The 121896-nt window shown below is 41.4% G+C and overlaps 1 protein-coding gene and 1 long non-coding RNA gene across 5 annotated transcripts; one reads left to right on the plus strand and one right to left on the minus strand.

Moving 5' to 3' along the window:
• Positions 1 to 62251: 62251 nt before the first annotated feature.
• Positions 62252 to 85032, minus strand: LOC141514730 (uncharacterized). Of its 2 annotated transcripts, XR_012476106.1 has the most exons (4): positions 84877 to 85032; positions 74803 to 74877; positions 73609 to 73774; positions 62252 to 62359 (listed from the first exon to the last, which is right to left on the minus strand). It is a non-coding gene; the product is annotated as an uncharacterized LOC141514730 (long non-coding RNA). The 2 variants fall into 2 exon arrangements; XR_012476105.1 differs by lacking the exon at positions 62252 to 62359 and having other exon boundaries at positions 73023 to 73774.
• A 305-nt stretch (positions 85033 to 85337) lies between these two features.
• CALCOCO1 (calcium binding and coiled-coil domain 1) lies at positions 85338 to 105528 on the plus strand. 3 transcript variants are annotated; one of them, XM_074225756.1, is made up of 15 exons: positions 85338 to 85431; positions 89048 to 89227; positions 89535 to 89637; positions 90078 to 90268; positions 91163 to 91321; positions 92086 to 92234; positions 96364 to 96454; positions 97059 to 97214; positions 97599 to 97853; positions 98257 to 98382; positions 99142 to 99237; positions 99890 to 99998; positions 100194 to 100390; positions 100789 to 100895; positions 105256 to 105528. In XM_074225756.1, the coding sequence occupies exons 2-15, from the start codon at positions 89072 to 89074 to the stop codon at positions 105320 to 105322; spliced, it is 1962 nt and encodes a 653-aa protein (XP_074081857.1). In that variant the 5' UTR covers positions 85338 to 85431; positions 89048 to 89071; the 3' UTR covers positions 105323 to 105528. The 3 variants fall into 3 exon arrangements, with proteins under 3 accessions (XP_074081857.1, XP_074081856.1, XP_074081858.1); XM_074225755.1 differs by lacking the exon at positions 105256 to 105528 and adding an exon at positions 101930 to 102965; XM_074225757.1 differs by lacking the exon at positions 105256 to 105528 and adding an exon at positions 101864 to 102018.
• Positions 105529 to 121896: the final 16368 nt, after the last annotated feature.

A 121896-nucleotide genomic window follows, 5' to 3' on the forward strand; every position in this document is an offset into this window, starting at 1 on the left:
ATCAAAACAAGAAGTCCAAAGAGTTATAGATTTCCTCAACAATAAATAATCTGGAAAGAAGGGCCGTCTAACCACCGTTTATAAATGTTGGAAAATACACACTTGCATCAGGGAAAGGGGCAGGCAAGGTGAAGAATTATGGGGTTATTCCCTCCAAGAAAGGAGGAGGAGAAATCAATTTTCATTATGATAATCTTGGGATAGGAATTAGCAGAGGGAAAAGGAGGGGTAAAGGGTAACAGTCTGGGGACCTGGTTTGCTGGGTTCTCTCAGCATCTAGGAAGGGGTGAATCAATCAAACAGAATCTTAGGTTCCATGACCCATTTGTTTACTATTGGAGACAAACATAGTCAACCCCATGCCTCTAGGTCTTGGCATCACTATCCATCCAAAGATTGCCCATTTTCCCCTCATGTGTAAAATGAGCTGGAGAATGAGAATGGAGAATTTTCTAGTTTTTGTCTCATGCTCCTTTTCCCCTAGACTTAATACTTCCATATTTTTGTTAGAAAATTATGGAACATTAAGAATAGCATTCTCCAATTCCTTGGGGGACAGGAGAGAGAGAGAGAGAGAGAGAGAGAGAGAGAGAGAGAGAGAGAGAGAGAGAGAGAGAGAATGGTTCTAAAACAGCAGCAAAGGAATGATAGGGTGCTAGAATTAGGAGTCATTTAGTCTAATTCTTACCCAAAGCATGAACCCCTCAATAATATCCTCCAAAACTCACTATTTAACAAGGCAGCTTCAATTCCTCCTAAGTAAGATTCTCCCATCTTTGTTGCACACACACACACACACACACACACACACACTCTCTCTCTCTCTCTCTCTCTCTCTCTCTCTCTCTCTCTCTCTCTCTCTCTCTCTCTCTCTCTCACTCTCTCTTGGGGTAATGGTAAGAGTGGTCATCCCAAATGGCAGTAGCTGATATTTTGAATCATCTAGTCCAAGTATTGGAAGTTTTAAGACTTGAGATGAAGATAGAATTCCCTTGTCTTTGATTAATAGCTGAAATGTAGTAAAGTACAAATGCCTGGAAAGAAACCACAGGTTTGGCACCTATTTGTGTGGTTATAATAATTGTACACACTATAACTGTCATGCCTGTAGGATTGACACAGAATGCCAAATCAGGAGCCTGAACTAGGAAAAGACAAGGACTCTGGGGAGGCTTGGTGAAGGAAATGTACAGGAGCTGAAATCACAGGGGAAGGAAAGACACAATTGGCAGGAATTAAGTGGAGAGGGCATTAGATGAGGGGGGAAGACATTGGGTTCTGGGGTCTGTCAAAATTTACTAATTCTCCCAACACTTGATCCCTAGGTTTCAGGTCACAGGCTGCCAAGGCCATCTTGTAAAACAGATTACAATAGGTTAGGAATAATCAAATCTGAATTTCAAACCTCATTCATTCCTCTATTTCTCTGACCATAACCCAGCCTTGAACAAACATGCCTTCATCCTCTCCTTCCATATTTCCAAGAAAGAAGATTCCATCTCTCTTCTTGTCAGTTATTTCAATGCATCTCAACCTTGATAGTCCCCATTATGCCTTCCTTAACTGACACACCTGGAGCTATAATTATAATCTGTTCCCTCTTACTTCCAGAGATATGGAATAGCATGAATTCCATTTCCACAGATAAATCTATTTATTTTAAGAAATCCAGGGGAGGAAGTGAAACCTCATTCTCTCATTCAACAAGCATTTATTGAAAGCCTAATCCATACATACAAAACAGAGGAATCAAAACAGTCTCTGCCTTCAAGGTGTCTATAATCTAGTGGAAGAGGGGAATTAAAATTACAATAATAAATGTGAACATAAATATAACCTATATGAATAAATGTAATACAAGTCAGAAAACTGCAGTTATTCAATTGTGTTCAATTCTTCAGGATCCAATTTGGGGTTTTCTTGCAAAGATACTAGAGTACTTTACACTTTCATTCTCCAACTCATTTTACACATGAGGAACTGAGGCAAATAGGGTTAAGTGATTTACCCAGGATCATACAACTAGTAAGTGTTGGGGGTTAGATTTAAATTCAAGTTAAGTCTTCTTGACTTACACACTTTCTCTCCTCTGTATCACCTAGCTGCCCTACAGAAAACAGTACAAAGTTCCATGGAGATTCAGAAGAGGAGCTACTAGGGATGAGAGATGAAAACCACTTTAAAAGGTGTGTGCCTCACAGGGCAAGGGAATAACAAAGAGACCCCTATAGCCTAAAATCAACAGATTTGACATTCCCCAGACCTCAATAGCTATCCAGAGGACTCTAGCTGCTTCCAGAGTACACCAGAATCAACTGCCAAGAGCAATCTCAGGAGTGAGATAAAAGACCAGGACATAGTCATGTCCTTTTAGTGAAGGAGGTTAAAAGAGGAAAAATTCTTCAGATTTCCTAATGTAGCAGGTATTTGCACCTTAGATTCAGTGGCAAGATAAGACATAGCATTGAAGAAAATGCAGCTCTCTTCTACAGCTCATTTCCAGAAGAATCCATTCATTTCAATGCCAAAAATCTTGCCTCTGCCCCAGATCTTAAAAAAAAAAATTGAGACCATGTTATAGAAGAAAATTCAGTTTGACACAGTTAACCACAATGCCTTCAAAACTAGGAAGCAAGCTTTATGAAAAAGCATCATACAAGTCAGATTTGATATCAGTCTGAGTCCTTTATCTGTATCTATCTCAAAGTTCTCAACATCTACTTTAACTGTATGGATGTGTAACAGTTGTTCTGATAAATATTTAACAACCAACTCTCCAAGAGAAAGAAAGGTACAGACAATACACTCTTAAACTTAATCTCCTTTATTAAGATGTACTCAATCACATTCTTTAAGTTTACATAATCTTTAAAACGACAAATCAAGCCCTGAACATTTAACAATCTACTCAGTAGTTTCAAGATATCTCCAGTACATCCCTATTAGACTAGGAGCTCCTTGTAGGTAAGGACTGTTCTTTGCCTTTTGCCACCATATGTGTATTGCCAGCACTTAGCACAGTGTCTGACAAGTAGTAGGTTCTTGATAAATGTTTATTGACTGACTGACATTATCAAAATTGGTATTTCCTTATGATCCACCCATGACAGAGCTGGAGGTGTTGGAACACAGACTGAAGCATTATTATTATTATTATTATTATTATTATTATTATTATTATTATTATTATTATTATTATTATTATTATTATGGGGGGAGGGTTTGCAGGGCAAATGGACAGGGTGGCTTGCCCAGGGCTGCACAGCTAGGTGATTGTTGGGTGTCTGAGGCTGGATTTAGACCCAGGTGCTCCTGGCTCCAGAGCCGGTGCTCTGTCTGCTGCACCACCTGATTGCACCTATTATTATTTTTTATTTTAATTTTAATTTTTTTCTCTTTTCTTTACTTTATTGCTCATGTGGGTCTATATTTTTGGGGGGAGGGGGCATTAGGTTTACTCTTAAACAAGAATATTTTAGTAATGTATAAAAAACCATAATTTGTACAAAAATAAGAATAAATAAATATCTGAGGTCGGAAAAAAATAAATCACACACACACACACACACACACACACACACACACACACACACACACACACAAGTTGGTGTTTCTTCCAATGGTGCATGTTACAACCTATGAACACTTTCTTTTCCACTGAGACTTTTGTTCATGTACATCCCCCAAAGGGAGTCCGCCTAATGATTGGGGGCCATCTTCTAAATATCTGCATTGGTACCAGTAGAAAACAGTATTCTCTGTTACTATATGTTTGATCTGCTTCCTTTTCTGGTCATTCATTTCTCTGATGTCAAAGGCAGCATAGAATAGTGTTAGAGTACTAAGTAAAATTCAGGAGGATATGGGTTCAATCTACTTCTGAGACCAGTTGGATGATCATGAGCATGAACTTCAGGAAATACTCTAAAACACTATAAATTTTTGATACTCAGACATCAAGGTGAAGCAGGTTTCCATGTAATCTTAAAAAATAACACAATTCAGACACATAAAAGTGGCTAAATCCCTACCTGCCCTCTTACTATTCATGAACTAATAGGATTTAGGGCTGGAAAAGACCTCAAAAGTCATATACTTTATCTTACAGATAAAACCATGTCAAGAAAAGCTATGATGACCAAAATCACATAAGTTATTTCAAGATCATGTTTGTGTCATAGAATTTGATTTCATTGCTGTTTCCTGCTCTTCAGTCAACAACACCAGTCCCTTTTTTGTTCCTGATACTCACTACACTCTGGCTTTTTGTCGAGGCTCTCAGATTTCTCTGTACCAAACCTTCTCCTGTTTGTGGCTTCCTAGGACCACAAAGAAGGATTTCAGGAGATGACACAGAACTATCTAATTACCTGCTTACCTCCACAAATTTCTACCCATCCATTACTGGTCTTCTTGGCCTCATTCTTCATGGTAGCATACTCCCATTCTCTTTTACACTCACCATCCTAGTAATTTTGAACTTTGATCTGCCAATGTCCCACTCCAGTTCTGCTGGTCCCTTCCACCAAGACTCCCACTGGAATGCTGACTCCATAAGGAACAAATTTCTTCTCTTGTTAAACTCTCCCTCTTTCACTGCTTCCATCTTGTAGCATTCACTCAGATGTGGTTCCTTCCAGATGTCACTATTTTTCTCAACACCCTTTCTAGTACTGACTATGTTTTCTTTCATAATCCCTAACTTACTCACTGGTTATGGTGGGGAAATTGAAATAGTCCTTGTTCCCCAGTGCCACCTCCAGACTCTTTCTCTATCACCATCACTTAGCTAGTTTTCCTTTGAGATTCATGCTTTTTTTTTTGCAAGGCAATGGGGTTAAGTGGCTTGCCCAAGGCCACACAGCTAGGTAATTATTAAGTGTCTGAGGCCAGATTTGAACTCAGGTACTCCTGACTCCAGGGCTGGTGCTCTATCCACTGCACCACCTGGTTGCCCTGATTCGTGCTTTCTTAATGTATTACTTAACCCAGATCCTGGTGGACAGTATCTACCAACCCTTTCTCAAAGAGATTAGTGTATATCTTACACTCTTTCCTCTCTATCCCAACTCCCGGTCTCATATTAGATAACTTCAACATATAACAATATTCTCTCAAATTCCTTAATTTCTCACTTCTTCAATCTATTCTCTTCTCATGACCTTTTCCCCCACTCCAGCTACAGGGATGGACATAGGTCATCACTACAAGTGTCCCACTTTCATATTCATGAAGCCCTTTATTTGATCTTTTACCAGCCCCTCTTTCCCATGTCTTACACCCCCCTATGCCTAGTCTTTATCCTCACCATTACTGCCAATTCCTCCACAACTGGATATTTCCTCAGGTCATTACCCCTACACTGGCTACATTCCTTGGTAAATAACCAGTTCAACTCTATCTTAACATCTTCTCTTGAATCCCTACTCCTTTGACATTATTATTATTATTATTATTATTATTATTATTATTATTATTATTATTATACCTAACATCCTCATTTTCCTTTGCTCCTACTCATATGAGACTGAACAGAACTAGAAACCATGCTGATTGGGTCCACTACAAATTTACATTAGACATCTCAGGCTCTCACTGCAGCAAAACAAATCTACTACTCCTCATTAATTGGCTCTTTAGCCAGCAGCTATTTCAATCAATTCATCTTTTCTCTCCTGAAGCCTCCTGCAGCACCCCTTTCTCCAATACTCTCTGCTGAGGACTTCACCTCATATATTGGCAAAAGAATCAAGGCCATTCACCAAAAGCACCCTTTTCTCCTCATTTTACATTTTTCTTCACACTGATCAAGAATCTTGTAAAGACAACCAAATGCCTTTTTGATCATAATCTGACCCTAAACTAACTTATGCCTTCAGCCTCTTCTTCCATATTTCCAAGAGAGAAGATTCCATTGCTCTTTTTGACAACTATTCTAAAGCATCCCACCCTTATAATCCTTTATATCTAACTGTTGTCTTTCAGGCTACAATATAAATTTCAACTGGAGTATGATGATTCTGGTGGAAAAAGTAAGGTTGATGACTTTGCTCAGGTATGCCTCCCTTAAATCCAGTTACAAGTCAAGATATCACCCTCCTTATGCCATTGGTCCTCTTCAAAAATGAAGAATTGCAAGTAACAATAAAATATAACTTTTTTCCACTTTCTTCCAGAGTTGTGAATATCACCACATTGATTCAACAAATATTGATACCATCATCTCCCAAGTTCTTCAGCAGATTTCCCCCCACCCCCACTCTCTTCTCTACTCTGTCTCTAATTTTAATCTCTCCATAATGGCTCCTTTCCTACTGGCGACAAACATATTTTAACCATTGCACATCCTTTAAAAGAGATCCTCCCTTGATCTTACCATCTCCTAACCTTTTATTCTATATCTCTCTGCCCTTTCTCCCCCAACATCTGAAAAAGTTACTTATACTTAGTGCTTCCACTTCCTCTCCCCTCACTCTTTTCTAAGCCCTCTGAATTCTGATTTCTGACCTCATTATTCTACCAAAACTGCTCTCTTGACAAACTTGACAAACTTAATGACCTTTAGCATTCCTCATCCTTCCCTTTGATAACCTTCTCCTAAATACTCTCTCCTCTCTGGGTTTCCATGACTCAGCCTCTATTAGTTTTCCTCTTAATCATTTTTCCAATCATTTCTAATCATTCTTCAAAGCTCCTATCCATGAACTATGGAAGTTCCCCAAGGTTTTCTCCTGGTCTGTCTTCTCTTTTATCATTATATTACATCACTTGGTGATTTCATCAGCTGCCATGGGTTCAATAATCTTTTTGCATATGATACCTAGAACTATATAGAGTCTCTCTCTCCTGAGCTCCAATTCCACATCACTAAATGACTTTGAATATATTGAACTGAATGTCCCATAGGTATCTCAAATTCAAGATGTTCAAAACAACTTATTATATCTTTTCTCCAACACCCATTCCACACCTCATCCAGATTTTCTTCATTACTATTGAGAAGGCCACAATCCTTCTGGTTGACCAAGCTTGCAACGTTAGTGTCATCCTCAATTCCCAACCATACTCACTTCATCTGTCCAATAACTTACCAAATCTTGTCATTTCTAACAGGATAACATATCTTGTATTACCCCTTGTCTTTACTGCAACCACTCTGGCTCAGACTTTCTATGAAAATCACTTTGCTAATAAATTCAGGAACCAGTGGAATTCAAACTGTAAACCCCAACTTAAGGTTTCTGTTTTACATTTTCCTAAAATTGATCCATGGAAACATCTAGGTGGCTTTCTGGGTATGGGGTCAAGAAGACCTGAGTCACTTATTAGTTGTGTGACCCTAGGCAAGTCATTAGGTGGCTTCTGACCTCTATTCAATGGAAACTCTCTCCAAAGTTACTAGATATCTCTTGATTGGCAAACCTAATGACTTCTAGGATTCCTCATCCTTCCATTTGACAATGTTGATCACCTTTTCCTGGATACTTTCTCCTCTCTTAGTTTTCATGACCCAGCTTGTTTTGGTTCTCCTCTTAACTTTCTAATCATTCTTCAAGGCTCCTTTTCATGAACTATGGGTTCCTGAATCTGGAGTCAAGAAAACCTTAGTTCAAATCTAATCTTAGATACTTACTAACAGTATGATCATGGGCAAGTCATTTAATTTCTGTTTGCCTTAATCCACTGGATAAAGAAATAGCAAACAATCCCAGTATCCTTGCCCCCCAAAAACCCCAAGGATAGATTTGGTGCAATATGGTACACAATCTCAAGAAGAATTGGACATGAATAAATCACTTAAATTCATCTAATATCTCAAGATATTAGAAAGAACATTCTAAAGAGACCACAAAGATCATAATGTCACCAAAGAAAGGCAGAGACTCTCCTTTCTCTCTATGAGAACTTCAAAAAATAAGGGCTGGAAGATGGAGAAAATGACTTCCAGGCACCCTCAGAACATCTATCCCCATGAGGAAACTGAGTACGGCAGCTTATGCTCTCTGCCTTTCTCCCTTCTCCCCCTTTCACTATTTACATACCTAGAGTCTCCCTCTAGTCCTTTATTATATTTCTCTCTCAGTCCTGCTACAGATTGCAGCTTTGTCTAGGGCCCCAGCCCCCAGGCTCTGTCTCCTCACTCCTAGTTGTGAAAATTGGTGACATCTCTGAACAATAGGAGCCTAACTTTAATTCTGCTTGGCTACCTCTTACCAACCACCAGGATGGCAGGGCTTCCTGGGCAAAGAGAAGGCCAAACCTCTAAATTACATTTTTCCCCCTGACTGCAGCAATGAAACACATAACTGAAGTGTGAGTGCCCTCTACCCTCCTTCTGTAAAATGACACCCTCCTCAGTTCTGAGAAATAGCCCCCCAATCTCTGCAGCTACATCCCAGAGCAAATCAAAACTTCTCTTTGTAAGCTTCAGGCTCCCTCTGCTCCAGGGGTTCTTAACTTCTCAGAAGGCATGGACCCCTCTGGAGATCTGGGGAAGTCAATGGACCCTTTCTCAGTCATGTCTTTAAATGAAGTATATAAGATTATATAGCACACTTATTATATTGAAATGCAGTTATCAAAATATTTGTTAAAAGCAAATTAATGGACCCAGATTAAGAATCTAGAATATCCTGATCTTATCCACCCTCACATGAATCTAAGTCTCATTTTCTCCCTATACCTGAACATCTAATCATTTTCCACTTCCAAACCTCACTCAGACCATTCAGTCCCCCTCCTTCCAAACCCTGCCTTGTTCTCTCCACCTTCAGGCAGTCTGCCCCAAGGACACTCCCCTACCCCCACCCCAAGATTCCAATTATCCGTCTCCCCCAGGTCAGGATGTCTTGACCAGATGCTGCTATTTCATTCTTGGTGATTCATTCTATCTTGAGTCTTTTCCCCAGCTCCCCATCACATTAGAATCTTCCCTAAGACCTTCAGTTCTGCTCCCCATCTCCCCATTTTTCTATCCCACACAAAGCTGGGCTCTGCATAAAGTTGGGAGGAGGTCATCCCAAGAGATGGTCACTATTCTAGAATTTCACAGTTGCAAAAGCATAATCCCAATTGCAGCAGAGGAGAACAGCCGCCACAAGAAGCAAGGAAGTGAAGAAAGGGGTATTTCTGGATCACTGGTCTCCTTTAAGAGTCAGGAAGACCTCAGTTCAAATCTCATCTCAATCATTTGCTAGTTTGTCAATTGATTAACTCACTTAATCTCTCAGTCCTGATCAGCTTCCTCATCAGCAAAATGAGGGTAGCATTTTCCTCACAAGATTGTTTTGAGGATCAAACAAGATAATATATAAAGTATTTTACTTGAAGTACTTGAAGACTTGAAGTACCAAATAAATGTTAGCTATTATTAGTCTGAAAAACAAAGGAGTTAACAGATCTCAGCAGAGAAGGACCTCACTATCCTCACTATTCAAGAGTTAGTTTTTTGCTACTCCTAAGAGCATACAACATCCTCCTTAAAAGATCTAGTGTTTGAAGTTACCAAAAAAAAAAACAGATTTTTTTTTTAGCAAGGATGGTCACTGTTATAAAATCATAAAAAAGACCTAAGCCCAAGTGAAATTTTTTTTTATTTAAGTGAGAATTATACTTAAAAAGAAAAAATCTTCCTTCACCACTCTAGTGTTAGAAATCCTAATCTTTTCGCTTAGTTGGTACACAGACAAGGGCAATTTCATTTCAACAAGGCAAAAGCATGAAGGAAGTAAATAAAAAGCATTCTGGAAGCAAAGTACATTGTTTTTGACATTTATTATTCTCCCCATTTTTATCCCCATTTGACTTCTAAACACTGAACAGGTGGACAACACCAAGTTTATTAGTTTCATTGATTTATTTGGTCTAGAAAATCACCCACACCAAATGCATTTTTCCAGCAGTCATATCTTGGCATTAGACAGCCTACAATATGTTGAAAGTGAGGTAGCTAGAATAGGGCTGGCCTCCAGAAAAGACAGCCTACTCAAGACGGTCTGCCTTAGGCACAAGGCGATCAATTAAATGACCTCTAAATGATTCTATGGTTTTATTATCTTCCTCTGATGGATAGTTTTCTAAGGAATTCAAGCAATCAAAAATCAAATATTTGTATAGGTCAGTCCTGATTCAGACCAGTCTGGGGGTTCAGGTTCAGACTGGAACAAAATGATGGTATTTGTAGACCATCTAGCAATCAACAACAGGTTTTCCTAACAGAAGCACAAGGCTAGAGCATTGATTCAGTTTGGCACAGTCTTCCTAACTCCACATTTGCCATGATAATTTTCTGGACAGAAGCATGTGCTAAGCCTGAAAAGCCCCCCAGGATTCACCATTAACTGGCTTTTGTATTTATGTGACTAGGAAGATAGTTTAAGCCTTAGTCCCCTGGACCAATAAAATCTCCAGAATGGTTTCATTACCTTTTAAGGAAAAAAATAAACCTACCTTGTTTGGGGTAGATGTGGCCCCTATGACAAAGTCATCAGCAAACCTAAAGGTATCCTAGAAAAGAAGTGGAGTCAGGTGGATCTGAGTTCAAATGCAGCCTCAGATACTAGCCGTTTGACCCTGGGCAAGTCACTTAACCCTGACTAACCTACAAAAAAAGAAAAGAAATGTCAAATTTTCTACCAGCAAGCCAACTACAAAATTCCTGAAGGGTCCCCAAACCAGATTAAAATGTTTAACAAAATAAAAAAAATATATATAACACAATTTTAATTTGTTGTTCTCTAAGTCAACATTTCTGTTTGAGTTTGACACCACTATGTTAGAAGAACTCCCACCATTTAAATAGTCTTATTTATTAAACCATCCTGATCTTGGGGATTTGAGAAGCGTGGCTTAGGTAGTACCAGAGGAAGATTAGCTCAGATAAAACAAAAACAGAAAGATAATAAATGAGACAATGTCAACCCCTGGAAGGATCATGTCATAGATCTTAAGGATCTAGTTCATGTGGCAAATGATACCAAATCTTTGAAGTCCACAGGGGGTCTGCCAAGGTCAAGTGGTGATGCTGAGCAGGGGCAGCATCAGAACAGTACAGAAGAGATAATGATACTTTTAACAGTCACCAGTGTTCATCATGGATCAGAGTCATATATGGTAAAGTGGCTAAGAGGGCATTAACTTCTTTCCCACAGTCTTTCCTAGGTGCCAGAGTCAATATAGAGTTTTGCCTACCACACACTCAGTGTTCCATCTCAGTATCACTCTTCAATCACCTATGCTCAGGGAAAGGATCACAAAACAGAAGATGTGGCCAGAGACTCATCCCAGCCAGTACCTGTGCTCTAAGTGGTCCAGGTGGTGAATTCAGGAAGGATTGAGTTCAATTTCAGCCTCAGATACTTCCTAACTATATGACCCTGCAAGGTTACTTAGCTTCTATTGCCTCAGTTTCCTCATCTCTAAATTCAAACCCATAAAAAATAAATTAAAACACACAGAGGCAGTAGAATAGACATAGTAAATCAAGGCATGAACAGATAATAGTACCTATCCAGTAGTATTGTTGTGAGGATCAAATGGGATAATAAGTTGCTTAGCTCAGAGCATATAGTAAATTCTATATAAATATTAACTATTATTAGTTAATATTATTCTAAAATTAGTCTTTAAAGAGGGACTAGGCCCATCAGTCAGTCAATAAGGCAACAAGAAATTGTAAGTTTACTATGACAATTGAAGGTTTTGGCTTTTTACAAATATTATCTCTCAACAACTTTGGAGGTGTTGGTTATTTTTATCCCCAGTTAAAGGTGAGGAAACTGCCAGACAGGTGCTCAGGAGAGATATTGAGGATGGATATATACATTTAAGGAATGCAGAGCTAGTAAACCCAGAGATTAGAATCACAATCATATACAAAGTACTGAAAAATACCAAAACAAACACTATTTTAATCATCTTCTGGGCAAGATTCATTAAGAACCCAAAGCACATCTATCCTTAGTTATTGAGCACTCATCCCATTAGGAGAATCTACATCTATTCCTTCTCTCATTGACAAGATCAAGGTATTTGGCCAGAAACATGGAAGCCACAGGGTGAAAAGCCTCCAAAGATCTCCTTCCTCTGAATTGCCCTTACACCCAACTTCAAGTACAAGGTCTTCATAAAGTCTTCCTAATAAAACAAATCTGTTAACTATGTCAGATGCTCTTGGTAGAACTTGATTCGAGGTGGCTCTGGTTCAAGACTGAGAGAAATGAAATAAATCTTCTAGTAGATAATAAAAGGAGGTTTACATAAAATAATATGGAAAGGATATAGAGCAAGGACACAGTATTGATTCAGTTGAGCACAGCTTCCCCTTCTGCTGAGGCAATGCACCCAGCAGAAGTGTGTCAAGCCTAAAGGACCCCCCAAGGTCTCATGTGATACCTTTTGTAATTATATGACAAGGTAACCATGTCAACAGTTTGAGTTTTAATCTCCTAGAACAATTAAGTCTCTAGGAATTCTTCATTACCCTTTGGAGAAAAACTATGTGAGGTAGATGTGCATCCTTTGGCAAGTATTAACTAAATGAAAATAAACTAGGGGCAATTCTCTAGAACCTAGTACTTATTTAAGAAATTTTCAGTGCCTTGCACATAGTATACACTTGATAAATGTTGGTTAAATTGAAGCAAAAGCAATAAATGTTGTTTTGATTTTCCCCTATAAATCATTATCACAACCACATAGGTACCTAATCGCACATAAGGCTATATGGAATGTTATATATATATATATATATATATATATATATACACAGACTCTGCCCTCTGGGAGTTTGCCATATACAATAGACTCAAACCCAGAAAAAATAAATAAAATACACACAGAGGCAGTAGAATAGACATAGTAAATCAAGGCATGAACAGACAATAAAGTCTGAATCATAGATAAGTCGTGACCATGAACATTTCATAGACAGGATAAAATGAGACTATGGTGGAGCAAAGAGACATAACAACTAGGAGAGTTCCATACTTGGACTGCCAGGGGAATGGGAAGTCTTAAGTTCTTCCCTGATCAGTTTGGCTGAATGGAAAAGGAAGGAAGGAATTGGCTGATGTTATGGTATTCTACTCTCTTCTGCTACCCATAGAAGCACCAACTTGGGTTCAAGCCAAAAGCTACACTATGACCTGAACAAACCAGTTACATTGGTCCTGTACAGACTATATTAATCAAAAGTTTGCTCTGTAGATAATAAAGATTTTGATCATAAACTGAGCAGACAACAAAAAAGTTCAGGAAAGGAGCAATTCATATAATAGCCAGAGAACTCTTCTTTTCTTGGTGAGAAAGATATAAAACGCAACTACCTTCTATAGAAAGCAGGCAAAAAAAAAAAAATTCAGGGCAGTCAAATTCATTTCACACTAATGAAGAGAAATGGCCAAATATTTATTTCCTCTTTTCTAACGTTGCCTTCCATAATCAATTTCAGTCAGCTGACCATTCTTTTATTCTATCTTCTCCATACTTCTAGGCCAAGTTTGTGCTGTTTTCACTTAAAATTAGATATTATCCTATACTCTTCAAATGTTTGTCTATGGTACCCCCAACTAAACTGAGACCCACTTGTAGGTAGTTGGTATATGTTTCCTATTTTTCATTCAACTCCTTATGACTGGTGTTCTTGACATGTCTGAGAATTTCATTTCATTTCACCACTGAATATTCTTGTCATTCCTACCACATCCAAAATGGGTTCGAGTCAAATGAACCAGAAAAGCCAGACCAGCAGTCTCCAGGCTTCTCTAGAAATTGGATGGGCTTCCAACGATAAAGTGAGGCCTGGATTTCCTCTTTAAGAAATAATATTTGCCCAAATCAGCCAAAGGTGAAAGACTTTAAGAGGTAAAAAGAGAAATAATTCAAGCAATTTCAAGGTCAAAATCAGACTTTATCACCATGACTCATCTGTCTTCTTTCCCTGGAACTCTTCTTGTTATCAATTGCCATCCTATCCTAGAAAATCTCTCTACCTTGCCAGTCCCCCATTAGTGAGAGAAGGAGCTCTCATTCTGGGTATAGACCCAGGTCAGCCATGTTCCATTTCTTGTTATGTTTCTGACTGTCTTGGATTTTATCCCCATTCCCCATCAAGTGTACCTTCATTCCTGCTCCTTTCTCTTTAGCCCTTAATTTATAAACATATATATATGTATATATGTTTATAAATTCTTGTTGCCTGCCTGCCTTTCCTATTGGCTTTTGCCTTTTCCTTAATTTAATCTTGCATTTCATTAGACCCTTTACCAGCACAATGCTTTTAATATGCCAGACCTACTTGTAAAAACATGAAAGACACATGAGCTTCCTAATCCAGCTTGTCAACTCTATCTCTTCTTTTCCTTCCACTAAGTAACTTTTTTGGCTAGTATTTTTTCCTTCTCCTCACCCCCTTTAAAAATTCTTATCATCTTACCTAGCTGTGTGACCTTGAGCAAGTCACTAAACCCCATGACCTTATCAAAAAAAAAATTCTTACCATCTAATAAGAGAGCCACAGAAGAGAATTCATCCCAAAATGAAAACACCAAGGAATATTGTGGTCAAATTCCAGAACTATCAGATAAAAGAGAAAATCCAGCAAGCAGCCAGAAAGAAACAATATTACACAGGACCTAGTTGAATCAACATTAAGAGATCGAAGGGCCTAGAATGGAATATTCCAAAAAGCAAGGGAGCTCAGAATGTAGCCAAGAATTCACTATCTGGCAAAACTGAGCCTTCTCTTCCAGGGAAAAAAGATGGACAATTAATGAAATAGGAGACTTCCAATTTTTCCTGATGAAAAGACCAGAGTTTAATAGAAAATTTGAACTCCAAACAGGAGACTCAAGAGACACACGAAAATGTAAAAAAAAAAAGGGGGGGGGGTAAAAAAAAACCTGTTATCCAGAAGAGAGTTTCATTTATCTATCTTTTTTCCTAATACCTAAAAGCCTTCACATAGACTGTTCCCTAGACCTCGGAGGGATTCTTCTTTCTTTCTGCCTAGATCCTATTCCCCTTCTCCCAGAAACTTTCTTTGAATAACTGTCCTGGCTCCAAAATACTCTAGACTCCTTAAGTCCCTTCCCCAAGACACTGAAGAGAGATGTTGAGAGTTTTATGCAACTGGTTTCTTCCATTTCTTCTATCTTTAACTCTTACCTATATCTACAGACCTGTGTATCTGGTTTTATCATTGGATTTTGTAGACAGGGCTCTCCTTTCTCTGGTCCTCTTTCTACATTTGCCTCACTAATCCCCTGAAAAGACAACCCACACAAACACATTGAAATGGATCACAATTGAGTAACTATCTTTGGAGTCTGCCTAGTTTCTCTCATCACTAGAAAATCACTTCACCTTTCCATCCACTTCTACCCTTTCCTAAGACTTGAGAAATTCCATGAAAAAGAGAGAAAAGGTCAAGCTATGTTAGCCAAGAGATTGCAATTGGGTAGAGGCTGTTTCTGGTTGTCTCTAATTCATCTTCTTGACTTAAGACTGGCTACAACTTGTTCCCTCTTCTTGAGGCAATGAAGTGGAACACTGAATTTAAGAATTAGGAGTTCAAACTCTGCCTCAGACAATTTCTATCTCAATGACCCAGGTCAATTCATTCTACCTCTCTCAACCTCGGTCTCTTCATTTGTAAAATCGAAATAATAATAGCACTTCACAAGGTCGTTGTGGGGATCAAATATTTTGCAAACCTCAAATGGCTATATTAATGCTAGCTATCATTATTATTACTATTGTCGGGGCAGAACTCTTTGTTCATATATAAATACTAGCGAAAATTACTTGTCCTATCAAGACTCATGGCTCCCAACCTGTGAGCTACAGATTCAGATATTACAGAATTCCTTTGTTCATTGAATACCATCACTTTATCATTAGCTATTTTCTCAATAAATAATGCAATTTGTGGATTTCTTTTTACATTAAAAAGAGATGCTCTTACCCAAGAAGGTTAGAAAGTCCTCTGTAATGCCAACATCCACTAGGGGTTTCAGGTGGTCCTCATTATTTCCCTCCTTTCTCTATTCTAGGAATCTCCTTTCACCTTCAAGTGAAAGCTACCTTGCCCCCAAACAGATCATCTACAAATTTTTTATTTTGAGCACATTTTGCTTCCCTTTCCAAAAAGCTTCACCTTCCTACTTATGCTTTGCTAAAATTAGTTTATATTAAATATTTGCCACAGTTAATTGACAATAGACAAACCAGTTGTTCCCCATATTGTGGCTTGTATTTCCCTTTGAGAGAATGAGAGAGAGAGAGAGAGAGAGAGAGAGAGAGAGAGAGAGAGAGAGAGAGAGAGAATGTGTGTATAGCTTAGAGTGGTACTTGGCAAAGCCCAAAGGACTAAGGCATACACTTCTCCATGTCTTGTATCCAATGCACCAGTGTTGGAGTCAGGAAGACTCATCTTCCTGAATTAAAATCTGATCTCAGATATTTACTGGAAAAGTCTGTTTGCCTCAGTTTCATCATCTGTAAAATAGCTGGGGAAAGGAAATAGCAAACTACTCCAGAATCTTTGCCAAGAAAGCTTCAAATGGGGTCAGAGTCACACATGACTGAAAACAACTGAACAACAAAAATATCCTAGGTTCAGTCTTGGGGAGACTAGGCTCTTGGGAGAAAGGATTTCCTATTCTTACATTCATTGGCTCATTAAGTACTCTACCCTAGAAATGATGTTAATAATAATAATAAATTAGAATATAACTTACAAGTGTAAGAAAATAGAAAAGGTACTCAGTGAATAATATGAATTGGATATAAGACAGATAATTTATTTCTACACACACAAGAAAGGATAAACATAAAAAAAATCATGAGCCAGTATTAACAGAATGGGATTCAGTAATTTAATTTATACCTATTATTACAATCTGCTGGGAAGCTGATATTTAAGCTTCATCAGAACACAGAGCAGTTCACAGGACTTAGCTCAGCGACATCATTCCATTCCAAACTAAAATTTTTAACTTGGCCCTCCCTGTCCAACTTTACCAAACAATTACAAAGGATGCTATTGCTTCTGGACACACAGGTCTCTTTCAAATTCAATCTCTGGATACATCAAGGTTGATGCTCAGTTACCTTTTCAGGAAAAGCTTCAAACTTCCTCATATTTGATTGGAAGCAACTAGGAAATATTTACAGCCGCTCTGCACATTTTTGATATGTATTGGGTATGTATTGGGAGGGGCATGGGACAGTTATTTAGACTCATACTTTCTCCTTTTGGAAACCACAGTGACAATCAACTTTTTTTTTTTTTGCTTGTGGTGGGAGTTGAAGAATCTCCTTCTTCTGCAATAGCCCTGAGCCCCTTTCTCAGTCAATCTTATTGAGATTATTATTATTATTATTATTATTGAAAATTTCAAAAGAAAGAACAGAAGCACCCAGAATCAAATTTGATTCTGGTATCATCTACAATATGCTTTGGAACTCAAAGTGGGAGTCTGTTTCCACACAATATGTTTAAAGAGTGGAAACCCATTATTGGTCTGAAGGAAGAATAGAAGTGATTGAATCAGGCTCTCCATCCTCCTACCACTTACTAACCTAAAATTCCATTAGAATTACTCCCCTGAGTTAGATAATTAGAATGAGGGTTCACAGTAGTCTCCAGAAGGTCATTGTGCAAGTTGCCCACAGAATCACAGATTTGGAGCTCAAAGGGACCTTGGAGATCATGATGTCTAACTGGCTCAGTGGAGTAAGGAAAACTCAAATTCAAACGTAGCAGAACAATTATTATTATTTTTTTTTATTTTAATTTTTTTCTCTCCCCTTTACTCTTTTCGCCCAAGCAAGTCTATCTATATTCATGGGGGGCGGGGTATTTTGTTTACTTGTAAACAAGAATATTTTATTAATGTAAAAAAACATTTGTACAAAATGAGAATAAATAAATAAATAAACGTAGCAGAAAACAATCTGTAACTCCTCAACCAAAGTGTATCCATATATAACCCTTACACATATAGAGTTTCTGTGCCGAGTGAGTTCAATTATTTAGAGTATAAAGATAGTGAGGCAGACATATTTGTAATGAATACTTATGGCAAAAGAGGAATTTCAAACTCTTGGTCCCAAAAGTCCTTTTCTTCCTCCATAGAATCTTCATGAAGGACTCCACTACCCTCCTGGTCCACTTCCTCACAGGACACAGGATCTTTCCCAAACAAGTCAATCTGGCTGAGATGATCTGTTACTGGATCAGGATGGGGAAAGACACCAGCTGCCAGCCTGCAATCTCTCCAGACCCTAAAAGGCTCACAAAGTTGCTTCCTGGCCATATTTATCTCAAGGCTGCTGCTTGGGCACCTCCCAACTCCTGTGCCTCTTGTTACTGTTTCTGTTGATCTCTGTTACAGACTACAGTTGTTTGTTGAACCTCCTGGTGGGACCTCTGAATCTCCATGAGTCACTAGACCACTTGAGAACTGCCATCCCCAAATACTCATTAACCTAAGATCAGGAAAGAACAAACATAAAAAAAAAACCCAAAGGTGCCATGTATTCACAGACACACCTGGCAGTTGAATGGGAGAATGTAGCCAGCGTCCTCTCTTAAAACCATGGAAAGAAAATAAGAGATGGTTTTTAGACAACTCCTATTTATCTCTTCAAGTTCTATGATCAATTAGAAGATTTTTTGTCATCACAAAGTACAACTCTCAAGTCACTCATGGCCAGAAATCAGTTCCCCAAAAGTTTCCATATGGCTCCTCCATAAGAAGGCAGCAGATCACATATACTTAATCTACACAGGCTTTAAGGGCTGCTTAGTGGGGATCCATCCGGATCCCCATTACATTAACCTTTCCTCTTTCATGTCCTTTCCCAATCCTGACTCTGCTGCATAAATTTTGGGTCCCTTTCCCAGCCCAGTCCAACAAAATATCCTGCCATTAGTCTGACAACAAGTTATCCTACCACAGACTGCCAAAAGGAGTGTCTCCTTTTCAACAACCCCTTCTCTTTAAGTTCTCTTCAATGTCCTGATACCTAGATTTTTACCTAGTCTCTACCTAAAAACTGGGCTCCCAGAAAACCAAAAAAGTTCTGAGCCCCAGTATTCTGCATCAACCACTGGGAAGAATTTTAGGGGGGGCAAGACATTCATTCTCTCCCTTGTAACATATTCAATATATCATAGGTAGTTACAGGTACTCTCAAACTCCTTTTTACAGTCTCCATTCATAGAGACTTCAGTCCAATTCAAATCATCAATCAAGCATTTTTAAATTTCATACCATGTATAAGATCTGAAAATACAAAGATAAAATCTAAATAGTCCTTGCTCTGAAGGAATTTGCATTCTATAGAGGGAAATAATCTGTACATATATAAGTACATACAAAATATCTGGGTCATCTCAAATTCCTCCCTTCCCTTCTTCTCCCCTCCACTCATCTACTCAACAGCCACATCTTGCCCACTTTCCCTCCTTGATGACTCTTTAATCAATACCTTTTTTTTATCTTCACTACCATGATCTTAGTTCAAGTTTTCATTACTTCTCACTTGAACTACTGCAACTCTCTCTTAACTGCTCTCCCTACCTTTAGTCTCTCTCCCTCCAATTCACTCCATACACAACTGCCAAAGTAATCCTCCTAATACATAGCTCTGTTCATGTTACTCTTCTGATTAAAAAAAAAAATTCCACATCATCTTCCTCAAAAAAAATTCCAAACTTCATAGACTAATATTCAAGGCCCTCTATAATCTGAGTCCAACCTATATTCTTTTTTTTTTTGGTTTAGCAAGACAGTGGGTTAAGTGACTTGTCCAAAGTCACACAGCTAAGTAATTATTAAGTATCTGAGGTCACATTTGAACTCAGTCCTCCTGACTCCAGGACTGATGCTCTAACCACTGCACCACCTAGCTGCCATCTATCCTGACTCTTAGTCTAACCTATTCTTTTTCTTTTTTTAGTTTTTGTAAGGCAATGGGGTTAAGTGGCTTGCCCAAGGCCACACAGCTAAGTAATTATTAAGTGTCTCAGGCCGGATTTGAATTCAGGTACTCCTGACTCCAGGGCCAGTGTTCTATCCACTGTATCACCTAGCCACCCCTAGTCTAACCTATTCTTGCAAACTTATCTCCCTCCAGAGCCTTTTGTTCACTCTTCTCTGTTCAGGCAAATTAGGTTCCTTTGTCCCCAGTCCTTCCCAGAGTTTTCATCTCTATACATTTGCTCATGTTGTCCCTTCATCCTGGAAGGCTTATCTTTGCTCCATTTAATTCCTCACTATTCTTTAAATTCTAATTGAAAGGCAAGCTCCTCCATAAAGCCAGCCACCATGACCAGACCATGACCAAGACTCCTACCTCTCAATTCCCAAAACTCTTACAGAACTTCATCTTATATTTAATTGTATAACTCATTTTTCTTATTAGAATATAAGTTCTTTGAGAAGATTGTGCTTTTAGCATGAAAGGTATTTAATAAAATGTTCATTGAATTCAGCCTTTGTATCTAATACTGCATCTAGCATAGAATCTTGAACATAGGAAGCACAAAGTAAAATTTCAAGTCTTTTGATAATGACAACTGGCTTAAATTTATATGGTACTTAATTAATTTATAAAGTACTTTCCTCACCACAATATTGTAAAGGAAAATTTGTAAGTATAATTATTCTCATTTTCAGGTGAGGAAACTGAGTCTTAGAGAGGTCGAACAACTTGTCCAAGTTTGCAGCTCACACTGGCAAAGGGGAAGCTAGGAGCTGGACTCAGGAAGGCTCATCTTCCTGAATTCAAATTCATTCTCAGATACTTCCTAGCTATGTGACCCTAAGCAATTCACTTAAGCCAGTTTTGCCTTAGTTTCCTCATCTGTAAAATGGGCTGAAGAAGGAAATGCCAAAGCACTTCAGGATCTCTGGCAAGAAAACCCCAAACAGAGTCACAAAGACCTGCATACAACTAAAATGAATGAACAACAATGAGGCAAAGCAAAGACTCAATATTCTGTGTCCCATGCTCTGTCCAGAGTTCCATGTTGTCTCTCCTCTGGAGGCAAACTGAGAGAAAACTGACTTATATTGTTGGATTTCAACTTGAGGATCTGAGTTAAACATTCATTATTATGCTAGGCTGTTAGGAATAAAAAGTTGGGTAATGGATTGTTCTTGCCCTCAAAGAGCTTACAATCCACAAGAGGACACACAAAAGTAGAATGTGATGTGAGAAATAGAGAGATGCAGAAAAATAATCCAGAAAGTCTGGGGAAGGAAAGATTCCTTTCAGTTGAAAGGATCCATGAAGGCTTTATGGAACAGAGGACAACAAAACTGGGCCTAGAAGGAAGGATTTCAATGAAGAGTAATTGAACACCAGTATGTATGAGTGTATGCCACACAATGGAAGATCACAAAATCATGGATTTTGGTCTCTAAGGTACCTTGGAGAACATCCAGTCCAACTCTCTCATTTTACAGATGAGTAAACTGAAACCCAGGGAAGTAATGATGTCCCCAGCCTCAGAACCACATCCCTCAGAACCACATCCCTGGTAAAGTATCAATGATGGAATTCATCCCCAGAGTCAGAACACAATTGACTCAAATACACTCCTCTGGCTTTGAGGAATCTATATACTAGTCATTAACTGTGGTAAGGCTTGAAAACCAGGGTTCATATTCCTGATCTGAAAATTACAAGTTGTGTGACCCTGGGAGAGGGAGTTTCTGCATCTATAAAGTGAAGATAAGGAAACAAATGCTTGTACTACCCACCCTGAAGAATTAGGTAAACTTTATTATTGACTATGAACTCTTAAGGAGCTACATAAATATGAGTTATAATGTTTTCCCCAAAGAAAGGATTGCTTGGTGCTGGAATAGGCAACTATCTTCTTCCCTGAGGATATTAATATTTTATACACAGACAAGACTCTCAGTTGTCTGGTATTGGGAAAGTAGAATCTTGGGGTTCATAGCAGCTGGTGGTATAGCATATAGAGCAATGAGCCTAGAAGACCTGAGTGAAAAGTCTCAAATACTTTCTAACTGTATGATCCTGAGCAAGTCCCTAATCTCTGCCTTCATGTAAAATGAAAATCATAAAAGCCCTTATCTCCCAGGGTAGTTGAGAAGATCAAATGAAATGATAATTGTAAAAAAAAATTGCTTAGTACATAGTAGTCTTCATTAATGTTTATTCCCTCCTTTTCATTTCATAGGATCATGGACTTCAAAGTAGAAGGAACCTAGGATATTATTGAGTCTAACCTCTGCTTGCATGCAGAGATGGTCCCCAAAAGAGGCGGCTAGGTGGTGTAGTGGATAAAGCACTGGCCTTGGAGTCAGGAGCACCTGGGTTCAAATCCCGTCTCAGACACTTAATAATTGCCCAGCTGTGTGGCCTTGGGCAAGCCACTTAACCCCATTTGCCTTGCAAAAACCTAAAAAAAAAAAAAAAAGATGGTCCCCAAGTTTGGCATATGAGTAGCAAAGGGTTTGGCATGTGAGTAGCAAAGGTGGGATTCAAATTCAGGTCTTCTGAAGCCAGATCCACATTTCCTTCCATTGTCTCCTTCTAGCCTCAAGAAAAATCAGCATCACTGGTACTTGTTTCTGATTCCTACTTAGGAGCAGGAGAGAAAGTGAATAGGGGGCAGTTCAGTATGGGGAAGAGGGATATAAAAGGGATCCCTACATGGAGGTGGTAAATCCTAAGTACACTGAGTCAGACTCATGGGTTCAAATTTGGTTTCAGCTCCTCACTAGTAGTGTAACCTTGGGCTAGTCACTTAACCCTGTTTGCCTCAGTTTCCTCATTTATAAAATGAATTGGAGAAGGAAATGGCAAATCACTCCAGTATCTCTGCCAAGAAAATCTCAAAAGGGGTCACAAAACATCGAACATGATTCAACAATTGAGACAAAACCTTTGTATGAACTTCTTTGAAGGTAGGGACTAGAAGGAGAGAGCACCTAAAATCAGCATACATCTCTTCCCCTTCCCTCTTACCATCCCCTATTTATCTGTAATAGGAGCAGCCCTGCCTTTAGGCAGGGAAAGTAAGGAGATGATATGCATCAGACAAAAATCTGAGAGTTAAAGAAGGCAAGGGTGAACCTTGGAAGGAAGATGTAGTGACAAGAATGGGAGGGGAGGAGCAACTTGACTTTTTGATTTATGATATTCCAGCAGTTCTGGACTGTCTCCCCCCCCCCCAACCCCGCCTCAAGCTGGGATTTTCCCAGATGCCCATCTGCTTGGGGTGGGGGTGGGGGGTATAGGGGGTAAGAGACAGAAGAGGGGTGGTTACAGGGGGAGGATCCTCCTGTCCTTGCATCTGGTCCCAAATTTCCATCCCCCCCTCCCCTATAGTTCACTGCCTTCTGGGTAGAGTGTGGGGGTCTGGAGGAAATGCCAGGCCCCCAAATAATCACCAGGTAATGAAAAGAGCTGGCCCAGGGCTGAGGGGAACAGAGGGGATACAGGGAGTTGGGGCCATAAATCTCCAAATGGTTGGGGGTGGGGTGGGGGTAGAGGAGGAAGAGAGAAGGGAATCTAGCGCCTTGAAGGCTGGAGCCCATCCAGGTGAAATCATATGAAATATCTGGACCTGGGGCGGGGAGGGGGTGGGGAAGAAGAAAAGGAGACAGGCAGAGAAATGTGTATGGCAGAGACAGGGAAAGAGAGAAAACAGACATGGGGGGAGAGGCAAAAAGAGTGTGGGGGAAAAAAGGGCAGGGGGGAGAGAGAGAGAGAGAGAGAGATAGAAAAAAAAGAGGAAAAATTGGGAAAGAGGCTGAGTAAAGGGGGAGATGGAAAGAGACAAGAATGGAGAAAAGAGAAATGAAGATGAAAATGTATGAGCCAGAGAGCCTCAGAAATAGGCCCCATTGATGACCGAAAAACACCATCAGGGAGATACACAGACATAAAGATTTGATGTTCTAAGAGACAGAGAGCCCACTCCAAGACTGAGGGGGAGAAAGGGAGAGACACTAACAAGGGCAATCTAAGAGACACTGAGACAAGAGATGTAGTAGGAGCTGGGGTTGGGGGGAGGACCAACAGGGAGAGAGACAGACAGATTTCCAATCTGACAAAGATGGGGATGAAGAAGGCAGAGAAAGAACAAAGAAAAACAGGGATGCAGGGGAGAGGGGGGGAGGGAGGGAGACAAAGAGAAGAGGGAGAAAGAGGAAAGCATTGAGCAGGAGGAGGGAGCAGGGGGCCAAGGAGGGGGATATATATTTTCTTTATGATCCTCTTCAATCTTACTCGGCTGGCTGCTAAGCCGGCTCCCCTCTCAGGTGCCGCTCCGTGGTGGATGTGCCCAGAAAACCGATCGGTAGCAGAGCAGCAGCACCAGCCCTCTCCCAACCCTTACAGCCTAGGGGAATTTCAAAGAAATGGCAATAACCCCCCCCCCCCAAAGGCAGACAAATCCCAACACCTTTCTTGGGCCCCTCCAGGACCACCATCCACCTCATCTCTGTAACCCCAAAGCTGCCATCTTCTGCATTCCCCAAACTAAAGCTAAGACTCCTAGAATAACTCCCCACCACCAACACCACCAATTTATCTAGATTGGATTCAAGGAGCCCAGCACAGAAAGCCATGGAGAAATAGAGGTAATGGGAGAAGATAGGTTAAATCTAGAAAGGTATACGGGAAAGAGACCAGAAGAGCAAAAGGGGAAAGGTTTAAGACTAGAGGAAAGGACCCTTGGCAAAGGGTGGAGAATGTTAGGAAGGGCCAAAAAGAGGGGTAAGAAACTGGGACTTTTTTCCTTCATTTGAGTATTGGGTGAAAACATACAATAATGCAAAGGAAGATGAAAGTGAACAATTGCTATTGAGTCAGCTAGACCTTTGCATTCTTACACACACACACACACACACACACACACACAGAAAAGCTAAGTGCCTGGGCTCCACCTTAGTCTTGATGGGTGGGGCTGAATATTGGGAAGAGATTGTCTTTCAGGCTCCAGAGATCATAGAAGAGGTGGACTAAATCCCCAAATTACCTTTTACATTCCAGTGGAAGATCCTGGACAGCTAAGTGACACAATGGACAAAATGCCAAACCTAGAATCAACAAGTCCTAAACTCAAAGACTTTTGGAATTCTGCTAGCTTAACTGTATGAACCTGGGCAAGTCACTTAACTTCCATCTGCCTCAGATTCCTTGTCTATAAATTGGAGCTAATAAGAGCACCTGCCTCCCAAAGTTATTGTGAGGATACAATGAGATAATATTCGTAATATAAGGTAAATAAATTGAGATAATAGTTCTATGTAATGCTAGTTTTTATTGTTTAACCCAGAAACCTCCTGGCCCTGGATCTCAAGAATGTCCCTGCACAATTGGACCTCAGGGCTCCATTGCATCCTCTGGAAGTCCAATCCCATCTCTGCTGGTTTCTCTGAAGAAGGTGGATCTCAGAGCTGTTCAAAAAGATTGAGATGGGGGCGGCTACGTGGTGCAGTGGATAGAGCACTGGCCCTGGAGTCAGGAGTACCTGAGTTCAAATCTGGCCTCAGATACTTAATAATGACCTAGCTGTGTGGCCTTGGGCAAGCCACTTAACCCCATTGCCTTGCAAAAAAAAAAAAAAAAACCTAAAAAAAATAAATAAATAAAATGATTGAGACTACTCACACTTTCTCTTTCCATCTCCCAGCAGATGGTAGAAGATTTCATAGCAGTACTGGGAAAATCTAATTCTATTTGGCAAAAACCATATGAAATAGGCAATTTTAAAGCAAGGACCAATTTATCTGCATCCACAGCCCACAGCCAGGCAAATAAACCAGAAAAAATTTGATATCCCAAGGCAGCCCCATCTCCTGGCACTCCAGATTCAGCTGAGCCCCCAACCCACAATCATCTCCCAAAATAAGGCTTCTTTCCCAGGTCCAGGGGCCGACCTCAAAGCAATGCTGTAATACCAGAAGAAGCCACTAGGAAGTGATCTTTGACAGCCGCCTGGGAAATATGTCGGTTTATGGAACAGAAGACAATCGATCAGAGTCGCCCAGGCAACAGGGCAGCACCCGAGACAGACAGACAGGCCTGACCACATCAATAATGAAATCATCATTAAATGACTCCTCACTCTAATTAATAATCCAGGCCAATGGAGGACATAGCTGACTTGATGGGAGGAGGCACCAGGGAAGGAGATGTCTCCGTTTAAAGAGAAAATTCCAATTGTATAGGGAGCTTCTTGACAATTAATCAATTAATCCAGTCACTCAGTAATTGCCTCCTTTGTCCTCTGTTGCAACTCCCTCCCCCCTCACACACACATACACCTCCAGCCACCTCAGACTCTTTGGGAATAACAATACATCTGAATTGGGATTTTTTCAGTCTACAAAAATTGCTCACATAATAATTTTGGATGACTAGTGTTAAGACACAGAACTTGAATTCTTTCTTCTCTTTCCCCTCTCTCCCCAGCTTTCCCCCCACCTTGAAACATCTGGCTCCAAGACCCACTTTTATGAGTGGGATGCTAAAGGGTCAGGATTCCTCTGTCCCTCTCCCTTTAACCTCCAGCATCTGGATCCTAAGAGCTTCTCCCAGCTTATGGCTCTGGAGGTCCACCAACATCTGATTCCTCTTCGAGTTGGATCCTTGCCCCACCCTTAAAACCTTTCACTGAATAAATTTATGAGCTACCCACAGCCCACCCACATCTGGACCAACAACTTCCTAAGGAAGCAGCCTAGTATAATGAGTGGACACTGCATTGGGAATTGAGTTAACTAGTCCTGCTCTTGGTGATTACATTCCTTGGGCAAGACATTTATCCTGCCAAGGCCTTAGTTTCTTCATCTGTAAAATGAGATGGTCCCTAAAGTCTCTTCCAATTTAAGAATCCTATTATTCCTTCCACACTCAAGAATGTGAAGGGTTGAAGAGGTTCCATGTCCTGATACTCTAGGTTCCACATGCCCCCACAAACTTGAAGAAGAATTAGATATTGGTGGACCTTATATCTGCATTCCATAAAATCTACCTTCCTTAGGGAACTCAAGAAAGAGAGATGGCAGAGAAGGAAGAATGCAGGGGTATCCAAGATGCTAGGGCACCTTGACACCTGCCTAGTCATTGGACAACTTGCCACCCACCCTGTTCTCTGCTCTCCCCCAACCTTCAGCAGGAAATGAAAATGGTACAGGAAATTACATTTTAAATCCCCTGGCTCTCAGTTCCCTCCTCTCCCTCAACCAGAAAGGAGAGTAGGGGACAGACCAACCTCACACACCAAGCTCCCTCTGTTCATAATTAACACACAGGTTGGGAGGGAGGGGATGGAGGAGGCACCCCCCCCCCCAGGAAATAGCTAATAAGTCTGCTTTCCAATCAGGAAGGAAAAGGGGAGGGAGGGTGGAAGGGTCAAAGAGCCAAGGGATCTTGGAGAAATTGAAAGAGGCAGAAAACAGGGAAGAGAGGGAGCCAATGGCATTCTGCATCCCCAAAGCTTTTAAGAGCTGCTTTATAACGCCATCTGTAGAGAGAAAAGAAGATGGGCTACCAAATTATTAGGGGTAGGGGAAAAGGGGTGGATACCTGTTCTATCCCCCCATAAGTGGACACTAGAATAGACTTTTCAGTATGTCTGCTTGTTTTATAACCTTATCAGTACTGGAATTTATCAAAAGCTGGGTTTTCTCCACAACCCCCCCACACACACACTTTCAGCTATTTGAGCCAGCATCACATCTGATCCCCAGCCCCCCCCAGAGAAGACCCTTAATAAGGAGATAACAGTTTTCAATCTTCACTAACTGCCCTGTCAGACCTCGTAGATATCCCCCCCAACTTGAACTGCTTGCTTTGTAGCAAAAAAAAAAATTTCAAAAACATTCAGAAAGGATTATTGAATATAAAAGTGGACTTTTTCATTTGACACAGAAAAGAGATGAATTATCCTTCCCCTAGCCATCATTTCACCTTTTTCATTATCCCTTCTTCATGCTTTCACACACACACACATACACACACACACACACACAGAGAAAGAGAGAGAGAGAGAGAAACAGAAAAAAATAGGAATAGTGGCCTATGTTTATAAAATGCATTTAAATTTATAAATTTCCTTTCCTCTAACAGCCCTGTGAGGTAAATATTGCAAATAATAACATCATTTTAGAGGTGAGAAAACTTAAAGCTTAGAGAGGCAGTCAAATGGTGCAAGAGAAAGAAGAATGGACTTGAAGTCAAGAAGACTTTTTTTTTAGGTTTTTGCTAGGCAAATGAGGTTAAGTGGCTTGCCCAAGGCCACACAGCTAGGTAATTATTAAGTGTCTGAAGCCAGATTTGAACCCAGGTACTCCTGACTCCAGGGTGAGTGCTCTATCCACTGAAGCACCTAGCCACCCAGACTTTTTTTTAATAGTTTTCTGTTTTCTTTTCTTTTCTTTTTGCAAGACAATGAGGTTAAGTGACTTGCCCAAGGTCACACAGCTAAGTTGTATTAAATGTCTAAGGTCAAATTTGAACTCAGGGCCTCCTAACTCCAGGGCCAGTGCTCTATCCACTAAGGCTTAAGTCTGCTCAGTTAGATCCTAGTTTTAAGTTCCTATTCCAGGCACTTAGCATCTTTCAGTCTCAGTTTTCTCTTCTGTAAAATGAGGACTGTGAGGACTAGATGAAGAACTACTTGTTAGCACTTTGCTAACATTAAAGCACTGTATAAATGCTAGTTATATGAATGATTTGTCATCATCACACAGAAAATAAATATCAGACAGAATTTGAACCCAAATCTTAAGACTCTTTTTTTCCCATTGACATCAAATAGTTGAAATGTCATCTCCCATGAATGAGGGTTGGAGAATGGAGATAGGAACAAGGGAAAGGAAAGAAAACAAACATTTATTAAACTCCTACTATTTGCCAGGTACTCTGCTATTTGCTTTTACTAATGTTCTTTCATTGTCTAGGGTTACACAGCTACTAAGTGTCTGAAGATGGATTTGAACTCAACCTTCCTGGTCAGGCACTTTATCTGCAGAGTCAACTTCCTGCCTTTGTGGAAAAGATGACCACCAGATTGTTTTACTTGGTTTCCTCACCTATAAAATTAAAGGGTTGGACAATGTGATCTCCAAAATGCCTTCCATTTTATGATACAAAGAAAGTAATCTGAACTCATTCATTCATTCATTCAATAAACATCATTATTAAGCACCTATGAATTTATTCATTCAATAAACATTATTAAGCACCTACTATGAATTCATTCAATAAACATTATTATTAAGCTCTTACTATGATTTCATTCATTCAATAAACATTTATTAAGCATCTACTATGTGCCAATCATTATACTAAGCACTGGGTGAAAATTAGAAGATAGGAATATTACATAGTACACAGGAGGAAAAGCATGAATCCTGGCATTTGATACCCAGAATGTTACCCCACTAACCCAGCTCCCAACCCCTATCCCCTAGACTACTATTCTTTCTCATCATCACAACAACTGGAGTTTAGGATCCAAAGAGGTCATGTATGTGAAAATGTAAAAAGTATATCTAAATTATAAACCTGGGTTTAAAGCTTGGCAGTATTACTAACTGAATGTGTGACTGGGATCAAGTCATTTCCCTTCTCTGAATGTTAATCTTCTCAAAGGAATTCAAAAAGACCAGATGCTCCTAGTGATGGAATAAGGAGGTGTGTGTCAGCAAGGTACATGCCTAGAGGCAGAGAAATCAGTGCAGATGACTATAAAACAAATGGAACTATCAGGGCCAGGATGCGTAGATCTGGGGAGGGAGGGGGAGCATGCAGACTAAGAAATGAGACAAAGGGAAGAGAGAGTAGAAGACGGGAAGGCCCATATGCCTGGTTCCTAGGAGCAGGAAGTCCATCGGGATGGTGAAAATGAGTGAGGACAGCCAGGTTGCATTTAACCTTACAAAGCAAGAGACCTTGAATCAAATTATCTTGCCATCAGTTACTAGTTTCACCTTTCTGTCTCATATGCAAAATGGACAAAATACAGAATCTTACTTGCATGAAGGTAAAGTGTATTAAATTCAAGAATCTCCTGAAGACCCTTTCAGCTCTAAGATTGTTGATTCTGTGAGATGAAGCTGAGGTTGGGACTTTTGGGGAATGGTTAGTAAGACCTTGAAGCTTATGTTGAAGACTTCTTCATAGACTCAAACAGTCCTCTCCCTTTCCATCTCTCCTGACCCCCAGAGGCCACTTCCCTACATTTCATGGTCTAAGCAGCTGTCTCCAGCCAGCCATGGCTCATTGGCCCATGAAATCCAGGCCCATCCATCCTCATATAGCAAAAAGACCCATCAGGGCCAGGGAAACCTGGCTAGTCTAAGCATCTCACCCACTGGTCTCAGGGCAGTAAGTGTTGGCAGCCTATTTGTTATAACCAGAACATGAGAATTATTCTATGTAGTTTCCTAGTCTTGGGATAGCAAATTTTATATAGCACTTTAAGGTTAGCAAGCACTATATAAATATTATATTATTTTATTCTCAAAACACCCCTGGAACATTGTTATTCCTAAATTATTTATTATTACTATCCCCATTTTTTTACAGATGAAGAAATTGAGGCAAATGAGATTGATTTACCCAGGATCTCATAACTAGTATCTGAGGCTAGATTCGAATTCAAGTCTTCCTGACTCCAATACAAGTACTCTGAATTTCTCAGCTTTGCTCTGAGGGCAAGGACCATCCGTTCCAACTTTCAACCTAGCTTCACCCTCCACATATGCCCCTTTCCCTCACCTACTGTTAAGACTCACTCAGATTATTCCCCATTTAGGAATGCATCTTTTCCCCCCTCCTCTCTGGTCAAGTCATATCTTTCCCCTTCTTCCAGGAAAGTCTCTAATTAACATTTCCTACAACATCCTCCTCAGTTTATCTTCTTTTTCTCAGTTTGCTCCCCCCCAAATCCCTCTTTATCTCCCTGGAACTGATTTCTAGAACACCCCTTGGTTGTTCCCATTTCTGTCTATGCCTACTTCTGAAGCCTGGGGGTATAACCCATCTTACCCAGCAGGGCAGAGCCCATTTATCATCTCCCTCCAGGTCTCCTCTCAATTTGAAAGACAGGATTGTATGCTTTGGGGGCCCTGTTAGGGAAGGGAGTGGAAGAAGTCTGTCTAACCAGCTCTGGATTTGCCAGGGAAAGATGAGGTTCTAGGAAAAATACCTCAGGCAGAGAAATAGAATCTTAGATTCCAAGCTCATCTTGTCCAGATGGGCCAGCAAAGCTCATCTTGTCCAGACTCCTGTCTCTATAAAGAGTGGGGCTCAAATGGAATGATTATAGCTTCCCTCAGCAGATTCCCCCTCACAAATTGGGAAGCCCTTCTTCATGTTTATCATCAATTACTCCTGCTGCATTCCAAGCTGTTACTCCTGTATTGTGCCCTAAGCCTTCCTCATTCCAACCAAAGTGCCAGGGAAATAAAAGAGAACACAGGGTGATGGGGAAAAAAGGAGAGCATAGGAGAGAGAGAGAGAGAGAGAGAGAGAGAGAGAGAGAGAGAGAGAGAGAGAGAATAGGGTATAGTTTTTCAGAAGGGATTTACGTTCTGTTATTTGAAATGTAGGCAAAGTCAATTCATCTCTCCATCTCTGTTATTTCATTTGGCTAAATGAGAGTATAACAGATAATCTCTAAGATTCCTTTCAGTGCTAAGATCTGTGATATCAAAGAATTAGACCGTCAAATCCACTTCTGCCCAATGATGTTTCATCTCTAAAAGGAGTTGATGGGAAGTTGCTGTGGGATTAAAACAGACTAAACTCTAGGTAGATGTTCTCCACCACCATAGGTTCAGAAGTACCACATCCAAGGTTCAGGATCATAAAGGATTCCCTGTGTTCTGTTGTTCAATCTTTCTATGAATTCAAACTTCTAAACCCCCCAGACCAATCCACCCCCTTCAGCTACCTAGAGAACTCCTAGTCAAAACATCTGATTTCTGATGCCCATCAATGTCTGGAATCTCTGTCAATTTGGAGAAACTTGGAGATGCTCAGAGAAAGGAGAGAAAAACAAAACTACAAAATAACTAGTCACATAATCTCAGAGTAGAAGGAATAATTAGAAAAGTAGGAAAAAGATCATGAACTGCTTTTCCAAAAGGTGCTTCCAGTTGAGGACCTCCAGTCAATTAGGCCCATTCTAGTTTTTGAATAGCAATTGTTAGAAAGTTTCCCTCTATATTAAGTCAACTCTGTAACTTTTGGTCCTTTCTTCATAAGATAACCCTTCAAATACTTGAAAACCCCTATCAAGTCTCCCCTAAACCTTGTCTTCTCCAAGCTAAACAGCCCCAGTTCTTCAAACCGATCCTTGTGTTGGTGAGATCTCCAGTACTTTCATCACCTTCTTAGCCTTTCTCTGGCTGTGTTCCAACTCTCTTGGAGAAGGATCTCTGCTAATTCAGTCATAGTGGAGGGTTAATCAAGTCAGGCTAAAAAACAGAAACCTGGGGTCTAAACAGGGAGAAGAGATGAGCAGGCAGGCAGGTCCTAAGTAACAGGGACAGAGGAAAAGCAGACAAAAAAGCTGAAGCAGAGGCTCACTCTAGAGAGAAAATGGAGACAGAGTACAGGTCAGAGGAATGGAGAAAAAAAGACATAAAAATACAGATGCTGTGAAAGGAAACAAAGAAAGGGGAAAAGGGAATCAGAAGGGGAGAGAAATGGAAGTTTCGAGGGGAGAAGGCAGAGAGAGAAGGGCAATGGAGCTGTTACTGGAGAAATGATAAAGACAAGAAGCAAAGATGAAGAGGGAGAAAGACCCCCAAAGAAAAATACAGAGACAGAAGGATGCCCCTCCCAAGAAGTGGTAGAAAAAGGTTGTTGGGAGACCTTTATGGACACCTGGATGGAGAAATGCAGGCTGAGGACAAGAAGTGGGGTGCTATGCGGCACGGCGGAGGGATGGAGAGGGGGGGACGACCCCTGGCTGGGAGGCCCCGGGGAGCCGCTCTAGCACCGCAGAAACCGGCCCCTGTGTCCCCCACCCCAGCCCCCCACCACACCCCCCGTCCTCGGCTATGGCATGAAATTGGCTGAAGCCATAATGAGTCCTCGCCATGCTGAGGAGGCTGAAGGGCCGCCAGGGAGCCCTGCGCGCCTCGTTTAGCTTGTTTATTGTTCAGGCCTAATTAAAACGTTCCACAGCGCTGCCTTTACATCCGCCCCCCCCCCCCCCCCCCCCAGCTAATGAATTCTCAGCCGTCGGGCGATTTCCGAAACGGCCCCGGGCGCGGCTGGAGGGAGAGGGGGCTGAGGAAGGGGGTGGGGAGACCCCCCCCCCCCAGCCAGAGGAGCAATTAGACAATCTGAACATCAGCTCTGGGCTCCGCCGCCCCAACCCCGGCAATAGTTTTATGGTGATTGAAGGCAGAGCAGGAGCAGCAGCTCAAAGGAGGAGGGATGTGTGTGTGTCTGTGTCTGTGTGTGTGTAAGCAGGCATCTCATGTGTGTAGGTCTACATGTGTGCAAAAGTATGTTAGTGTGTATGTTCATGTGTCTGAGAGTACTTAAATGTCTATGTGAGCAAGGATGCCTCTGTGTGTTTGTGTGTGTGTGTGTGTGTGTGTGTGTGTGTGTGTGTGTGTGTGTGTCTACAGCCGAGCAAGGATGCTCCCCGGGGTGAGTGGATCTGCATACCTATATGTCTGCCTCTGTGTATGTGAATGTGTCTGTCTGCCCATCGCTCTGTACACTGGAATCCATCTGGATTCTGTGTTCTGCCTGTGTCAGCTGTTATTTGTAGTTGTGTATTGTGAGTATCCCCCTCCCTTGTCTTGACCTCAGAAGGAGCATGATAAGACTCCTGGAGAAGAGAGAGACAGATGCGGTAATGCCCAAGCTGGCTGATGAGAATCCCTACCCTGTTCCTGCAGGAGCAGGGATTCTGATAGCAACACCAGCTACTCAAACACACAGGTAAAGTCATATGTGTACATGCATGCAAGTAGACATACAAACACAAGTATAAAACATGAGGAGACATGAAGGTTAACCAAACACACAATGAACACAACTACACAAGAATATCTGCATAGTTGTGAGAAGCAACCCAGGGGCAACCATCCACAGCTATACCTGATTTACCCTACACACATACCCTCTCCATAAGCAGACCCTCCAACATACAGACATGCCCTGGTTTGTGGGTGAACACACCTCTAATCTAATCCAAATTCCTCAACTCAGCTATCCTGGTCCTCTCCCATTTTCTATCTGCCCTGAATCCCAAATACAAATACAGCATTCCAGCCTGCCAAATATGCTTTCCCCCCCTTCTCTTCTCCACACCAGAAAAGAGATAAGAGACCAGGGTCTTCTTTCCAGGGCCCACAGGGAGAGAGAACCTCAATCAGGAAGAAGGGATAAAGAAAAGCACCGGGACGAAGACAAGCAAAGAAGGTAAAGAGGAGACCAAGAGAAAACAAGATAGCTGCCAAGAGAAAACAAGATAGCAGGCAGGGAGAGAGAGAGAAACAGACAGAGACAAAGAGAGACAGAAAGACACAAAAAAAGTTGAGGTCATCAGAAAAGGCTTCCCAGAGCCTATGCCCAACCTTTATTTCATTTAGCCTTCCAAATTAGCCTTCTCTAGGCAGATTTCCTTAGCTGATGACTCAGATCCTTTCATGGTAGAGGACTGCATCCCTTCTACCCTGACAGGCTCAATTTGTTTAGGAAATATTTGTCAATAGTCTTTGCATTAAATGGCTGTTGTTTTAAATATTATCAGGTTGTTTTATGAGTGTATATGTAAGTATATGTCCCCCTGTTCTGTGTAGCCTCCCACCCAAAAATTCATAAGCTCCCCCAAAGCAAAGGGCTTTCTTGTGTTTTTTTTTCTATTCCCTCTATGACAGGATATACTCAAAGGAGGCACCCCAACATCTTTTGCTGCCTGATATATGAGGTTGTAACTGCAGAGGCATGGCAGCTTCAAGAAAAAATAAAATAAAACAAACATGTTTTCAACTGAGCACTGTCCTTCAGAGTTGTTACCTTGGAGGCCAAACACTGATTCCAGTCACGAACCTTTGCTCAAAACAGGCTTAAACTACTCTTTGGGAAGTGACTTCAGAGATCCATTTATGAGCCACCAGAGAAAATTAGTCTCCTTACTTTACAGCCACAACTTCTTTTCACCCCCATCTTGATCCTAACCTTATTTAACCAGACGGGGCTCCAAACGACTTTTGCCTGTTTCCAAAAATCAAATCCTCCTCAAAGGAAAACATTTTGCCACCAGTGAGGACGTGCTCCAGATTCTAAAGGCAATTCCCAAAAAAGGCTCCCAAGGTATTCATAGCCTAGGAACATCCTTGGAATATGAGTAGAGCCTTCCAGTGAACCTGCCTGGAAGGGGTCAAGCAGTATTTGAATTGATAAAAATCTTATAGGCTCATTAAATTCAATTTCATTATCTAGTAGCCACAGCCCATGTTTAAGGATACACACAACAAACACACATACATTTCCATATACACATTCATTTTCTATCTATCTAAATCTATCTGTCTATCTATCTCTCCCATCCCTCACTCATCTGTAAATATGTCAGTCTCTGTAACTTTATCTCTGTCTCTGTCTCTGCCTCTCCTTCCTTCCCTCCTCCCATCTTTGTATGTGTCTCTGTCTCTGTCTCTCTCTCCCTCTCTGTCTCTATGTCTCTCTGACTCTATCCCACACCCATCTATGTATGTGTCTCTGTCTCTGTACAGCTGCCTCACTGGCACCAAGCTCAGTTGCTTGCCTAGATAGAGTACAACCTTGCTTCCAAGGGGGAAAAATACCCACCCCTCATTCTGTGGACAATGAAGTCAGACACCTGGTTTACTATGCTCTCCACTTTTCCCTTCCCTGGGGCCAGACCCCATTTCACCAGGCCACCCCACACATTACTCTGTCTTTTTGGGGTAGTTATGTCTCCCTAGCCATTTTTACACTCCCCCCCTTCTCCTCTTATGCTACAGTATGATTCTTTCTCTTTCCTCTCTTCCAACCCCTTTCAGTCCATCAGTGTCTTTGAAATTCTGATGACATTCTGTATACCATCCTTTTCTTTATGTCTTGTTCTGTCCTTCATTGTCTATATTTCTCCTCTCTTCTTTTGCCTCTTTTTTCTCTGTTCCTATATCTCATATGTCTTTATGCCTCTATCTTCATCTGTGTCTTTCTGTCTATCCCTTCTTTCTCTCTTCCCATTCCCTCCTTCGCACACTTTGCATCTTTCTGTGACTGTCCTTTCTCTCTTTGTCTCTGTTTCCCCTTGTCTCTCCCCTTAGTTTTTAGCAATCACCATAGAGAATTAGTGAGGGTGTGTGGAATCATAGAATAATGACCTTAATAAAATTAGACTGCAGAATCTTCCCCTTCCACCATAAGCGTGCTTTGGTTCAGGCACTCCCAATCCAAAGAATAGGGTAATAGACTTGGTCCTGGAAAGGCATCTGATGGCCAAGGAGTCAGAGACCAGACCCTTGATAATCTCCCTTCTCAAAGCTCTTCTCTTCCTCTTGTTTACACACACACACACACACACACACACACACACACACACACACACACACACACTATTTATTTCTCCTCTCCTGCTAACATCTCTCAAATATCCTCTTCACCTCCCTCTAATTGATCTTTCCCTGTATCTCTGTCTCCATCTTTGTATGGATGCTGTCTCCCTGTCTCTGCTTCTCCATCTCCTGAGTCTCTGGGTCTGGTCTCTCCCTGTGTCTCTGTCTCTGCTGACTCAATCTCCCCCTCCCCACCAGATCCCCCTCCTTGCTCCTCTCCTCCCCATTCTCCCCACTCCCCACTTCTGCAGTTGAGGGGTGAGTGGAAGGCTAAGCTTGGGGGTAGGTGGCCCTTTGTATGGCTGATTGACAGTTGAGGGAGCTGGAGGAGGGGCTGCACTCAGTCCCTGCAGCGCTGATTAGGATGCAGCGCGGGCTCCGACTGCAGCACTCGGCTCGCCTCGTAGCCTTCGCCACGATTCCTAACACTGCAGCTCTGCCTCCCTCCCCTCCCACCCCTCAGCCTCCCGCCCAGAGACCCCTGTGCACCCCACCCCGGCTGCCTTCGACACCAGCTGGGATCCTCGCAGGGGGACAAAGTGGCGTGCGTGGTCGGGGAGGTGGTTTGGCCCAAGAGTCCGGAGGCCTTCCCCTCGGATAGTGCTTAGGCATCTTAAAAGAAGGCAGGGGTCCAGGTGGTATACAGAAGGGGAGGACTGGAGAGGATAGAAAAAATAAGAGCCAACAGGGTCTTCCTAGCCTCTTCCGCAGAGGATCTCAAAGCGGGTCCCAGCATCCCAAATATAACACACATCTGAAGATTCTTCCTTTGAGCTGGGGTGAAAGACTTCCTTTCATTCACAAACCCCATGACTCCCCACTTAAATTAAAATTTTCTAGTAAGTGGGGTTGTATCATCCAACCTCCCTCTCTTCTAAACTAACGTTAATCTCAATCAATGCCTCCCCTCTTTAAATTCACCTATCCCATCCAAAGGGGGGAAAGATTCCCTCCTCAAAAAAACCAAACAAACCATCTTTCATTATCACAGATTTCTGCCATCCTTCTGCACGTTAATTGTTTCATCCCTCTCCCTCGGTCCGTTACCGAATCCCCAAGGAACCTGAATGCCTGAGTCCCTCCACCATAGTAGCTACTAATAAGCATTAAGTGCTAGGAGATCCTCAGTCAGCTTGGTGGGTGGGTAGAATCCCCAAGGGAGGAAATAACGAGGCTTGTCAGCATCTGTCAAATGTGCCATCTCCCTTCATCATCCCTGTCTCTACGCTCACGGCTTCTGCCAATCCATCTCTCCACGGATGGACGGCTTGAATTGAGCAATGGCATTCGAGGCCAGAGGCCTGCGGAGTCTAGATGCCTGGGTCCTCCCAGACCCATTTGGTTTTCTTGCAGAAATGACCCTCTCTTTGCGTCTTTAATTACTTAGAGATCCTAGGGGGAAAGGGGGGAGGGGGAATATATTTACCGCCTATATAACCTTGGACAATTCACCATCTCCCTGAGCCTCAATTTCCTCCTTTGTAAATGAGGAGGTCGGACTCAATAGTCTCAGAGATTTTTTCCTAGTGCTACATTTGTAATCCTATGACAGGGATTCCAGAGACCTTGGAATTATTCCTAGATTCCTGAGATGGCAGAGGATGTTTAATGCCCACACGTATTTGAATTTTGATCTCTTCTATCCACTTCCCACTTCCAGGACAAGAAAGGAAATTCCATGCCAAGGAGGGACAGTTAAAGGGGGGGGGGGGGGAGCAACTCTAGCTTAAATGGTGCTTTCTCAGAGACAGAGGGACTGACGAGCCAAGGTCCCTCTCTGTAATATTGTAAATCCCCACCAGGGGGAAGTAGGGAGTTCCCTGGACCAGACCCGCAGCCAAAGCTGGGACTTGTGATCTAGGATTTTGCCACCAGAGGGCGGCAAATAACAGAGCTCCCTGCAGTATGCATTTTGAACACAGTGGGGCAGGCAAAAAGGTTGGGGAAACAAGGGAATTTAGAATTTACCAGGTTTTAACTCGATTACTTTATCTGAGCCTTGGAAGGTGGACGAGAGAGAACTATTAGGAAGCCTATAAGAACAGAGTGGCAAATATCATCTAAGGATCAGAGAGGGAAAGGGAATCAATGGCCATCAACAGCCTCATCTTACAAATAGAACTGAGGTCTAAGGAGGTTGACTTGCCCAATGTCACAGAGACAGTGAGCGTAAGAAGTGAGATCTGAGCCCAGGCTGGACTAGATGACCTCAGAGATCCTCTCTAGGTCCACATCTGAGGGATCCTAGAGACCCTGGGGTCATTTGTAGATTCTTGAGATGGCAAAGGAGAGAAATCCCACATGTATATTAGTTCTCTACTTCTTGTATTCACTTGTCCCTAGGACAAGGAAGGAAATTTCATGTCAAGGATGATGTCAGGAAGGGGATTAGAAGAGGGATATGAGGAATGAAGTAAAAAACGGTGGCTGGTCAGGGGATGCTAAGAGGAAATAATTAGGAGACTCCAGAGAAGAGGGCTTGAAGCTAAGGGCTTTTTCTTATATTACCCTGACAGAGCTCTCAAGTAGTCACAGACAACTCCAGAAGAAAGATGTGGAGCTCTCAATGCTAAAAGATAAGTGCTAGAATCCTTTAGGGGAAAAAGAAGTTGGCAATATCAATTTCTAAATCCTGAGGCTTTTGTTCACTGGGATCTGGGAAGTTTGCTCCTCTTGATATCTGAGAGTCAGGAAACCTAGGTTTATAATCCCAGTTTGCCCACCAATTAGTTGGATATTTTGGAGAAGTAATTTTTTTTCTCTCTGAACCTCAATTTTTTATGGTTGTAAAATGAGATAAGATCAGAAAACATTTAAGGCTCTTCACTTCCTTCAACATGAAAGACTGGGGTGAAATGTCACTTTAGGGAGAGGTACAAGGCAATAGTAGATCAATATGTGTGTGTGACTGCAAAATAAAGTCATATAGCATGGAGACGTTGCTCTATAATATGCAACCAAGCACACACATACACACACACAAACACACACAGAGTGAGTACACAGAAATCTACATACTCCTCAGCCTCCCCTAACTAAGTTAACAGGATGCCCCTCTGAAGTGCTCACTTTGTCTCCTGTTCTCTTACTGTCCCCTAGAGTCAGTCCAGCCTGAACCCCCCCCCACTTGTGTCTCCATTTGTCTGTGTGCTTATTTCCTAAGATTCTTCCCAGTCTCTGTTCCTATTCCTCAAATGGCACCTTTTTCCTTTTTCCTTCCCCCCCCCATGTCAGGGAAGAGGACTATCATTCATCTTCTGTTTCTTCTGTTCTAACTCATACCCTACAGAAAGAGAAACCTTTTTTTAAAAAAATATAACCTTGATCCTTTATTGTCCAACATCTGTTCAAATCCTAGGTGTGTACTGAGAGTAATAGCTTCTTGTTGTGCCTGTAACCCTTTGTAGACCAGTCAGTGTCTGTTCCATACTCTCCATCCCAATCATCTCTTCTCAAAGTGGTTTCATCCCAACATCTGTCACCTTTTCCCACCATTCTAATCTCTCCTCCTCCTCTCATTTTCTCTACTACTTACAGAATCTTTTTCCAAATCCCTTCTTAATCTGTAGCAAGTGTTTTTTTTATTTTTAATTTTTCCTTATTTTATTTTATTTATTTTCCCCCCAGTTACATGCAAAAACAAGTTTCAACACTCCAAAATCTTGAGTTCCAAATTCTCTCCTTTCTTCCCACCCCACTTCCCCTCATTGAAAAGGCAAGTTATTTGATATAGGCTAAAAATGTGTAGTCATGAAAAACATTACCACAATAGTCATGTTGTAAAAGTAAACATAGCCCCCCCCCAAAAAAAGAGAAATGCAAGAATGTTTTTTAAAATGTGTCACTTCCATAAGCCTCAATTTCTTCTAAAAAATGGGGAGAATAGTATCTATTATATGATGAGGTCTTGTGGATAAAACTAGACAATTTCTCTCTCTATCTATGTGAATAGATAGATAGATAGATAGATAGATAGATAGATAGATAGTGCTTTCCAATGTGTGTAGAAATAATAGCTATTATCCTAGAGAAAGGATAGAAAGAGAAACAAGAAGAGCAGAGAAAGAAGTCATCTATCCATTGTCTTTGTTGGAAAGTTCTTTTTAGAATCTAACCTTATTTGATGGAATTTTCATTTTTTGTCTCCCCTGTTGAGTTGTAGAATAAATTGTTGTTGCTAGTCACTTTTCCGTCATGTCTGACTCTTCAGGACCCTACTCAGGGTTTTCTTGGCAAAGAAACTGGAGTGGTTTGCCATTTCCTTCTTCAGTTCATTGTATAGAATTAAGTGTCTTTCCCAGGGTCAAACTGCTAGTAAGTGTCAAAGTCAGATTTGAATTCAGGAAGATGAATCTTCCTGATTCCAAACCCAGTGCTCTATCCACTGCCCTACCTAGATGCCCTATAGAACAAATAGAACAATTACTGATTTCTAGAGCTGGAAGGGCTATAGAAAGTCATCTAGTCACCTTCATTTCACAGACTGGAAACTGGACCCAGGGATGGGAAGGAACTGGTTAAAGGACAAATAGCAAAGCTAATACTAGAACCCAGGTCTCCTAACTCACAGTCCTCCTGCTACTGTACCAGATAATTCTTTGATTAGCATATAGCAGGAGAAAGAACATTGATTTTTTTTTTTTTTAGCAAGGCAAACAGGGTTAAGTGGCTTGCCCAAGACCACACGGCTAGGTAATTATTAAGTGTCTGAGACCGGATTTGAACCCAGGTACTCCTGACTCCAGGGCCGGTGCTTTATCCACTACGACACCTAGCCGCCCACCACTACGCCACCTAGCCACCCCCAGAACATTGATTTTTAAAGCACAAGTCCCAGTTCAGGTCTCAGCTCTGACACTTCCTGGCTGTGTGACTTTGGGCCAAGACTGTCTGGGCCTCTATTTTCCTCATCTGTAAAAAGATGAATTTGGACCAGATGATCTCTGAAAATGATTTCTGAAGCATATGATAATCTCTGAAGAAGACAGTGGAGCTGACATAGTACATGTTTTTGTATACTGTTTGTGAATGTGTATGACTAACCTTCTGGAATAAACGTGTGTATATAAAACATCCCAACCTCAAACCTCTCTCTCTCTTCCTCATACCCTCACCTACATAGTACCACACACACACACACACACACACACACACACACACACACACACACACACCCCTTAACTACTTCCTAGTAAAACTCAAGACAGAACATTTTCAAAACCAGGAGACACCATCTGTAAATCCTTCCCTTCTGGGTCCCAAGGAAAATTTGAAGGAAGAAATCCAACTTCCTACCCCCACCAATACAAACACACCTTCTTCTGCCCTTTTCATCCCTTCCACCCCCTATTTCCCTCTCCATTTCTCTCCATTCTCCCTTGCCCAACCTCCCAGGTACAAGAGGCACCTCCTCTGCCAACGCTTTAGACAAACGCCAATCACGTCGGGGTCTTTCTCAGTACCTATTCCGCTCTGAATTCCCAAGGTCAAAGCCATTCTGGTGTTATTAAAAACATAAATGTTGCATACCAGGCAGCGGGGGGAAAAATTATAAGGCAGCCAGACGAGAGGGAGACGGAGGGGAAGGTAATTGTCTTCCTCTTCCCCGAGTCAAGCTCCACGGGGCCGGAGCCGCACACAGAACATTGCTTTTTAATTTAACTCGGTAAGGTCAACGGCAGCAAATGAGGCAGGAGAGAGATGACGCCTCTACTGCTGCAGAGAGGTGGAGGGGCTGGGGCAGAGAGGCCCCCACCCAACCCCTACCAGGACTTAAATGAAGCTCCAGATTCCCTGAAAAGCTCTCCAAGCACCCCATGGGTCACCCCAGTGACTGAATGGGACTCCTTTGAGTCCCCAGTCTGCTGGAAAAGGAAGACTGGATTTAAGAACGTATTTAGAGAACATTGTAGGGGGTCTCTGCAAGAACCTGAGGTTGGAGTTGGGTGAGACTGAAAGAAAAGGCAAGTGGAAATTCTACAGCCATTCTGATGGATGCCTCCTAGTGTCTCACTCCATTCCTCTCTCCTTGGTCTCCATTTTTCAGAAGGAACCAACTACCATGATGTAGGGTAGTGTAGAAACAGCACAGGATTTGGAGTCATGGGATCAAAAATTTAGAGCTAGGTAGGACATCTAGATCAAACTAGTCATTTTACAGATGAATAAACAGAGGCTCAGTCACTTTAAGTCACTTGTCCAAGGGAATGAATGACAGAGTTAGATTTGAGCTCAGGTCCCCTTATGGTAAATCAAGGGTATGTTTTCTGTATAGAAGAACCAGGATTCAAATTTTGGGCTCTACCACTGACTATGTGACCTTGAATAGTGACATAATTAAGTTCCTTCTACCTTTAAATCCATGAGATTAAATTAGTTGTCATACAGCATCTTGAGCACCTCTTAACATCTCTGTTCATTGTTCCTAATCCAATACCCCAGTTGAGTTGTCCTTCAAAGGAGAGGAGTCACCTTCTGAGAGTATCTGAGAATCTCTCCACTTCTCACTCAGTGCTTTTAAGTCCCAACCTCCCTTCAAGGAGCCTATGGAACAGGTTGGGGGTAGGGGGAGAAACTCCTTCAACTATGAGAAGTTGAACTGAGTCAAAATTGTCACCTCTCAGATACCTTTCCCCTGGTTGACTGGAATTATGACAGCTTTTCTTGACTACCCACCTTCCTTTCTGGATACCTCTCCTGACCTCTCTCTGCAATACTGTCAGCTAAATTGATTTCCCCCCTATTTTCACTACTATGGAAAGGATTGGAGGCAATACAACATAGTAGATGGAGCACTGGACTTGGATGAAGGAAGACCTGTGTTTGAATCCTACCTCAGACATTTATTAACTGTGTGGCCTTGAACAAGTTAATTAACATCTCTCTGACTCACTTTCCATATCTATAAAATGAAGATAAATTGCATCTGCCTCACAAAGTTGTTGTGAGGATATGTAAGGAAGGCTCTTTGCAATCTTAAAACACTATATAAATCATTGAAGTTAGACCTAAGGAAGGACTTCCCAGAGCAGAAAATGATTGATGTATTGCTCTCAAAAGACAGGAAATCAAAGCTAGGCTGTATATAGCACTTTTGAAAAGCAACAGGATGATGACATAAAACTTCTCTATCAATCAGAGGATCCTGGGGTTGTTTGAATGACTTCCATTAAACCAATTTATAAGCCAGAGTGGGTCTAGCTGGAGACTGGGAAGGATTAAGGGAGTTCTCTTGGTTTGATGAGGAAATAGCTTTGAGAGAGCTATAAGAGAGTTTGAGAGGATTGTCTTATATTTAAAATTTCTTAGGTATTTATATAACCACCAGTGCCTAAGACAAAGTCTTGCACACAGAGCAACCTCAAAAATTTGTGGATGAATTAATGTGGGAGAGAATAAATGAATGAATCAATGAATAAGTGAATGAATCAATGAATAAATGAAGCAGCATACAAATTCACTAAAAGTCCCTATTTCATATTAGGAAGCTCTTCCTAAGATCAGACCTAATTTTTTTCAATGTAGACTTTTTTTCTTCTTGACCCATCAGGGGTGATGCTGAAAATAATGGTCTGTGCCTTCTGTAGAGATTAACCTTTGGAGAATTGAAGGGTGAGATGAAATAGCCCCTCAGTGTCCTCTCTCTTCTCAGAAGTATCCATGGAAGTTGTTATTTCTTCCAAGATCTTTTTCTCAACAGTCAATTGACCTCAGAGGTTCACTGAACCCAGTAGAAATTAGACATCTCCCAACATCCCTCCCATATACACAGAAGTAGTCATGCCTTGGTCTCCCCTTCTTTTTTCTTCTTTTCTTTCTATAGGGTATCCTCTTGAACTGCTCCAGAAAACTGAAGTTCTACATGGTTGCCACGGGGTGGAGCCAAAAATATCATTTGATTCAGTAACAGAAGAAAACTGGACCAAGCAATAGTACCCAGGTCTCCTCCTTCTTTTCCAAGGACAGTAGGCCAAAATCAAAATTTTGTGGTTAAGACTTGGTCCAGGAAAGAAAGAAGAATTGCTGGAAGGAGATAGGGATTTGGAGATGGGGGCCATGAAATGAAGATTCAAAGTGAGATGAGAGGAAGTGAGGAACTTTAGCTTGGCATTACAGCAATGAAGTTTGCATCCGGCATGAGGCAGAAGTCTAAGATAGGCAGGAATGATCTAGAACTAGAAAGAAGGATAGATGCTGGAGCAGGAAATTCAACCTGAAACTTGGCTATGCCTCTGTCCTCCTCATAAATGACTTTAGGGAAACTTATTGAGAGACCTGGGGGAAAATAAGAGCCCAGAAAACAAAGCTTGGAAGAACTGAAATGGGGACCAAAAGGGTCTTGAGGCAGGAGATCAGTAAGCAAAGGGAGGAACACAGAACCAAAGGGATAATTAGAATCAAAAAATGGTCAGAAAGTAGATAGGTGTCACTAGTCTGAAACCTCACCATCATCCTAACTACTCCCTGAAAAAAGCAAGAGGAGAGGAGAGGAGGAGAGGGTTGGGGAGGGAAGGGGAGGGGAGGGAGGGAAGGAGATTGAACACTCTTTCATCCCACTCCTATCCTGAGCACCCCTATGGACATGTTCCAGCTCTAGGCTCAGGTGATATTGGGGGGGGGGGGTGTAAGAGGAGACATAGACTTGCCATCAGGAAATGGAACATGCCAAGAATGAAGATACAAATCCTCCTCCTCTTGATGATTATTGTTAATAGTTTACATTTTTATGATCCTTGAAGTTTACAAAGCACCTTACCTATATCATCCTATTTGATCTTCTAAATTTACAGATGCATCAACTCAGACTGATAAAGTTAAAAACAGAGGGAGTAAATGTCCAAGGACAGATATCTAGCAAATAAACAAGGCAGAGCTCAAATCAAGGTTATGTAGTTCCAAGCACAGTGTTTCCTTTGAGAGACATTCTGCTACTCAACAACATTGCTATAAGACACAAAGAAACTAGTAGAGAATTAGGGGCATCTGGATAAAGGGCTGGGGAAGACTGAGAGCAGATCAAATACAAAGTATTTCAACAAGCATTAGAAAGGAAAACTAAAGAATTCATCAAGGAAAACTTTCTGGATGAGGTGGGTGTAGAGCAATGTCAAGAAGGAAAAATAGGAAAATGGCAGAAGAAGAGAGGGAGAAAATTATAGGCACATGGAATGGCTCATGAGTGAGAAAAGAACTATGGAACAAAATGTGAAAAAAGATTGGCCCAGGTGGAGCAGAGAGAGCCCAAATAAAGGGCTCCCCAGCATTGAGGGTAGATAGCTTGAAGGGGCATCTTGCCCAGTTTGTGGAGGTATTGAAACCCAGATTGAAGTGTTTGGATTTTCTATATGGAGCCCTTCAAGTGGAGGAAGGACAGGCAGCACAACTGAATTCTCTTGTACCTCACTAAATCAAGAGAATGGTTCCATTATGATTGAAAGAAAAAGGATGGCTATTAGGTGGCTGCCATTTTTGCAGTAGAAAGTCATTTGGATTTAGAATCAGGAGCCTTGAATTCATATAGGACCCTGACAATTAAATCCATGAGATTTTGACAAATCACTGAACCTCAATTTATTCATTGATCTAATAATTGAAGAGAATGAACTTCAAAAGATTTTCTTCTGGTTCTAAGTGCTATTTAAATTTATTTTTATTATTTCTTGATATCAAAAGCAGCATGAAGGCTATGGATGAAGGATAGATGAATAGCCCAGAATCAGAAGGCCATCATCAAATTATATGGACTCTTTATATGAACCAACCTTAAAGAAAACCACGGCTAAGAGGCATTCAGGATGAGTCACCATGATACAATCTAGATCCTGGAAGGGGTATCTAGGACAATTAAATCAGGAGCCGCTTGATTCAAGTCCCACTAAAAAGACATCATACTGAGAGTTGGGGATCCAATAACTTTCATCCAGGAGTTAATAAATTTCATTAATTTCCAATCCAGCAACCAGTTGTTAAATACCTCTTATAAGCAAGACACAGTGTTGGATGTCTCAGGTTTCTAAAGGATGGATCTAGAAGTCAAAATCTGGGAGCAGCTAGGTGGCACAGTGGATAGCTGGAGTGAGGAGTACCTGAGTTCAAATCTGACCTCAGACACTTAATAATTACCTAGCTGTGTGGCCTTGGTCTGGCATATAAACATTTGAGAAGAAAGAAATTCCCTGCTCCCCAAGCTTTCCATTCCAACCTCCCACAACCCCATCAGAGATCAATGTCCTTCTCTTAACAGCTCCCTCCTCCTTCTAGAGGCACCTGAAATTAAGAAACTAGCCACAACATTGACTAGATCCTGGAACCGGAAAGGGATAAGTGCAAATTTGAGGTTTTATTCCCCATTTTTTTTTTTTGCTCCAGTTGGACATCTCCTCCCCCGAATACCCTTTTGGATTCACACAGTAGTCTAAAACTAGAACTACCGGGGACCTAGATTCCAAACAGCCAGCTACAGTCGGGAACCTGAAAGGAGGCATTCCCGTAGGTTAAGCGTCTTTTCTGCTCCCAATCCTGTTTCTAAACCTAGGAAGGCTCGGGTTCCCCCTCTTTGTTCCCCCTATTCTAGAACCTACAAGACCAAGGAGGCAAATCAGTGCAAATGTTACCCCCCGCCCCCCAGCTCCCGGTTTCTCTCCATCCCTTCCCATTCTGTGGCTGGGATCAAGAAGACCCCTCTAAGGCGAGCCTGGTGCAGAAGGGCAGAAACTTTATCTTGGAGTTTTGTCGGGCTCTGATTGGGTCTCCCCCTTGCTCCCTCCGCCCCCCACCTCCTCCCCGGGCTCCCCCCGCCCGGTCCAGAATGCTTCTCGCCGTTTTCAGGTCGTGTTTTCCGTAATAACCTTTAATGCGGCTGGCCGCGGCCCAAATGTTCGCAGTGGAGCGCTGGGCCCCGCGCATCAGATGGACGATGAAGTGTTAATCATCCCCCAGGGAGCCGTCCCGCGGAAAGTCGTCATTAATTTCTCTGAATTACACCAATTCCGAGACATTCTTTATGGACAGACAGTGCGGGAGACAGTTATATGACAGGACTTGCTGTGCTAAGCAGATGTGGGAGAGATTGCGTCGTCCCATGAATACTAAGCACCCGCTCCGGAGAAACCCCATTAGCTTCCTGTACTAAGAGATGGCAAATGGGAGGGGGGTGGGATGAAGATGGGATGGTGGGCTGGGGGGGGGGGCAGCGCAGCCCTCTTTCCCCAGTCATCCCCCACCCCAGACCCCGCTCCAGCACCCTGCTCTGCCTGCACCCTGATCCGACTCCAAGCCCCCCCCAGTTACTTTCCATCTTCCCAACTCTGTTCCATCTCCTCTTATTCTGTGCCCCCCCCATGCCACTCCATATTTCTGACCCACTTCATTCCTCATCTCTCTGCCCTAAGTAACTTCCTACTCTGATTCAGCCGCACCTCTAGCTCACTAGAACTACTGTAGCTCCTGCTTCGTTTCCCTACCCTGGTCCAGTCCCCATTGTACTCCCTCTATTTACCCCCTTGGGGTAATCTCACCATCATGCTCCTGCTTCCCATACCACTCTATTTCTGCTCCACCACCCCAAACCATTCTGCTTTCCCATCCTGCTCAGTCTTCCCAATCCCTTTTCTTTATTTCCTGTGGTGATCTCATCATCTCTCCTGGGTTTAATTACGATCCTTATGTAAATGGTTTCCAGATCTATATATTCAGCCCTAGTCTCTCTTCTGAGCTCCAGTCCCAAATCACCGATATTATGAATTGAATGTCCCAATGGCTTTTCAAACTCACTATGTCCAAAATAGAAGTCATTAGGCTTTTCCCCTAAACCCATCCCTCTTCCAGTCTTTCCTTTTTCTGTAGATGTTCTACCACCCCCCAATCAACCAGGTTCTCAATTTGTTATCCTTGATATCACATTCTCATACATCCCATATATCCAATCAATCAGTTGCCAAATCATTTCTACCTCAGAAATAGGAAGTTGTCTTTTATTCCTCTCACACAATCATTTCATTATCTTTCTCCAAGACTCTTTTTGTAACAGTCTCCTAAAAGGTTTCTACTTCATATCACCCCACTCCAACCCATCCTCCATGTAGTTGCTAAAATATTCCTAAAACAGGTTGGATCACGTTATTCTGCTCATCAATAAACTACAATGGTTTTCTATTACTTCTAGAGTCAAATAAAAACTCCTATGTTTGGCAGTTAAGGTTCTTCCTCACCTTGTCCCAGATAACTTTTTAGCCTTCTTGCACATTACTCCACTTCATGCTCCCTAAAGGACAACCAAAATGTCCTTCTTACCATTCTTCATACACTATAATCCATCTCCCATCTCCATTCCTTTGCACCAGCTCTTCTAAAATGCCCTCCCTCCTCACCTTCACTTCTTGGGATTCATGCTTTCCCCAAAAGCTTAGCTTAAGCACAGCTCTATACATGATGCTTTCCTTTTTTCTCATCCTGCCCCTCCAATTGCAAATGCTTCTCTCCTCTCCAAAAAGAATTACCTATTTTGCAGATATTTCTGTATATACATGTTGATTGGCCTATTGGATATATAAGATCTTTGTGGCCAGAGACTGCTTAATTTAACATCTAAAACTCTACGTCTGACATAAAATAATAGGTGGTAAATATTTATTAATTAGTTAATACCACTTCATCTCTCATATTCAAGGAGCTGATGAAGGTTTAAGGGAAGTATGAGATGGGGAAGTGGGATGAGAAGAGGAAAATATTTTTCCCCTTCTCTCCCCTGCCCTTGTCACTCTTCCATTTCCATTACTGATACTGAGGAAAGAAATTGGGAAAGAAAAAAGAGATGCCCCCTGAAAAGAACTACAGCCATTTTCCTTCCCCCATACCTAGTAAATGAAGGGAAAGAAGGGTTAAATAAGAGAGATAGTCTCACTCATATCATGGCAATCAATCAAAATCAAAAGGGAGCCCCCCTCACATCAGTCAGTGCCTCTGCCCCCTCTTCAGGTGGTCACAGTAATTGGGGAAACAATCTCTAAAATCGAGGTCACTCCCTGTTCCCGTTGACTGAAGAAATGATGCTAAGATCCCAAGCCAGAATTTTCTCCTCATCCCTAGAAATGAGAGACATCATTGAAGCTCATCATCATCACCCCAATAATTGCATCTAGAAAAAGAAACTCAATTTTCCTCATATCCCTTTTCCCCTGTCTCTACACAATTTCTGGGGGACCTGGGGCCAGGTTCTCTTTATCTCCTAGGAAAGAGAGAGGCCTTGGGGTGAGGAGGTATGCCAGAGAGAGGGGGGCGTTGTCTCTTCATCTTTTATACTGGGTGGATAATTTATGCCTCAGAGCACAGCAGATGGCTGGTAATTTAGCGATTACTGTGTATAAGAATGGAGCTCGTCTCCTCCACCCAGAATCCAACAATTCTTTATCATTTCACCTTCTGTCCTGCCTGCTTGTTTGTTTGTTATTGTGTTGTTGTTGTTGTTTTCTAGGAAGTCTGAAAAATCTATTCTTCTTCATTTTCTACCCTCCATAATCTCCCAAAACAGCCTGGGATCTAAGATTAGTCAAGGTTAGCAGCTACCTAAGGCACAGATGCGGAATATATTTCTTATCTTTATTATCCCCTATTTTAAAGGGCAGGAAATCCTGCTCTCTGTGACATATAGGTATGTTTTTCAGTTAGATTGCATGTCCTACAGGGAAGGCTCAAAGCTTCCAAGAGACAGTCACACACACAAGGGGAGAAACTAACAATTAGTGAGCCTAGATGCATTGTCCCAGATCTGCCTCAAACCTAAATGAGGTTTGGATGAAGAAGAGATGTGCTAGGATTACAACCTAGAGGAACACAGAGCAGAAGTGCACATAGTCTAGTCCCTGAAGTACTTCCAAGCTCCTACCTACTTCCTCAGTCCTTCTAATTAAATTCCACAATATCTTTCATCACTAGAAAGTTCACCCTTCAGTCTAACTGCCAATGTCTCTTGCTGCTGTGCTGTACTTCTAGGAAACTATGTGGGTTCCAGCTCCCCATCATTTGATCCTGCTCCAAGTTCCACAAAACGTTTGTTAAATGGTAAAATAAATGCTGCTACCACCATTTTATATAGCTAAGGAAATAGGTTCAAAGAAGTTAAGTAATATTAGTTAGTTAGTGAATTAGTCAGTCAACTAAAAGCATTTATTTTATTTATTAGTAGTAATATGTATTTTGGAAAGAACACTGACTCGAGAGTCAACAGTTCTGGGTTCAAATTTCAAATCAAGGTATCACAAGCTTAAGAGACCATGCTAAAAAGTCTTGACCCCCCCCTAGTCATTTGACTAAGTCATTTGACCCCCCTAGGTCTGAGTTTCCTCATTTGAAAAATGAGAAATTGGACTAGGTTGCTTCAAGCTTCAGATTTATGATTCTATGATACTATGAACCTGCCCTAAGGGAGTAGCAGAGTCTAGAATCCAGTCGACATCTTCTGATTTACACAGTAGGGATATTGTTGAATCTGGATGTGTTGGTCATCAGAGTCTGAACACCAAGTTCCATTTCCATACTACCTTCATAGGTTAGGAAAACACCAAGTTCCATATCCATACTACCTTTATAGGTACTAGGAAAGCCCAAAACAAACTGGAGGAGCTTTGAATGGGCAGCTGAGTGATACAGTAGATAAGAGTTCTAGGCCTGGAGTCAGGAAGGTTCATGGGCCTGAGTTCAAATATGAACTCAGACACTTATTAGATATTCAACTCTGGACAAGTCATTTAGCATCTGTTTGCCTCAGTTTCCTCATCTGTAAAATGAACTGGAGAAGGAAATGACTGTAATATCTTTGCCAAGATAACCCAAATGACTGAAAAAACTGAGCAATAAGAAAGCTATGAATACTCTGCAAATGGTAGGCAGGTCAAAGATGGACTTGATCTCTTGCTCTTCTCACTCCTGGTCCTTTCCTCTTCCCTTCCTTTCAATAGGATAGAATCTAAGATGCAGGCTTTCACCCCATATCCATTTCCAGGATTCAGTTTCTCCCCCTTCAGGCAGGATATTCATTGTATGATAAAGGTAGCACAGTGGATAGAGTGCTGGCCTTGGAGGACAAGAGTTCAAATCCAGCCTCAGTCACTTAATATTTGCTAGTCGTGTGACTTTGGGCAAGTCACTTAAACCTGATTGCCTGACATCCAGAGTCATCTCCTATCATTCAGATTCATATCTGGCCACTGGACTCAGATGGCTCTGAAGGAGAAAGTGAGGCTGGTGACTTAGCACAGCATCCTCCTCACTCAAATCCAATTAATGTGCTTGTCATGGCATCCACTCCCTAATGTCATGGTCTTCTTCAAAAATGAAGGACAAAGATTATGGTTTGAGATCCTAGGTGCTAAGTGCTTTGAGATCCTCAAAAGAGCCCAACTCTTTTTCAGCTACATCTACCCACACCCTGACAGCAGAACACTAATTAATTAGCGTGCCCAACCAGCCATGGGCACGAGCTCATTACTCACCACAGGGACCTGCTGTTAGCACACCAGACCCCCGGGATGCGGGTATACTCCAATTACACAGCCAGCAGCTCGCCTAATCGAAGCTCACAGTGAATATTGGGGAAAGGAGGGGGGAAGAAGGACAGGCTTTTGAGTGGAAGCCCTGCCACCCCACTCCAACCACTCTTATTTGGACTCAGAGTCAACACTCTCTCTCCTTGGCATAGGAAACTTGAGGAAGGAAACCCTAGGGGAGGAGAGGCAAGGAATTAGAAAGTCAAGGGAGGAAAGAAAATGGAAATATGTGATGCCAGAGAGGAAAGTTAAAAGTAAATACATTCTACAAGCATTATTAGGAACCTACTATGGGCCAGGCACCATATAAGTACAAAATAAAACCTCTTTCCAGCTGGCTCCTTTGGTGAAACTATCACAAGACTTATTTTTGCCTAGACATAATGTATTTGAAGCAAGAGGGATAAAGGTTAAGCCACAAGAAGGACTTTCCAGTACTAGGAGGGCAGCCTTGGACTCTAGAATTCATGTGCTGGTAGGGAGCAGCATTCTTTCCTACAGGTAAGAACAAGGGCTGAGTGTCCAACAGGTCTGAAGAGGAGAGAGGACAGTCATAAGGACCCAGGGGTTCAGTTTCCTCCCCTTCCCCCCAGTCCCAGTTCAAGGGTATTGAGAGGAGGCAGCTTTAGCTATTGAGAGCAATAGAGAGATCCCCCCACCCACCCACGTCCCATTGACTTTGCCATTCTGCTGTCATTCTACAGCTTCTCCAAGATTTAACATATTGACTCTCCGAGCTGCAGAAAATTGAATTTTCTTCATTACAACTGTCTCCTGACAAAAGCAGCTCATAAATTCTCCATCTTTTTCAGTCTTCCCCACCCCCTTCTCACCTAACACCTCTCATAGGATTCACACACTTAAACATGCAATTCACATGTGTGTAGAGACACAGGGTGTGCACATCTCAGACTTTGAATTCACCTGTATATGGAAACTTGGAATTTTAACCCTCCCTAATTCAAACACGTACTTCTCTCTCCCTGAAGGTTCATATGACCTCCCTGTAATGAAAATAATCAACCTTCTTCCCTCTGTAATTTGCATATATGTCAAAAATGCTAGAGCTTGGGATAGAGAGACAAGATTGGCATGCCCAAACAGGCAGACCCAAGACAATATATCTGTATGAAGATGTATGATTTTTCACAATCATTGGTCATGTATGTGGCATTCACATAGCCCCCACATTGAATATGCTTCTGGATTACATGTCGGAATAGATGCTTCTCATACTTCCCCATTGAACTGTTAACTAGCATGGGATAACTGTGACTTTGTCCCAAAGAGGGAAATTTATAGAGTGGCAACCAAACTGCCATAGACTGTACTTTGTCCCTCCCTCCCCATCCCAACTTCTAGCAATCCAAACTCCAAATGACCTCCTCCTCTACCAAGTCCCATGCCCAGAACAATAGTTTCATTTTTGGGACATGCTTCCACTTCCCACCTCAAATAAGGTCTTTCTTTCCAACCATAACAAATTGCCCCAGATGCAAATATTGCTAATTAAATCTTTGTTCTCTACAGACTTGGCTTTCACTTGGGCTCCAAGATGAAACCCGCATCTGGACACAAATTACTCAGATTCCTATAAATATAGAACTGAGTTCTTACATATTAAGAAACTTTATTTAAATACTTAAATGTTCTGAAATATAAATACTTTTGCTACATACATAATTATCCCTAAATAACTTAGTAAATAGTTGTCCATGGTTACCATGACCAAAAATTTACCTTATGGACAAGGTAGTGATTAGTAAAATACAGGAAAATGGTGGGAAGGGATCCCAGGATCCCAGGCCAGCTTCTAGCTGAGAACAAACCAATCTCTCTACTTCTGCATCTATATCTTTTTCTATGTAAAACTAGAGAAAAAGAGAGAGCTAGACAAAGAATCAGAGAGAGAGAGAGAGAGAGAGAGAAAGAGATTTTTTTCTAAATAAGAATGAGTCCCATGCAGGAAATACAAGATACAATGCACAAAAAGTACAGATCTGCTTAGATTTTGCTGGAGAATGGACTTTGGAGGTCATTTTAACTTTTTTGTGTATGATCTGTGCCCCTCTGGTAGTCTAGTAAAGCCTATGGGCTACTCAAAATTAAATTTTAAATGTATAAAATAAAATACATAGTAGGACAAAAGAAATCAATTATATTAAAATACTGTTAATAAAAACATTTTGTAAAGTTCATTGACCACTGGTCAAGAAGTCTTCAGCTGGTCCTGCACTCTCTTTTTATTGATTTAGAGGAAATTAAGACTCAGAGAGGTCACTTCACTAGTCCAAGATCACAGAGTTGGTTAACTGCAGAGACAAGAATTGACTCCTCTGTGAGATTCACACACATGTCTCTGAAAATAGTATATCTACCTGCATCAGTCTATCCTTCACACCATTTCCCTATTTTATCTTCATGTCCCTGATAGCTTACATATAATAGAAAACTTAAAAATATTCAATGAATTAAACTTAACTAAATTAATTTAAGTTCCATGTTTCCCTTCCCTTTATACACACACACACACACACACACACACACACACACACACACACACACACACACACAGAGAGAGAGAGAGAGAGAGAGAGAGAGAGAGAGAGAGAGAGAGAAACACACATACATAATCCCCTTGATTTGGAAGGATCACAAATGATGGGATTCTTCCTTCACTTACCAAAACACCTGGATCCTCAGTCCTACTCCCCTTCAGATGTCACTCTTGTCCTTTTGTCATTCCTCAATCTAAGCTGTATGACCCTGGGTAAGTCACTTAACTTCTCTACTTCAGTTTCTTCATCTATAAAATGAAAACAATAACATTCACTATGAAGGGTAGTTTTGAGGATAAAATGTGATAACATATGGAAAGTGCTTTGTCAGCCTTATTGTAAGCTATTATTATTATTATCCATCATGATAGAAGCAGCATATTTAATTGTAGCAAACTTCATAAATTTGACTTTTCCTCTCTGGTCCTAGCAGAGGATTTACAGTGCTTAAACCTCCCTTTTAAGTCCTATTTTTTTTACCTACTCTGAGATCTTCCTTCAAGAGGGAACCAACCATGCTCACCAACCCCCCCCCCATCCAGTCACTCTCCAGCCTACTCCACCAGCAGCTGCATTGCCTCCCATATATCATCTCCCCTTTATATTATGTCTTCCCCTCTTAGAATATAAGCTCTTCAAACCTGGGACTATCTTGTTTTCTTATTTCAAATAATATTTCAAATACTTAACCCAGTTTGTAGAATATAATTTAGCACTTAATAAATATTCTGTCAATCTATCCATCCATCCATCTATCCATCCATCCATCCATCCATCCATCCATCCATCCATCCATCCATCACCATCCATCTATCCCTCCATCCTGAGTAGCTCTAGCCCCAAGCACAGGACTGGGGAGGGCTGACTCTTCTCATTCTAGTGTCTATGCCAAGCAACAGCTGAGGCTGTAATGGATGGGCAAAAGGCCAGACCGATGGCCAACACCATGTGGCTTGTGCCCACAGCCAGATTGGGGTAGAAAGCAGTGGGCTGGTTGCCCAGGCTCTCCACCCTCCAAAATGCCACACAATCTGTGTAAAGAGTAGAAGAGGGACAGAGAAAGACAAAAACAGTGAAGAAACATCCAGAGACTGAAACGTGAGAATAGACAGCCCTCCATGTCAGAGACCTAGACTTAGGAGAATCTCAGACCCTAGTGCGACCTAGGCACAAGAGAGAAATTGATTTGACTCTGGGTTGAACAAGATGGAAGCCAAGCACTAGGTGGGGGAGGATGTTATTTTGTTTTTCAGTTTTGATCAGCTCAGCCAGACAGTCATGGGGAAGGAGGAAAGATATGCGGGCCAGAGAAAGATGAAAGGAAGGTTTACACTGTTTGGAGAAGGGACTGGGGCTAAGGGATTTCGATGCATTTTGCAATTGAGCAATTAGTGTGCAAATTAAATGCTCATTATGCAAATAAGAATCTATTGTCTATGCTTTCTCAAATCTACTCTGGTTATTCTTGTATTTTATTTTGCCTGCTTTTGTTTCTGTGGGAGGCAGTATTCCATCTAGATCACCAAGATGCTAGTGGGGATGGTTGGTGTTGGCTAAAAAGGTATACAAATCAGTGCCAGATTTGAGAGCTCAAGATCCCCTTAGCATCCTGAGTCGCAATACTCTGATGGACCTTTTCTCCCAAACTTTCCCCTACAATTCAGTGAAAAGTAGATGAAGAATCCAGGAGTCAAACCCTGTATAATCTCTGAATTTGAAAGTATTTCCCCCAGGTTATTTGCTCTAACCCCTGCTTCAGGATTGTTCAATCCCTCCCTGACCTTTAGATCCTTTGAACTGTTTCTTCCTGAACTCCATTGATTGAGAAGATCTACAAAGGATTAATTTTCCCAGGATCCATAAATTTATGGCTATAAAAAGTCAGTTCAAGACTAAAAGACACAGCTGAGAAATAATTTAGACATTTGAGAGTTTCTTATGTCCTGAAAGCCCTTGCCTATCACATTCTCTCTCTAAGTGAGGGAAGGGTACAAGACAGTCACAGTACTGGAAGATTTGAGATGACCTTAAAACTATGAAAGAGGCTTACATTTGGAATCAGTGGTGCTGGATACTCATCTTGAACCAAGTGACTGTGGGGAAGTCACTTTACGTCTGCGGGACCCTTTTTTCTTCTCTGTGAAATTAAAGGATTGAACTAGACAGATGGTATTGGAAGGTCCCCTTCCAGCTCTAAATCAATGATGCTATGTAATGGGAATAATAATAACTGAACACAGTCTCCCATCTGCTGGGTCCTGGCCCACTTCTGGTGGACCATTTGTGGAGCCTGGTGTAAAGGATTTGGCATTGTGGTATGACTGTTGAGTTCTTTAGTACTGTGATGCTTGTAGCAAAGAGGATTAGGACTGAGACAGGAAAAAAACTATACTCCCCTCCCCCACCACCACCTTAGTAGACCTCAAAAGGAGTAACTACACTCTCCAGCAATTTCTCATCATTCCTATTTCCAGAACATGTAGCATGTAAATCAATCTCTCTGGTTCTCTGCCTCTGTCTCTTTGTTTCCTTCTGTCTATCTGTCTGACTGCCCCCCCCCCTCATAGATGGAAAAGGGTACTCCTCCTCCCTCAACCAGGAGAAATAAGACTCATCCCTGTGAGCCTGAGCTGACATCTTGGACTTTGGCTGATTCTTCTGTTTTGAATTTCTTTTCTTGTGCATAGGTGCCTGAAGATCCTGAGATGGACATTTTTTAGTCTTGGAGTTGAACTTGAGAGTTCAAGAGCTTGGGACTTCCTGGGCCCCTAGGTTGGTGCAGGCTTATATGTGGGAGACACTGCTTACAATTACTACATCACTTCTTGGAAGAAAAGATGACACTAACAAGATGTCTATAATCCTTGGCCTAATTTGCTAGAAGATATGGACCTTCAAGGATACCATGTAGAGTCCAGGTCAAAGTGAATAAAGTTTCATATTTTAACATTTCAGATATCAATCTCCCTGGAGACTGTAATTAAACAATCAATCTATGACCTAGAATTTATTAAATACCTACTTCATGCTAGATACTGTTCGGGACAAAGCAAAAAATGAAATAATCCCTTCTCACCAGAGCCTTCAATCATAATAATTATAAGTTGCTGCTTTGTGTTTAATTCTTTATCAATGGGGGTGGCTAGGTGGCTCAGTGGATAGAGCACCGGCCCTGGAGTCAGGAGTACCTGAGTTCAAATCTGACCTGAGACACTTAATAATTACTTAGCTGTGTGGCCTTGGGCAAGCCACTTAACCCCATTGCCTTGCAAAAAAAAAAAAAAACCCTAAAAAAAAATTCTTTATCTATGTACTCCTGTGAAAATTGCATGTTTTAAGCATTTCTTTTGTGTGGAGGAAATAACTGTCCTATACTTGTACATTGGACAGGGAATATTCTATGCCCTTTTTAGGAAATGAGACAAACATCAACTTTAAGTGATTTTCCTCACCCCTTAAACAGCCAGAGAGTTGATTTAAGAGATTTTTATCTCCCTTTTAGGGGCAAAACTCCCCCCAGGACTGAAACATATGGATGTAGCTGTGTGGGTCCAGAGCTAGGGAACTCTTTGGAAGGGAAAGACAGGCACCCCAGTCTCCTGAGGGTCAGTGGTGGTTCTGGGTTGTAACCTTATGATGCTGTAACCTACAGAGATCCCAAGAAGATTATTCCTATGGTTGGCCCCCTTCACTCAACCCAAGGCAAATAAAAGCCTGCTTTCTTGAAAAAAAGAAGATAAAGAGACATCAAAGAAATATCAGTTAGAAAAGCAAATTTTTGCTTAAATCTTTAAAAAATTCAATTTCCCAGTCTTCTGAAAGGAAATAAAACACTATAAGGAATGACTGTGGGTTCCCAATCCTGGGGCAAATATTCAAGTGAAAGGTGAGATTTAAGGAAATTAGGTGATAGCTATTGAAGAAATTCAACTCCATTCAACAGACATTCATCAAGTTCTGGTCAGATGCAGAATACGGTGTTGGACACTAGGGAAGATTCAGAGCTTATGTCAGTGTCCATCAGGGAAACCTACCTGATCAACTTCATTAATTTATTAAGAGGGTTAGTGAGCCCTTGGGACTTGGATTATATCTTCTTTTGCAGTACATAGATATGCCCATTAGCATCTCCTTGAGAGGATTAAGGACATCTCCTTAAGTCTCAGTAATTGACCAATCAATAAATGGTCAAAGGATGAACAGGCAGTTTTCAATGGAAGAAGTCCAAGTTATCAATAGCCAAATGAAAAAATGCTCCAAACCACTAATAATTAGAGAAATGTCAATTAAAGAAACTCTAAGGTGCCTCCTAATACCCATCAGGTTGGCAAAGTTGACAAAAAAGGAAAATGACAAATGTTGGAAGGGATGTGGGAAAACAGGCACATTAATGCACTGTTGGTAGAGCTGAGAATTGGTCCAGCCATTCTAGAAAGCAATTTGGAACTATGCCCAAAAAGCAACTAAACTGTGCATACCCTTTGACCCAGAAATAGTGCTTCCAGGCCTATATCCCAAAGAAATCAAAGAAAGAGGAAAAGGACCCATATGGACAAAAATATTTATAGCAGCTCTTTTTGTGGTACTTCTATAATATCTTTCACATCCATCTTTCTCTCCACTTATACAGCCACCGCTGGAGTTCAGGCCCTCATCACCTCTTGCCTAGACTATTATAATAACCTCCTAATTGGTCTTCCTGCCTGAAATCTCTTTCCATTCCAATTCATCCTCTATACCATAGGTGTCAAACTTGCTGCCCTAGTGCAGCTGAACCAGATTAAAATGTAATTGAGAAATGTTTAACAGAATAAATAAAAATTCAATGTAGATAATATTAATTTGTAATTTTCTAAGTTAATATGCTGCCTATAGGGGATCAATTTCTTTTTGTTTAATACCATTGAGGTTTATATAGTTGCCAGAACAAATTTTCCTAAGGTATAATTTTTTATTTTTAATTTATGGAGTAAAATAAACTTTTTTATATCATAGCACAAAATAAAAGATTTGTACATGAAATGCAAATCTACTATGCACAACTTGCTATTCCTTTCAAATATACAACTAAGTTATCATGTAAATTTTTTCCTTTTTCTTTTTCATTTCCTTCTCTTCCCACCCCCTCCCATTCTAGAGATGGTTACCTTTAGACACAAATAGATATATGTATATGTGTGCATAGGTATATTAATATATACATATATATGTAAAATTATTCTATACCTACTTCTGTTTATTAGTTCTTACTCTGGCTATAGATAGTGTCTTTCTTCATATGTCCTTTATAGTTAATTTGGGCATATTTAATAGACAAAATAACTTATTCACTCAAAGTCATTCTTAATATTACTGTTACTGTATACAATGTTCTCTTGGTTCTGCTCCTTTCACTCTTCATTATTTCATGCAAGTCTTTCCATCTTTTTCATTTGTTTTTGAGGGTTTTTGGGTTGTTTTTGCAAAGCAATGAGGTTGAGTGACTTGCCCAAGGTCACACAGCTAGGTAATTATTAAGTATCTGAGGCCAAATTTGAACTCAGGGCCCCCTGACTCCAGGGTCAATGCTCTATCCACTGCACCACCTAGCTGCCCCATGTTTTTCCAGAGTTATTGAGCTCATCATCAGCACAAACAGCATCCCATCACAATCATATACCACAACTTGCTCATCCATTTCCCCAACTGATGAGCATTCCCTCAATTTCCAGTTCTAAAGTATAGTTTGAACCATGTCATTCCCTACTCAGTAGACTTCAAAGGTTCCCTATTAACTTTAGGATCAAATGTAAACTTCTCTTTTGGGAATGTGAAGCTCTTCACAATCTTGCCCCTAGGCAAGCCTTATTGGTTCCCTTAAACACACTCTGAAGGCTCATCAATCTGATCTCCATGTTGATCCTCATATAACATTCCATTCCCTGCCTTCTTGTCTTCCCACTGGCTGTCCTCCAAGCTTGGAAGGAATTCTCTCTTGACCTCTGCCTCTTGGAATCCCGGTTTCTTTTGACTTAGCTCAAATGGGGAGAAATCTTTCCCAGAGAGCAGACAAAAGTGATGTAAGAAGAACAGACAAAGACAACCTTCAGGAAATTCTCCTCCCACCATGCAGACCTGGATCAACCATTGGACACAGCAGTAGTGACTCAATTGGTATTCATTCCTATGGTATCTAAGAAAGGCAAAGAATGAGGCAGTGATGGCAAAGACTCACCTAAGGAACACGATCATCCTGCCTGAGATGGTGGGGAGTATGCCAGTTCCTTTAATCAGACAGAAATGATTGGATATTACCTGGGGAAATTCTCCACCACCCACAAGCCAATGAAACACCAGTACTGGAGCCCCCTATTCTGCTAGTGTATCCTCCTAAAGTAACTTAGACCTCAATAATAAAAGGAAAATTTTCCTTTTAAAAAAAAAAAAGTTTAATCAATACCTTATACTTGTTTTGTATATGTTGTAATTACCCATAACATATGAACATGTTAAATGTTCTACACATGTATGTTTAGATATAACATAAAACAAATATTTACGTATTGTACTATTGTTCTTGAGTGTTTTTATATATGTGTGTGACTAGGTGTATATAGTTTTCCCTTCCACATCACAGGGGTTAGGAGCACAGCACCTCCATGATCAGTATAAATATGTACCAATTTTCATACCAGAGAAGAATCTGAATTAATATGTCAATAAAAGATTATACAATACCAAACAGATATTCTATGCATTTCTGGGTTTCTAAAATGTCACCTGCTGACCTTTGTAAGCATCTGTGACTTCTGCAAAACTCCCAAAAAATTTCCTTTTAATTTCTTAAGTTGACTCATGATATCTTAAAGCCAGGTTGAGGAAGGGAATAACTGTATATATTGAATTCCTAGTCTCTGGCACAGAGTAGGTATTTAATAGGTGTTTTTTGATTGATTGATCTATTGATTGAATTCAGGGATTCAGCTAGAGAAGGAGTTCCCAGCTATTGTCAGACTCTCCAAGAGTCTGAGTATAATAATATATTGCTATATTATAATATATAATATGACAATATCATTATTATATTAATAATATAATCTTATACTAATAAGAGGAAACCACATCAACTGATCCAACATCTGAAGAACAAAAATGACTGAACCATAGTACTGAAAGCAAACAAACTTGAACTTTGATTTAACTCTTATATTGAGTTGTTCAGACATTGCCCACCTAATCAAAAGGAGGTGGCTTCTCCAGCAACCCTAGATTTGGGAGTGGAGGTTAGTACCAGAATGCCAGAGGCAGGATGGGCTTCAGGTATGAAGTAGAAACTCACCAACATTTTAATTGTATGTAAAGCAGAGTCGATTCTCAGGCAAGCCCGGGTCTGCTTCCTTCGTGGAGTAAGAGCCTTGAGCTCTATAGGAGAAATTCAATGTAAAATACATGAAGGCTTACCTATCAGGTTTTATGAGTTTGCTGACTAGGAGATCCTCCCTGAGGCCAAATAATAACTGAAGACCAGCAGATGGTAGCAGAGAGCAACACCTACAGGAGGAATGAGGCACATGGATGAAGGTCCAGGAAACAACTGTGGATGGATGGCTCAGACAATAGACAGTCTGATGATGGGTGCAGTTGTCCCAGGTCTACTCTGGGAAAGAAAAAAAGGGTTGTTGTACTAATGTACATTTGACATGCTGTTGAGTCATAGGGATGGCGGGCACCAGAGGGAGAAAGTTTGCACTCTTGGGATGTGGTACCCTGGAGTAAATCCCAATCACTCGACCCTTGTTATATACTAATTTTTTTCATTGAATTATAAATTGGAGTGAATTATCACAACATACATATAAACAGTTATTGTTTTACTATCAGATTGTCATATTGCTTTATATGTACAATCAATCAAAAACATGAAAACGATTTTTAGAATTGAGGAGACTGTTACAGCTGGATCAGAGAAGGGCAGTCTTGCCTACCCATGGAGGGATAACATCATAACAATATTATTTCACACACCAACCTTACAACTTAAGTAGTGCAAATATAACTTCCATTTTACAAGTGAGAAAAGAGGCAGTTAGGTGGTACATTGGATAGAGCACCAGGCCCCAAGTGAGGAAGACCTAAACTCAAAACTGGTCTTAGATAGTTACTAGCTGTGTGACACCTAGGCAGGTCACTTACCTTATTTGCTTCAGTTTCTTTAATTGCAAAATGAACTGGAGAAGGAAATGGAAAACCACTCCATTATCTTTTCCAAGAAAATTCCAAACGAGGTCACAAAGAATAGGGCATCTCTTTTCTACTGGTCACATATGATCAAAACAAAAAGGCCTTGGGCTTACCAGAAACCACATTTAGAAATAATTGCCTGAAACTTCCAATGTATATGGAAAGCTATTCTAATGAGCCTTTCACCATAAATCTCACAGATGAACTTTCTTTCCCTCTTTGAGTTGCCAAAACAAATAAACAATCAAACAAAAAGATCTGATGTTGGAAGTAGCCAACAAAGTGATTTCCTATTCCTTTCCCTCTCCTCTGAAAGTGCTGTAAATGTGGCTTGTTTTTCTTCAGACAAATAAAGCATTTTTACTAAAAAAAAAAAATCTTCCAGTGATCATGGAGCTTATAAATTTCAATAATGGGATCTGAACCTAGAGAATCCACTTAGCAAAACTGTAAAGGAGCTGTGTGGAGTTAGGGCAATATTTTCTGTTGGCTTCCCTCTTCCTCCCTCCCCCCCAATAATGCCCCTGGCCAATATGCAAATAAACTTGTAAAAAGAGTGAGAGAGTAGGGTACATTTAGCAGAGTCCTCTCTAATTGCTTTGATAAACATCCCTATCTTTATTATGCATTCTGGTCAACTACAAAATCTCTGGACATTCAAGAGGATTTTAAAAATTTTGTATTTATCACAGTAGTACTATCCCCAAAAACCACATTTCCTATCCAAAGTAACTCCTTTGAAAATAATTAAACAAAAACACCTAGAAGTATGAATGCAACTAACAGTAGATCATTTTCCATTTTTATCGTCCACAGTTTAATAGAAAAAGAGGGTGTGAGTAATGCAGAATAACCGAAGCAGTGACTAGACCAATTCTTCTGGAAAGCCATTTGCAATTATTCTAAGAACATAGACTCCTTCCTGCTAGGTGTGTGAATGAAAAAAATCATTTTTTAAATATTTCTGTGACTCTAAAACTGTGCTAAGCATAAGTGGTAACAACAGAAAAGAGAAAACAATCTCTACCCTCATGGAATTTATACTTTATTAGAGAGATATCATACAAATTGGGAAGTGTTGACCAGGAATGAGTAAGGGGATTTAGAGAGTTGATTGAGTTGTTTGTAGTTCCAAAACTGGAAAACAAGTGGGAATGTAGTAGAATAATAATAATTATCATTATTGTTGTTAGTATTTCTCTAACATTTACTATGTGCCGGTCACTGAGCTAATCACTTTATAATTATTTCATTTTCACAACAACACTGTGAGGTAGTTGTTATTATTAGCCCCATTTAGGGGCGGCTAGGTGGCGTGGTGGATAAAGCACTGGCCCTGGAGTCAGGAGTACCTGGGTTCAAATCCGGTCTCAGACACTTAATAATTACCTAGCTGTGTGGCCTTGGGCAAGCCACTTAACCCCATTTGCCTTGCAAAAAAAAAACAAAAAAAAAACCTTATTAGCCCCATTTTACAAAGGAGGAAACGGAGGTAAACGGTGGTCAAGTGCCTTACCCAGGGTTACACAGTTAGTCTGAGGTCACATTTGAACTCAGGTCTTCTGACTCTAAGCTCAGTAATCTATCCACAGTAGGGAGAGAATTCGAGGGAATTCTATCAATAGCATTTGGGGGCATGCTTAGATGTAGTGACCCACATGTGGCCACTAGTCAAACTCACTGATCAAACACCTTGGCATCAGAGTAGAAGTTCCTCTTATGTTAGGTTCTTACAACAGAGCAAAAGGTCAGAAGATGACTGGTTAGTAAAAGAATAAAAAAAAAATCCTCCTTTTACTCAACCCAGAAGGTACATAATTTAAAAAAATTTCCATATACATCAACATATCTATAGTAGCACTTTTTGTGGTAATAAAGAGTTGAAAATAAATAAATGCCCATCCCTTGGGAAATAGCTTAGCAATGTGTAATATTGTATATATAATGGAATATTACTGTAAGAAATGACAAATTTGATGGCTATAGGGAAGCATGGGAAGACTCAGATGAACTGATATAAAAGCAACAAGTCAGCAGAACCAGAAAAATAAGATACACAATAATCTCAGCCATGTAAATGGAAAGAATAAAAAGAAAACTAGAAGTGAAAATATAATAACCTAACTTGTCCTGAAAGAAAGAGTATGAAAAAGAACCTTCCCCCCTTCTTTGCAAAGAACTTTCTATGGTAGTGGGACTTGGAACATTACATTAGGTTTCTTCTTAGGTGTTCATTAAGTTCTGCTGACTTAGTATTTTTTCTTTTTTTAATCTTTGTTCTATAACATGATTCTGGGTTAGGAAGAGGGAAAGATGTTTTAGGAATCATCTGTGATATAAAAACAAAAGATTTCTATAAAAGTTTTAAAAAAAAACTTTTCATAATTTACCAACCTTTTTCATTGTACTTTATTTGATTTATTTGTGTGTGTGACTGTTTAGTACTATCTTCATTTACCTTGCTGTAGTCATGGTTTGGATTCTTTGGGGGCTACTTATTTCATTATGCATTGTTCACACAAGACTTTCCTTTCCTCTAAGATTCTTTCATATTTATCATTCCTTACAGCGCAACATTCTTCCATCACATTCATATACTATAATTTGTTCAGTCAATCCACAGTCATGACAGCCTATTCAACTTATAAATCGCTCTAATTGTTAGGAAGTTTTTTCTTACAACAAATCTAAATCTATCTCTCTGAAACTTCCACCCTCGGTGCTCCTAGTTGAACCCTCTGGGATTAAACAGAACAGGTTTAATACATCTTCCACATGACAAATTTTCAAACATTTGAAGGCATCTATCATGTCATTTCTGTCTTCTTGTCTCCACGTTAAACATCCTCACTTCAATCAATTCAATCTTCTTAGGCATGATCTTGAGGTCCTTTATCTCTCCTATAGTCACTCTTAACAGTTGGTTATATGTGTTTTCCAATGCAGCACAGATGTAATATCAAACCAACCCACCCCTCACCAATGTCTCTTACTCTGTCTTATTCCCTCCATGCTTAGAACTTACTCACCTGCCCCCAAGGGAGTGGTCATGCTGTTATAACTCACTCAGAGTACTGGTTTGGGGACAAGCTATATGTCTACTACTTGTAACTTTAGCTCCTGAGCCCCCATGAGTGTGCTACCCAGTTAAACAAATCATTCAAGATAGCCATTAATTCTTAATCATGAAGTATTTATTAAACAAGAAGACAAATGAAAAAATAACCATAACACAATTGTCTACCCATTTGACGTATAAAAATTTAGAGAGATATAGTTTCGGGGTAATTAATCATTTTATTAATCATACTAGCAAGAATTAATAAAAGAGGTCAGTGACACTCTCAAATGCTAAAGGCCCCTCATGGAACCCACTCAACGATTATATTCCCTTGGAATTGTAAGTGTGAAGATAGCAGTCAATTCTGATTATGTTAACAAGTAATGAAGAGAATGAATATTAAAATTAGAGGTGGACTTATTCAAATGAGGGTCTAGGGGATGTGACTCTGATCTAAAGAGACTTATCACCCATATCACCCTGTCTAAGGTAGTCTAAAGAAAAGTAATTCACTTTTTTCCCAAACCTGTCTTTTCCTTTGGTTGGGCTCTGAGGTAACATTTAGCTCCATAAGCAAAACAGCTCCCTTGAAGTCTAGAATCTACAGAACTATTCAAGTTTATTCACTATTTCCCTCTCTCAGGATATAAGTGGCAGTAAAGAACAATATAGATAAATTTTTACTCCTTTAATATATCGTTATTTATTTATTTGCTCCCTTTTATATTGTTCAAAGATGGGATTTTTCTACCATTCTTGCTATTTGTTGTTGTTCAATCATTTCTGTCTCTACCCATTTGGAGAGTTTTTGATAAAGATACTAGAGTGATTTATCATTTCTTTCTCCAATTCATTTTACAGATGAGGAAACTGAGGCAATACATCTGGCTACAACAACTAGCCCCTCCTTTCCACAGGTGGCTATTTCAAAAAGAAAATTATTCCTGGGGAAGCTGGGTGGAATATGGGCCCTGGAATCAAGAGGACCTGAGTTCAAATTTGCCTCAGACACTTAGTAATTACCTGTGTGACTTTGAGTAAGTCACTTAACCCCATTGTCTTATAAAAAAAGGAAAAGTTATTCCTTTTCCTCCAACAAGCTTCCATATCAATGCTGTTCCTCCAATCAAGTCAGCTCCCAGCAATCACTATAAAGCCTATCTCCACTCCATTCACCTCCCTTCCCTTCCCTTCCCTTCTTCTTCTTCTTCTTCTTTCCTTTTTTTCTGCTTTAGTAATCTTTACTTTTAATAGTAATTTCTTTTTCCAGAAAAGCTATTTTTCTCTTAAACCATCTCAGTGCTTTTATCTGAAGAGCTATTTATTTAAGTTTCTCTGAATTGTCCATATTTCTGTCCCAGTACTGATAATGCTTTTCTCAGTATCTCTCACACATGTCCTTTTCCTGAGTTTCAATAAAAGAAAATGTCTAAATAAGAAAGGGATGTCCTTGCACTAAAATGTGGATTCCAGATCTAAATACAGTATTCTTATATTCCCTTCCTTTTTCCTTCTGTGAAATGTTTCTCAGTGTAACCTAAAAACTCATTAACTTTTTGACTGATACACACATGAATATTTATTTACATGTATACATATATATATATATATATTGTACTGCTATCTCATATTGACTTTGCAGTCCATTAAGAAGCCCAGATAATTTTCAGACAAATGGTTTCATGCCACTCTCATCTTGTAGATTTGTAAATTTGATTTTTTAATGAGAGTAAAGATCTTGTTTATCTTTATTAAATTTCATTTTACTTATATATATGAGACTTTTCTCCCTGCCTTTGATTTCCTTGGGATACCTAATCAATAAAGATAGTGCTGGTTTAAAAGATACATTCATAGCTATATCAATAACATATTTGTGTTTTATATATATATATGTATATTTGTCTTCTCACAGTCCTTCTGACATTGAATATTTCCGCCTGTAACAGGTGTTGTCAGCCATGTGTACCTTGGTGCTGCTGAAACAATATGAATTTATACAAAGCTCATTTGCCCTGAATGCTGTCTTCAACAGAAAAAAAGGCTGTAGCTCATTCATTCAATTAATGAATTTAAAAACCAATCATGGAGTGTGGTATATATTTTGTCCACTAAGTGGCAATGTTCTCAGGCCCCCTCCCCAATGGCTTCATCTGGGAATCTGTGCAAGAACTTTGACTTTGTTGAAGGCCAGGGAATCTCACAGCTCTGTAGAGGACCTTCATCAGCCTATGAACCCTTTCATTACTTCCCAATCCCACCACTCAAGTTCTCTTGAATTCTGGCACAAGCTAATGCTGCCCCTAATTCAATATTGACAAAAAATAGAAAAGCAAAATGAAATATAATTCTGAAATATTCAAATTATGGCAATCTAAATATAACTCTCTCCATTTCTGTGCTGACCCCAAATCTGGGAAATCTCCATTCCATTTGGCCTACCTTTCATATTACATTTCCCATCCTTCTTGTGCTGACTTCCTTGAATCTTCCTTCTTGGAGGGCAGGGCTTATCCAAGCCAGGCACCCTCTCAAGTTCCAGATTGGAAGGAAATGAGACACTCAAAGACCATGTAATAATGGTTAACAAAAGGAGGCTGGCTTAGACATAACATAGCAAGAATATTTCAAAAAGATTTTATTCTGTACTCTTCACCTCCATACAGAAATACTTCTTTAATCATTTAAATATGGTAACTCAAAAGGCAATGGGACATCTGCCAGACCTGCGGGCACTAGCCCCCTTCATGGCTTCAGATAACCTGAAAGCTGAATTACCTACTCTAACCTTAGTCCACTAGATCAATTAAGTCTCTAGGACAGTTTCAATGCCTTTTATGGAAAAACTAATATAGTCTAGCATAGGATTGGTCCTTGTTAGAGAAAAGGGTAGTTTTAGCTCACATAGAAGCATTCTATTACCACCATATTATCAAATCGCCAATTTCTTGGCAGTCTTCCTTCCTCAAACTTATGGTATATTTCTTCTCTTTTCTTATCATGAATTCTAGGATACAGAAACTGCTTCCCACCAAAATTCCTATTTTTTACTTCATCAGCAACCAGGTCTTCCTTCTTCCAAACCAAGTACAAAATAGCAGTTGATTCATCTTCTGAAGACCAAAATTATGATTAAGACAAACTAAAAAGTTTGTTTACTACTCTACTTTTAACAAAAAGCTTTCCAAGAAATTGTCAAAGACTGAAGTCCCACATTACTATTATATCAAAATTAAATGCCAGGCTCAATATGCTTCCCAAACTCCCAATCTGTTTCTTCCTTCTGTCAAGGTGGTCTGTAGCCTAGTTCTACAGCAATAATATTTCTGTTTCTCCTACTGTTTTTTCTTCACCCAAATGCTCTCCACTATGTGTCCTTTCTGTTATCTCAATTTACTAACATAGTTTATCTTCTTGATATACAATGCTACTCCACCATCCTCTCCCTATTTTATCTTTTTTGTTCTTTTTGAATAAGATCTTCTGAATAGTAGTCCTACATAGTCCTATTTCAAGTTTTCTACTCCCACTAAGTCTCTGTACCAGCTACAAGGTCAAATTTGCCTTTAGGCATTAGGATTTCTAACTCTTTGTTGCTCATGCTCTTTTTTGCATTTTTCTATATACAGGTTACACCAATTGCTTATTCTATTTTTTTTTTTTTGGATTCTGTCTTCTGTGAATTACTGGATATCTTGCATTCTATTCTTTCTACATTGTAACTAAACTCTTTATAGTAGCTACCCAAATGTAGTAATTTTTCCATTCTCTTTCTTAGTTTAAAACCCTTTTGATTAAATTTGGAAGATTCCAGACAAATATATTTTTCTCAGTCCTCTGGTAAAGATAGTACCCATTGCCCAAGAGCCCATAATTCTTACAATTTAAATGATATTGCAGAAAATCAAATCCCATTTTCAGACAACAACTTTTTAATCACTCCTCAAACAGACTTGTCTTTCCCTAAGTCCCGGCATTCAGTCAAGAAAACAATGAAAACATCATCAGTACTCGATATGCCAATGTGTGGGGATTTGTTTTTCTATTTGTCACAAGGTCTTTAATTTTTGTTTTGTTTTTGTTTTTTTCAGTTGAGGGGAGGAGAGTAAGGAAATATATGGATGGGATGGCAAAAAGAAAAAAAAGAAAGAAAAGATAATGACTGAGGCATTTTTTTTTAATTTCAGGGGACAAAAGAGAAAGGAAGCCAGAAAGAAGTACAGAAAAGCAGGATATCTTTGAAAGCCACAACATTGTACTTATATATTTAAGAGAAAAATAAGTCATCCCCAATAGAGATATGAGGCTTCACATACTATCTTCTATTTTGGTTCTAACATGTATAGATAGATAGATAGATAGATAGATAGATAGATAGATAGATAGATAGATAGATAGATAGATATAGACATAGATACAGATATTTTCAAATAGATATATGTCTTTTTATTCTAATTTAATACACACACACCCCTACAAATGGGCACATACATGTATGTATATATGGAAATGCCCATTTGTAGGGGTCTGTGTGTATATTAAATTCATAATAAAAAGAGATTATTAAAAAAAAAAGATTTCCCTGAGCCTTTAAGACTTTTAGCTTCCTGCCCAAGATATCCTGATCCTTAGCACTGCTTTCTAGGGTTCTTCTTACAGTGATATTTGTCCCTAAGTAAATCATCAGATTTGATACATCTTGATTCTCCAAATAATTCTAGCAGGTAGGGGCTATTATTATCCTCATTTACAGATGAGGAAACTGAGGTAGATAGAGGTTAAGTGACTTGCCCAGGATCACATAGCTAATAAGTGCCTAAACTGTATTTGAACACAGGACTTCCTAATGCTAAACCTGGTGCTCTATCCACTCTGCCGGGGGTAATCATCTATTAGAAAAATGACTAAATAAATTATGATACAGGAATGTAATGAAATATTATTACGTTATAAGAAGTGGCAAAATGGAAAGTTTCAGAGAAACCTGGAAAGGCTTGTATTAATAGATGCAGAGTGAAGTATGTATTTATTAATTTTGTATTCGTGATATATAGGTGTATGTGCTTGTCCTCCCTCATTAAAATTTTATGTTCACTTGAATTGAGATTGTTTTGTTCTTTTTGCTGTATTCCCATTGTCTAACACATGATTAATCCTTGCTTACCAGCTGAGGCAAAGTAACTAGTGCTGTCTGCTGAACATGCTATTTACTGGCTAAGATACCAAATTGATCCTTTTTTTCTTCCCACTTTTTAAAAAAATGTATTTATTTAAGGCAATGGGGTTGAGTGACTTGCCCAAGGTCACACAGCTAGGCAATCATTAAGTGAGGTCATATTTGAACTCAGGTCCTCCTGACTCCTGGACTGGTTTTTTAAGGGAGAATAAATTGTCATTGTAAGACTTGAATTTCCAAGCCTTGGTGGTATTTCCCCCATTGAATAGCTAGCAAATTTCTACCTTCCCCCTTTCTCCTAATCCTTGTGATTGAGTTGCTGGTTACTTAATTGAAATTTCTTTTCCTTGCTCTCTCATCCTTACTCATCCACCACTACCCTTCTTGAGACTCCCTACCTTTGTCCTCTTTATCTACTGGATCCTCTACTGTGTTGTACCTTTAACAAATTTCCCTTTCCTTTAATGTCTTCTTTTCACACTCCTTTTTGAGAAACCTGGCTTCCTTTCCAGAAGGTACTTCATTTCTGACTCCCTCTCTAAGTATTCAGGGCACATTCTTTCATACCCCCAAACCCACTGGACCAAGAGGAAGATTAGTCAACTCTCTCATCACTCAATAACCCCTCTTACTTTTAGATTCACTATCCAAACTAGATCCTTGTGATATTCATGTCATTTTACCTTCATAATGGTTCTTAATAAACCTTAGTTGACTAAGTCACTGACCTCAACCACACTAAGGGATGAACTTAGCATCACACAAAACTAGTCTAAGCTCTATGATCCAAACCTCTGAACTCTTCCTTAATAATCACAAACTATTATCTTTCATTCCCTTCTCCACCTCACTTCTTCCAAACTTTTTCATTCTTACCATGATTTCTAGTCTCTCTGCATTCATCCTCTCCCAATCCATCATCCCTGTTCTAACTTTACTTTTCTCCTTAAATAGTTTTAGCTCTCTAATTAACCAGTTCTATATATAGAACTATATATAGGAAGAAAAATGATTTTAATGTCTGCAGAAAAATAAAGTCAGTGGTTGCCATTTTACCCTAATCCTTCAGATTAACTAAGTGAAGATCTCAAGATGATTCACAATGCATATCTATGCAGATTTTACATACATTCAGAGTTTAAGGATACATCACCCCAACTTAAATAGGAGACTGAGATCAAGGAGTGACAACTGGAGCAGAAACAAATAAACTTTTTTTAAGGACTTTTAAAAACTTTTCTGACTGGGTATATCTGTGACTGACTCAAAAAAGAGCTGTAATAACTCCTATTGAAAATGGCTAAAATTCAGTGGGGAAGCGGAAGATGGCAGTAGAGAGCATTTGTGTAGAAAGCAAGCAGAGCTTTGCTAGGCAAAGAAAAGAGCTCAAGACCCCAGAAGCTGGCAACATAGCAAAGAAAGCAACATGGCAAGATTAGAATCATAAAACATGACATGTAACACTAAGAGCATGAGAAGATGCCAGGGCTTGACATACTCCATTCTATGTACATTCCTTGATTATCTATGCTCACCACATGACTTCTCTCATGCATGTTCTATCTCCTATCAGTGTGTGACTATATTCTGGTCTCTATATGCCTAACTATAGGGATTTCAAAGTTATTTACATTTTTATGCTTTTTAACTAAAGTCTTTGAACTAATATGTATCCCTTGGTTGACCTGGTAAAAGGGCAATGTTGGAAGTTCATGAGTATGGATTTAGGAAAAATGCTGAAAAAAATTATAATGATAACTATTACATATTTAAAATGATAAGCAAGTTATATATATATATATAATAAATTCACAGTTTCATATGCAATTATCTTTTTTACTCTACTGTTATGGAAATGCTTGTGTTATTTCATAAATTAAAAAGAAAATCTGCTCACCCAAAGCAAGCTTTGAATCTGGGACAGTTTTGCTTCTAAACCCTTTCTTTTTGACCTCTGAATTTCTGTACACTGTTGACTTCTTCCTCAGTTTTCATGCCACCACTGTCTTCTGTTTCTCCTTTCACCCATCTACCACAGCTACCTTCGATCCATGTGTAACTTATGGTCCATCACTCACCCAAAGCTCTGAGCTCACATGAATTGGGTCTAGACTCAAGAAGAGTCTCTTTTGGGCTTGTTGCCCAGTCACCTGGAATTGGCAGTAAAAAATTTCAAACCTTAGGTCATGGCTAGTTTTCCACAGTTGTGGGTAAAAGGGGTCCTGAGCTTCCATATAAATATAGAGTAGAAATAAAAAATGCAAATAAGATATGGGACAGCATTTAATTCATCCCACAGAAAATGCAGAATATTCAAAGGGCTCACAGGAGCCTATAAACAAATACTGAAAAAACATAAAGTACTCAGAAAATACACAAGATGCCTTAAACACATACTAAAAATACATTAAAAAATGCTAGCAGTTACCCTCTGAAGAAACTTAAGTCGGGGTTGCCATCAGGGCAACTCTTTGCCATTCCACTGGATCCTTAGCTCTCTCCCACAGGATCTTAAACAGTTCTTGGATTCATAGGGCCATTCTGTGGTTTAACACTTTTTATGGGGAGGAGGGTGCTGCAATTCATGCTCTTTTCTAGAAGGCAAACACAAAGATTGTTTATTTTTATCTCAATAGTAATTTATTTTTTTCCAGTTACATGCAAATATAGTTTTCAACATTCATTTTTATAAGATTGAGTTCCAGATTTTTGTCCCTCCCTCCCTTCCTATCCCCTATCCCCAAGACAAAAAGCAATCTGATATAGGTTATATATGTTGATCATGTTAAACATCTTTCTATATTAGACAGATCAAGAAAGAATCAGAACAAAGGGGAAATCCATGAGAGAGAAAAAAACCAAAAAAGTAAAAATAGTATATTTAGATTTGAATTCAGACTCTGTTGTGAATAGTATTTTCCATCACAAGTCTTTTGGAATTGTCTTGGATCACTGTAAGGCTGAGAAAGTCATTCAGAGGTTATCATCACAAAATGTTATTGTTACCGTACTGTGTACAATGTTCTCCTGGTTCTGCTCATTTCTTTCAGCATCAATTCATATAAATCTTTCCAGGTTTTTCCTGAAATCCATCTGCTCATCATTTCTTATAGCACAATAGTATTACATTATATATGCATATACTACAGTTGTTCAGCCATTCCCCATTTGAAGACATTCCTTCCATTTTCAATTCTTTGACAGTATAAAAAGAACTGCTTTAAATATTTTTATACATGTGGGTCCTTTTTCTCTCATGGGGCAGTTAAACAATCAGTTCCCTTCCCATTAGACCTGAAGTGTTTGAACAAGCTCATTGTAATATGGGATTTAGATGGTTATTACTAAGGAAACTCTTTTCTCCCTCTAGAAAGTCTTATCACCTAAATCTTCAATTTGGGGTTCTAGAAGAGAAAAAAGGAATTCTTGAGGCAACATCCAAGATTCAAGTTATCTGGGAAATCTCCCTTCTCTCCTTAGAAGACTAGATTCCAGGAACATGCTGCCTACAAAATTTGCCTACTCTGGCTAGATCATATTCTAAAGCTCTTGAATTTTGGTTTACTATATTCCTCTGCAGTAGGGTACAGAATGGAAAATTTACATAAAGTTAGATACGTACTCTAGCCCCTTCTTAAAGTGCATGTTGTGATATGATCCATCATCTCCTCATTGATCCTTTGATTGATCCCTTTATCTATAGAAAGATAGATGACAAAGTGAGTGGAGCATCAGTCTAAAGTCAGGAGGACCTGAGTTCAAATATGACCTCAGATACTTTCTGACTATATGACCTTGGGCAAGTCACTTAACCCTGATTGCTTCATATTCAGAGCCATCTCCAGTCATCCTTTTTAATATCAGGCCACTGGACTCAGATGACTCTGGAGAAGAAAGTGAGGCTGGTGACTAAGTACAGCATCCCCTCACTCAAATCTAATTCATGTGCTTGTCATGGCATCACCTCCCTGATGTCATGGTCTTATCCATAGAAAATGATAGATCATTGAGCCAGGAAGAGTTGGCTGTAAAAGGACTGAGAAGAAAGACCCTACCCCTAGCCAGTTTGGAACTCAGTTTTCCCTTGGACTTCCAGGGAAGGAGGGAGAAAATTTTTCTCCTCATTTCTAACCTACCAACAATGGAATAGCCTTCCACAAGGGCAGCAAGAGGCAGATGGGTGGCACAATGAATGAAGTGCCTACCTGGGGTCAAGAAGACTTATTTTTCTGAGTTCAAATCTGGTCTCTGATATTTACTAGTTATTTGATCCCAAGGAAGTCATTTAAGTCTGTCTGTCTGTCTCAGTTTCCTCATCCATAAAATGAGCTGGAGAAGGAAATGGCAAACACTCCACCATCTTTGCCAAGAAAACCCCAAATGAGGTCACAAAGAGTCATGACTAAAATGACTGAACAATAGCAATGGCAGCAAGACCATGTGCTTGTTGAATGAGTTTCAGTTCTAGGCTACCTACTTCTGCCTTTGTATTTCTTCCCTGAGCACAGGTAGTCAGTAACGGCCAGTAATCAGTGATGCTGAGAGATGGATGCTTCCATGCTTCATCATCTTCCTTGTGAGGAAGCCATAGTTATATACTTTTGTATTTCTTCCCTGGGGGCAGGTCTAAGACCAGTAACCAGTGACCCTGAGTGATGGATGCTTCCAGGCTTCATTGTCTACTTTGTGAGTTATCAAGTCAAAGAGGATACCATAGATACAAACTTTGGTAACTGGGAGTAGTGCCATTGGCAAAAATAGAGAAACAGGTGAAGTAGTAATTTTTTTTTCTAGGTTTTTGCAAGGCAAATGGGGTTAAGTGGCTTGCCCAAGGACACACAGCTAGGTAATTATTAAGTGTCTGAGACAGGATTTGAACCCAGGTACTCCTGACTCCAGGGCCAGTGCTTCATCCACTACGCTACCTAGTCACCCATGAAGTAGTAATTTAAGGGGAACAATAACAAGTTCAGACTTAGAAATGTTAAATTTGAGGTTCCAGTCAGATATCTAGGTAGAAGTTTTAAAAATAAAATATTCAGAGCTGGAAAGGACCTTAGGAATGACCTAATCAATTTCCTCATTTTACTAGGCTCAGAGAGGGAAAGTAACTTACCCAAAAATCACACACAGAGTAAATGGCAGAGCTGGGGTTCGAAATCAGGTCTCCTGAATAAAAAATCATTCCTCCACCATTCTAAAACACTATCTCCAAAGAGGTCATTGGAAATGTCATTGAAATTGTGCATAAGAATTGGGGTGATGATACAGCACTGAGGTGTCAACTGAAACCATAGGAATAGATGACATCACCAAGGGATCAAACATAGCAAGAAAAGAGTGTCCAGAAGAGAAGCTTGGGAAGAAATGATGATCCAGCAAAGTAGATAGAGAAATAGGAGAAAGGTATCAAGAAGAAAGGGGGAGGGGCAGCTAGGTGGTGCAGTGGATAGAGCATGAGCCCTGGAGTCAGGAGTACCTGAGTTCAAATCCAGCCTCAGACATGTAATAATTACCTAGCTGTGTGGACTTGGGCAAGCCACTTAACCCCATTGCCTTGCAAAAACTAAAAACTAAAAAACAAATAAATAAACAAACAAACAAATAAATAAATAAATAAATAAAAGGGGGGGAGAAGATGATCAACAGCGGTCAAACATCAAGGGAACAGAGGTATATCAAGAAGAAAGGGAGGAAGGCAGCTAGGTGGTGTAGTGGATAAAGCACCGGCCCTGGAGTCAGGAGTACCTGGATTCAAATCCGGTATCAGACACTTAATAATTACCTAGCTGTGTGGCCTTGGGCAAGCCACTTAACCCCATTTGCCTTACAAAAAAAAAACCTAAAAAAAAAAAGAAGAAGGGAGGAGAGGGTGATCCATAGAGTCCAATCCCACAGAGAAGGCAAGGAGAAAGCAGACAAGAAAAAAGACCATTTTACTTGGTATGGTCACTAGTGATCTAAATAAAGCTGTTTCTGTAGAGGGGTGGGAGTGGAAACGATTACAAGAAGTTGAGGATTGAATGGGTGGTGAGAAAATGAAGACAGTGAGTGTAGAGTAGATCATATTTTCTAAGAGTTTGGCATCAAAGAGTAATAACTTGAAAAAAATGATGGGATTTTTTGTTATTTTATTTTATTTTTTCCAATTACATGCAAAGATGGTTTTCAACATTCATCTTTTTGTAAGTTCTACATCTACTCTACATTTTTCTACCACTCTGCCCTCCCTCTCCCTCTCCCTATGGCATTGAGAAATCTGATATAATAGGGGCAGCTAGGTGGCACAGTGGATAGAGCACCAGCCTTGGAGTCAGGAGTACCTGGGTTCAAATCCCACCTCAGACACTTAATAATTACCTAGCCATGTGGCCTTGGGCAAACCACTTAACCCCATTGCCTTGAAAAATCTTTAAAAAAAAAAAAAAAAGAGAAATCTGATGTAGGTTGTACATGTATAATCAAGTTTAACATATTTCCATATTAGGGGAATAACAGAGTTAAGGGGTAGTTTTTTTTATTTTCTTTTAAGAGGAGAGAGAGATTTCAGCGTGTTTATAGGCCGAGGAGTCTACGAGGAAAGGAAAAGATTAAAGATGTGTGAGAGGAAAGGAGAATGATTAATTTCATGAGGCCAAAGTGGAGATGGGAAGGAACAAGATCAAAAGTACCATTGAAGAGGTTAACTTTAACAAGGAGGAGGGAGCCACATTTTCTTCTGAGATGGGAGGAGAGGATGAGGACATTAGAAGGATCACAGAAGTGGAGGAGAGTTGAGAGCATTCAAGTCAGATGGCCTCAATCTTCTCAGGGTAGGAGGAGGCAAGGTCATTTACTGAGAGTAAGAGGGGAGGAGGGTACAGTAAGGGGATTGAAGAGAGTAGAATGTTGGGAACAATGACACTGGAGGATGTGATAGAACATCAATAATAGTAGAAAAATTACTTTGCAGCAGTGAAGGGTGTGGTTAAGGTTAGGGAGCATAAATTTGTAGAAGACCCTTGTAGACATGGTTTATTATTTCTTCCAACATCACTAGTTAACTCTACAATAGCAGTTACTCAGCATTAAAAAATTAGCCATTTGGAAATGGTAGAAGGTCAAAAGAGAGAAGAATTTTAAGGGTGAAAGAGAAAGGCATATAAGAGGAAACTGAAGCTAGAACAGGATTGAAAGATGGGGAGAGCAGAGAACAACAGTGGGGCCAAAAATCATGATGAATCTGAAGAACAAGGATGGTAATAGCAAAGGAGTACAGGAAAAGTAGGAGGACAGGAGTTAAAGAACTGATCATCTTGATGGCTACATGGAAAGTCCTAGCCTTGGCATCAAGGAGAACGAAGTTCCAAATCTGCCTCTGATACTTACTAGCTATAAGATGCTAAGCAAATAACTTAAAATTGCTGTGCCTCAGTTTCCCCATGTGTAAATGAGAGGGTTGTATTTGATGACCTCTAAATTCTCTTCCAACTCTAAATCCTATAATTTGAAAGTTCAAGATCTTAAAGATTGAACTGTTTCTGGTAATGATGAGATTTATTGTGACATGTAAGTGATATCTAACATTTGTGGAAGTCATGTAATTAATTCCATTGGAATCTACTGTAAGTGAATTTAAAATTTTCTGTTTGGGGAGACATGGGATACCCTTTGTGAATTTTTTTATTTTGGCTAAAACCAAGGGGGAATGTAGGAGAGGTTAGTAGATGACAGCACCAAGAATCAGATAACAGTATGGTGACATGGCAAGAACTTCAATGGCAGAAGTTGCTGAGTGATGATGGTGGGATACAAGGCTGAATAGAGCAATGGGAAGACAGAATCAGAGCAGTAAAAGGCAAGACACTTGACCTTGTGCTCATCAATCTTAAGGGCACAGAAAAAAAATAAAATATGCTTCCAGTATTCCAAATAAGGCAATATTAGAACAAGTGCCTGGAAATGTAGAGTTACACAGTTCTAGACTACTCTACCTGGTGGCCATGAAGTAGGACCAAGTGAATGAAAAAGAAAGGCTTAAAGGCCAATGTGAGACAATGTGGTACAATGGAATCATATAATCAACAAAACTCAACCGAAAAAGATAAAGGAACAAATGGTGATAATAATGTTTCCTTCTTTGTGCAGAGATGTCCAAAGAAAATTCTGAGATGAAAGTGCACAATCTTATATGCAGCTTCAAGAATTTGAGATCCTGGAGGAGCCTGAGTCTCTCAGCTGGAAGTGAATGGAAGCTAAATCTGAGGAGATGAGGAAGATGAGTCCAACCCCTTAGCAGAAGGGAAGTAGAGCAGAGTCAAATCTAAAGTGAAATGCTAAAAAATAAAAAATAAAATGAAATGCTGTTTCAGCATCCCATAAACTGCCTATGTTTAATGTTCTAAGAAGCCTTAACCTCCTAGGAAAGTATCTCAGTAATTTTAAGTTATTATAATTATTTGCTTAAGTCTTTGTTAATGTGCTCTTATGAGTCTCTTGTGTCAAGCATTTGTGCAAAGGAAATAACTTTGTCCTATACCTGATTTAGGACGCAGCCAGTTGGCTTAGTGGATAGAGTGCCTGGAGTTAGGGAGATCTGAGTTCAAATCCAGTTGCAGACACTAGCTGTGTGACCCTGGGCAAGTCACTCAACCTCTATTTGCCTTAATACACTGAAGAAGAAAATGGCAAGCCACTCCAGGATCTTTGCCAAGAAAATCCATGAATGGTATGATCCAGAGGTCATGAAGAGTTGGATACAACTGAACAACAATGACAACATACCTAATTTGTATTGCATTTTTGGGTACCTTTCTACTTCCCCTTTTTGGGGACAATCTGGACATAAGCCCAACTTAAGTTTTCAATGATTTTTTCCCCAGGGCTTCTCCTCAGTCAACAATGAACACTTTATTGGACAGAGAGAAAATAAGACAAGTAGGAAACTTTTGAAAGTATATATATATATATATATATATATATATATATATATATATATACTGAATTTCTTATATATGTATATATTAGTATACTTACTTTAATATATAATAAATTTAATAAAATGTATATCATATATACATATATAATATGTATTTTTTTTAAGAGAGAGAGAGAGAAAGAGACTAAATTTCACAATCTCATCCAGACAAATTTACAGCAATCACTCACTAGCCCAATCCCACTACTAATGGGAGCAGAAGCTCTATTATTCAACCTGGGCCACTTTGCCCCTCCCTAGGCAGCCTGGTATCCCCCTAGTTCCTGGGGGATCTTTGTATTGATGTTGAATTTTAGAGACAATTAGCTCATTGTAACTCAGAATGCTTAAACTCAATTCACCAGCCTCAGTATCCCCGGGAGCAGGCATTTCCTCATTTTGAATTGTCCTAAATTAGGGGACCAAGGGACCACACCTGATTTATAAATTAAAAACATAAACAATCACTGTGTATAATATTTACTGTTTTATATACAATCCTCTTTTTCTGTTCTATTATGAATACAGGATGCTTATTTTATTTGATGTTTTTGGTTCAAGATAAAAAGTAAATTAATTTTTAAAGTATTATTATATGCAGTTATACATTGGGCCCCCTTGCTCTGTTTTCTATCTCCTTATATATTCCTAGGAGTTGCATTTGCAGGGTTGAAAGATATGTGTAGTTTAGTGAATCTTTTAGTATAAATTTCAAATTATTTTTTAGAACAGGAGGATCAATTAAGAGCTCCACCAATAGTATATTGTGTGCCTACATTCCCATAGCCTCTCCATCATGTACCATTTTGTCTTTAGACATTTTTGCCAATTTGATGGGCATATGGTAAAACTTCAAAGTTGTTTTAATTTTCATTTTCCTTTTTATTAACGATTTGAAGTGTACTTTCATATAATTCTTTCTAACTTGCAATCTTTTGAAAACTGTTCATTCATAAACATATGAATTTATCTTGAAAGATGGCACTTGTTTTCATATGTTATCACCTCCGGTATCAAATTATCTTGGCCATTAGACTTTCATCAATAATGGGATAGATGGCAAAGATATTTTTCCAGTTAATTGCTTCTCTTCTGATTTTTAGCTACATTGATATAATTCACACAAAAGCTTTCAGTTTTATATAATCAAAATTTGATTTCTCTATTTTCTTAACTCCTAAAGCACATGTTGTCTCTTTCTTTGTCTGGTACTGCTCATTATCTTTGTCTAGATGCATTGAAAGCAATTTGCACAATACATATAGTAGGTGCTTAATACGCGTTTGAATACATTTACCATTTTGTTACCATTTGCTGTCATTAAAAATAATAACTAACATTCTTATATAATGATTCATTGTTTAATAGGCACATTCCTCCTGACAATGTTGTAGTGTTGTTACTACAAGTATTATTATCCCTATTTTATAGACTAGGAAACAGAAGATTGTTAGAGTTTGGATTTGAACTCAACTCCCTTGACTCAAAATCCAGTGGTCTTTAGTTTCATCACACTTAATTGGTGTTTTTTTCTTCCCAAGATTGTACACTTAGAGGAGGCAGGAGTTATATGTTTTAATATATAAGACTTAGTGTCTTATACATATCAGGCAATAATAGAGCTAACATATAGTAATAATAATAATAATAATAACTAAGATTCCTATAGCGCTTTAAGGTTTTGTGAAGTTTTACCTACATCCTTGAAGGGCTGCCCTTGAATCACCCAATAACACTACAGCTTGTTCTCCAACCCATAAACTCTAATTTGGAAAACAGAAGTAATAACCCAGTATTTTTATAGACCAGTGACTTATTGTTGCTAAGTGCTTGGAGATCATCAGATGAAAGATACCAGGGGAAGTACCAGAAACCTCCAATCCCAGTCACAAAAGCAAGATAATGAAGGAACTTTTATAAGAGCCCCTCTGTTGAGTCAGAAGAAGGGAACCAAAGTCGGGTATCAGGAGGCAACAAATCGATCAGGAAAAAAGTCTCAACCAAGGAACTGTCAGAAAATATCTGTCACCAACTATTTCAGCTGTCTCTAGCCCATCCTTCATGATTTTGGTTCTCACCTTCAAAGGGAAAGGATCTCTCCCATCTTCTCCAAATCAGATAGGAAACCACAATTAGAACTAACTACTGAAGAGGAGGATTTTACAAGACTTGGGCAAGCACACATCTTCCAAGTGGCTTGTTTGGGAGTTGTGACTCAGGGTGACTGATGTTGGGCTAACCTAGCTGCTGTCCCAGGTTCAATCCTCCCATTTTACCCCTATCCATCTGCTAGACTTCAAACAACAATTTTCTCTCCCTGAAAGTCTCACTCCCATACACAAATATTAGATTCTTGGGCACATGTGAATATATCAACCAGTTTGTTCTTTGTTTTTACTAGTCAGTCAACCCCAAGAATTTATTAGTTACTTATCTCAAATCTAGTTGTCCAGTTCTAATCTGTCTTTCTTGAAAGCCAGTCTTAAATCTACAACTGCCTATTAATTCAAACTAGGTATTTTATATGTCTTAATCTAAAAATCTTTAAAACTGAACTCATCTTTCCCAAAAAAATCCTTCCCTCTTCCCAATTTCCCTTTTATTGTAAAAGATACCACCATCCTCCTAGCAGTTGAGTTTCAGAACTGAGGTGTCCTCAACTCCTCAAAACAATTGTTAAGTCTTAGCATTCTACCTTCAAAACATCTCTGGAATACACCCCCTTCTCTCCTCTGACACTGTCATCATCATCTCTATTGATGATGGATGACATTAGGGCAGCTAGGTGGTTGAGTACCAGCCCTGGAGTCAGAAGGACCCTAGCTCAAATTTGGCTTCAGACACTTGTCTGAAATTGTCTCGAATCCAGGGCCAATTCCAGTCATCTTTGATTCATATCTGGCAGTTAGATCTGGATGGCTCCCGAGGAGAAATTGAGATTGGTGACTCAGAACATCATCCCCTCACTCAAATCCAATTCATTTGTTTGTAATGGCATCACCTCCCTGATGTCACAGTTTTCTTCTAGAATAAAGGACAAACAACATCATCATCATCAACTTCTCTATTGCTTCATGCTACTGCAGTAGTTTTCTAGTTGCTCTCCCTCTTTCAAGTTTCCTCAGTCTCCTACTCAGATGTCAAAATGGTCTTCCTTAAAGTACAGATTATATTCCTGCCCCTTCCTGTAGAAAAGAACAAGAACAAGAAGCATCCTGTCACTTCCAGGATCATATATATGTCAGGACAGGTTCAGTTTATAACATCTATGCAGTGGATAAAATTCAATCTTTACCCTCTGGACATAGTAAGAAAAAGTTGAAATCTGTACCCATTACATAGCTAATCAAAGGAGGCTACTCCCATCCACAAAGAGAAGAGGGGAAGCCCTCCCAAGAACAGGGTAGCTTTAGGTTAGGAGATCCAGGCATGCCCAAGGAAGCTCCCTTAAAAGACAATCTAGGTAATGCTTCAAAGGTCCATTACATAGAAACCTTCTTGGTCATCCTTAATCTTAGTGTCTTCCTTCTAAAATTCTCACAATTTTTCTTGTATAGAATTAATACGAAGTATTTATCAAGTAATTACTATGGGTCAGATACTACTGCAAAACACTAGAAATGAGCAAAAAGCCAAGTCCCTGTTCTCAAGTTGCTTATATTCTAATGAGGGAAAGGCAATTTTCCAAAAGACTCTGGTGTAACAGACAAGCTTTCAAGAAGATGAATGTTGAAAAAATAAAGTAACATTAAAAAAAAAAGGCATTGGGAAGGGGGCATAGTAGGGACAGTCGAGAAGAGAATTGGGGGGATAACCTGGAAAGGAATGAAGACATGGATGACCTGAGCCTCTTCCTAAAAATGGCAGAGGCTGCTCCCCCAACCCCAATCAGAGGAAGAGACCTCAGAAGGGACTTTGAATCTGTGAAGTTTCCAGGGTAAAGAGGTTTTAGAAGCATTGTAGAGAAAGATCAAGTAAGTCAAGGGCGGGGGCCAGGCTGGGCATGAGTTTTGTCAGCAAACAGATTATTTCCACATTTTCTTTCCCATCCCCCCACCCCATGAGATTGTGAGTTTCTCGATGACATCAGGGATTTTTTTTTTTTGCCTTCCTCTGTCTCTCCAAGATTTAACCATAGTTCCTGGAATACATTAAGTGCTTAATTAAGTGGATTTTTTTAAAAAAGGCAACAAACAAGGTCCACATCTTCAAGGAGCTCACATTCTAATGGGGGGAGGTAACACGCAAATAAGTATGTAAAGACAAGAAATTCGGTGTAAACCATCGATGGAGGGTAAATTCAAAGAGAGCACAAGAGGATGCCGAGAAAACAGAAGACACGGCTGGAAGGAAACCAAAGAAGCTGGGGGGGGGGGGGGGGGGGGGGGGGACAAAGTCCTCGCCCAAATTAGCTAAAGCAGCAAGCATTTATTAAGCGCCTACTGTATGCTATGCAAAATGCATACAAAAGAAGGGGGTGGGGTGGGAAACCACCAGACCCCGCCCCCAAGAGGATGAGAGTCTATGCAAACAACTCGCTAAGATTAAGAGCAATTCAGCCTAAAGTGGAGAGGATGCACGGAAGGGCTTCACTGGCAAACACAACTTAATCTGGAAGGCTCTCAAGGCCAAGAGCTTTGAAAGCTTCCAAAGTGCAAAGAGAGCATGCGCATTAGCCGTGCCCGAGCTGCCTTATTAAGGTTGGTTTTCTGCGACTGCCCCGCCCCCACCCCGGCTCACGTGTGCGGCTGGAGCTGGCAAATAAACCGGGAGTCGAGGTTTGACAAAGGCTGGAGGAGGAAGAGGAAGTCGAAGGGAAAGCGTCAGTCGTGGGAGTGGGCTGCTCCACTGGGTCAAGGCTATTGCTGCGGCCAGTTTCCTAGTCTGTCAAAAGCACGTGGTTCCACTGCCCCCACCCCTCTCCACCCAGCCGGAGGCCCACACTTAACCCCACCCCCCTGGAAAAAACTCAATGAGCTTAGGCCGCCTGCGCTCGTGTAATTTTGGGAGTTGTAGTCTTGCTGGGGAAGCGTCCTCATGACCCACTGCGGAAGCGTGGACTACACATCCCGAAGGGCCCCAATCATCACAACACTCTTCTCCACCCTCCGCTTCGCACAGATTCCTGGGATTGGAAGTTCCAAGGCCAACCAAGCTCCAAGGCCCGGAAGGGGAGAAAGAACTACAAGTCCCGAAAGGACGTGCGCCCAACTCTTTCCCCCCTCCCCTCTCTCAGGCAGAGTGGTGTTTTTGTTGTTGGTGAAAGGTGAGGGGAACAGCTGATCTTCTGGTGGGGTAAGAAAATTGGTCCTAATCTTTGTTTTGGGGGGGAAGGTAAATTTATGGAGGGCCACCCCAACTTTCCATCCTTGAAAAGGAACTCCGGGGAAACAGAGACTTTTTAAAGGGTTAACCCTTTAGGGGAAAGGACCCCTCCAAGCTCTCCCCCAGTGTTTCGGGGCGCGTGGGTTTGAGAGGTTTTCTCGACTTGGAGGGGGATCCTCGTTTGCCCTTCTCCCCTCCTCTTGGGTGATTCACTCTGAAGGACGGGGTGGGCTACGGAGGGAGGAATCGAGGGTGCTGAAATCAGAGCGAACCCCCTTTTAGATCATTCCCCTCCCAAAGCAGCCACCTCCCTGAAAATTCGTTCCCAGGGTCTTCCTGCCTCTTGGGCAGGAGCTCTGGGGTCATTTGGTTAAGAGTGAGGGTCTGTGGACCCTCCCCATATGGATGCCCCTAAATCTGATCGCACACACATTTTTTTTAATAATAATGCAATGCAAACTTTTCTAATTTTCTCCCAGCCCTGGAGGAAGAATGCAGATGTAATGGAGTTTTGTTGGGGGCTAGAAACTTAACCAGTTTAGATGCTTGGGAATAAACTCCCCTTCCCATACCTTTCCCCTGACTCTTTGCTTAGCAGAAAGACTTGTTCTACTTGAAGTGAATGGAGAGAATCAGCAGGACGAAACTGGAGGGTCTTTGAAGCCAAAAGAACTCCAAGAGTCACAGAAGGGGTTACACTGCTTCTAATTTCCTCCTTGGTTTTCAGGGAAATTTAAAACTCTGTCCCCAATTCTAGTCCTAGCTAACCTACCCACCCCTATTTGGGAGAGGAAGGAGGTTAATTTGTTTTTTAACTTTAAAAGTCTTTGCCCTGTCTTTCTCTCCTGGCACCAACCCATATGGGTCTGTGATGTTTTGGGGCCTGCACATGACTAGTGGCGCTCCCTGATTGGACACCCTGAGAGCTGCGTTTCAGACGTAGATGGGAGGGAGCGGGCAGAAAAGGGAGCATTCTCTCTCTCAGTCGTGGTTAATAGTTTCTCGTTCCTACTCCTCACTACTCAGCTTCTCTTACCCATCCTTCTGCCCCGGAACAAACCACAACAGCCCTCCTTTCAATCCCTGCTCTGCAGCTGTCAGTCTCAGATTTAGGACGGAAAGGGGGCAGAAACCGGTGGGGGGGGGGGGGGAATTGGTCTATTCTGGAACTAACTTTGGTTTGTTCTGATTGAAGGAATCAGGAGGTCAAGTATCCCAATGGGATGGTAGGTCAGAGGTCCAGGAAGCAGAAGATGTCGAGTTTGTTCCATCTTCTAATACTGGAAATGAATCTTTTACCTTCCCACACCACCCCAAACTCTCTGGTGCCCAGGGGTGGGGTGTTCCTGGCTTCTGGCCTCTACATTCCGTCTCCCCCATCCCTCCACGTTCCTATCTGGTGTTTCACTCCACCCCTGAAGCAGCCGCCTCCAGGATTCCTGACTTCATGGGATAATATTTAGGGAGTCCAGTAGAGTCAATTCCTCTCTACCTTTTATCTGTCTTATGCCTCAAATGGGCACGGGGATAGTTGGATTCTGAAGAACTTTTAAGATAGAGAGGGATGAGGGTAAAGAGACCCCTGGTTCAGGAGCCTATGGATCCCAGTTTGGTCATTCCAACCAGATTCAGCCATTCTTGTCTGATGGTTAATTTTTGCTATCAGTTGTCCTTAGAGTATTAGAGCTGCAGCTGTGTCAACAGCCCCAGGAAGTGAGTGAAGGGATCAGTTTGACTTCCAGTTGAGGAAGGGGGGGGAATGGAACAATAGGAGAGTACCCCTTTCTGCTACCTAATTCTGTATTTAAGAGCTTTGGAAGTTAAGGTTATAAAGTGGGGGAGGGAGGAGATTAGCAGGAACTGGAGTAGGTAAAATGGGGTGTAACTCAAAGAAAGTAAGAGTGGAGAGATGGAATTGGAACTAAAGGGCAGTGTTGATTGGAGTTAAGGGTACAGAGCTTCTGTAGAGTGGGATTTAAATTATGGAAAGCAGAGGCAGCTAGGTTGCTCAGTGGATAGAGCACTGGCCCTGGAGTCCAGAGGACCTGAGTTCAAATCTAGCCTCAGACACTTAATAATTACCTAGCTGTGTGGCCTTGGGCAAGTCATTTAACTCACTGCCTTGCAAAATCATCCACATACATCAGGATTTCTCTTTTAGAACTAGAAAGCACAGGTGAACCTGAGGCTGAAAGGGACATGTTGAAAGGCTGAATGCCTTGGTTGTCTGCTGAAAATATCTGGGATCTGTACTCTTAAGGCCATGGTAATGGAACTTCCCTTGTCCCCAGTTTTGACGGTTATTATAGTTGTATATGAGGAAGCACATTGGGAAAGAGATTGGCTTTGAAGCGTTGAACTACTCATTATCACTTGCCTACTGGACCTCTACCTGCTGGCTCATAGGCATCTCAGACGCAACATGTCCCAAGCCAAAATTCATTATCCTCCCTTCCCCCCACCCCTCACACACACCTCCAACATATTCATCTTCTTGACTTCCCTATTTCTGTCAAGATCACACTATCTTTCCAGTTCCTCACATTCATCATCTTAAAATTATCCTTTTTTTCTCTCCCCCATCCTATTCATTGCCAAATCTACAGTACTTCTTATATGTGTCCCTTTCTCTGTATTTACTCAGCCACCACCTACTCAAGTTTCTCCTTACCTGTGGCCTGAATTATTGCAAAATCCTTCTAATTGGTGTTCCTGATAACAGTCTCCTTTCAGTCCAGTCCTTCCTCCACACAAACTGCCAAATCCATGTTTCTAAAGCTCCATTCAGAATTCACTCATCACTCTTCCCATTCAAGAAGCTTTACTGGTCCCCTATCATCTGCTTCTAGCATAAAATACATTTTAAACCCTTTTTGATCTGGTTTAAACTATCTTTCTAGATCCAGCCCATTACTGGTCCCAATGTATTTCTGACCAAGCTGGTCTTCTCAACTTTGCCTAGATGTGACTCTGTCCCCCTTTACCTAAAATGTTCTTTCTCATTTTTACCTCCTGAAATTCCTGGCTTCATTCAAGGTGCAGCTGTAGTGCTGCTCCCTAATTAAGACCTTTTCTAATCTCCAATCATTATCAGTTTCCCTCCCCAGAAAATACTTTAGTCATATTTTGTATTTACTTGACTGCATACAAGTCTTTTCTGTCCTGGAGAATATAAGTTCCTTGAAGAAAGGGACTGTTTTCAAATCTGACCTCAGACACTCATACTTAGCTGTGTGATCTGAGGCAAGTCACTTAACCCTATTGCCTTTCAAAAATCCAAAAAACAGGGGCAGCTAGTTGGCACAGTAGATAGAACACTGGCCCTGGAGTCAGGAGTACCTGAGTTCAAATCCAGCCTCAGACACTTAATACTTACCTAGCTGTGTGGCCTTGGGCAAGCCACTTAACCCCATTGCCTTGCAAAAAAAAATAAATAAATGACCTAAAAAAAATCCAAAAAACAAAAAAGGAGAAAGAGACTGTTAACAATTGTGTCTTCTGTTCTCAGGAACTAGAATAAAACCCATGCATAGCAAGAATTTAACTCTGTTTAACTGAATTGAACTAATCCTTCATTCCCTGGCAGGTCTGAGATATCTAAAAAAGCATCATGGAGGAGTCAAAGCTCAGCCGAACCACACCCCGGGGTGGGGTCACTTTTCTGAATGTGGCAAGGACCTATATCCCCAACACCAAGGTGGAATGTCACTACACCCTACCCCCAGGCATTGCGGCCACTGCCAGTGACTGGATTGGCATCTTCAAGGTACCTGTCAGAGTCGTGTAACTCTTTTAGGATAGAGGGTAAGGGGAACATAAGTTTCTTAAAATGACAGGTAGGAGGGAGGGATGAAGATGACAGCAATGCCTGTCTTCCTTGCCCCATACCAGTTCTAGGAATTAATCTTCTCCCCTTTCCCAGCTGCCCTCATGTTTCTCCAGAACCTTCTCACCCTAGTACCCCTCTAGTCCCTACTACCCTAGCCCTGGAGCTCTTTTGAGTACCCTCGGCAGAAGGTAAATCAAAAGTCAAGACCAGATTTAGCTTAAAATTCAAATTTGGGCACTTACAGACAGAGGCCTCTTCAGTCCGAGATTATCACACCTTTGTCTGGTGTGTGGTGCCTGAAGGTGCAGCTGAGGGCTCTGCTGTCCACTCCAGTGTCCAATTCCAAGGTAGGTGGAGATGCTAGAGGCTGGAGAAAAAGAGCAAGGGGACAAAGTTTAATAGGAAAGGTAAACTAGAGAGAGACTTGAGAGGAAATATGTACCACTGAGTACAAGGAAATTACATGGGGTAGTGAAAGCCCAGGGGATTCCATAGACTCTTGGGATTGATTGGAACTGGAGGTACCAGACATTAGTCTGATCATCCACATAAGTGAGGGTTTCTCTTTTAGAACTAAGAAAGCTTTCTGGAGTGGAATAGGGTTGAGAAGGAGCGGGTTAGGAGGCACAGCCAATGAGAAGCTCTGGGGGGAAGAGAGAAGGGGCCAGAGAACCAGAGCTGGGGAGTCTTAGTAGATGAGGAGGGAGTCAGAGAGAGGATATTTGAAAAGTTCCAAGAGTCCAAGTTTTGGTCCTGAAGACTCTTAGGTCTACAATTCTGCCCACAGCCAGCTACCTGCCCAAGCCAGGTGCTCAGTTCTATCAGTTCCGCTATGTAAACCACAAAGGCCGAGTGTGTGGTCAAAGCTCCTCATTCCAGTTTCGGGAACCAAGACCCATGGATGAACTGGTGATGCTGGAGGAACCTGAAAGTGGTTCTGATATTCTGCTTGTTGTCCCCAAGGCGACAGTGCTGCAGGTAAATGATAGGAATGGTTCTGGGGGTCTTCTCCCTCCTCATTCTCAAGCCCTTGTTCTCTGCTTTGTGAATTACACCTGACCCTTGGCTTCCAGTCTGATAGAAAAGGTGGAACCCAGGGTCTGGACTGGGAAAGACTAAGAACAGATAGGATCCAAGAGGACAGACTGGTTTGGCACACGGACCAGACAGAGGTCTACCTTTCAAGAGTTGAGTAGATAAGTAGAGACTAGATGAGCAGAGCCAGGACAGGAAGCTAGTGGGAGGGACTAGGGAAATGTTTCATTTAAGAAAATCTTTCTAGAAAGTAGGAGATAAAGATAAAGAGCAGTTTAAAAAAAAAAAGGTCTAGTGAGTGGGAGTATTATCCAGATAATGGTGATGGCATTAGATATATCCCTTTAAAAAAGTCAAAGTCAAGGCAGAAATACAGTTATGGAAAAATTGAAATTTTAAGAATGGACAATGAGTATATTCTGTATAAGTCAGAGCTAAACTTATAAAAATTAGGAAAAGTTAGAGCAAAGGAGCCTGTTAGGGAAACACTGGGGAAAGCCATTCTACTATTCAGATGAATCATGGAAAGTTTGCCAGAAAAGGAAGGATTCATGCATTGTTAGGCCAGGGATGGAGTAGTTATGATAAGTTAAAAATGAATAGGGCCGGAAGAAGGTGGAAGTGAAATAAGCAGCTGGGAGGGCTGTGCCTAAAGAGGGGATGGAGGTGAGTCAAGTGGGTTAGAAATTTTTCCAAACCCATTTCCCCTCTTGCCCAACCTTTTTACTATTCATAATTCCAACCCAGAATCACAACCCATTCTGGGGGGGGTTGGGAGGGAATCAGGGTAGTGGGGGAAGGGGGAATGAATCCTGACTATTACCTGGGCATCTCTAGAACCAACTAGAAGAAAGCCAGCAGGAACGGAATGATCTGATGAGACTGAAGTTGCAGTTGGAGGGGGAGGTAACAGAGCTGAAGAGCAGGGTACGGGAGCTGGAGAGTATGCTGCAGGTCACCAAGGAGGAGCAGGCCAAACTGACGGAGCAGTACAAGGTGAGAACACCTACCTACAAGATCCAGAATCTGGATCCTTGTGGAGGAGGAGGAGGAGGTATTATAGGAAGGTGGCAGGGCTAGGGAAGTCAGGATAGCACTGTCCTCAAAGCAGCAGGGGACCAAAGTCTGTAATGGACTTGTTACAACCCAGTCCCGTCTGGCATGGCTCACAGGATAATACAGTCACTAGTCTCAGAGTCAGAAGACTGGAGTTCCAGGCCTGGCTCTCCACATTTACTGGCTGTGCATTCATTAATGCAACATCAGACGAGTCACTTAAGCATACTCTGCCTACATTTCCTCATCTGTGAAATGGGAGTATTCCTTTTATCCCTTTTGTAATGTAAGAAGCAGCACATTGTAACTATACTGTGAATGGGAGTTATGGATGATCATTCTGGGGTGGGGGGTCCAGTCCAGAGGCAAGGGGATATCTGACTTGACTCCTCCAAGTTCAAGGAAGACATCTCCATGGGACAAGCAATGGCTTTGGAATCTGAGGATGGACTCAACTATTGACTCTGCTGCTTTTGCCAGGGTGTCCCTGAGCAAGTCATTTAGTTTCTCTATGCCTTAGTCTCCTCATCTGTAAAAATGACCTCTGGAGGATGACTTCCAGATCTCAATCTAAGTTCCTGTGAGGCACTAGGAACAGAGGAAGGGAGACTCTGAAGCCTAGCTCCCTTCCTGCTCCCTCTTTGCTTCCATTCCCCTCTCACTGAGGGGAGTCTCAGCCTCCTTCTCCTTCTGGGGTAACCCAGGGGCTATCCCGTGCCCATGGGGAGCTTAAAGAAGAACGGGATGTGCTGAGCAGACAACAGGGAGACCACGTGGCCCGGATCCTGGAATTAGAGGATGACATCCATACCATCAGTGAGAAGGTGCTGGAGAAGGAGGTGGAACTGGACAGGTAAGGAGGCTCTTTTCTCCACCCCTGAACCCCAAGCTAAGACTCAAGAGTCAATGGGAAAATTTCATCCTGGGGAAAAGCTTGTGAGCCTAGTCAGTAAAAGCCATGCAAAGATGGTATAAGACTACATCTTTTGACATAATGGCAATGAGCAGGAATAAGGTTAGATTGTCAGAAAGATTTCCTAATGGCCAGGATCACACACTATTAGAACTGGGTCACCAGGAGTTTGTAGCCGATCTTAACCCTGGAGATTTAAAGTCATAGAATGAATCTTAGCATTAGAAAAGAACCTTATGGATCATCCAGTCCAGATTCTCCCTTCAGGACAGATTTATCCCTTCTGAAAATCTCCCAACAGGTAGTCAACCAGCCTTGCATAATTACTTATAACAATAGGGAACACACTACCTAAGATAATTCAATACATTTTGAACACCTTTTTAAAATTTTTATTTGAATTTATGAAATATAACAAGCATTTATGTAATATAGTACAACAAAAAAGATGATTGTACATGAAATTGCAAATCTACTATGCACAACTTGCTAGTCTTTTCAAATATATAACAAAATCATCCCTCCTCTCCCTCTGTCCACCTAGAGAATTGCACCGTCACCTGCTGGTGCTCTGTCCAAAGGAATATAATTTTGATCCCTAAAACCTCACATGATATCTTTGGGTTTATGGGCTAGATTTCTTTTTTATGGTACATGCTTTAAACCAAAATCACTCTAGTTCTCATTGATTGACCAAAAATAGGTCCCAGCCCAAACCTCATTTGGTCATTGTTTGGATTCTGATGGTTCAGAGTGAGTGTAAACAGCAATTGAAAATTGCTATTTTGGCCAGAAACCCTGAGAGTCTTCACCTCCCAGATTGATTTTCTTTTTTTGACTAGGCACAAGAGGTCATTCTTTGCCTCATTTTTTTTACCTAGTCTTAATCATTGAATGGGCATTGCCTCAGATGAACTGAGACCTGGGAAAGTACCTTAGCTTAAAAATACCAAGATCTCAAAAAAAAAAAAAAAAAAATCAAGGTCTCCCACTGTATCCAGGTCCATCTCCAGGCATCTTTATCTTTATCTGGCTATTGGACTCAGCTGGCTCCAGAGGAGAAGGTAAGGCTGGTGACTTTGCATAGCCTTGCCTCACTTAAATCCATTTCACTTCCTCTCCCCAATGTCATGGTCCTCTTCAAAAAGAAAGAACAAAAGGGGCAGCTAGTTGGCCCAGTGGATAGAGTACTGGCCCTGGAGTCAGGAGTACCTGAGTTCAAATCCAGCTGTGTGGCCTTGGGCAAGCCACTTAACCCCACTGCCTTGCAAAAACCTTAAAAAAAGTTAAAATTAAAATAAAAAGAAGGAAGAAAAAATAGCAAAATCATGTAACTTTCTTTTATTTTTTTCACTTTTTTTTTTTGTTAGGTTTGGTTTTTTTGCAAGGCAAACAGGGTTAAGTGGCTTGCCCAAAGCCACACAACTAGGTAATTATTAAGTGTCTGAGACCAGATTTGAACCCAGGTACTCCTGACTCCAAGGCCGGTGCTTTATCCACTACGCCACCTAGCTGCCCTATTTTTCACTTTTTTTCCTTCCCTCACCCCATCTTAGAGATGACTACCTTTAGACACAAATAGGTGTGTGTGTATGTGTGTGTGTATCTAGGACACAAAGTTTAAGAACCCCTGTCCTAGGAGGAAACTGAGGGCCAGGAATTATATTATCTGAAAAACAATGAAAAGAACTGAAAATATTTAATATTTTCTCAGATAATATAATTCCTGTTCCTCAGTTTCCCTTTTAGGACAGGTGTTCTTAATCTTTGGGTCTTGGACCTTTTTGTTATAGAGTGAGTAGTAGCTCTTCTCAGAATCATGTTTGTTAACCTATTTTCATAAAAGAAATAAATGCAAATATGAGTTAGAGAACAATAAAAATAAAGATTTCATTTTTTTTCCCATCCAAGTTCACAGATCCCTCTGAAGTCTCCCTGTAGGTTGTCAATATTCCTCTTAAAAAATGTGACCCAGGGGTGGCTAGGTGGCATAGTGGATAAAGCACCGGCCCTGGAGTCAGGAGTACCTTGGGTTCAAATCTGGTCTCAGACACTTAATAATTACCTAGCTGGCCTTGGGCAAGCCACTTAACCCAATTTGCCTTGCAAAAACCTAAAAAAAGAAAAAATATGACCCCCCACATTAAAATGTACCAATGCCTATACATTAACAATTTTAAAAAAAACTGTACAAACAAAAAAAAATGTGATCCCCAGAGAGGTAACACAGTCCCCTGGCTTTGGTCTGCCTAGTCCACAGGACAGTGATCCTATTATCTCTCCATCTGAATACTGTATTTTTATTAATGCAGCCAACAAATACATTAACGTTTTGGCAGTGGTGTCACATTATGTATTCTGATTGACCTTACAGTAAAACTCAGTCTTTTTCCTATGACCTGCTGCTCGATCAGGTCACACTCATCTTGTACCTGTGCAGTTGCTCTTTGGAGCCTTTTGCTTCTTCCTAGAAGCAGAGGGATAAATAAGTAGACCTCTCATGTGTCTGAGGGTCCATGGCACCCATAAACCACACCCATCAGAAGAGTCAGAAAGTTGAGGTCTGACAGGCCAGGTGGAGGTGGAGTGCCCAGGACCTGGGCCCGAAGCTAGAGAAGCAGTTAATTATGTGAGTTCCCAGGATGAAATCAGCCTAGCCAGAAAGGAATTAGGACAGGATTGTCCTGGTTTTGTGTCTGAATGGTATAGAGACAGATAAGAAAGACTGGTGAGAGCTGAATCAGGGATAGAAACCTGTGGGCACACACACACCATGGGGCTTACTTCCCGGGTAACCAGCTGGTCTTGGAATCAGGAAATATGAGTTCTAACTTTATCTTGCTAGCTGTTGCATCTACCAGCATTCATTTATTTATTTATTTATTTGGTTGGTTGGTTGGTTGGTTGAGGTGAGGCAACTGGGTTTAAGCAACTTGCCCAGCTAGTAAGAGTCTAAGACTGGATTTGAACTTGGGTCTTCCTGACTCCAGAGCTGGTGCTCTATCCACTACATCACCTATCTGTCCCTCAATATGCACTTACCTTGCTATATACTAGGCTGTATGCTAAACACTAGGTTAAAAAGAAAGGCAAAAAAGCCAGTCTTGTCTCCCAAGGAACTCACAATCTCATGAGGAAGATCCTGAAAACAGCTGTATGCCAAGCAAGATCTATACCTGATAAAATAGAGATAATGAACAGAAGGAAAGCAGTAGCATTAAGGAAGGACTTCTTAAAGAAGGGAAGATTTTAGAGGAGACTTGAAAGGGAAGTCAGAAGGGAAAGATGAAGTGAGAGCATAAAAGAAAGGATAGAGGGGGCCAGTTTATGAATTTCTTTGAATATTAAAGCATAAAATTTTATATTTGATCCTGGAAGTGATTGGAAGCCACTGGAGTTTATGGAATGAGAGGAATGATAGTCCATTCAATTTAGGAAAATGAAAGCTAAATGAAAGGTGTACTGGAAAGGGGAAGACTTGAATCTGGGAGACACACCAGCAGCTATTGCAGTAGTCCAAGCATGAGGTGATGAGGTTCTGTACCAAGGTGGTATCGAGAGAAAAGGGGATGTAGATGAGCAATGTCACAAACTGATTTGGTAACTGATTGGATATGGGGTGGGGGTGACAGAGAGTCACCCACCAGGGTTGTGGGCCTAGGCGATTAGAATATAGTGGTACCTTTGAAAATAATAAGGAAGTTAGAGAGTTGGGGAAAAAAATAATAATAAATTTAATTATGGACATGTTGGATTTAAAATGTCTATGAGACATTCAGTTTGAAATGTCCATTAGGCAATTGGAGGGAAGGAGAAAGATTAAGACTGGACAAAGAGATCTGAAAATAATCTGCACAGAGATTAGGATTAAATTCATGAAAGCCCTGGTCTAGAAGGAGATGAGAGAGACTTGTGGGACACCCACAGTTGGTGGGTGCTGTGTGACCCTGGGAAATTCACTTAATCTCTCTCGCTTTCTCATCTGTAAAATAAAAGAATTGGACTTGGTGGCCACAAAGATCCATCCCTTCTATCTCTAACTTCTGTACATATTGTTCTTGGTCCACAGGGTCAAGGACACAGTAAAGGCTTTGACTCAGGAGCAGGAGCAGTTTCTGGGGCAGCTGAAGGAAGAACAAGCAGACAAGGAGCAGATCCAGGTGAGGGAGCCAAACAGGAAAGAGAAGGCAGAGGATCTCAAATGACAGTTGTCTATAATCTCATCCTACTCACATACTGCTGAAAACTCTGGACTGGGAAGCAGGAGAGCCAAGTCCAGGGGGGCAGAAATGCTTAGGTTCAGGCTCCCCTTGGGCTCAGATGCTGGATCCCTTCAAGGCTGGGAAACTAATGTTTTCTGGTTTGGTTTATTATCCTATGGACCAGACTGTGCTTTATGGTCCAGAGACCTACTTTACACACATTCCCCCAAAATATAAACAGTGTGATGGATAGAATATTGGGCTTAGTCAGGAAGATTTGAGTTCAAATCCTGCCTCAGACACATACTAGCTGGACAAATGTCTTAATATCTCCAAGCCTTCTTTTTGCAAGGCAAATGGGGTTAAGTGGCTTGCCCAAGGCCACACAGCTAGGTAATTATTAAGTGTCTGAGACCAGATTTGAACCCAGGTACTCCTGACTCCAGGGCCGGTGCTTTATCCACTGTGTCACCTAGCCACCCCTGTCTTTTCCTCATCTTAACATGCGAGGGTTGGACTTGAGGCCCAGCCTCTGAATCTGTGACCCTGGGATTCCCACCAGGCTGAGCTACAGGTCTCCCAACTGGAGTGCTGTCGCCTGAGTACAGACCTACAGAAGGCCAAAGGCCATCAGGGGGAGCTGGCCTCTCAGCTCCAGAGACTTCAGGAGGAGGTCACCCGAATTCACAATCTCCTGGAAGAGGCTCAGCAGCGGATTGTGAGTAAGGGCCTGGCCCCTGGATTCTGGGCAGAGTCTCTAGGACCAGAGTATGGGACAGAAGAGTCATATTCATGGTAAACAGTACCAGAACGAGTTGAAAATGCAAAATTACAATACAATGTTGTGTTCATTTGAGACTTTATAAGTCAACATGCAGCTCTTGGGGATCCATTTAAGTTTGACACCCCTAGTGTAGAGGAAACCTGGGAAATGGAAAGGGAGAGGAAGGATTAGCTGTTGTGGTTTGGAGGCCAAGGTACCTGGGTCCTGAGTAGAGGAAGAATGTAGAATCCAATGGAAGATAGGAAACTTGAGGTTGGTAACCCTTAGGGTCCCCATTTTAGCTCAGTAAAATTGACATGTTTTTCTTCTCCCCTGGAGGCTGAGCTGGAGCCCCTAAAAGAGCAGCTTCGGCGGACCCAGGAGCTAGCAGCCTCAAGTCAGCAAAAGGCTGCTCTGCTTGGGGAGGAACTGGCCAGCACAGCAAGTGCCAGAGACCGAACCATGGCTGAGCTACACCGGAGCCAGCTGGAGGTAGCTGAGGCCAACAACAGGCTGGTGGAGCTGAGTCTGCAGTGGAGGGAAGACAAGAGCTCATGGAGCAAGGAGCGGACAGGACTTCTGCAAAACGTAGAGGTGCAGAGATGGGGTGTGAGGATAGGAGTGTGGTCAGAAATATAAGGGGTCAAGTGTTCCCTGAGGAGAGCTTTAGCCTCCACTTCTATCCTGGGTTAAAAAATGTTGGCACTTGGCTTTTGCTAATTCAGCTGGTTTGGGATTAGGTACTTGTCTGTCATGTCTAATCCTGACCATAGAATGCTTCCTCCTTCTGCCCCTAACCCATAGACCCTCTTCCCATCCTGCCCTCCTCCTGTCCCTCCTGAGGTCTTGTGTCCATTTTCCCCTGTTCGTCACAGATTCTGAGACCATGTGAGTTGAGTGAGGGAGGCAGCAAAGGAGATCCAGAGAACCTGAAGGGCAGGGAGATGGTTCAAGGGGTGGTCTTATCAATGACATTCTCTGTTCTGCCTATGCCCAGGCAGAGAAGGATAAGATCCTGAAACTGAGTGCAGAGGTCTTGAGACTGGAGAAGGCTGTGCAAGAGGAGAGGACCCAGAGACAAGGGCTCAAGGCTGACTTGGCTCGAGAGAAGGATTCCAGTCTGGTAAGATGCCTCACCACCTGCGCCTTTGCCTCTACCCCTAGGCACCCCTGTCCCTTCTCCCTAAACTCCTAAATGTCAACTGATAAGGGAGAGGTCAGAGGATCGTAGAACTAGAGTTGGAACGGATCTCAGAACTCTTTGGAGTTCTACTCCCTGGTTTTACAGACAAAGAAACTGAGGCCCAGATATATTTTGTGTTTTGCATCTTATTTATAAGCAGCCTGGTCTATTTTGATCTGAATTTTAGAATCCCTTGTTCTATCACTAGCATATATGCCTTTGGTCTCAGTTTGATTGACTTGAGGTGACCCAGGCTAGACAGACTGAAACCTAGTCAAGACTATATCAACTCATCCTCAGCCTAGTTGTCTTTCAGGTCCCAAATCCTTAAAAAGTAGAAGTAGCCAAGCCCCTGGTACTTATCCTGGGTTAGGGAAGAGGTCATAGGTGGAGGTGGAGTATTAAGGGCAAGCAGAAAGGGACAGCTAAGTGGTGCAGTGAATAAAACACCAGCCTTGGAGTCAGGACCTGAGTTCGGGAGTCAGGACCTGAGTTCGGACCTCAGACACAATTACCTAGCTTTGTGGCTTTGGGCAAGTCACTTAAAATCATTGCCTTAATAAATAAATATTTTTTTTTTTTAAGAGCAAGCAGAGTGGGAGAGGTTGGTTTTGGGATTCCAGGCTTCTTCCTCCCAGGTCCCAGAGGTCTAAGAGAGAAGTTCTAGATACCATGTTCTCCATGAACTTTCTCCTTCAGGTACAGCTGTCAGAAAGCAAGAGGGAGCTAACAGAGCTTCGGTCAGCCCTCCGAGTGTTTCAGAAAGAAAAGGAGCAGCTGCAGGAAGAGAAGCAGGTGAGTCTGATTGAGAGCTCAAGGGCCCCTGGACCCCATGGCCATGCTTCTGCGCAGACTGGGTAGCATCCAGCTCTGCTAACTCCTCTAGGCCCCAACCTCGGGCCTGTGTGGATATTGGCAAAAGGGCCACCAGGCAGCCTTTGGAGTCAGAGGACATGGGTTCAAATCCTGGCTCTGCTCCTTACCAGCTGTGAGACCCAGGGTCTTCTGGGGCATCAGCCTTCTCATCTATAAAATCTTCAAACTAGATTTGGCAAATTTGAACTAGATGACTCCTGAGGTTTCTTTCTGGCTTAAATCTCTGACCTTGTGATATGAGAACTTGAGGTCTCTCAAAAAGGATGTGGTCACTTTCAATTCCCTGAAGATGAGAACATGTTATTATATTGTACTGCTTACAGTTTTATTATATAATGTCAATATATCACTGGGGAAATAAGGTGGACTAGGTACAAATTCAAGAGGAGAGGTGCAGGAGGGTCTGGGATCAAAGTCGGCAGGGGGGTGAAGCTACCCCTCTTTCCTTTTCCCCCCAGATGTCCTCACTCCCTTTGTGGGCTACTAACCCCAAGGAGGGTGGGCAGATGTCAGCCCGGGGACCAGGTGGATCGGGGCCCTTTTGACCTTTACCATGTGCCTCCAAACCCAGGAACTGCTCGAATATATGAGGAAGCTGGAGGCCCGCTTAGAAAAAGTAGCCGATGAGAAGTGGAGCGAGGATGCGGCCACTGAAGATGAGGAGGCGACTCCTGGGCTGAGTCCGTGCATCACTAAGTCCCCTTCCTCCAGCCTTTCCCCCACCCCAGCCTGGCAGGAAAGCTTCAGGCCTCCAAAGCCCCCCAGAGACCCCTGTAGGGATTGGCCCGGTCTCCCCAGAGTCCCCCAGGTCCTTTCCTCCCCCCCTTTTTGGAAGGCGCCAAGCCCTTGACCATCCCTTCTCGTTCCTCTCACAGGCTGCCCTGCAGCAGTTCTGACAGATTCCGAGGATGAATCCCCAGAGGACATGAGGCTCCCTTCCTATGGGTTGTGTGAGCGAGGAGGCCCTGGCTCTAAGGGACCCCGTGACACCCCCGCCCGTGTGGTCATCAACCAGCCATCCCCTATTGCTCCTCACATGACAGGGCCCCATGATGACAGTAGCTCTGACTCGGTGAGTAGAAATGTGCAAGACAGTCTTTGGGAGAAGGGTCAGGGAGGATTAAGGGTCATGTCAGGTGTCCTCACCTCCAGACACAGATTTTCAGCCTGATGGGTGGCTCTGTCCTCCCTGATAGGGGAGGGAGGGGACTCCATTGTCCTTGCCTTTCAGCCCAGCCTGGCCTCCCACAGTAGACCACCTTCCAATAGATCAGATTTGGACACAGGCTAGCTCTGCTCCTGGCCTCCATCCACCTGCCTGTCTTGATTAGACTCGCCTTCATCCCATCCTCCAGGCCCCACCTCTTGTCCACTCCCATCCCAGACCCCATTCAGGCCTCTTCATCTCCCACCCCACCTCACTGTACCCTTCTAATGGGCTACCCCCTACACCTGTGTCTGAATGCCCAGGAGGCAGAGGATGAGAAGGCCGTGCTGATGGCAGCTGTGCAGAGTGGAGGCGAGGAGGCCAGCCTGCTCCTTCCCGAGCTGGGCAGTGCCTTCTACGATGTGGCCAGGTGAGGTGGGGACTGCGCAGGATGCGCCAAGGCAGAATGGAGCCCCTATGAGCAGGGATGAGACTCACTCAGGCATCTACTCTGCCCCTCCCCGGACCCATCTTCTTGATCAAGGCCAGGATGGAGGAAGGACCTGGGGTGGCGGGGGAGGTGTTGGTGGCACACAGGTGACCTGCTGCCCCCAGAGTCCCAGACGCCTCAAGGGTCTAAATTTCACTCAACTTATGAGTGTCCCATCAGCACTCAGAGGCTCTGCTGGTAACAAGCTTCTGTGTTATTTTAGCACCATCCTCCGTGGAGCCCAAATTGTCTTGCACCCCCTCTCTCCTGCCCTTCCCCCTCCCCACACTGGCAGGTAGGTGCCCAGCCCTCTGGATAAAGGGAAGCAATTAAGGTCCACAGGGATGGGAAAACTGGGCTTCAACATCTGATTATCATGGATCTTTGACATGTCCTGGGTCCCCTGAGGATTCAGCAAGGGGTGGAGCCAGAGAGGGGAGAGCCAGGTAGCAGGATGGTGAGTGCCGCCCCCCCCCCAAGAAAGGGTGAAGACCTGAAATCCTTGCACCTGCCCCCCGGCTTTGTCCCAGACATTGGGACAGTCTTAGGGCAAAGGAGATGGGAGAGTGCTGTCACCTCCTCCTTGGCTAGAGCAGGAAGATGAAGGACGATGTCAGACTCATTTTCGGCCTCATTAGGCAGCAGACAGAGATGGAGGGAGGAGAGCAGGGGCTTGGGGGATGGGCTTTGGAAACTTGGCTGAGGCCAGTGAGAGGCTGGGGAGGTAACGGTTGCCAGCATCTTTGAGAGCTAGGAAAAAAGCAAGGTCTCTCTGGTTCTGCTCCAATGGACCTCTGCTTTGAGACGGATTGAGAGAGTGAGGGATATAGGCAAACTAGGGAGGTGGACCCCTGTGTCCATTTGCTAAGAGCAACTAGGAGCCTGGGCATCTGGATTTCTGCTCCTAGGATCAAGGAGGAAGGGATAGGACAGCAGAACTAAATCACCTCCCCCACCACTCTGCCTCTCCATAGTGGCTTTGTTGGGGGCCCCCTCTCTGAGGCCAGCCCAGGGGGCCCTGCCGCCCCACCTTGGAAGGAGTGTCCCATATGTAAGGAACAGTTTCCTGAGTGTGACAAGGATGCCTTGGAGGAACACGTGGATGGACATTTCTTCTTCAGCACCCAGGACCCTTTTACCTTTGAGTGATACCCACCCACACACAGACACAGACACACAAACACACATGTTTTGTGGCAGACTGGATTTCAGGTCATCAAGACCCCTAAGAAATCCTTCACCCCACTCCATCTCCACTTTGTCCGACCTTGAATACCCATCAAGGCTCCCTTGTGTAACACTGATCAAAACGAGCACTCCTCCCCTCACCAAACAACATCACGTACCCGGTGTGAGAAGCAGACAAGAGGCTCTGGGAAAGCATCCTGCCTCCTTTCCACTTGAGCCACCATGGCCCCCCACCCTCCAGAGTGAACATCACCCCTTCCCAGACCACCCACCTCCCTCAAAAGAGCCTGGCTTGTGTTGTCAGCATTCCAAAGCCAACTCATGGAGCACCCCCCTCCGTGGTCCCATTTGAGGATTCTCATTCACCCGAGTTCTTCGGTCTCTGGGTTTGCAGGGAGGCAAGGAAATCAACCTGAGGACTTCTTAAAGACCCTAAGCGGTCTTTCTTTATGTTCCCTCACTCCCTTTCCCTAGCTTGTCCATATAATTAGACATTAAGTTTTGTGGTTTCTTTTGGGGGTTGAGAAGGCCCCCTACACCCAGTTTCATCCCTTTTCTGGTAGTCCCCTCCTACCCCACATGGAAAGAAAATTTCATTTGTGCCTTTTGTGTTGGGAGTGGGGCAGGGGGAGCTAAACCAAGTATTTCCACCTCCTGGCCTATCCTTCTCCCCCCTTGATAGCAATAAGATATCTTCCCCAGGACCCTCCCTGTCACCACCACATGTCCTCCACTCCTCTCCCCCTCCCCCAAGTTGTGTAGCATGGGCAAGATATTTATATTACATGCATACTATTCTAATAAAATGTGTTCTTACCACAAGTCATGACTAAGGTAAAGGGGTTTCAGGTATTTGGGAACTGGTGCTCCCTCCCTAGTCTCCCAATCTTGGTGGGAAGAAAAATTTAGTCATTTAGAAAATAAAAAAAGCTGAGTGAGTTCCAGATGTTTGCCCACACTGCTACCATTTCCCAATTGGAAGAGGAAAAGGAAGGCCAGCCAAGACTGAACCTGACTCCCCGAGGGGCTGCACCTCATTTTCCTTGCTTTTAATAGGGTGTGGGTTCTCTCCAAGAAACCAAGGAGGAGGAAGGAATGATATGTATGGATGTATCTCAGAAGGAGGGAACAAACTTGGTGATCTGGAAGGATCCATCCAGGGCTAGGAAACAGGGAGTAGTGCAAAGGGGGAAAGGGATGGTTTTGAAATATGCTGCCCATGTGGTCCTGGACACGTCAATTAACCTTCTAGGCCTTAGTTTCCTCATCTGTAAAATGAGGGTTTTGGACTAGATGACCTTCAAGCCCCACCCAGCTCAAAATCTACTGTACTGTAACCTAAACCACTCACTCATTTTAATATCCTCCTTTTTAAAAAAAGGTAATAAATCTTGCCAACATGGCTCTCCCACCCCTGTGACCACTCAGGCCCCCTTCAAGCCCTTACTTCCTATTCCCTAGCACCCTTCCCCAAGGGTTCTACTACCCTCCATCCTTCAACCTGTCAGAGGTTTGTACCATCCTCATCATTCTTTCCCTTGAGTACTCCTTTCTCCCCCTTAGTGCCCTAGACCCCCACTTTTCAGAACCTGCATGATGCTTGGTCAGATCATGTATATTGATGCCTATTCACAATTCATGCATCGACCCCAACCAAAGAATGCATCCAAGATGGCAAACACTTCCCACAGCATGTCTAGCCCTGACCTGCTGGAAGGGGCTCAGAAATAGCCCACACAAGCCCAGACATTCTAAAAAAAGGTACAAAAGCACTCGGGTGTAGCCATGAAAACACCCAGACCTACACAGATACAGAATGTGATGCAGAGAGATGAGTATGTGATGTTATCCCTCCCCCCACTGATTGTGGGTCAGCTTCTGGTCAATCCATCTTCCATCCCCTCAGTGACAACCACATACCCCCCCATACACCTGAATCCCTCCTAAACCCCCTCCTTTCCTCCCAGATATACCTGGACTTCTATCCTCTTCCCCTACTACTCTGTCTCCTAGCAACCTCACTTCCCTCCCTGAATCCCTTCCAAGGAAATTAGAGATAATGGATCTCTTCTCTCTCCATCTCAGCCCCTCTTTATTGATCCCCCTTTAATGAAAGTTAATTATAACAATGATTTAATTAATAGAATCCCTCTCTTCCTTTATTGCTTCCCGTATTAAAACTATTAATAAATACGAGCCAGGCTGACAAAGGCATCCATCACCCGGTTGGGATTCCCCCCAACGTTGTCCCTCCCCCCCAGCCCCCACAGCTACTCTCCCTTGGCCTATAAACTTGCTGGGGTAGTAGGGGTTAATCAGAGAGGAATTATGAGTCCAAACCAATATGGGGTCTGTTTAGGAAGTAACCACTTAGTGAGTCTAGAGAGGGAGGGAGCCAGAAATCTAACCATCTTGTCCCTAAAATATCTGGCCTGCTGAATGTAGGAATGGGAAAAAACTGAGGGGGAGGGGACCCAGGAATCCCAGCCCTCAGTCTGAAAGACCATTATTTTCAAAATCATGCTATTATGCAGAGAACTGGATAAATTGGCTGGTGGAAACAAAGCCTCCCCTTCCCACTCAGAGAAGCCACAGCTCAAGCCCCCACTAGAAACAGAACAGAGACCTAGATACCCATGCCAAGAGGAATGGGAATACTTGGAAGGAAGGCTGGCAAGAAATGAGAGGCTTCTTGGAAGAGAAGAACTGGGGGAGATGGTCAAACAAAAAGAGCCTAAGCCCATTTCCAAGGCTCATCTCCTAATTACTGGCTGCTTTCATCTTGGGGGGACCCTCCCCTCCCAACCACACCTGACCCTTACTCACTGCCAAGGATTTGAACAAATGTATCTACCAGAGATTCACTTTCTCCTTCTCTTCCCCAGCTCTATCCTTCCCTTTCTCAATCCTCCTCCAATCTCTCCTCCTCCAGAAAAATCCCTCGCCTACTTTGGGGTCACTTCCAAGCTGTACCATTACCCCCTAGAAAACTGCCCAGCTGCTCCCATTTCTGTCCTTTGTATGTCTATGTGGTCTATCTTCCCTAATAGTGTGGAAGTTCTGGAAGAATAAAGGGTTGTATATCTCTTCTTTTCTCCTGATCTCCCCAAAGCTTCAAGTACAAAAATCTACATACTGTGGAAGCTCAGGACAAGCTGAATGACTGGGCTTGGAACTGATACTCCTGGGTTTCAGTCTTCACCAAATTCATCTTTGACATTTGACAACTCATTTCTCTGGGGCCTTTACAAAGATGTTTTAATGATTTTTTTAAAAAACTGCTTTCACTTCCTAATAACCTGCCAAAAAAAAAATAGAATGCTCTCTTGTAACAAAGAAATACAATTAAGTAAAAAAAAATACATTGACCACATTTGATAGTGTATGTCTCATTCTGCACCTGTAGTCCACCACAGTCTACATCATCAATTTCTTGACCTATTTTACCATCTCTGAAATGTAAATAATATTTTATTCTTCTCTCTACTTCATTGTATTGGCACCAGAAATAATAGACACAAAAGCATTTAGAAGTACTAAAGTGAAAAGGCTTAAATATTATAGCAGAAATTAGACAATTGAACAATAGATATTGAGATAATAATAATATTGTTATAGGATAGTAGATTTAGAGATGGGAGGAATTTTAGAGATCATCTATCACAACTTGGTTTTATAGATCAAGAAACTGAGCTAGGGAGGTTAAGTAATTACCCAAAGTCACAGTGGGAGTAAATAGCTGAACTGGAAGTCAAACCCAGATTTTCTGATGCCAAGGCCAGTGATCTTAACACAATTACACAATGTTGTAACTGTCGGATGAATGAAAGCAAAATTGGGAAGGATCATTGAGGCGTTGACCCTGAAAATACTGACACTCATTGTCACTGTGCCCAGAGATAATTGTTGAGTTGGCCCCCCACTCTTAGATTACAAAATATTGGCTTTAAAATCCAGAGGATTGGGGCAGATTAGGTGGCGTAGTGGATAAAGCACCGGTCCTGGAGTCAGGAGTACCTGGGTTCAAATCCGGTCTCAGACACTTAATAATTACCTAGCTGTGTGGCCTTGGGCAAGCCACTTAACCCCGTTTACCTTGCAAAAATACCAAATAAATAAATAAAAAGACAGGACCATTGGCCTCTCTCCCAAGGAATATTCACCACACTTTTGTTTAAGGCATTGATTCTCTGCTCAGTAATGACTGACATATGGTGATTTACAGTTTAATTCTTTTCATGTATTGCCTTATTTAATCCTCATAACTATGAGGTAGCTACCACACATATTATTGTCCCCATTTTACAGATGAGGAAACAGAGGCTCAGAGAGGTTAAACGATTTATGTCACAAAAGCTAGTTAAATGTCAGAAGCAAGGATTAAGCTTCATATCCGTCCCTTTTTCTATTATATCATTCAGAAGCTCTTCAAATCTTATGGGGATCTTTTACAGAGACCTTGTTGTTCTTCCAAGAGCCCTGATTCCTCTCTGTCAAAATGTTACATAAGAATGGACTCTAACACATTGCTCTTTTGGTTAATGGGAATTGAAAGAAATATTCAAGAAACATAGGGACTGAAGTATACAGCTTCCATCCTGCTACCTCTGACCCAACAGGTCTGAAAAGAGATCTTAACAACTTGAAGACCAGAACATTTCCCAGAAGAGGAGATTCAAAGGTCATGATTATCTGAGGTCATCCAAGATAGGTCAATGACTGACCCCCACCACCACCACCAAATTCCCAGGATTGCCTACTGTCCTCTCTTGTCTGGGAGCTCAAAAAACATTTAGTTAGAGGCAGCTAAGTAAATAGAGCACTAGCCCTGGAATCAGGAGGACCTGAGTTCAAATCTAGCCTCAGACACCTGATGTTTACTTAGCTTTGTGTCCTTTGACAAGTCATTTAACCCTATTCCCTTGCAAAAAAAAAATAGTCAAATGGTAGGATTTTATGCTTTATAGAGTCATCCAATCTAACCCTACCTGAACAAGAATCCTATCCATGAAATCTTGGACACTAATACTTTTTTAATCACTCTTACTGTTAAACTTTTTTTTTTTTGTTACAGAGAAACTAAACTTACATCTCAACAACTTTCTCCCATTACTCCTGAGTTATGCACTGGGGTTTGTGTGGTGGTGGGGGATAGGAAGGAAGACCTTTTCATGTGAGAGTCCATCAAATATTTGAATCTTCTCTGGTTAATCATCTCTGCTCCCTTCAGCTAAGTCTCTTATGGCATAGTTTTCCAGTCTTCTCACCATACTGATTGCCTTCATTGTTGATGTCCTTCTGAAATCTGGCACCCAAAACTAAATATAATTTTCCAAATGTAGTCTACCCAAAGCAGAGTGAAAATCAAGCCAATAAACATTTCTTAAGCACCTATTAAATTAAGATGGGACCCTCAAAGAAAAACAAAAGACAGCTTCTGCTCTCAAGAAGTTCAGTTTGATGAATCAGGGTCATAAATTCACTTAATCTATATACTTTGCTTCTTCATTTGTAAAATGGGGGATAACAATTCCTGCATTACCAAACTCAAAGGTATTACTGTAGAGAATATACTTTATAGCATAAATCAACATATGAATGTGTTATTAGTAATAATGATGATAACAATGATTCCCTAAAATCATATTTTTGACTGTCTGGTTGTTATTGATTCATATTGAGTTTAGAATCCACTAAAAATGCCCAGATCTCATTTACATGAACTACTACCAGACCACCATTCCCCATCCTTTTCATAAGTTTTTTAGCTCAAATGCAGGACTTTTTTATTTAGCCCTAATTGTTAAATATTCATTATAGGCCAGACAGCAGGAAAGATACGATGATAAATAAGATGATAATAATAAATAAGATAATAAGATAAATAAGAAATAGTCCCTTCCTTCAGTGCCAGATATACCAATAGCCCATTCATCCCTGCTCACTTGAAGAACCTGCCAATCCTAGAGACCTAGCCTATTTCTAGAAACTCTGTCCTAGGTTCTTTCATTGCCAGGTTCCCACAGACATTTTATATAGTACTTAAAGTTTGCAGAGTGCTTTCCTTCCATTATCTCATTTTTACCTTCCTAGAAATCCTGTGAGGTAGTTGCTATAAGTATTGTTACCCCCATTTTAAAGATGAAGTAGCAGACAGGTAATGACTGGACACCCACACAGTTAATGAAGTCTCAAGACCAATCAAATCCAGTACCCTTCTCCAGCTTGGGAGAACCACCAGTTGCCTCTCCTCACATCCTTTCCCTTGTGCTTTTGAAATGAGCCATATAGGGTAGAAGTAAAGACTTATTACTCTGACTTCCTACTGTGAAAGAAGACAGATACTGGGATCAAAAGAAATTGGGAGGGGGGTGCAGCTAGGTGAGGAAGTGGTTGGAGCACTGGCCCTGCAGTCAGAAGGACCTGAGTTCAAATCTAGCCTCAGACACTTAATAATTACCTAGCTGTGCGACCTTGGGTAGGTCATTTAACCCTATTGCTCTGCCAAAAAGAAAAAAGAAAAGAAAGAAATCTGAGTTTGACGCATCGATTATTAGCTAAGATGAGTCACTTTAACCTCTCTGAAACTCAGTTGCTTTATTCATAAAATTTAAATAATTGTGATGTCAAATGATAATCACATCCACTTTTACCTCTGCCATAGGGGGTTTTGTGAGAATCAAAGTCTGTAAAGATATTATAAATCTTCACTAGTATTCATTTATGTCCAAACTTCTCCCTGACTTAGTCTAATGTCCAAGTAGAGCCAAGTAGTTAGATTAAACTGGGGGAACACCTTACTACCCCAGGTCATCATTTATTCAACTCAGAGGGATAGTCCTCAAGCTCTTCCCCAGATAGGTTCAAATAGGTAACTTAAAGAGAAGAATGTATTCCTTCCATGAGCTCTTAGAGAACTTATTCCACCATTTTCCTTCATGGATAGATGGGGATGTAGAAGAAATTGAGATGTCTTGGGATGGGAGAGGAAGAACCAAAAAAAAAAAAAAAACTGGGATCAATGGGTTCCTCTCACTTAACAGACCTCTACTGGCCCCTTTTCCTCATCGTTTATCCAAATCCTCTATTGTCTCTTGTAGCTCCCTCTTCTAGTCCCTCTCATCCCTTCCTCAATTTTCCCTTCTGATTTTGTGCCTGTAAAATTCATAGTATCTATTTACCAATCAATTATTTTCCTCTATCTTATCTGTCTTCCTCTTTTCATTCTTTGACTCTGTATCCTTGCTAAACTCTTGGTTTTCCTCCACCTATCCATCTCTCTTATCAGTCAGGGTTTCCGAATCTTGGCCTGTCTCCATCTCTCTCACTCTTCTCAGATGCCGCAAAGCCATAAACCCAGCCCAGCCGGCCCTGCAGCAGGCAGCCGCCAATCACTGGGCACCGGGAATATGTGTGCTGTTGGGGGAGGGAGGGGAGGGGGAGTGAATTGAAAGCTTTGAGCTGTTGCTATAGTCACAGAGGGCAGAAGAGTGAAGGGCCAAAGGCAGCCCCTCCCAGATGGTAGTCACAGCTGTTTCCCCAGTCCAGGTGCCCATTTCAACTAGAAAAGGTGGATGCCTGGTTCCCCTTTATAAGTGGGAGGCAGGACAACCCAGCTTTATTCTTATTTGGAAGGAAAGTGCACCTGGATCCCTCCCTCCCAGCAGACTTGACACCCTTAAACCATTTCCCTCCCCCTCAAAAAAAAAACTTGGATTCTCCCCAGCAAGGGATTTGTATTATCCTTCATCCTTATGCCCCTCACCACCATAAGATGAAGGATCTGGATGCTCTGGACCCCAGGAAAGTCTGGGAACAAATTCTGTGTAGGACAAAAGGCTAGGAGAGGATGGTCTTGAGATTGGTAATGAGAAAGAGAGTATAAAGAAGAAGACGTCTGCCAAAGTGACAGTCCTGAATAGTCATGGATCTGAACTGTGATTGTGATAATCCCTCAACCCCCAAGCCAGGGGATTGGGAACCAGGATACCTGGGTCTCTTACCTGGATGATAGAGTCCCCCATAATGGAAGGACATCTTCAGGGAAGCTACCCAGCTCCCAATTAGAGAGTTCTAGAATCCAAAAGGTCGGTGGAGGATTAGAGGGAAAGAGAAGGAAGAGAGAAGGGAACGGGGGAGGGAGAGATGAAGGAGTTTCCAAGTCCTAACCAAAGGAACCTTTTTAAGATAAGCACAGCAAGGAGTAATTCCTGGTGTGCTGGCGACCCCTGCTGGTTACCTGAGGACAGGTTGTAAAGGTAGGGGTGTGTGTGTGTGTGTGTGTGTGTGTGTGTGTGTGTGTCACACTATAACGTATGATGCTACATGGTTATGTGGTTGGCACTATTTATACATTTATTAGCTTATGAAAGCACAAAGGTACTGAAAATGTTAACAGAACCCCTGACTTTCCTCCTTGACCTCCCTCCAGTATCATATCAGTACTATTGCTATGCTCCAAAAAGCCCTATTGGGGCCAGAAGGATGAGACTGCCAAAAAAATGTAATCAGATCTTAGATTTTATTAATAAAAATGATGAAATCCAGAAGTAATGTGTGCTCATCCCACAGTGCCTAGCCTTGGTCAGACCACACCTGGACTACTCTATTCAGACATTGAGCACAGCAAGCCTACTAACAGAGAAGACAAAGTAACCTCATATGAAGAGGCAGATTCAGAACTTTGTCATATGAGGATTGATTTCAGGAACTGGGAGAAGTCATCATTATGGGCTTCAAGTATTTTTAAAGCTGTCACATAGAAAAGGAATCAGATTAGGTTTTGTGTGGAAGAACTAGGGCCAAATGGGCTGCAGTTACAGAAAAGCAGATCCCAGTTAAACATAAGGGAAAATGTTATATGCAGAGCTCTCCAGGAGAATGAAGAGAAGGCTTAGTCAATTGTGTGATAATTTTATCTGTTGGAATAGAAATCTGATTTTGTATCAGGTATCCAGATTGTAATTTTTATTGTTTGAATAGTTTGTTGTTGTTGTTACTGATCACATCAAACTGGGTTATAAACTAACATAGATGATAGAGCTAAGTACGAAATAATAAACTCTTGGTCAAATAACTGGAAAAATGATAAGTCGATCCTTTTTTATGGTAACAAAGAATTGGAATCAGAGGAGGTACCCATCAACTTAGGGAATACAGTTGAACAAGTTATAGTAGAGGAATGAGATTGAATACTCCATAAGAAAGGATGATTCCCCAAGAAAGGATAAAGGGGATGCTTTTAGAAAATCTTGAGAAGACTTATATGAACTGATAGAGAGAAAAGGAAGCCTATATATAATCACAACATTATAATAAAGATGAGCCACTTGGAAAACTTCAAGAAATCTGATCAAGGACTCATGATGAACCATGCCACCCAACTCTTAACAGAAGTGATGTACTTAGAATATGTATGTATATGTGTATGGGTGCATATGTACGTATATATTTAGATGTGGTCAATATTTTGCTTGAGTATATATATTTATTACAAGCTTTTATTTTTATTGAAGGAATAAGGCAAAAGAAGAAAGGAAAAGGGGAAAAAAGATGGCCTTTGATTATTTGAAAAGAAATTATTTATTAAAAACAATAGAGCTATAGAGTGGCAAATTTAGGCAAAATAAAAATATCATTTAAAACCAATCATATGTTCTATATTGGATTCAGTCCTAGGGGAACCCAGCCTCTAATCAAAGGAAGAAGAGCTAGACTCTCCTGTAAAATGTTCTTCAACTCATTAAACCTCTTCCTTGGTGCCAACAGGGACAAGTTACTTAAAATTTAGGTTTAAACTTTCCTCTAAAAGAGAAGGTTTTAAAAGTGACTCAATGTACAATATAAATCAGGTATGGGACAAGTATTTAACTCCTACAGACAAAATTAATGCTAACTACAGAAAGTTGAGAAGCTCACATTTGACCAAAACAAATTTAAAATAGAACTCAGTGACTTACCACTAATTTTTAAGTTTGCTGACACTTGAATCCCATCAGAACATAAAGCAATTTGCGGGGATTTTACATTTTGCCAGCTCCACCACTCTGACTCTAAAGTTCCCCTTAAAGTCTATGCACATCCACTTCAAGGCTGGAATTTGATTACAAAATCAAGAATTGAAATAACTTACATGTAACTATGGAAAAAATTAAATGTAACTAGGTGACAATAGAATATTTTTTTTTAACATATCCAAATTTTGAGTTACCATTTCCTTGGAGACCCTGGAAATTTCAGATGCATGTTCTATTTAAGGATTCCTTTAAGTCATTCAATCTTCCCTATAAGAATAAAGGAGGGGTGGCTAGGTGGTGTAGTGGATAGAGTACCAACCCTGGAGTCAGGAGTACCTGAGTTCAAATCCGACCTCAAACACTTAATAATTAGCTAGCTGTGTGGCCTTGGGCAAGCCACTTAACCCCCATTGCCTTGCCAAAAAAAAAAAGGTACTTCTCAGAATTAGAGCTAACATTTGAACAGAGTTCTCTATTTCCATAAATGGTCAAGCAGAGCTATTATGGTTATGATAAGAGCAATATCTGCTCCGTCTAGGCTAGTTTTTTTCCCCCCTTAAAAATAATGAAATTGTCTTTGAGACTTAATCAAACCAGAGGATTAAGACTAGAACAATTGACATAACTTCCTAACCATGTAAGCATAAAATCTCAGCACACTAAGAGTCAGGGTTACTTTGTTTTGATATAATTTGTCAACAAAGGATGCCATTGTGGCAAATATGGAGACAGAGGAGTTGTTACCACTGGATCAATACTGAGACCTTGCTGAATAGCCTTTCCAAGAAATGGTAAACTACTTATCTTTGTCAAATATTAGATGGTCTGTGAGTGCTCATTTCATTATAATTCTGAACCACCTTACTGGTCAGAATATTTGGCACAGTAGGCAGAACTAGATTTTATTAACCTGGAGATTGACATCATGGTTAAGGTGGTGGAAAGAGCTATTCAGAAAAAAAGGGGTCAAAATTCTTGAACTGAGAGCCTCATATCTCATGGCCACCATATTCCTGATCCTACATAATAAATCTTCTTAACTGGAAAATGAAGGGATTCTTCCTGACCTTGTGAGATCAAAAACTAAACTATCCTCAAGAACTCAGCAACCAACTAACTCTGAGTCTTCAGTGAAGATGCAAAATGTTGTTATTTCTGGAATTTGCATAGCTTCAGATTTGAGAATTGTTATGATTTCCAGGCCCACCGGTTGTGGTTGTACAGGGCCTTCCCCAAAGACTGTTAATTTTTGTATTGTTTAAAAACTCTGCTGAATCAACTGCTTGGACCTGTTTATACATCATTGGAGAAGTCTTGAATAACTGTACCTTCTGGATCTTGTGCTTTAACCTCTCCAGTGCCTGGGTAAGTTTTCCAGAATTGGAAAAATATAGTTGTGGCAAATGTGCTTCAGTTGATTCACTGAGAACAAGTATTTATGGAAAGAAATTGTAATGGGGCACAACAGGTAAGCCTATATATAAGACATTGGGTTACTTCCAATGAGTCATCAGTAGAATTTAGTACTGAAGGACTTGACCCTTCAGGATGACACAGTAAACCCTAGATGATCTTTTGGTCCATAGACCAGTGGGAGGAGATGTTATTTCAGTTTAAAAAGAAAGATAACTTCCACTCTTGCTCCAGGTCATACGGCAAATAACTTTCACTCTCTCTCTATTTCTGTCTCTGTCTCTATGTCTGTCTCTTTGTGTCTGTGTGTATTTCTGTCTCTGTCTGTGTCTGGCTTTCTTTCTCTCTAACTTCTGAAAGGTTAAGCCAAAAAACCAGTATATTGACCTAGAACTGACTGGGAGTAGACTGCTTCATCTACTGTGTATTTCCTTGAGAAAAGAGAAGCAAACTATGATTTTGAGATGGACATTCCTAACTTTGACAGCAGTCTCATGAGTTCAAGGGATCAGGGGCTCCTGGGTCCCTCAGTCAAACTGACTAGTAGCAGGAATAATTTTTACATCAAAAAGAATGGCCACCAACAAGAAAAGGAGCCCAAGTTCTGATCTAGCTAATAAGACTACCTTGGAGTTGCCAGAGCTTTCTTGGGTGACTAATACTGAACTTGTCTCTTGGGGGGGGGGGGGGGCTGGGTTTTGGGGATTAAATGACTTGCCCAGGATCATATAGCTAATAAATATCAAATGTCTAAAGCTGAATTTGAATCAGATCCTCCTGACTCCAGGTCCATTACATCACCCAGCTGTTCCTATTGGTCTTATCAATGAAGTAGGCCAACCAGGAACCATGATTCCCTGGCCCAAATATAGGCAGGTCATCATAGTCCTTCATTTTCTGTTAGCTGCGACTGATAATTTCTGATAGCTCATAATTGCCCTTTACCTAAGGATCAAGGGTTAGAATAGCCTTTTTGTTTTGTTTTGTTTTGTTTTAACTACAGGTAAGGTAAAATCATTTTTGAATAACTACCCAGCTCTCTTGAAAGAAGAAGGTACAGTCCTTCCACAGAGGCCTGTGAGAAACAAAAATTTGATAATGACCTCCTCCTTCTCCCAGATAGATGGAGTTTCCAGGGTGAGGGAGAATATACTGAGTGGTACCAAGAAAATCTCCCTGGAACCATGACACATTCCACACAAGAGAGTGATAGGATTTTTATCCACCTTCCTATAGATGATGTTGACCCATGATAAGGATAGGTGACTGTTCTAGAACTGACATCATCTAGGCTAGACCCTGGTGTTTCTGGTGCTGCTCCTGCTCATTATCACCACTTTACACTGAGAGATTTATTTTGAACTTCTCTTAATATCACCCCTTTTTCATTGTTTGTTCATCGATTTCTTGTGTCTGGCACATGTCCCCTTCTCTACTCTGATACCACCACCACCCTGCTAAAGCAGACCTTCATCACCTCAGACCTGGCCTATTGCAGTAGCCTGCTAGTTGAACTCCTTGCCTCAAGTCTTTCTCTAAACCAGTTCATCCTCCACTCAACTATCAAACTATCTTTCTAAAACACAACTGACCCTCAATCAGTTAAACTACAATGGTTCTGGATCACCTTCAAATATCAAATCCCCTACTTAACATTCAAAGTCCTTCTTAACTAGGCTTCCTCCTACCTTTTTAGTCTTCTTAAAATCTTCCTCCCCCTCATATATAATGATGCTGGTCTCTTTACTCTTCCTCATACCAAGATTCTTCCATCTCCCAACTTGGAACATTTTCAATAGCCATAACCCATACCTGGAATGTTCTCCTCATCTCTACCTCTCCATTTAGTCGGTTCCTTCAAGTCCCAACTAAAATATCATCCTCTACAAGATACCTTTCCAATCTCGATTAATTCTAGTGCCTTCCCTCTGTTTGTTATCTCAGTTTATCCTATCTATATCTTGTTTGTATGTTATCTTCCCCATTAGATTGTGAACTCTTCCGTGAGCAAGAATTATCTTTTGCCTTTTCTTGTTTCTCCATTACTTTGAATAGTACATACTTAATTTTTATTGACTTTTTCTCTTTTGGGTTTTTTTTTCACCTATATTGTTTCTCCTCCAATGGCGGGGCCTATGCCAGGCCTCTCACCTTCTCAATACCAAAGTTGTCCAGTGCCAGGGTGGAGGGTCAGGGAGTCACTGCTACTAGTCGATTCATCATTCTGACCATCACAAATAGGGCTACAACAATCATTTTGAAAACCTTGGAACCCTGTAACCTCCTATAAACTCTCACCAGTTATGGTGAGATCTCTGTATTATCCAAGCAAATACCTAAAACTTTGCCTTCAAGTCAAGCCAGGACAGGCTTGGGCACCACCTTCTGTTGGCAATCCTCTTTTCTGATTAACCAAATCTTGCTGCAGATCAGCTCTGATCAAGGGACCCAAGAGTCTTGGACTTCCTGAACTCATGAGATAGCCACTAAAGCCAGACACAGCCAAATCAGGATCACACAGAGAAATATTTACAAAGCAGTCTTATTTAACCAATAAATATTCTGCTGGGGTAGGGGAAGAGATCTGGAGTCCTACAATGACTTCCACCCTTACCAATGTCCCCATTTCCCACCACTCACTAAAGCCTGAGAGAAAGTTGCATGCTACATATTGCAGAACAAGAGTGGAAGGTATATTTTTTTAAATGGATACAACTTCCCCCCCCCCAACCTTAACAAATCTATCCAGCTACACTTGATATTTTTATCCATTTCTTCAATATCTCTTTATATCTGGAAGTTTCACTGAGATTCTGTAGAGGCTTAAGCACTGACCTTTCAAGTGCCTCCCAGAGTGCCTTACTCTATAGAAAGTCCCACAAAGATTCTTATGCCATAATTCTTTTTCTATATATATTTTATTTTTTAATTCCATGTAAAAATAGTTTTTTTTAACATCTTTTAATTTTGATTCCAAATATTAATCCCAAATTCTCTCTCTCTCTCTCCCTCCCCTTCCATTGAGAAGGCTAGCAATTTGATATGGATTGATTATACAGGTACAATCATGTAAAACATTTCCATATTAGTCATGTTGTGAAAGAAAATGCAAACTCAAAAAAAAAGATGAAAAAAAATTTTTTAAATTATGCTTTGATCTGCATACAGACTCCATCAGTTCTTTCTCCAGAGGTGGATAACATTTTTCATTATAAGTTATGGCACTGTTCTTAATAGCCTCCTAAGTACCATTTAAAGAGTCCCAAACAGTTAATTCAGCACAGTATTTGGACAAAACGAAAATTACTCGTCCTCAAAGAGAACCCAGGCCTCTTTTGGTTGGGAGATACAAAATTATGCAAGTTCAACAAATGGCATTTTAAAGCATTTGTCTACTTTGGGGCACAGTTCTTAAAAACCCAGAGAAAATTCACATCTACCTCCAGTTACTGAATGTTTGGAGACAGTATATTTCCTAATCCCATCAGGTCACTGAGTAGTATCTGATAGTTGAGAGGAATCATAGAACAAGGCCAGAAGCATGTCAAAAACATGACCTTCCTCTACTTAAGCCATGAAGTCAACCACAAAGGTCATTTCAATACAATCCTGACCACCATGCTAAATGTTTTCTAAGACAGGCATAATACACATCAATCTGGTGGTTCAAGTTTGGGATTATAATGAAATGAGTTACTCATATACAATCCAACATGTAGCAGAGAAGTTTAATTGACCATATAATGGCAAGGATATTTAGCAAGGATACAGCATTAATTCAGTTACTATTCTACCACAATGGCATTTACCATAATGGCATCTCTGGTCAAAAGAAGGTATCAAACCTGAGGAATCCTGACTCCAAATATACTGGACTTTCATGCAATCCATGTTAATTATTCTGATCTTAATCTTCTGGATTAAGTCTCCAAGATGGTCTTGTTACCTTTTAGAAGGAAAAACTAGCCTATATGGAACCTTACTGTAGATATATATTAATTCTATGAACCTGAATAAGGTTAACCTCTTTTGCCTGACAACCCTTTAAATTACAGATGAATTGGTTGCATTTAGGGAAGGTTCATACCAGGAGTTCCCTGTTGCAATGAATCATTGGTTTAGATCAAATTGAATATATATATAAAACACTTGCACTTTTTTTTTTGGCAAGCAGTAGGATTAAATGATTTGCCTAAGGTCACACAGCTAGGTAATTGTCTGAGGTCTGATTTGAACTCAGATCCTCCTGACTCCAGGGCTCTATCCACTGGGCCACCTAGCTGCTCCAGCACGGCCACTTTTGAACCTGTAAATACATAGTAGGACCTGATAAACCTTTAGTTCTTTAAATTGATTGTCCCTGGGAGTGGTGATGATTATTTTGGCATTTTCATTTCCTAGATATGATACCCCCAAGAAATATATCCATCATATGCAAAGTTCTTTCTCTCCATTTACCCCCATTCTGTTGATTTTTTTCCTCTTTTTCCACCCTGTCTTCCTATTCTTGTCTTCATGACTTCCCAGTGTTCATTCACTTCTGACTCCACATACATAAGACAGTATCTCAATCAAAGAGCTTCATCTATTTTTCCATTGTCTGTCTCTAATAGGATGTGGGGGGGGGGGGGGGTAAGGGAAAAAGAGAGAAGAAAATAATATATGTATTTATGCATAGATGTACATTTACTGTGTGAACATGTAGAAAGGGAATATGTATCTGCTACATAGGACCCTTTAAAAGGCTGATGTGTACAACTCAGAGAATTTTCTGTAGATCTGACCCTCTAGGGAGGGGTGTGTGTGTGTGTGTATGTTTCTGATCTTTAGGGAAGGATAGGAGTGTATATATCTGGCCTTTAGGCAGTAGGTAGGTCTGGATGGGGGGGGTGAGTGAAGAGTTATCTGTTTGGTCCATCCTAGGCATTTTAGATGTTTAGACCTCTCTGGGAAGGTATGTATGCATGTCTTAGCCCTTCTTGGTGGTAGTAAGAGGTGAGCATATGTACTTATGCTAGAGGGGTCTCTATGACTGGACTCTCTGGGAAGGTACTATGGTTCTTGGTGAGGAGAGAGCTATTATTTGGCACCTCTGGGTGTGTCTGGATATCTAGACTCTTCTCTGGGGAATTCATGTGACTATACTCTTTTCAAAGAACTATTATTTCTGCCCACACAGGGAGATATGTGTATTTGGACCTTTCTGGAGAAATGTCTGGCTGTTTTGGAGCTTCTGTAGAAGGAATGTTGTGTCCCTGGATTCTTCTCAAGATTGGGTCAGAAAAGGCAGGGTTGATCAGGGCTGATTCTTTGTGTCTGGATTCTGTAAGGGGTTTTCATCTCTCCCTCACATTTGATCAGGGATGGGGGAGAGGGAGAGGAGGACAAGAGAGGAGGTGGCAGAGAGGATTCCTGGTATGTCTGCAAACCTATCTATTTGCAGTCTCTCCCAGCAGGACCATGGAGCCAGGCAACCACATTTGTCACCTCAGCAAATGTGTTCACCTGTGTAAAGTTAGAGGTGCCATCCTATTGACTCATATTTATGTTCCAAGAGCCCCCCCCATCCCACTGATGTCTGTCCCCACATACCAAATACCTAGATCCATGTGAGTATCTTGTTCATACATGTGCCCATGCATGCCCCCTGGCCTCTCTTCTCCCCCCCTGAACAGAGCCCTCTCTCCCGACCCTCCCAGCTGGCCCCCTCTCCCCACTTTCCATGCCAGGAGAGATCTAATTACACAGAAATTAGTACAGAGAAGGATCGTTTGCTTTTATGGCATCAGTGCTGGGGCAGCTGTAAATCTGGGGCTGCTGTTGCTGCCGCCGCTGGCGCCAGGCATTTCAAAGACTGGGGGGTGGGGGTGGCAATATAGAGTACCACCTCCACACATGCCTTCTCTCTTAGCCTCTGCCCAGTTACCTTGTTTCCTACCAACAGAATCCCAGAGCCTACCTACCCACTCACTCTAGGAAACTCTCAAGGTCAAAAAAGTGAAGGGTGGAAGCTGGTAATGAGGACTAAGTATCTCCTAACCACTATCTCAAAAGTCTCTGAATAAGTAAATTCTCTCTGGGAAGCTCTAAGTGCTTACCAGGTAGGATCTCCTCCATACTTTGAGGGACCTACAATTGAGAAAATGGAAGGAGAGACTTCAGGATAGGGGAGTAAGTGCCCAGGTATCTTTGATCCTATTTTAGAATCTCTCAATTTCCTCTCAGATTCTCACTAATGTCTCTAATCTGTCCCCTCATGGCTACCCTAAAATTCCATCATTCATCATTTGTGACTTTCTACAATTTTTCCTGTGTATTTTTTATAACAAACAGTTATTTTGGGGACAGCTAGGTGGCGCAGTGGATAGAGCACCAGCCCTGGAGTCAGGAGGACCTGAGTTCAAATATGACCTCAGACTCTCAATAATTACCTAGCTGTGTGACCTTGGGCAAGTCACTTAACCCCATTGCCTTAAATTTAAAAAAAATAGTTTTCTTGTTGTCTATCCTATTCATCTGAAAGCTCCTTGAAAACAGGGGCCTTTTGCTTATTGTTGCCATTCTTTGTGTACCTAGCAATAAACATTGAAGAGGTGATGATTAATAAATGGTTATTGACTTGTCTTGATTTGAATCCCAACCATCCTTTGCTTCAAACACATGTTGATCTTGTAGTATCTCCAAGTCTGTTGAGGACCATTCATCTGAAGGGTGGGAACGTAACAAAAAATAGGATGAGCAGAGATAGCAAGCCCAGATCTTCTCTAGTAGCTTTAAAACAGCTCTATACCACATGCACTGGGACCTCCAGGCTCTGATCTTGGCCTTGGCCATCTTCTTCTTCATTGGCCATTTTAAATTTGATCCTCTTAATAGAGAAGACAGGAGGGATAAGTGGAGCCTAGACTAGGATAGGATTTCAAAAGGTTGGGGAAGACAAAGAAGCAAAAGGTAGCAACTCCAGTTGAAAAGGCATAATAGGTTAAAAACCAGCCAACTTGAAGGGAAACAGGGTGGTCTGAACTGAGCTCTTGGCTTTTTTTTCTTGAGCAAGGACAAGAGAAAAAGTAATCAGAGTAAAGTCTATGGAGCCCCTTGGCTTAGGAAAAGTAGGCGGCAGCCAGGTGTTCTGGCTCCTGACTGTCTGCTAACACAGCCCTAGAATCCAAGAACCCCCGTTGTCCTCTTTTCTACTTCAGGCCCCCAAACTCCTGCCCCAAGGTCCTTTGTCACAGAATGCTTAACATCACTCCCTCTAAAGCAGGGGAAATGTCCAAGTACCTTTTCAGGTTCAGGAGACTGGAAAGACCAAAGAGACAAACATACAGACACACACACACACACACACACACACACACAAGATCTCCAAGCACCACTCAGGCCCTTGTGACCTGAGCTAGGGAAGAGTAAAGAATCATCAGAGAGGGCAGCTGAGCCAGCCAGCGAGGCACAGCCCGTATGTCCGGCCTCAGCCGAATCTATGTCCCGGGGAGGCCCGGGCGGATTGGGCGTGAAGGGCAGAGCGGCTTGGGGATCTCCAACTCCCTCCCACCACCACCCCCTTCCACCCCAACTCAGGCTGCAGTCTCTCCTCATTGTAGCAAAGCGAGAGCAAAGGGACGGGCAGTAAAGATGAGTGATGGCGCGGAGACAAGCAGAAATACACCATCATGAAAATGCTAATGACTCCTTGCTCTCTTTCTTTATGGTTGGAGTAATACAGACTTCAATCATAAAAACAATCTCCCAACATTTTAATGGGCTCCATCATGCCCGCACTTGTCGGTATATTTGAAGAATAAATCACCCTCCCCGCTCGGAATGAATTCGCTGTCAAACTCGGCTCCCTCGGAGAAAATGGATGGGGAGAGAGGATGGAGAGGTGGTTTTTTTTTTTGAAGGGGGGGGGTGTTCTTTCCATTCAATGCCCCCTCCTTTAGATTCTGGGGTGAAGTACCTGGATCCAGAGTGGCAAGGGCTGGTGGAAAGGATCAGACAGGGAGACGGAGGAGGGTGGGGTGGAATACCAGGGGGAGAGCAGGACTACCTGGGTGGGCGCTGAAAGGATGGGAGCAGGGGCTGGGGTGGCACTGTAGGGGAAGGGCAGAACTTTGACCTTGGATAGACTGTGCCAAGAAATGTGAGTGACATGCAAGTCAATTTCCTGAGTTTTCCGCTCAGGCCCCTGAGGGCCAAACCTGAAGAACCAGCAGGGACTGGGGGGGGGGGGGGGCGGATTGCTTTAGGTCTTCCCCTTTGGGGGAGTCAAGGAGAGTTCGCGATGGCCAGGAAACCCAACCACTAAGCCCAAGAGAAATAGCTCT

Source organism: Macrotis lagotis, chromosome 2, assembly GCF_037893015.1.
Source record: "Macrotis lagotis isolate mMagLag1 chromosome 2, bilby.v1.9.chrom.fasta, whole genome shotgun sequence".
In the NCBI taxonomy this organism is placed as follows: Eukaryota; Metazoa; Chordata; class Mammalia; order Peramelemorphia; family Peramelidae; genus Macrotis; species Macrotis lagotis.

Coding starts and splice junctions, on each gene's coding strand:
- CALCOCO1 (XM_074225755.1), top strand. CDS start 89,072: ATGGAGGAGTCAAAGCTCAGCCGAACCACACCCCGGGGTGGGGTCACT. Junction 92,235..96,363: donor AAGGAGGTGGAACTGGACAG/GTAAGGAGGCTC, acceptor CTTGGTCCACAG/GGTCAAGGACACAGTAAAGG. Junction 100,391..100,788: donor ATGACAGTAGCTCTGACTCG/GTGAGTAGAAAT, acceptor CTGAATGCCCAG/GAGGCAGAGGATGAGAAGGC.